Source organism: Gouania willdenowi, chromosome 14, assembly GCF_900634775.1.
Source record: "Gouania willdenowi chromosome 14, fGouWil2.1, whole genome shotgun sequence".
Classification (NCBI taxonomy): domain Eukaryota; kingdom Metazoa; phylum Chordata; class Actinopteri; order Blenniiformes; family Gobiesocidae; genus Gouania; species Gouania willdenowi.
This window is the reverse complement of record NC_041057.1, coordinates 24,954,923-25,066,722: the sequence shown is the minus strand read 5'-3', so window position 1 is coordinate 25,066,722 and position 111,800 is coordinate 24,954,923. Positions and strand designations below refer to the sequence as shown.

At 40.4% G+C, this 111,800-nt stretch overlaps 1 protein-coding gene and 1 pseudogene across 5 annotated transcripts; both read right to left on the bottom strand.

The window, feature by feature from the left end:
* Nucleotides 1–33,566: 33,566 nt before the first annotated feature.
* On the bottom strand, nt 33,567–102,770 carry hlcs (holocarboxylase synthetase (biotin-(proprionyl-CoA-carboxylase (ATP-hydrolysing)) ligase)). Of its 5 annotated transcripts, none has more exons than XM_028466097.1 (11): nt 102,406–102,770; nt 88,112–88,255; nt 69,737–69,899; nt 60,751–61,748; nt 46,841–47,014; nt 44,114–44,388; nt 42,906–42,973; nt 42,593–42,753; nt 35,410–35,524; nt 34,571–34,784; nt 33,567–34,040 (listed from the first exon to the last, which is right to left on the bottom strand). In XM_028466097.1, exons 1-11 carry the CDS (start codon nt 102,634–102,636, stop codon nt 33,869–33,871), a joined length of 2,715 nt encoding a protein of 904 aa, XP_028321898.1. In that variant the 5' UTR covers nt 102,637–102,770; the 3' UTR covers nt 33,567–33,868. The 5 variants fall into 5 exon arrangements, with proteins under 5 accessions (XP_028321898.1, XP_028321899.1, XP_028321903.1 ...); XM_028466098.1 differs by having other exon boundaries at nt 34,583–34,784; XM_028466102.1 differs by lacking the exon at nt 102,406–102,770 and adding an exon at nt 89,787–89,982.
* Nucleotides 38,368–38,485, bottom strand: LOC114476264 (uncharacterized; annotated as a pseudogene).
* Nucleotides 102,771–111,800: the final 9,030 nt, after the last annotated feature.

Below are 111,800 nucleotides of genomic sequence, written 5' to 3'. Positions count from 1 at the left end.
TAAACGTGAACGCGACGCTGTTTGTGCTATGCGCTGAGACTGTCAGCGGACTTTGTGTACAATAAAGGTAGGCCTAATCTATCTGACATTCCAATTTGTGCAACACTCAGACTGCAGTCACTCACTTAAAGCGGCATTCAACGAACAAGTTTCAATGAGTATTTGTGCTTTTATTTGTAATGGACGAGGAGTTGCAAAAAAAAAAAAAAAATGGCATAATCTATGGATAGCTGAATGTGTGAATGCAATTGATAAATATAAACCTGTGAGCCGAGTCGCGCGGGAAGGCTTGGCCACCTTTCATAACTGCTTGCAGTTCTAGTAGGGGTGCTAGCGGTGCTAGGAACCCTATTGTAATCGTAAGGATTTTTATTATATTTATTATTATGTTTCCCCCGGTAAAAGTGGTGCTGCATAATTGCTAACACCACCAATTTTGAGATCCTTGGTTGACATGAGACTGTGGGTGTATGAGCCAAATTTGAATAAATTAGGCCTCTAGGGGGCACTGCAATTATGAGAAATTTATATCTCCTAAATGGCACAACCGATTTTTACCAAATTTGGTGGGTATGACCTTGGGACGCTCCTGGGACCGTATCTCGAAGTTAATCGTGATTGGTCAAAGTGGGCGTGGCTTATTACTACATAACATATAAATAAACAAACCTTTATTTCAGCAGAAGTAATATGTTGAGGGCTGTGAAATTTACAGGGTAACTATAGAAGAGCACACAGATCACCCATACCAAAAAAGTGCACCACTAGGTGGCGCTATAATGGGTGCAAATGCATTTTGGTCTGTAACTTTCACACTTTAAATCACATCTTCCACAACTTCACATCCACCTGTTCACAGCAAATGGCACGTTGGCCTGTGTCCTGACGCTCGCCACGAGCAGGTCATCCTTCATGACGTACTTCCACGGGCTCCGCGAAAGCCTTCCCGCGCGACTTGGCCCCCTTTCATAACTGCTTGCAGTTGTAGTTATTATTAGGGGGCCAAGCCCACGAGGCCAGGAAACCGCGTATGTAAGCATACGCGGTTCCTAGGACCAGCGGTGCTAGGAACCCTATTGTAATCGTATAAATTTTTATTAGGGGGCCAAGCCCGCGGGGCCAGGGAACTACATACGCGGTTCCTAGGACCAGCGGTGCTAGGAACCCAATTGTAATCGTAAGGATTTTTATTATATTTATTATGTTTCCTTGGGTAAAAGTGGTGCTGCAGGCTAAACCGTCCAAGGTAGGGTGGTGCCCTTTGGTGGTTGGGTCCAAAACCCCCAGGGGACCTTGGACACAAAAATTCACATATGTCCGCCAGCAGGTGGCGCTATAACAAAGGTCAACGCGTTTTGGCCAATAACTCCCACACCGTTTGTTGCAAATTTAAAACCTTCATATCCACAGATTCCTTGAATAGCACTGAATCACCTGGGCCAGGCCACACCCATTTCCGCCTAACTTTTCTTAGAGCAAAATTGCAAAAACTGGGGGTTTTGTCCAATCAGCGTGAAACTTGGCACGTAGAGTCTTCAGTTGGACGTGATATACAGTTTTCAAAATGAGTTTGTTCAGGTGAAATATGCGCAAATTATTAACGAGTAAAGTTTTCTAGCGAGCTATAAAAACGCGAACTAGCGCATATCTTGGTCAAAATAAATGCTAACAACAACAAATCTGAGATCCTTTGTTGGCATGTAACTGTGAGGGTATGTGCCAAATTTGATTAGTATAGGCCACTAGGGGGCGCTGCAAATAACAAATATTTATATCTCTTAAATGGCAAGACCAATTTTTACCAAATTTGGTGGGTATGATCTCGGGTCCCTCCTGAGGCAATATCTCAAAGTTATTCGCGATTGGTTAAAGTGGGCGTGGCTTATTACATCATAACACATAAATAAACAAACATTTATTTTTGCTGAATTATTATGTTGAGGGCAGAGAAATTTATGGGGTAGATATAGAAGACCACAAAGACCACCCATACCAAATATTGTGCCACTAGGTGATGCTATAATTGCAAAAACATTTTTGCCTCTAACTTTCACAATTTTATTCACATCTTCATAAATTTCATATCCACATGTTCCTTACATAGAGTTGCATCATCTGACATAGGCCATGCCCACTCCCACAGCACATTGCTTTTTGTAAGTCACGACATATCAAAAAGATACTTTTTCAAATTCCTCTTTGGGGTTTTGTCTAATCAGCATGAAACTTGGCACGTAGGTTCTTCAGTTGGACCTGATCTAAAGTTGATAAAATATTTTTGTTGACTCAAAATATGTGTGAATAATTACTGAGTACATTTTTCTCGCTAGCTATAAAAATGCATAACTGTTGCATATCTCGGTCAAAATAAATGCTAACAACACCAAATCTGAGATCCTTGGCTGGCATGTGACTGTAAGGGTATAAGCAAAATTTTAATAAACTACGCCACTAGAGGGCGCTGCAATAATGGAATATTTGTATCTCTTAAATGGCAATACCAATTTTTACCAAATTTGGTGGGTATGATCTTGGGTGCCTCCTGAGGCCATATCTCAAATTTATTCACGATTGGTCAAAGTGGGCATGGTTTATTACATCATAACATAACATAAATAAACAAACCCTTATTTCAGCTTAAGTAATATGTTGAGGGCTGTGAAATTTACAGGGTAACTATAGAAGAGCACACAGATCACCCATACCAAAAAGTGCACCACTAGGTGGCGCTATAATGGGTGCAAAGGCATTTTGGCTTGTCACTTTCACACTTTAAATAACATCTTCCAAAACTTCACATCCACCTGTTCACAGCAAATGGCACGTTGGCCTGTGTCCTGACGCTCGCCCCGAGCCTGTCATCCTTCGTGACGTACTCCCACTGGCTCCGCGAAACCTGGGGGCCGAGTCGCACGGGAAGGCTTGGCCCCCTTTCATAACTGCTTGCAGTTCTAGTTATATTTATGTTTCCCCCTGTAAAAGTGGTGCTGCAGGCTAAACTGTACAAGGTAGGGCGGTGCCTTTTGGGGGGTGGGTCCAGACGACCCCGCGTACCTTGGACGCAAAAATTCGCATATATCCGCCAGCAGGTGGCGCTATAACAAAGGTCAAAGTGTTTTGGTCAATAAGTCCCACACCGTTTGTTGCAAATTTAAAACCTTCATATCCACAGATTCCTTGAATGGCACTTAATACTGGTATAAACTGGACTTCTAACTGGTTTAACTGGTTTTTCCTTCCATACTGGGATTTTAACACATATTACTGTATAAACTGGACTTCTTACTGGTTTAACTGGTTTTTAATTCCATACTGGGATTTTAACACATAATACTGGTATAAACTGGACTTCTAACTGGTTTAACTGGTTTTTCTTTCCATACTGGGATTTTAACACATAATATTGGTATAAAATGGACTTCTAATTGGTTTAACTGGTTTGTCCTTCCATACTGGGATTTTAACACATAGTTTTGCGTAGACTGGACTTCTAACTGGTTTCTGGTTTTTCCTTTCATACTGGGATTATAACACATAATAATACTATAATAACTGGACTTCTAACTGGTTTAACTGGTTTGTCTTTCCATACTGGGATTTTAACACATAATACTGTGTGGACTTCAAACTGGTTTTCAACTCATTTCAAGTTTTTTTTTAACTTTTTCAATACATTTTTCCAAATTGTGGTGCGACGCGGGCAAGCACCAGTATCCTTACTTGCATTTTCTTCAGGAAATGCAAATATTCTGGTTGCGTTTGTTATGAGTTGTTTTATGTGTTTTTTTGTTGTTATTTTGTGTATTTTTCTGTTATTTTCGTAGTCTTTTTTTTGTGCTTTGACTTTCACTCAAGGTCATATTCAAGGTCAAGGTCAGTCTTTTTTCCTGCATTATATAACTCAATTGTTAATTGCCAATTACGCATTCACCTTGCAAATACAGGTCTTTTTTGTGTATTTCTGTTTTTTTTTGTTATTTTGTATGTCTTTGGAGTGGGTTGATTGGTTGATTTTTGTCGTCATTTTGTGAAGTTTTATTGTCCTTTTTTACATTTTTAGAGTCATTTTGTGTTACTGTGGTTTATGTTATTTTGTAGAGTTACTTTGGGTCCGCACAAAACTAGACTGAAGGCCACATGTGGCCCCTGAGCCACAAGTTGCCCTTGTCAGTGTTAGAAGCACCGTAGATCTTTTTTTATTTGACACTTTGGCACACTTTCAGTTAAGAAAAGTATATATAGTATCTCTCTCGCTGATGAAGTTCCTGTGTTTTTGGATTGAGACCCAAACAATTTCTTTTTTTTTACAGAATCACTGCAAACCTGTGAGGATATAATGAGATCTGCTGTCACCTAGTGCATTTCATGAGAAATGATAGTATAACAACAAAAAAAAATCTACCAACTTACCTTTTTTTTAGCACAGAAAAAATGAGTTACTGGGTATGAAATAAATTGTGAAACAGAAGAAATCCGACACAAAGTCAAACATGATAAATCGAGAATTTTTTGGGCTCAAAGTAAAAAGAAGCAAAACGGCGAGCACAAGTTCAAATTCTTAGTTTAAACTACATTAAACCTTGCAAAGTTATTAAAAAATAAAATACCAGGACTAAAAGCAAATAATGATTTTTTTTAACAATCTAAACAGAACAAGAAACAAGCCTTTAATGCCATTATTTTAAACAAGCTAACAACAATTAACATTCTGAACAGCTAAAGTGTCTTGATTATTTGAAATATTTAAAATAAAAATACAGTTTATTAGTTTTTTCTGTAAGAGCCCTTGAAACAACAAATAAATAAGACAGAACATAAAACATCCTATAGTAGAAGGAATATGAACATATATATATATATATATATATATATATATAAAACATAAACAGCGTTCTCACCAGGAATTGTTCACAGCATGGGGTAACATTTTGAAACGTACAACTCTTTGAGGGCCAAATTTAGTGAAGTCAAGCTTTGTTACTGCCTCACTTTAAATCTCAAAGTTATTTGTTAGTACAAGGGTTAGGATCATATAAGTTTTTACTTCCTCCTACTTGTCTTTGAATATGTACAGGCTTCACGTGCAGGATTTTAATAATTTATTCTCACTTGGCTTTGTTTGATTGTTTAATAAATTACTATTATTAGCATTTTCATTGTAGTAAATACACTGCTGTTGTGTTTATGTTCAACATTAAATTAAATCAAATTAATTGGTGAGAGTTCATGGATGAGTGCAGTTAGAGTTAAGCCTGGTATAGGTACTCCACTAATAAATACTCAGACACTGTAGACAACAAATAACATATTATACTGTACAATAAATATACAGATATGTAGTTATGCTTAGCACACATAACTACACACATGAACGAGTGCATTCATTTATAAACCATTACATGTGTGCAGATATCCACATCACACCTTCTGGGAGAGCACTGGGAATCATTAGATTGTAAATGATCAATAAATCAACATGAACCATGACAAAAACCTGGTGTAAAATAATAATAGTAGTAGTCAATAATAATACATTAGCAATTTATTGACAGAAATTGGCTCAAGTTAAGCTAAAAAATACATGAAATTTGGGTTGGGATGTATGCATCATACTGTTGAGAAAAGGAAAAGTCTAAATATCATATTCCATAAATCATCTTCTCCATGTGTGAGCTGTGTCAGTCTGTACGAAGATCTGATGAAGAAACATCCCAGTGATGAAGATGAGCTTGGATTCTGATGGAAAGTGAGTTGAAAGTTCAACAGTTTTTTGTATAAAGTTGAAACCAAAGCAGTCTGTGTAAACACTGCAGTGCTGGTGACGAACAGCTGGAACTGTCTGATTCTCCTCTGAAGCAAAACTCTGCAATCAAACACAAGACAATTCACAGTCATTAGTATAAAAGTCATCTTTATTTTTACATTAAACATGTTCAGATTCTTTCTGTGTAAATGAGAGGCTTTACTTACATTGATTGCTTTTGGTGAATAGAAGTCTTTCTGTTTCCTCCTCAGGCAGCTGTGGACTTGTTATTATCTTAATGCTGAACCCACATATTACACTGTTGTGGCCACTTTAAAGGGAAAATAGTATGTGAGCAGAGTTATTTAGGTTTTAGATTGTTTGAGGTAAGATCATGAGCAGTTAGCATAAAGGCTGTCAAAAATTCAATTACTAGTGTATTATGACAAAAAAAACAAAAACAAAAAAACACACAAACATATTGCAGTTAGACAGCATGCAGACGTAGGTAATTTCATTTTTACAATGATTTATTGGCTCCTCAAGTGACAATGCTCTTGCTAGGCTATTGGTATTGCACGGCTAATGCTAATGTTACGTCAATGTTAATGCTAGGCTAATGCTATTAATAATAATAATAATAATAATAATAATACATTTTATTTATATAGCGCTTTTTCAGTGCTCAAAGACATTTTACAGGGATAAAAAAACAGTGCGTAAACAATAGGTAAAAACACTGAGGCATAGAAGTAAGTAAAAAGACAATGTAATAAACAATAGATAGGTTACAAGATAAAATGGCTACACATTAAAAGCAGTCCAGAATAAGTGGGTTTAGAGGTGTTTTTTGAAAGTGAAAAGGTCCATGCAGTCTCCAAGATATTTCGAGAGTGAGTTCCAGAAGGTGGGGGCAGCAATAGAAAAAGCTTGGTCTCCCCAGGTTGGGCACCTGGTCCTTGAGGGAGGGGACAGGAGGTCGGCGACGGAGGAGCGGAGGGAGCGAGATGAGGTATGGCGATGAAGCAGGTCAGTGAGGTAGAAGGGGGCCAGGTTATGGAGGGGTTTGAAAGTAATAAGTAAGACTTTGAATTGGATGCGCTGAGCAATAGGAAGCCAATGTAGATTTTGAAGAACAGGGATGATATGTTCACGGGAATGGGTGCGTGAGGAAGTGAGCAGCTCAGTTCTGAATGTATTCAAGTTTATTGAGGGTTCTGGATGGTAGACCGCAGAGGATGCTGTTGCAGTAATCGAGTCTGGGGGTGAAGAAAGCGTGAATGAAGGTTTCAGCAGGAGAAAAGAAAATTTAAGGGACGGGCAAAGACGTGCAATGTTTTTTAAGTGAAAGAAAGCAGACCGGATTATGATGGAATGAGAGTGTTTAATCAAAGGGAATGGAGACTGTGACAATGAATGATGGAGCCAAGGGGGAGAAGATAGAGGATGAAGAGGAGAGGACCAAGCACCGAACCTTGGGGGATGCCTTGAGACAGGTGAGCGGTGATGGAGGAGCAGTTATTGATCCGAATGAACTGTTGTCGGGTGGTGAGGTAGTACTGGAGCCAGGCAAAGCAGAGCCAGTGATGTTGAGGGAGGTTTTCAGGCGGGTAATGAGAATGGTAACAAAGTTGATGGAATCAAAGGCTGCGCTGAGGTCAAGGAGGATGAGTATAGTGAGATGGCCAGTCAGAGGAGAGCAGGAGATCATTGGTGACTTTGAATAGGGCTGTTTCTGTACATTGGGAACAGAATCCGGACTGGAAGGGTTTGAACTGACTGTTGGAGTTGAGGTGGTATTTTAACTGGTTGGCTACAATGCATAGGATTTTAGACAGGAAGGGGAGATTAGATTTGGGCTGGAAGTTAGCAAAACTCGTCACAATAAAACTATGACAGGAAGTGGACTTCAAGTTCACATGGGTTAGATAAGTCAACAACAAACATACACAGAATGACAGAAAAACACACAAAATCGCTATGAAAATGTTTTGTCCTTTCCTGTATTAATGCTCAGATTGGTGATTATTCTAAATGCTGACATGAATGTTGATCATGTGGCCCTCTGATTAAACAAACATATTTTTATGGCCCCGCTGTGATAAAAGTTGCCTTCCTCTGGTCTAAAGCATCAAAGTCATGAAGTAATTAGATAACAAACAGTAAGGTATTTTACCTGCTTTCTGTGAAGTGTGTTGCGATAACACGTGTTATGAATTGGCGCTATACAAATAAAAATCGATTGATTAGTGAAATTATTTTGAGACGTAATGACCTCTTTCAATGGCAAAATAAAGAAAATAAAAAAACAAGAATGAACAGAAGAAAGTTCATTTGTAGTTTTAAACAGATTCTCCTGCAGTGTCTATTACAATTACATACACACAAACACACACACACACACACACAGGATAAGCACCCCTGCAGTAAAAAATCTTAAATGCTAAATAAATAGTTTTATTTGTATGAATTTATGCGTCTTTTAACAGATTTGACCCTAACCACCACTGCAGCCAAAGTCTCACTCTGAACTGAGTTCAAAACTTGAGAGCCCTGATCATGAGTATGAAGTTAAAGAAACTATGCAGACAGGGACAGACTGAACAAAGGCAGCAACTACGTGAAGAGAATCAATCAGAATAAAATGAGGGCAGTTTAAAGGAAGATGAAGAGCGAAGACGAGCGCGATTCAGCGCAGTGAAGGGCAACTGTTCTCACAGTCAGTGCCACAACAATGCGATCCTCTGATCCGAGGGCCACATCATCAACATTCATGTCAGCATTTAGAATAATGACCAAACTGAGCATTAATACCGAGAACAACAGATTTTGTGTGTTTTTGTTGTCGTTCTGTGAATTTATCTGTTTTTTGGATTCATTTTGTCTTTTATGTCATTTTGTGTGTTCCTCGAGTCATTCTGTAGGCTTTTGCTGTTATTAGTGAGGATGCAATGGCATCTTCACTATTGTATTCCTTAACCTTTATTATTATTATTATATGTTTATCTTCTTCCATCTGCCGCCACTCCTCCTACACCATTTGTCCAATTTTAACAATTAAGATATCAAACCGTTCAGAAAATTCTCCATTCTCTATTTCAACCTTTTCAACCTTTTAAACCCATTTCAACCCATTTCAAACTTTTTAACCCATTTCAACATTTTCAACCCATTTCAACATTTTCAACCCATTTCAACTTTTTCGACCTTTTCAACCCATTTCAACCCTTTTCAACTTATTTTAACTTTCTCAACCCATTTCAACCCATTTCAACTTTTTTACCCATTTCAACTTTTTCAACCCATTTCAACTTTCTAACTGGTTTAACTGGATTTTCATTCCACACTGGGATTTTAACACATAATACTGGTATAAACTGGACTTCTAACAGGTTTAACTGGTTTTTTGTTCATACTGGGATTTTAACACATAAAACTGTATAAACTGGACTTCTAACTGGTTTAACTAAATTTTAATTCCATACTGGGATTTTAACACAGAATACTGGTAGAAACTGGACATCTAACTGGTTTAACTGTTTTTTAATTCCATACTGGGATTTTAACACAGAATACTGGTATAAACTGGACTTCTAACTGGTTTAACTGGTTTTTCATTCCATACTAGGATTTTAACACAAAATACTGGTATAAAGTGGACTTCTAACTGGTTTAACTGGTTTTTCTTTCCATACTGGGATTTTAACACATAATGCTGTATAAACTGGACTTCTAACTGGTTTTTCAATCCATACTGGGATTTTAACACATAATACTCTATAAACTGGACTTCTAACTGGTTTAACTGGTTTTTCATTCCATACTGGGATTTTAACACATAATACTGGTAAAAACTGGACTTCTAACTGGTTTAACTGGTTTTTTCTTTCATACTTGGTTTTTAACACATAATATTGGTATAAAGTGGACTTCTAACAGGTGTAACTGGTTTGTCCTTCCACACTGGGATTTTAACACATAGTACTGTGTAAACTGTACTTCTAACTGGTTTTTCCTTTCATACTGGGATTATAACACATAATACTGTATTAACTGTACTTCTAACTGGTTTTCTGGTTTTTCCTTTCATACTGGGATTTTAACACATAATACTGGTATAAACTGGACTTCTAACTGGTTGAACTGGTTTTTCTTTCCATACTGGGATTTTAACATATAATACTGTATAAACTGGACTTCTAACTGGTTTAACTGGTTTCTCCTTTCATACTGAGATTTTAACACATAATACTGTACAAACTGGAATTCTAACTGGTTTAACTGGTTTTTAATTCCATACTGAGATTTTAACACATATTACTGTATAAACTGGACTTTTAACTGGTTTAACTGTTTTTTTTCCATACTGGGATTTTAACACAATATTGGTATAAACTGGACTTCTAACAGGTTTAACTGGTTTTTCCTTTCATACTGGGATTTTAACACAAATTACTGTATAAACTGGACTTCTAACTGGTTTAACTGGTTTTTCTTTCCATACTGGGATTTTAACATATTGTAATGACCATTGAGTTCATTATGTGTTGTGTTCACTGTGCAGGGACAGCCGAGGCACAAGGAGGCAGCACAGGGTTGGGAGTGTGGCTGCGAGTTAGTTAAGTGTGTTGCCTGTGTTTGGGTGGTGTGTTAGTTTGCTTTTGTGAGGACATTAGTGGCGTGGGTTACAGCCATAACAGTAGCCCTGTATGCAACTGTGTTTAACCCTGTAAGCCAAATAAAGCCCGTTTGGTTCAACCTGACCCGTCCGGTGATTAGTAGAATAAGCGGACATTACACTGGTGTCAGAAGTGGGATTAAAACCGGATCGACGCAAGATGCTAACCACTAGCTCAAGCTACCTGCGACAGAACAAGCAGCCCTCCGCCGGCCAGGACACACAGCGGCCCAGTATGTCTACCAGGATTAAAACTCGGACAGGGAAGGACCGGCATGCAACGCCAGGTCACGTGAAGTAAACAGGGGATAATCAAAACACCAAAATTCTCCGGTAAGACAGCTTGGGAGGTGTTCAAGGCCCAATTTGAACTGTTAGCTGTAGCAGCTGGCTGGACAGAGAAGTATAAAGCACTGCAGGTGGCTCTGTGCCTCACTGATGAAGCAGCCGCCTGCCTCCTACTCCTGTCCCCTGAGGAGCGGATGGACTATGGGGCATTGGTGGGAGCCCTACAAAGGCGTTTTGGACAGCTCAATCAGCCTGCACTGCTGCGTTCTGAGTTCAACAGCAGGCGCAGACAGCCCGGTGAGCCCCTTCGCATCCTGGCTAATGAGATCGAGTGCTTGTGCGGACGTGCCTATGCTGACATGCCACCATCAGTGAGGAAGGAACTTGCCAGGGACCAGTTCATACAAGCTCTCAGCCCCAAGGAGCTGTGCATCCAGACACAATTGGCCCACCCGTCCACGCTGAGTGAGGCACTGGAGGTGGCTGTGGAGAGGGAGATGGTGAGTGGAGGGACTGAACGATGTGAGGACTCACCGGTGGTGAGAGCTGCGAGGATGACAGGCCGTTGGGCAGAGGGACCAGTGGCCATGCAGAACGCAGCTCGAGTAGCCCCGCCTCATCCACTCAATCCGGATAAGGGCACACGGCGCCGCCCAAGGCTTTGTTGGGGATGTGGCCAGTCGGGTCATCTCCTCAGACAGTGCTCCAAGTTTACACCTGTGCAGGGAAACGTGTCGGTGGTGGAGCGCGGGCCCGTGAAGCAGACGACCACCGGTTGCCATCGCCACCAGCCGCAATGGAGATACCTGTGGGCTGGACGCAGGTTGGGGGCTTCTGCCACATTTCTGTGACGGTGGCAGGGGTCAGGTGTACGGCCCTGCCGGACACGGGGTCGAATGCAACCTTGGTGCGCCCGGACATCCTCCCAATGAGGGTTGCGGTGGAGCCGACTTCGGTTCAGTTAAAAACAGTGACTGGCGATCTAGCTCCAATACAAGGCAGAGGAGTGTTTCTAATTACAGTGAGGAGACTCTCAACGTCATTTACTGCGTGGGTGGCTGATGTTCAAGACCCATGCATCCTCGGACTAGACTTTCTGCGAGCCATTGGTGGCATGCTGGACTTTGGCAAAGGTTCACTCATCCTCTCAGGAGGGCGGTCTGTGCTACTAACCCCCCTGACACAATCTCAAACCCCCCACCTGCTACAGTGGCTGCTGCAGAACTAAAGACTCACATAACAGCTGCTCTTGTTTCAGACCCCACAAGGCTGTCTACACTCACCAATGTTTCCTCCCTGACCAGCGCCCACCAGTCAGTGGACAGCCTTGCACCACAGCTTTGTGCAGCCCACCTCAACTCTTACTTACTCTTACCCCCTCCCTAGGATTGACAAGACCCTGGATCTGGTGTCTGGCTCCTCATGGTTCTCATCTCTAGACCTCCGGAGGGGGTACTGGCAGGTTCCCTTGTCAGCTGAGGCCAAACCCAAGACTGCCTTCTGCACGACCAGGGGGCTGTGGCAGTTTAAAGTCCTCAGTTTTGGGCTGTGCAATGCTCCAGCCACTTTTAAGAGGCTTATGGATAAAGTGCTGGCTGGTATCCCCCGCCAAAAGTGCCTGGTGTACTTAGATGACCTCCTGGTCCATGGCGACTCCTTCGAGGCGGCCCTGGATGTGCTGCACCTAGTGATGAGAAGAGTGGCGGATGCAGGCCTGAAGCTGCACCCCGATAAGTGCCACTTTCTGAAGAAAGAGGTGGCTACAAGCTGGGGAAGGAGGGCATCAGCACCGCGGAGGAGAAAACACGCATCATCAGGGACTGGCCCACCCCCGCTGACCAAACGCAGCTCAAGAGTTTTTTGGGTCTGGCCTCCTACTAGAGAAGATTTGTGAGGTGCTTTTCTTCTATTGCCGCATCTCTCTCTCGCCTCCTACAAAAAGAAGTTGCCTTCGAGTGGACACAGGAGTGTCGAGGTGCATTCAACACACTGAGAGCAGCACTGATTGAATCCCCCATCCTGGCCCCTGCCGACGTTGCCCTGCCTTTCGTCCTGGATACAGACGCCAGTAGTGTTGGACTGGGGGCGGTGCTGTCACAGGTGGGACCTGATGGAGAGAAAGTTGTAGCATACTTCAGCCGGGTGTTGAATAAGAGCGAACGTCGTTATTGTGTCACGAGACGGGAACTTCTCGTCGTCGTAGCAGCTGTAAGACATTTCAAGTACTACCTCTGTGGCACACCCTTCACCATCAGGACTGATCATGCTGCCCTGCAGTGGCTGATGTCATTCAAAGAGCCTGAAGATCAAGTGGCTCGCTGGCTAGAAGAGCTCCAGTCTTTCAACTTCACCATCGCTCACAGGGCTGGGATGCAACATTCTAACGCCGACGCATTGTCCTGCCGACCATGTGCTGCTGAGTGCTGGCGTTACTGTGAAAAGAGGGAGGTGAGAGAAAAAGAGCTCACACAGCAGGACAACACAGCCGACCTTAACTGTAGGACCCTGCGGGTGGGGGATGCAGTGGAGTGGAGGTCTCAGCAGGAGCAGGACAGTGACCTGGAACCGGTGATGCAGTGGCTGGAGAGGGACCGGAGATCGCCCTGGGAGGAGATCACTGGCCTCTCATCTGCCATCAAAGGACTGTGGTCCAAGTTTGTTTTGCTACGCCTTAAAGACGGAGTGCTGCAGCGGGCGTGGAAGGAACCTGCCACAGGGGAGGAGAGATGGCAGGTGGTAGTGCCCAGGTTACTGAGAACTGCGGTGCTGGAGGCCTGTCATGGGGGCACGGGGTCAGGACACTTCGGGGTTTCCAAAACCCTTTGCCGCCTACGCCAGGGCTTCTACTGGGGCCAGCATAGGCGAGATGCAGAAGACATCTGCCGCTGCTGTGATGCCTGCGCGGCTCACAAGGGTCCCTTAGACCAGTCCCGGGCTCAGCTCTAACAGCAACCAACAGGAGCACCCATGGAGAGGGTGGCTGTGGACGTTATGGGGCCCTTTCCCCGCACCGAGAGAGGTAATCGTTATGTCCTTGCAGCCATGGACTATTTTACCAAGTGGCCGGAAGCATACACCATACCAGACCAGGAGGCGGAGACTGTAGTGGATGCCCTGGTGGAAGGCATGTTCAGCAGGTTTGGCACAGCAATCTCTATACACAGTGACCAAGGGAGGAATTTTGAATCGAAAGTATTCGCCGCTATGTGTGAAAGACTGAACATGCAGAAAACCCGCACAACACCGCTGCGACCCCAGAGTGATGGCCTAGTGGAGAGGTTCAACAGGACATTGGCTCAACAGCTAGCCATCCTGACTGCAGACCACCAGCGTGATTGGGACACCCACCTCCCTCTCATCCTCATGGCATACAGATCTGCTGTGCAAGACTCCACGTTGTGCACGCCTGGGGAGGGAGCTCCGGACTTCGCCAGAGGTGGCTTTTGGACAACCACCAGATGCTCCAGATGCACTGCCCGGGCAGGACTACGCAAAAAAGCTGCAGGATCGCATGGAGTCAGCTCATGCCTTTGCTCGAGGGCAGCTGGAGAAAGCAGGCATGAGACAGAAGAGGAACTACGATGTGACAACAAAAGGGAGACACTTCCAGGCGGGGGAATTGGTCTGGGTGTACAACCCAAAGAGGAGGAAGGGGCACTGCCCCAAATTGGACAGCCACTGGGATGGGCCTTGTTGGGTCTTAGAGAGGGTGGGAGAGGTGGTTTACAGGGTGCAGGTACCACCCAGGGGAAGGAAGGTGGCCCTACATTGAGACAGGCTGGCCCCTTATAGAGGACACTCACTCCCCTGTTTCCCTCATGGATCAGTGCGGGCCCCAGCGGATCCCCAGGTCACATCAGATGTCTTTCCCCCTGCATCACCTGCTCATACTGGAAGGGAACCCCCCATTTCCCCCTTGCAGCAGAGTCCGTCACCCCCTCCACCTGCTTCTCAGCCCCACAACATCCCTGACCGGCCGAAGAGACTCCGACGGTTGCCACTGTACCTCAGAGACTTTGTTGTTCCCTCTGGGACATGGGACTTTTTGTTGGGGGGGCAGTGTAATGACCATTGAGTTCATTATGTGTTGTGTTCACTGTGCAGGGACAGCCGAGCCACAAGGAGGCAGCACAGGGTTGGGAGTGTGGCTGCGAGTTAGTTAAGCGTGTTGCCTGAGTTTGAGGGTGCGTTAGTTTGCTTTTGTGAGGACATTAGTGGCGTGGGTTGCGGCCATAACAGTAGCCCTGTATGCAACTGTGTTTAACCCTGTAAGTCAAATAAAGCCTGTTTGGTTCAACCTGACCCGTCCGGTGATTAGTAGAATAAGCGGACGTTACAATATATTACCGTTTAAACTGGACTTCTAACTGATTTAACTGGTTGTTTAATTCCATACTGCGATTTTAACACATAATACTGGTATAAACTGGATTTATAACTGGTTTAACTGGTTTTTCCTTTTCTACTGGGATTTCAACACATAATACTGTATTAACTGGATTACTAACTGGTTTGTCCTTCCATACTGGGATTTTAACACATAATATTGTGTGAACTGGACTTCAAACTGGTTTTCAACTCATTTTTTTTTTACTTTTTCAATGCATTTCAATTTATTTTCAAATTGCTGTGCGACGTGGGCAAGCACCAGCATCCTCACTAGCATTTTCTTCAGGAAATGCAAATATTCTAGTTATTATTATGTTCAATATACTGGTCAATGTATTTTTTGTAACTTACATATGTGCGGCTTATCCTCCTCCGTCATCATCTTTGAAATCATGCGCTTGTTCGAAGTGCATTCTGGGAAATAGCTTGGAGTTTCTTAAAGAGACAGAGGTGAAAAAAAAAAAAAAAAAAAAAAAAAATTGGGTAGCATAGTTATTTGATTATGCTATAGAATGGTACTATGTGCCTGAAAAAAAAATTATATCCCCCCTTTAAATCATTTTAGGAAACAATTTACGTACGTTTGTTTATCACTTAGTCGCCAAAAACAAGTGTCCCTGGATATGCTTCTTTTGATTCCAATTGCACTTTTATTCATGAATATTATAACATTACATTTTAACCAAATGACACAAACTTACTCTAAAAACATATATTCCCTTAAACACCATGGTATAGTTGAAAGAAACTTCTTCGTTGTAATGTGTCCACCGAGTAAGTAGTTTGTGAACAGTTAAACTGGAAAAAAGCAAATCTGCAACACAGACCATAAGCTTAGACCATGGGTGTCCTCACGCACTGCGGTAAAGTGAGCCCTCTGTTCAGAGTAAGAGCTGGGGGATATATCAAGTTTTTAATAAATATCAAAATATTTATTGAAGAGATATAGGATAGGACTATATTGTTATCGATATAATTCACTAACATTAAAAGTGTCTTCAGTAGAGCCACCAGTATGCCTTTTTTCTCCTCTGACTGTCTATCTTAACCCAGCCCCCACCTACACTCACACACCTCAGCAGCGACAACATTAGAGACAGAGTTGAACGGAGTTAGTTCGTTGAAAAAAAAACAAAAAATAAAAAATAAATAATAATAATTTGGAAATGGTTTGGCTTCAGAGTGTCACTGTGTGCAGGAGTGAGTGAGTGTGTGTGTGTGTGTGTGTGCTGCAGAGATCCGAGGTCTCCGCGGGTCGATAACGTTATAAACGACTCAAAACAACTTGTTACCGTCACACTGCACGTTAATTGTATGCAGCGGAAGCTCAAATACTGCTTCTATGTCATTTCAGATGAGACTGTAACAGAAAAGTAACAAAGATCAGGTAGAAGTCAGGATGACTCAACTCTGACCTTACGTTATCAGGGCTCCCTTAAAGTGACAGTCCTCAGAAGGCTATCGTTACAGCGCGCGTCTGTGTGTGCGTGTTAGTGGCAACTGTTTATTATTATATATTCTGTTTCTGATAAATTCACAATTGTCAGTAATAATAAATAAACTAGAACTGCAAGCAGTTATGAAAGGGGGCCGAGTCGCGCGGGAAGGCTTTCGCGGAGCCCGTGGAAGTACGTCATGAAGGATGACCTGCTCGTGGCGAGCGTCAGGACACAGGCCAACGTGCCATTTGCTGTGAACAGGTGGATGTGAAGTTTTGGAAGATGTGATTTAAAGTGTGAAAGTTACAGGCCAAAATGCATTTGTACCCATTATAGCGCCACCTAGCGGTGCAATTTTTGGTATGGGTGATCTGTGTGCTCTTCAATAGTTACCCTGTAAATTTCACAGCCCTCAACATAATACTTCACCTGAAATAAAGGTTTGTTTATTATATGTTGTGTAGTAATAAGCCACGCCTACTTTGACCAATTGCGATTAACTTCGAGATACAGTCCCAGGAGCGACCCAAGGTCATACCCACCTAGTTTGGTAAAAATCGGTCTTGCCATTTATGAGATATACATTTCCCATATTTGCAGCACCCCCTAGTGGCGTAAATTAGTAAAATTTTGCCTATATTCTTACAGTCACATGCCAACCAAGGATCTCAGATTTGGTGTTGTTAGCATTTATTTTGACCGAGATATGCAACAGTTATGCATTTTTATAGCTAGCTAGAAAAATTTACTCAGTAATTATTCGCGCATATTTTGAGCCAACAAAATTATTTTATCAACTTTAAATCAGGTCCAACTGAAGACTCTACGTGCCAAGTTTCATGCCGATTTAACAAAACCCCAAGGAGTAATTTGAAAAAGTAGGTTTTTGATATTTAGTGACTTACAAAGAGCAATGTGCTGTGGGAGTGGGCGTGGCCTATGTCAGAAGATTCGAATCTATGTAAGAAACATGTGGATATGAATTTTATGAAGATGTGAATTAAATTGTGAAAGTTAAAGGCCAAAATGTTTTTGCAATTATAGCGTCACCTAGTGGCGCAATATTTGGTATGGGTGGTCTTTGTGGTCTTCTATATCTACCCCGTAAATTTCACTGCCCTCAACATAATAATTCAGCAGAAATAAATGTTTGTTTATTTATGTGTTATTATGTCATTAGCCACGCCCACTTTGACCAATTGTGAATAACTTTGAGATATCGCCTCAGGAGGGACCCAAGATCATACCCTCCAAATTTGGTAACAATTGGTCATGCCAATTAAGAGATATAAATATTCATTATTTGTAGCGCCCCCTAGTGGTCTACATCATTCAAATTTGGCGCATACCCTCACAGTTATATGCCAACTAAGGATCTCAGATTTGGTGTTGTTAGCATTTATTTTGACCGAGATATGCTCCAGTTTGCATTTTTATTGCCAGCTAGAAAATTTTACTTGTTAATAATTTGTGCGTAATTTACCCGAACAAACTCATAGGGTTAACTGAAGACTTTATGTGCTGAGTTTCACGCTGATTGGACAAAACCCCAAGGAGGTGTCTGAAAAAGTATGTATTCAAGTTTTTGCGATTTTGCTCCGAGAAAAGTTGAGGCGGAAATGGGTGTGGCCTAGCCCAGGTGATTCAGTGCTATTCAAGGAATCTGTGGATATGAAGGTTTTAAATTTGCAACAAACGGTGTGGGAGTTATTGACCAAAACGCATTGACCTTTGTTATAGCGCCACCTGCTGGCGGACATATGTGAATTTTTGCGTCCAAGGTACACGGGGTGGTCTGGACCCAACCCCCAAGGGGCATCGCCCTACCTTGCACGGTTTAGCCTGCAGCACCACTTTTACCGGGGGAAACATAATAATAAATATACTAAAAAATCCTTTCGATTACAATAGGGTTCCTAGCACCGCTGGTGCTAGGAACCGCGTATGCTTAATAATTGATAGTTAATTATAATATAAAAAACTGTACAGCACTGTGGTCAGCTGAAGATGTTTTTTAAAATGTGTACAAATGCACATAATTTGTTTTATAAATTTTGATATTTTTCTCTACACCTCTGTTAATAAAGGTCCCTGTGTGACATTTGGCATGTGGCTTTAACTGACTTACCTTATTTTAAGGGTTTTCCTCTGGGAAAAAAACAAACAAAAAACTAACAGGTACACTATGCTATAATAGTTAGGGGAATCCTCAACTACACCATAGAGAAAACATCAATATATATTGAGTGTTGCCATTCTGGTTCGATTGTATGCATCAAAGCATCATCTCAAGGCAAGGACAAAATATCGATATATATATATATATATATATATATATCGCATATTGTGATATAGCTTGAAAATAGAGATATTAAAAAAGGCCATATCTCCCAGCCCTATTCAGAGTACATAATAGCGCTAGCCGCCCGTCTATTTTTTGCTGTGCAAGTATACTAAACTTTATGGTGAAGGCGTTTCTTCCCAAAGAACAGCATTTCACCATTGTGGCATTCTCAAAAGAAGACCACTTAACACTTAATCACCAAGTAATATACATGCATTTTAAATTCAAGTGACATTTTAAGATCTAAAAATCAGTAAGGAAAATTACTGTAAGCAAATGTTTCTCTCAAATGTGTAAGAAGAGTAGCACAAAACAGTTTATCTCAGAGATTAAAACTAGGGCTGAACAATTTTGGAAAATTATCTAATTGCAATTTCTTTCCTCAATATTGGGATTGTGATTTAATATGCAATTATTTTTTTCAAAGGCCTCTTGTTATGTATTTTTCAATGATCACAAGCACTAAATCAATCTGTTTCATAATAAACAATTTCAGATTTATTTAAACTTTAAATAAATATAAAATATCAATCTTAAAGCACATATTACAACAATGGTAAATGGACTTGATTTTATATAGCGCTTTATCCCCACACTGAAACAGTCTCAAAGCGCTTTACATATCAGCTCATTCACCCAATCACTCTCACATTCACACACCAATGGGACAGGACTGCCATGCAAGGCGCTAGTCGACCACTGGGAGCAACTTAGGGTTCAGTGTCTTGCCCAAGGACACTTCAACACATAGTCAGGTACTGGGATCGAACCCCAACCTCTCGATCAGAAGACGACCCACTACCACCTGAGCCACAAACAAATCTGTGGCTTTACCTCTTCAACATTAGGGATGGGTATTGTTAAGGATTTATTCATACTACTACTACTCTTATCGATACTCCTTATCGAAAATTTTTAACAATATGGCACACAAAATAAATGAAAACTACAAAATAAATAGTTCAAAATAAAACACTATAAATGTATAAATAAAACAATAAAAATAAAACAAAACACTAAAAACAGTAAACCAACTATCTAAATAATACAAATATTCAAATCAAGCACATAATATATATATAACAATGAAAAATTGTGCAAAAGGAGAACTAGTGAGCTGCGCTTCTGATGGCTGCGGCAGCACTGGCTCGTGACAACAAGGCCAACTATGTTGATTTACCCCTGTTTTGCCATATTAACTCACAACGTTTTAGCGGCAAGATAATATATGATCGCATGTCACTACTCCAACTAAACGTTGTGGGCAGCCGAAGCACGGTAGCGCCCGATGTGCGGGAAAACCTACGCAGCCAAGGACTGCTACGCTGAGACGACCCAGCGGCCCACAAAGCAGCGGGTTTGCCTTTGGTGATCACTGATCACCCTGTAAAAGAGCAAGACATGATGTGAGTGAGCGTCTATAGACACGCCCACTCATGAATATGCCTAAGTAGGCCCAAAAACGGCCCGATTTCAGAACTGCTCAGAACGTTACTTTTCAGAGGGCTAAAACTCTGGAAAACAGGCGAGTTTGGGAAAATAAACCTCAAATTTGGGGTTCTTAGAACAAATGGAGATGGGTGAAAAATTGCATAATATGTCCCCTTTCAATATCTTTTCAAATGAAAAATCTTTGATTTATTGATCTCTGAGGACTTTGACTGTCTTTATCTGATGAAACATTTTCGTCTCCAGCAGCTTTAGAAATGTATGATCACTTTAATAATGCAAACAAGTAATTCCTAATCAACTATAGGTGCTAGCAGCCCTGAACCAAGATGGCAGCCAGATTGGTACATCGCTTCAGTCTAGGCCGTGTCTACGTAATTAAACTCCAGGTTAAAGGCAGTCACCTGCGTTGCCAGCTTGCATAGTATTGTCCTCTTTATCATGAATTAAACTAACCAACTTGGTATACACAGATTCGGGGAGTCGGGTATCCGGGTCAGTTGTGATATTTCTGCTTAGCAACACCAGTCCCCCTTATTTGTTTGGGGGTAAAACAACATTAACGTCATTGACTCCTGTTGTAACAAAAAAAGGTTTCACCCAGCTGAAGAGCTGTTGTACGTTTGGCTGTTTGTCTAATGTAAAAAAATAATACAGAAAAACCTTTCCATATCGTCCCAAAGAAAAAAAACTAAGAAAACCAGTAAGTGAACAGTTAAACTCTGTAATGAGGATTGAGGATTTTATGGGCATCTTGGTGGCTTTAGTTTTCATTCTAGATGGCAATATGCTGAATTTATAGTCGTTGGTAGCTCAGTTATAAAGTACACTGATTAATGGCGTGTGAGGATTTTACAGCAGGATTTTTACTCAGATATCCCTAGCACTGATAACTTAGCCTTGCATCGTCCCCTGGACTATTCTGGCAGTGTTTCTTGATAGTTCATTTTATAAAGTTATAGGAATTACACTACAGATAGGGCTTTTATTTTGAAATGACACACTGGATTTTCCCAGAGCTGTTTAGAGAGAGAGAGTTGCGACTACTCCGTTCACTTCAATGGTCCGTTTTTTTACAGCAATGGCGTTTCATGAAGCCTCACAACAGTTCCTCGGAAGTGAGTAGTTGACTGTCGCAGCCCAATAGAGCGGATTAAACAGTTTGTGGTGCACTTTTGAATGGTAAGACGTTTAAATAATCCATCCATCCATCTTCTTCCGCTTAGCCGTTTCCGGGTTGCGGGGGCAGCATCCTCAGTAGGGAGGCCCAGACTTCCCTCTCCCCGGCCACTTCCTCCAGCTCTTCCGGGGGGACCCCGAGACGTTCCCAGGCCAGCCGAGAGACATAGTCTCTCCAGCGTGTCCTGGGTCTTCCTCGGGGCCTCCTTCCGGAGGGACGTGCCCTGAACGCCTCAGGGGGCATCCTAATTAGGTGCCTGAGCCACCTCATCTGGCTCTTCTCGATGTGGAGGAGCAGCGACTCTACTTTGAGCCCCTCCTGAATGACTGAGCTTCTCACCCTATCTCTAAGGGAGAGCCCAGCCACCCTACGGAGGAAACTCATTTCGGCCGCTTGTACCCGCGATCTTGTTCTTTAGGTCATGACCCAAAGCTCATGACCATAGGTGAGGGTTGGAACATAGACCGACCTGTAAATCGAGAGCTTCGCTTTTTGGCTCAGCTCCCTTTTTACAATGACGGACCGGTGCAGACTCCGCATCACTGCAGACGCCGCACCAATCCGCCTGTCGATCTCTCGCTCCATCCTTCCCTCACTCGTGAACAAGACCCCAAGGTACTTGAACTCCTCCACCTGGGGCAGAACCTCATCTCCAACCCGGAGAAGGCACTCCACCTTTTTCCGGTCGAGAACCATGGACTCGGATTTGGAGGTGCTGATTCTCATTCCGGCCGCTTCACACTCGGCTGCGAACCGATCCAGTGAGAGTTGAAGGTCACGGTATGTTGGAGCCAACAGGACCACATCATCTGCTAAAAGCAGTGATGCAATACTGAGGCCCCCTGAACCGGACCCCCTCAACGCCCTGACTGCGCCTAGAAATTCTGTACATAAAAGTTATGAACAGAATCGGTGACAAAGGGCAGCCCTGGCGGAGTCCAACCCTCACCGGAAACGATTTCAACTTACTGCCGGCAATGCGGACCAGACTCTGACTCCGGTCATACAGGGAACGAACAGCTCCTATCAGGAGGTTCGATACGCCATACTCCCGGAGGACCCCCGACAGGAATCCCCGAGGGACACGGTCAAATGCCTTTTCCAGGTCCACAAAACACATGTGGACTGGTTGGGCAAATTCCCATGAACCCTCAAGGACCCTGCTGAGGGTGTAGAGCTGGTCCACAGTTCCACAGCCAGGACGAAAACCACATTGCTCCTCCTGAATCCGAGGTTCAACTATCCGGCGGACCCTCCTCTCCAGTACCCCTGAATAGACCTTACTGGGGAGGCTGAGGAGTGTGATCCCTCTATAATTGGAACACACCCTCCGGTCCCCCTTCTTAAAAAGGGGGACCACCACCCCGGTCTGCCAATCCAGAGGCACTGCCTGCGATGTTGCAGAGTCGTGTCAGCCATGACAGCCCCAAAACATCCAGGGCCTTGAGGAACTCCGGGCGGATCTCATCCACCCCCGGAGCCCTGCCACCGAGGAGCTTTTCAACCACCTCGGCAACCTCAGCCCCAGAGATAGGAGAGCCCACTCTCGGGTCCCCGGGCCCTGCTTCCTGATTGGAAGGCGTGTCGGTGGGATTGAGGAGGTCTCGAGTCGAGGTCAGCAGCGCACCATCCGCACCATACATAGTGTTGACGGTGAACTGCTTCCCCCCCCGAGACGCCGGATGGTGGTCCAGAATCTCTTCGAAGCCGTCCGGAAGTCGTTCTCCATGGCCTCACCAAACTCATCCCATGTCCGGGCTTTTGCCTCGGCGACCGCCGTGGCTGCACTCCGCTTGGCCCGTTGGTACCTGTCTGCTGCTTCCGGAGTCCCACAGGCCAAAAAGGCCTGGTAGGACTCCTTCTTCAGCTTGACGGCATCCCTCACCCCCGGTGTCCACCAACGGGTTCGGGTATTGCCGCCACAACAGGCACCGACTACCTTGCGGCCACAGCACCGATCAGCCACCTCAGCAACAGAGGCAAGGAACATGGCCCACTCGGACTCAATGTCCCCCGCCTCCTCCGAGACATGGTTGAAGTTTTCCTGGAGGTGGGAGTTGAAGCTCCTTCTGACGGGAGACTCTGCCAGGCGTTCCCAGCAGACCCTCACTATACGTTTGGGTCTGCCATGTCTAACCGGCATCCTCCCCCGCCATCGGAGCCAACTCACCACCAGGTGGTGATCAGTTGACAGCTCCGCCCCTCTCTTTACCCGAGTGTCCAAGACATGCGGCCACAAGTCCGATGACACGACTACGAAGTTGATCATCGAACTGCGGCCTAGGGTGTCCTGGTGCCAAGTGCACATATGGACACCCTTATGCTTGAACATGGTGTTTGTTATGGACAATCTGTGACGAGCACAGAAGTCCAACAACAAAACACCGCTCGGGTTCCAATCAGGGGGGCCGTTCCTCCCAATCACGCCCCTCCAGGTCTCACTGTCGAGGTGAGACCGACTATATCTAGTTCAAACTTCTCCACTTCGCACACAAGCTCAGGCTTCTTCCCCACCAGAGAGGTGACACTCCACGTCTCTAACGCTAGCTTCTGTAGCCGGGGATCAGATCGCCAAGGCCCCCGCCCTGGACGACTGCCCGATCCACATTGCACCGGCCTCATATGATTCCTCCTGCGAGTGGTGGGCCTACGGGAGGGCGGGCCCACGTCGTCCTTTCGGGCTCTGCCCGGCCGGGGCCCGTGGGCAAAGCCCCGGCCACCAGGCGCTCGCACTCGAGCCCCAACTCCGGGCCTGGCTCCAAGGTAGGGCCCCGGTAGCGCCAATCCGGGCGACGTGAACTGCCTTTGTTCAATAGCCATATATGTACACGAAAAAACAAAGGCGTTTAAATAATCATATTGGATATTATTATTATCAGCGTATCTAAACGCATTAACGTGTGCATTAATGCATGTTAGTGGATCATCTCCCGCTAAACTAGTAGAATAAGTGATCATTAGCAGATAACAGATGAGGCTAGGATATGCTAACATTACTGGATAAAGTTAGCAACGCACAGCGTTAAACACAAAGTTCAATTTTATTTATGCCATTTTCTCCAACGATGTGGAATTAGGGAAAATACTTTTAAACGTGATTTATATTGCTGTTGTAAATTAAATAAATATAATAATAGAACATAAAAAGTGCAAATAAAAAATCAAATTTCTATTTTTATTGTTGTGAAATGTGTTTCAGGTAGGGCAGCTCAGTGCGTGAATGTGAGTGACGTAGTGTGTGCACCCGGCTGCGCACGCAGGTGTGTGTGAAAAGGAAGCTACGGAGGAGAGAGGTGTGTGTATGCCGATGAGAGTCCTGCACGGTGACTGGGATAGATAGTGAGGCTATGTTCATAGGGCGGAAAGAAAATAAAGTGCAGCTCTGAGACAACCACAAGGCCTGTTCTTTATACGCAGTGGTGACGGCACCAACTTTGACGGGCGTGAGGTATACGGGAGTTAATCCCGGAGGAGAAGCAGCCTCCGGCCCTGGAGGATACATATCTCCCCTGTGTCTTTCAACCACGGTTGGGGTACTGAACCGGAAAGGTTTTAACCCTGGCGACCACAAAGGGACCCTCACATTATTAAAGGAGAGGTGAGCAGCATAAATAAGAGGACAATAACTGTGATACATCAGTATCAAAATATTAGCGTTGCTAAGGTAATCCAAAATGGCATCTGCTCCCTACTTTCCCGATGTGTATGGACAAGAAACTAACTACTCAAACCTGTTTATGTCACTAAACATTGTCCAGGACAATGAAAAAAGTACTGTGGGGGCCTATGAACACGAGACTGAGATCAAATGTGAACATTATGACCATTTCTGTGTGATGAATGATGTGCTAACACACTGGCAAATGGAGAACATTTGTTCGCGCCATTCGACTGTCCTGCCTGAAGACCCTGTAGGAAGCCCAGGTGTTAATATGCTCCCCTATAATGCTCCAAACATGTCATTAAATGTCCAGTCTGCAGACACAAATCCCTTTGCCACTGCTCATATGGGAAGTTTTCTACAAAGCACACCAGCTACTTTTAAACCAGAAGCAAATATAATATTGGAAGCGTGCTTGCTTCCAATATTATACTCTTGTGTTAACCCAGAGCAAAACATAGCTGTTCCTCAATCGCCGAGCCATTACATAATCTGACAAAGAAAAATGCTCGCTTCCAGTGGCAAGCTGAACATCAAGCCGCCTTCGACATGCTCAAGAACCGCCTCACCACCGCTCCTGTCTTAGGTTACCCACTGGACCATGGCGAAATTATCCTCGACACCGATGCCAGTGACTCAGGCATTGGCACTGTCCTGTCACAAATGCAGGATGGCGCAGAGCGTGTGTTGGCGTATGGTAGCCGCAAACTAGCCAAACCCAAACAGAATTATTGCACTACAAGACGAGAACTACTAGCCATTGTCAATTTCACCTCTCATTTTCATCAGTGGCTCCAAAAACACACAAAATTACTCCAAAAAACATTCATTACAGAAAAATACACCAAACAACAAAAAACATATGAAAATGACTCAAAATACACAAAACTAAATATTTATACAAAAATACACAAAATAACAACAGAAATGCACAAAACTACACTAAAAAAGATACAAAAATAGACAAAAATATTCCAGAATTACACTGCAATGGCAACAAAAGACAATAATTATACAAAAAATGCACAAAAACACAACAGAAAGATACAAAACTACACATAATGACTCCAAAAACATATATTACGGAAAAATACATCAAACAAAAAAAAATATAAAAATGAGTAACAAACACAATTAAAGCCGCGAGCGGCGTCATAGGTTCCGATGAAGTGGCCGGGGGCGGTAACCCACGGTCACGTATACCACTGTTGGGGATTTGGGAATCGGCCTGGAGTTGTAAGTGTTTTCGTATAACGGCGTAGCTATGGCGATGGATTTTCCTGTGTCATGATAGGCCCCTCCCACTTTTCACAGCCTGCTCTTTTTGCCATAGCAATGTGTTTCCATCTAATAAGATTCATCCTACAGTGTTTTGAAGTCAACACGACATGTCGTCTGTCCGCTACAGCTGCTCGTGTTGGATGACCACAGAAGCGGCGCCCTCTGAGAACGCAAGGCATTGTGGGTAAATTGGTTATCGTTTGTTGTTTGGGGCTGTACGGTCATCATGTCTATCAAATATGAAGCACTTTGAACTTTGCATTCTGGAGTTGTAAGCGTTTTCGTATAACGGCGTAGTTATGGCGATGGATTTTCCTGTGTCATGATAGGCCCCTCCCACTTTTCACAGCCTGCTCTATTTGCCATAGCAATGTGCTTCCATCTAATAAGATTCATCCTACAGTGTTTTGAAGTCAACACGACATATCGTCTGTCCGTTACAGCTGCTCGTGTTGGATGACCACAGAAGCGGCGCCCTCTGAGAACGCAAGGCATTGTGGGTAAATTGGTTATCGTTTGTTGTTTAGCTCTGAACAGTGATGGTGTTTATCAAATATGAAGCAGTTTGAACTTTGCATTCTAGAGTTATAAGCTTTTTCCTATTACAGCGTGCTGATGGCGAAGGATTCTCCTGTGTCATGATAGGCCCCTCCCACTTTTCACAACCTGGTTTATTTTCCATAGCAATGTGCTTCCATCTAATAAGATTCATCCTACAGTGTTTTGAAGTCAACACGATATATCGTCTGTCCGCTACAGCTGCTCGTGTTGGACGACCACAGAAGCGGCGCCCTCTGAGAACGCAAGGCATTGTGGGTACATTGGTTATCGTTTGTTGTTTAGCTCTGGACAGTGATCGTGTGTATCAAATATGAAGCAGTTTGAACTTTGCATTCTAGAGTTATAAGCTTTTTCCTATTACAGCGTGCTGATGGCGAAGGATTCTCCTGTGTCATGATAGGCCCCTCCCACTTTTCACAACCTGGTTTATTTTCCATAGCAATGTGCTTCCATCTAATAAGATTCATCCTACAGTGTTTTGAAGTCAACACGATATATCGTCTGTCCGCTACAGCTGCTCGTGTTGGACGACCACAGAAGCGGCGCCCTCTGAGAACGCAAGGCATTGTGGGTACATTGGTTATCGTTTGTTGTTTAGCTCTGGACAGTGATCGTGTGTATCAAATATGAAGCAGTTTGAACTTTGCACTCTAGAGTTATAAGCGTTTTCGTATTTATGGCGTGGTGATGGCGAGGGATTTTCGTGTGTCATTATAGGCCCCTCCCACTGACCACAGTCTGTTGTTTCTTCAATAGGAATTTGCTCCCCTCTGTGTAGGTTCATCCTACAGTGTTTTGAAGTCAACACGACATATCGTTTGTCCGCTACAGCTGCTCGTGTTGGACGACCACAGATGGCGAAGAATTTTCCAGTGATATTTTAGGCCCCTCCCACTGACCACAGTCTGTTGTTTCTTCAATAGGAATTTGCTCCCCTCTGTGTAGGTTCATCGTACAGTGTTTTGAAGTCAACACGACATATCGTCTGTCCGCTACAGCTGCTCGTGTTGGACGACCACAGAAGCGGCGCCCTCTGAGAACGCAAGGCATTGTGGGTAAATTGGTTATCGTTTGTTGTTTAGCTCTGGACAGTGATTGTGTGTATCAAAAATGAAGCAGTTTGAACATTGCATTCTAGAGTTATAAGCTTTTTCCTAGAACGGCGTCCTGTTGATGCTAACCGTGTACATGACCTTAAATGACACCGGTCGAAAACACAAGGCATGATGGGAAATGTTTCAAAGCAGTCATGACCAAGCTTGGGCACATGTCCTTTGTGTGAAATTTGAAGCTGATCGAAGTTTGTGTGTCAGAGTTATGGAGATTTGGAATTTTTTGCGTGCTAACGAAAATTAGCATTGCATTTTTGTGGCGGCGCCACGACCAAACCGTGACAGATACGAAAATTCTTTTGATAACTTTTCATCTTCAATGGGTCCTATGTGGTGTTGCCAAGTTTTAAGCGAATCGGATGAATCCCCTCAGACTAGTTCGCGCAGATGCGTTTCGAGGGCGAAACGCCATTTTTGACCTTTGACCCAAGATGGCTGACTTCCTGTTTGGTTTTGGGCGGGGTCACAATGTAACTTTTTGCTCATTCTGGGGCGGAGACTACACGTGGCGATTTTCGTACATATCGGTCAAACCTGGCGGTCGTGCGGTTCCATCGTTTTTTTGGCGGCGAAAACGCACGCTACGCGTGCGTTTTCTGTCCGTTTTTTTTCACGCCACCTAATTATCAAATTTTTCGCCAGGCCTGAGGTGCGTGCAAATTTCGGTGAGTTTTCGGGCATTTTTAGGGGGTCGAATTAGCGATCAAAGGCGGGCGGGGTATAATAATAAAACGATATAATAGCGAAAACAATAGGTTCCTCTGTCCCATTCTGGGACATCGGAACCTAATTAAAGCCGCGAGCGGCGTCATAGGTTCCGATGAAGCGGCCGGGTGCGGTAACCCACGGTCACGTATACCACTGTTGGGGATTTGGGAATTGGCCTGGAGTTGTAAGCGTTTTCGTATAACGGCGTACTTATCGCGAAGGATTTTCCTGTGTCATGATAGGCCCCTCCCACTTTTCACAGCCTGCTCTATTTGCCATAGCAATGTGCTTCCATCTAATAAGATTCATCCTACAGTGTTTTGAAGTCAACACGACATATCGTCTGTCCACTACAGCTGCTCGTGTAGGACGACCACAGAAGCGGCGCCCTCTGAGAACGCAAGGCATTGTGGGTAAATTGGTTATCGTTTGTTGTTTAGCTCTGGACAGTGATCGTGTGTATCAAATATGAAGCAGTTTGAACTTTGCACTCTAGAGTTATAAGCGTTTTCGTATAACGGCGTAGTTATGGCGAGGGATTTTCCTGTGTCATGATAGGCCCCTCCCACTTTTCACAGCCTGCTCTATTTGCCATAGCAATGTGCTTCCATCAAATAAGATTCATCCTACAGTGTTTTGAAGTCAACACGACATGTCGTCTTGCCGCTAGAGTTGCTTGCGTAGGACGGCCCAAGAAGCTGCGCCCTCTGAGAGCGCAAGGCATTGTGGGTGTTTTTGGTTTTCGTTTGTTGTTTGGGGCTGTACGGTCATCATGTGTATCAAATATGAAGCACTTTGAACTTTGCATTCTGGAGTTGTAAGCGTTTTCGTAAAACGACGTAGTTATGGCGAAGGATTTTCCTGTGTCATGATAGGCCCCTCCCACTGGCCATGATGGGTAATTTGGTCATCGAGCGTTGTTTATGGATGGACAATCATCGTATGTATCAAATATGAAGCAGTTTGAACTTTGCATTGAAGCGTTATAAGCATTTTCCTATTATAGCGTGCTGATGGCGATGGATTCTCCCGTGTCATTATAGGCCCCTCCCACTGATCACAGCCTGTTTTTTCTTCTATAGCAATTTGCTACCCTCTGTGTAGGTTCATCCTACAGTGTTTTGAAGTCAACACGACATATCGTCTGTCCGCTACAGCTGCTCGTGTAGGACGACCACAGAAGCGGCGCCCTCTGAGAACGCAAGGCATTATGGGTAAAATGGTTCTCGAGTTTTGTTTATGGCTGTACGGTCATCATGTGTATCAAATATGAAGCAGTTTGAACTTTGCATTCTAGAGTTATAATCTTTTTCCTAGAACGGCGCGCTGTAAATGCTAACCGTGTACATGACCTTAAATGACACCGGTCAAAAACACAAGGCATGATGGGAAATGTTTCAAAGCAGTCATGACCAAGCTTGGGCACATGTCCTTTGTGTGAAATTTGAAGCTGATCGAAGTTTGTGTGTCAGAGTTATGGAGATTTGGAATTTTTTGCGTGCTAACGAAAATTAGCATTGCATTTTTGTGGCGGCGCCACGACCAAACCGTGACAGATACGAAAATTCTTTCGATAACTTTTCATCTTCAATGGGTCCTATGTGGTGTTGCCAAGTTTTAAGCGAATCGGATGAATCCCCTCAGACTAGTTAGCGCAGATGCGTTTCGAGGGCGAAACGCCATTTTTGACCTTTGACCCAAGATGGCTGACTTCCTGTTTGGTTTTGGGCGGGGTCACAATGTAACTTTTTGCTCATTCTGGGGCGAAGACTACATGTGGCGATTTTTGTGCAAATCGGTCAGACCTGGCGGTCGTGTGGTTCCATCGTTTGTTTTGGCGGCTAAAACGCACGCTATGCTATGCGTGCGTTTTCTGTCCGTTTTTTTTCACGCCACCAAATTATCAAATTTTTCGCCAGGCCTGAGGTGCGTGCAAATTTCGGTGAGTTTTCGGGCATTTTTAGGGGGTCGAATTAGCGATCAAAGGCGGGCGGGGTATAATAATAGGAAATAAAAGCGAAAACAATAGGTTCCTCTGTCCCATTCTGGGACATCGGAACCTAATAATTAGACAAAAGATGCACAAAAACACAACAGAAAGATACAAAAATACTCCTTATGGTCCCGCATGAATGCACACTTCTGACGGGCACTGTACTAGTCTAACTAAAAAGCAAGGGTGGTCTGTGTGTGTGCGTGCGGAGCAAATATCTCCCCGACGCGTTGCAGTATGACCTGAAACTTGGTCAACGGGTTCCAAATATCCCAAGTGTGTGTATCTGTTATTTTGGAGTAATTTGGTCATTTCAAAATTTTTATTTTTATTTTATTTCACTTCTGGATGACCCCGAAATGAAACCTATTCATCTTTTGACCTCAGGGTGTGAGGGGGCGCTAGCGCACCATCTATATCTATTTCACTACACAGCTCCTCACCCGAGCAAAAGTCACGCTGTCCAAACGAAAATTGTCAAAATGACAACAGAAATGCACAAAACTACACAAAATCCAGTATTACACTACAATGGCAACAAAAAACTATAATTACAGAAAAAATGCAAAAACAAAATTTTTTTTTACAAATGAGTAAAAAAAACAAACACATTTATCATGCACGTCCCATAGAATTAAACCAGGTAAATCGCACACACTATTTTACTTTGCACCCGCAAATAAACCCCTTCATAACAGTAACAGAGTATGTACACCACTTTGTACATCTAACCTTCAAAACACGTACTCATTTGGCCATAAATGACAACTCTATTACACTACAATGGCAACAATAGACTATAAAAAACAACAGAGAGATACAAAGATACACGACTCCAAAAAACATACATTACAGAAAAATACACCAAACGACAAAAACATGAAAATGACTCAGAATACACAAAAATAACAAAAAAAAAAAAACAATTATACAAAAAATGCCCAAAAAGACAACAGAAAGATATAAAAATATGCATAATGACTCCAAAAAACATACATTACAGAAAAACACACAAAAAGAGTATAAAAAAACAACAAACACATTTATCATGCACATGTCCCATGAAATGAAACCAGAGAAATCACACACACTATTTTACTTTGCATTAAGCCCCTTTATAACAGTACAGAGTATGTACACCTCTTTGTACATCCAACCTTCAAATATATTCTCATTTGGCCATAATTGACAACTATACTTATGCTCCCACATGAATACATACTTCCGACGGGCACTGTACTAGTATATAAAATGTTCTTCAACAGGATAGGTGAAATTCAGAGACAAATATCACTGTAGGGCTACATTGTATGACATTACATCAGTGGTTCCTAACTTTTTTGGGTCGTCACCCCATTTTAATATCACAAACTAGATTTACATTGAAAAAGTGAAAGTATAGAATACAGTTAAGATTGTTTTGAGTGTTGTGTAATTTATTTCTTGTAAAGAGTCTGAGCTTTTTTTTGAAAGGTGCTGTATAAAACTGAAGTATTGTTAGATTGAAAAAATATATATATGTATTTTTATTCATTTCTTTTGATCAATATTTTTGTGTATTTGTATTTCAGTGCTTTCAATGTGTTGCAATGGTTACTTGAAGCATTTGATTTTATGATGGCAGTGTGTAATGCCTGCAATAATTATGTATGCACAGGCATTTTATTTTCATATAATCTGTTCAGATAAGTATTTAAACTGACAATAGGACAAATTATTTTTTCTTATTTTTGTGTATCATCAGTAACTCAGGGTGATTTATCCTTAATGTTCTCACTTACAGTTGTTACAATGCCATCATTATCTTGTAATGGTTACTTTGAGACTTCTACACAGTAGTTTCAGTGAAAAGAAACTTCTTGCACTTTATTTTTATGATGGCAGTGTGTAACACTGCATTTTCTTTTTTCCAGTGAAAATGTTCAAAAATCCTAATAATAAATAGAATGTTTTGAAGCAAATAGTTTTGACTCAATTTGTCTTCTGAATGATCAATATCTTCTGATGAACATATACAGCAACTTGCTTTTACATCTCTACATTTAATTTTGATATTAACTGGGTAGAATATCATGATATATTGCGGTATCGTATCGTGACCCAAGTATCGTGATACGTATCTTATTGGAACATCCTTGCCAATACTCACCCCCACTCATGACCTCAAGGTGGAAAAACACTGCATCACATTGTTTTTTAAGTGTGAAGCAGTAGGGGGTACCTGACACAGAGGTAGGTAAAGAAGAGATGTGGAGGACTTTCTTCACCCCAGGCGGTGGCTGAAGAAAGAAGCTATGTTCCATGCCAAGGAGGAAGAGGGACGAGATCATGGCTGGACCTGGCGGACCCTGGACCCTGATTGTTCGAACACTGGTCTTTGCACGTTTAGAAAAGGTGTCCACTCCAGACCACAGCTGTGCTAGTTGAGAGCCTTGTTTTACTAGCGTATATACAGTATATGTACTTGATATTCTCATTGATTCATATTCTGTTTGTTTAAAGTCTGTTGTTAAACGATTGATTGATTCAAGCAAAGTAAAATCTCTGTCTCTTTGATAAATCTCAGGTTTGAACAACTAGCAGATTAAGTTCTTCTTTGCTAGCAAAAAGTAAAGAGGAGAAAAATGCACTGTACAAAACATTACAACAGTAAAAGAGAAGCAATATTCAGGAATAAATACAGTCAGTAATAGGGCAGAGGCAACATGGCAAGCAAGATAATGAGGGCTATGACAAATTATGTTTTTGGAGATCCTTCCAATTTTTATGACAATGGGAACAGTACAACCAAAATAACCTAATAAACTAAACAAGTGCTACAAAGCTTAATTCTGATAATAATAGTGCACATTAGTAGACATAGAGCAGGAAGTCATCGTTAGATGTTTTCAGAGCCATTAAGCTGAGACTATGTCAGACATTACTTGTTGAACTAGTGTTAACCAACAGCTTGTCTTCCAGCTAATATTAAAACATGACTGTTTGAAACAAAGATATGTTCATTTGATGTTTTGTTAAAACTAGCATGTTCATCCATGGATCCTACTTCTGCTTTATTACCACTAAGTTTTTCAGCATGTCAAATGAGTTTCCATCTGGCTCCACCGAGACCACGCCCTTCTCCTTGCTATACACTTGTAGGAATCCATTATGGTCCAGACCCACTACTTGAACTTCAAGGCCGTCCTCACACCACAGACGCACCTGAGTGCCGCTATCATCAGAGCACAAAGAGCAAGAGTTAGAAAGTGTTGTAGTTCAAAATATTCAAACACCCGAAAATATGTATTACAAAGCAGACAAAATATTAACATTTTGCAGGCCATGAGGTGGTGCTGCAGCCCAAGGCCGATGGTTAAGAAGCACTGATGTATATGACACAGGCCTGTAATTAAATAATCATTAACCTAACAATAGTCATTAACTTAATGCTGCTTAGACTGAGCGCGGTATTTATAATGTTAACCTTAGCAATTTTGGTTGAAGCCGATATCAATTAAGAAACAATTCTGATTTAAAAATAAATTGTGGTATGTACTGTATATATATTTGTATATTTATAAGTCAATAATTAAACTAGCAATGTCCTGGTTTTGGTACAGTTTTAAACAGCTATACTGTATACTATATGCAGGTTGATAATTAATTTGGTTAATTTCCATCCATCTATATTTTCCTTTTTATATATTTTATCCAAGTAATAAAATGTTCCCTTTCGGATAAACCAGGGTCAGCTTTACAGACCTGTGCAGCCACCTCTTATAGTAGAGCGGCAGAATAAGTTCGGGTCCTCTTCGTTGGAAACTACTGATAAGGGCCTCCAAGCAAGTGACAGTGCGGGCTATGAGCTGGGCACAGCTGAGTGGTGCTAGGCTGCAGTTCTGTTGCTTGTTGTACAGTTGAATCAGGTCATTGATGCACACTGTAGGACTGCTGTTTGTCACATTGAATCCACAACCTGGAAGCATACCATCGTAATCAAATATAAAAGACAGAAACTAAAAACAGATAAAGAGCAAATGTAGGCCTCATAAGTCAATAAATCAAAGGAAATTGACTCTCAAACAAATGTGGAAGTTTGAAATTGCCGCTCATAAGTCTGTTTTGGTCTCCATTTAGTTCATTGACATTGTTGAAGAACTTTCACACAGTGGATTGTGGAGTCCCATAGACAGATGCTGTCCATTCTTACTTTGATTTCCCGTGTTAAAATCCAGCTGAAATTAAATATCTCACGGAGTGAGGTGTGATCACGGGGAACACAGGGAATTAAATAAAACAAAAATCTTTTCAGGCCAATCACTGTCCTCCTTGTCTGGCAAAGAAATCATTGTTAGAAAAAGGTAAACTATGCATCCTACAATGTAATGTGTGAAACTTTTCAGACAATGTCAATAAACCAAGTGTTAAAAGTGGAGATCAAAACAGATTTTAGTGCGTCAATTTCAAACTTTTATATTTGTTTGTGACTTAAATTATCTTTCATTTACTGATCCATGAGGCCTATACCGTGTCTTTATCTGATTAAAAAATATTGTCTCAAGCAGCTTTTAAGAATAAAACCTCCTCAGTAGAAATTTTACCTATAAGTGTATAAAAGGTTGATCCCATGACTGTAGAAGTCACTAACACTCCCCCGATCTTCATCACGTTCTTGTAGTAGATGTCATTGGGCCACTTCACTCTTAAGTCTATATCCTGATGAAGGCAGAATTAAATCAAATCAATATTTATTTATAACAACCCCCGTCCACAAACCCCGTCCACCGCACACAGACACAGGTTAAATTAAGGACAATGGCACATGGCTGGGTACAGAGAATCTAGGTAAGGAGACATCACAAGAAGCCGTCGGTACAGGGAGCAGACGACAAACCATGGGCACAGGGCTACGAGACAGCAGCACTGCAGCGACGGCCCATCACAGCCCCTAGTGCAGAGGGCTCCCTCCGAGGAAACACTGGGATAGTAATCCTAAAACTATAAAAACAGGACAAACGGAAATTCTAAAACTTTAAAAAACAGGAATAAACCATAGTTAGTGTTGGCAGCATCCACCACCCCAGCCCAACAGAGCTAGGACAGACTTAACCGATCTAAGACTATCTCTGCAGGGCAAAATTGCTTGGAAACCATTCCAATCAAGGTTAATCAGTGATTACATGCGCACCTGGAGCTTTTAAGTCCGCACATGGGCCACCAGACATGCAAACACCAAAGGCGTGACAAAGGTGACAAAAAAAAAATCCATCATACGGGATCCTCTCCCAGAGAATCTTTTTGATTTTAACACATACATTAAGCAATCTTGAACATTCTGAAGAGTACACTAAGGAAAAATACACTATTTTCTTCAAGCAAAAAAAATATGTATTCACGCCACTCAAATTGTGGTTTGTGAAAAACAACAAAAATATATATGAGAAGAATTGTGATGTAAAAGTACTTAACATTTGTACAGTTATTCACTTTGTTACTTAACACCACTGCTGCTGAGCTACTGGTTTGATAGTCCTTTAACAGTTTCCATCATGTGCCTCGTTTCTTTCCTCTTTTGGTCAGGACAAGCCTCTCAAGCTTTCTCCACTGCTTTTGCTTTGTTCTCAGCTGCACTGCACTTTCATCATAGGGTTCTTTTTTTCTAATATGAATTTTATATAGCTAAGTGCTTTGCGATGACTGTTGTATTCTAAAGTTGAATTGAACTGTAATAACTGGCAAACATTAACAGAACTTACATAGGGCACAATAAAACACATTTTATTTTTTTCCAAGCTCCATTTTTTTCTTCTAATTCTGTGTTTTCCACATTATTATTATTATTATTTTTAAATTGTATCTATTTTTTTTCAGAAAATATTGGTTTTCAACTCCTATCAGTAAAGAAAATGCATAATCAAAAAAAGAAAACCATAATTAAACAGTGTAAGCTCCAATTGAAAGGTAGCTATAGATTGTACTGACATGGATTATTCTTACTGCTCCTTTTTCATTATTTATAATCATATGTCAAATAAAGATGAATGAATGTCACCATATTTCTCCTCAGGGATCAATGGTTTACTGAATATGAGCAGATTTACAAAGTTTTGAACAACTTCATTTAAAATAACCTAATTTAAATTATCCTGATGATATCATTCCAGATGATTAGACAAAAATAAATAGACAAGATGCATCAGTTACTTCACCACTAGGGGCCAGAATATTAGAAGCTATCAACTTATCATGAACCTATGATTTTTCAGACTCTACAATCTCTGGAATCAGTCTCGTCCACAAAAACACACAACTTGTTCCCACAGATCTTGTATAGCTCTGATGAGATGTTCATACTAAACACTCTGAGCACGTGAAGCTGACGGAGGCTGCTCAGCCCCTCCCTCCTAGTTTGTAGCTTCACCAGAAACGGGTGTAGCTTCACAGACACCAACGTTAAGCGGGAACTGCTTGGCTCTGTATTTAGGAGTGCGTGATGAGTTGCATTGTTTTTTTTATTTTTTGGCAGTTTATTCGGTGTTATTGTGCTGCTAGTGATCAATAAAAGGGTCTTTGTGGCTCCACTTATTTTGACCCATTATTGTTTTTCTTGTAAAACTATTGAAAAAAATAAATGGTTTACATTGCCTGGTCTATATTACCCAGGCCTAATGTAACCAAAGCAGTAACGTTTTATCTTGTAAAGGATATTATTGTCCAAACTGTGTGAAATGAAGGGTTCAAACACTGCTTAAAGTAGGATTTTATTAACATGAGTGTGTTACTTCAATAACAAATGGACATCATGAGACTGATCTGCTGCCTTGTTATGTAGCAAGTGTTGCTAATGCTACACCACTTTAGTTTAACAAAGTAAAAAGACTGTGTGTGACTATAAGAACTTGTCAGCCCTTTTGTTTGATGTTATTTGTACTTGGAACCAGTTTGATAAATTGCTTACATACCATTTTAAAAAATATTTGAAAATGACCTTATATTCCTTTTTTCCATTTAGGGTGATGATTTTAAGTAGGTGAATTGGTTTGTTTTATTGGTAAATAACTTTAAAATAGTATAAATGATTTGAATGAAAAAAATTCTGATGTGATCATGATTTTACAAAGAATAAATCGTGATATGATTTTTTTCCTCATATTGCCCATGTTGTGTGTCTGTGACTAAAACTCTTATTCAGCTACTAACAGTGTTATGAACACTGCTCGTAGCTGAATTGGACTTGTAGGTTATATCAGCATCAATACATAGTAAATGAACCAAATGCCTTAATAATGCATCAGTTTTATATAGCGCTTTATCATAGACACTCAAAGTCGCTTTACAGAATTAAGGCATTATTCTTTCACTCCACACTTAGTGGTGGTAAACTACTATTGTAGCCACAGCTGCCCTGGGGCAGACTGACGGAAGTGAGGCTGCCATAGTGCGCCATCGGCCCCTCCGACCACCACCAACACTCACTCACACACTACATTCATACTAGGCAATGTAGGTGAAGTGCCTTGCCCAAGGGCACAATGACAGATACCACTGTGACTGCCACCCCACTGTGGCACCTGGAATTCTCAGTGGTCTCCCATCCAACTACTAACCAGGCCCAGACCTGCTTAGCTTCCGAGATCTAACGGGATCGGGCAATGACAGGCTGGTATGGCTACAATGGCCTTGTCTAATCTAATGTTCATTTAAACTGTTCTTATTTGATTATTTTTGTATGTAATAGTGTATTTCTATGGACCTTGTGTCTGCTGCTAAGACATTCATTCAATCAAAAATAACTTGATTTTTTAATGTTTTTTACATGATTTGCTTTTTAATTACTTCCTTTCTGTTGCAGACAAGAACAGCTGAGGTAAAGGTAGAACTGCCTTGGGCCAAAGTGTTTTAAGTGGGAGCCCCTGCCTCTGACATCAAGGCATCAAAATCTGCGACAAACACCTACAATGTGAGACATGTCCCCAGCTAAATGATGGAGAGTTGGTTGAAATGGAATATTGACAAATAAATGTATTTTGTCAAAATTCTTGTTAGTTTTCATTTCTAATTTCTGGTTAATTAAAACTAGCATTAGGAGGCCACAGTGCAGGGAGAGCCGCTGGCATAGAGGTGAGGACATCTGTCTTAAGGTATAAATCAACGATAAAACCGGCCAAAAAGGAGGAATGTAAAAAGAGAGGGCATTGTTACACCTAGGTGGGGGGGGGGCACAGGAAGGAGAGACTCGAAATGGTAAATGGAAAAGGTGGGGAAGAGGTGATTGTTTTAAAGTGATTGTGTTATGTACTAAAGCCAGTCTGGTGACAAGTGTGAAGCTTGGGTATAATGGACAGAGAGAAGGTGTGAGTGTTAATACCTAAAACAGGTATTTGGGATCAACGTGTCTAGGATTAAGCCCAGCACGAGTTTTATCCCATAGCCCAAGGCATGCCAGTGCATCGTAGGCCAATGTATGTGCAAAAACCGTTACTGCAAACCCAAAGGCTGCCCCGGAACCGAAAATGGAGCCAGGCCAGCAGAAAGAGCGGGGGCCAAGGAGCCCCAGGCCACCACCCCACGGCCGAGCAACCCAGACGTCCCCAAGATCCCAAGCCAAGAGGCAGCCACCATATTCATACCCGAGAAAGCCCCAAGGAGCTGAGGACCCACCGCACCCCAACCAATATCCACCCCCCGAGGGGAGGGCCCAGAAAGCCCCCTGCCTGAGACCCTAGCGGAGGAGCCAAGGCCCAAGCCCAGCAGACGGCCAGAGCCGCGTTGAACGAGCAGACACCTGGCACCCGCCCGCGGGCCCAGAGCCAACAGGGACTGAACCCCAGGCCGGAAGGACCCGGAATAGAAGCAGCAGCTCACCCGGGAACGATGACCACATCCCCAGTCGCCCCGCCGGCCTCCAGGCGCATTGACCGAGCCCCCCCAGAGCACTCCAGATCACCCTTTATCGATGCCGCCCGCGCGATGAGCCTTAGTTGTTGCTAAAGTCAGTAAAAGTCACTAACCCTAATCCGCACACTGCAGGGACCACCCCGAGGGCAACCAGGAGACAAGACAAGCATCAAGCTCCACTCAAAAGGAAGAGGCACCCCATGCCCTGCCAGGCCGACACTGCCCGGAGAGAACCCGCGAAGAGAGCCCCCAGCAATAACCCTCCACGCACCCCCAAGACCCACTGCCACGCCCGACCATCCTGATGTATTTGTACTCTACACGGCAGGCCAACCATCAACAGAGGGGCCACCTGACAGGCCCAAATGCAGGGGTGGAAAGTAACAAATTACATTTACTCTCGTTACTGTAATTGAGTAGCTTTTTTGTGTAATTCTACTTTTTTGAGTACTTCTTAAAATCTGTAATTTTGCTTTTACTTTAGTAAATTTTGAAATACGTAGATTCCGTTACAGAGTAAAATAAATTCTGCACGCGGACAGAAGTCTGCTTTATTTGTGCTATTGAAAGTGGCCTAGAGCTGTTGTTAGGATAGAGCCAATAGAATGTGTATATGTCTATGGCCTGCTCTGTGATTCATGTGACGTCACTCACATTGCTGCATCGCGACAAAGCAAGAGCGCTGAATTCTGATGGAGAGCAGGAAACTTGAGAATCTGCCATCTGAAATTATCATAAAGCCCATGTTTTGTGGAGTTTACGGCTGCTCCACACTTTCTAACCGAATAAAAAGAAAAGAAATTTTATAGAGTACTGAAGATTGTTGTTCACAAAAGTGAGAAATGTAAAAAGCTCACAGAACAACGCTGTAAAAAGTGGATTTTAAACCTACGTCTGCCGTCGGGAGGAGCATAGTCTGCTGATGCCCGTGTCTGCAGCAACCACTTAGCGAGCTAACTTTGTTTTTGTGGCTGTGTTTATATAGCATTAGGTTTTGTGCGACTCAGAGCAGAGCGTTCTTGTGCCCCCCGTGCACCTCGTCCTCCAGCAGTGCCAGATTAGTCACTGTGTGTCTTTACGCATTGTGTGCGCGTTTCTTTTTCTAACAGCTATAGTTGTTGCAGCCAATTAAGCAGCAGTTTTGCACAATGATCATGTGATTTTCATTACAATTATTATTATTATTATTGTTAATATAAAACTGTATTTCTAGGTGCGCGCACATGGCAAGGCAAGGCAAGGCAAATGTATTTGTATAGTGCAAGGCAACTCAATGTGCTTTACATGATAAAACATTCAACAGCTTAAAATCAATAAGAACATTCAAAATCATCAGTAAAATGAATTAAAATCATCAACAAACACATTATATCAACAACATGACCAAAAATCTCTCTCTCAATCATACGCAGTAGAGAAAAAAAGTGCCTTTAACTTTAATTTAAAAATGTTCACATTGGATGCTGACTTCAGCTCTGCTGGCAGTTTGTTCAACTTCTTCCACAACTAAATGCAGCATCACCATGTTTACGGTGAGATCTGGTCTCCACTATCTGACCTGTATCCATAGATCTGAGAGACCTGCTGGGTTCATACCTGACTAACATTCTGGACCAAACCCATTCACAGATTTATACACCAGCAGCAGAACTTTTAAGTCTATTCTGAGGCTGACTGGGAGCCAGTGTAAATACTTTAAAACTGGAGTAATGTGTTCTGACCTCTTTGTTCTGGTTAAGACCCAAGCTGCAACGTTCTGAACCAGCTGTAGCTGTTTGATGCTCTTATGGGGGATTCCTATTAGAAGACCATTACAATAGTGCAGTCTGCTGGAGATAAAAGCATGGACCAGTTTCTCCTGATCTTATATGTCTATTTCACTGTGCCAAGATAGATGTGCCAAGCTTGTGGCTTCATATTCCAAAAGACTTGAGGCCGTAATTGCTGCCAAAGGTGCCACAACAAAGTACTGAGCAAAGGCTGTGAATACTTATGTACATGTTATATTTTCATTCTTTATTTCTAATAAATTTGCAAACATTTAAAAAAAATATTTTTCATGTCATTATGGGGTATTGTGTGTAGAATTTTGAGGAAAAAAATTAATTGAATCCCTTTTGGAATAAGGCTGTAACATGATGAAATGTGGGAAAAGCGAAGCACTGTGAACATTTTCCGTATGCACTGTATAGAAGGACGGATGAGCCAGTCCTCATGAAAAAAACAATGTCCAGCTCCATCCGGAGCTTGAAGAAGACGTGAAGTGATGACGTAACCGACAATTGTCAACAAATACATTTGTCGGTGACAAATTCTGTTATCAATTTTTGTCGACAACGTCGACTAATTGTTGCACCTTTACTCCGCATTGGCCTGCCATGCACTTGCTGGTAGAGATTTACCGGCTGCTGTGCACCTGCCCCTGGCACAGGCGAAGGGCTCGGACTTCCACCCTCACCCAGAGCGCTTGGCCTGAGTGGCACAATCTGTCGGCCGTGGGTCTCTCACAGCGTGTGATTTCCATTATACAGAGCGCTCAGGCTTCCTCCACTAGATCTCTGTATGACTGTTCATTTGTTGCATGTCTTACACACCTCTTTAAAGGGAAAATTATTTTCTTGAAAAAAACAACATAAATCTAATTTTCTGAAAGTGCACTATAAAACACTTTCTTGTTCTTTCCTATTTTCAATTCAAATAAGGAGATCTAAGCAGGAGCTAGGGAAACATTGGCTTGAAATCATCCGTCTAAGTAATTCTGCGTTACTGTCACTACACACTTCACTTGTAAAATGTGGAGTAGTAAGATTTTAAAAATGGCTGATGCATAAATAAGTGAGGATTAACTGGGGAATTATTGGCCCAGGTTAGAGTTTCGATGGATACCTCATATCCTGGAAGTGTGCGAACAGCCTCTACCACTGCTAGAGCGGCGAGATGCTGCAGGAACGGGATCCTCTGTCCGAGCCTGGAACTTATCTCCACCTGAACCCCAAGAGTAAACATGGCACATCCCACAGGGCTGAGCCAGGAATTCCTACCTCGACCTGCAGCAGAACCAAACACAGACCCTCAACAAAAAACAGTCAGTGATAAAACAAGCTAAAAAAATAATCATCAAATCAACATAACAATGTTTGTCAGAACAAAGCGTATATTAGGCGTTTCAAAGTTTAAATGTGCAAGCAGGGGATCTGACCTCTTCCCTGATTTTGTCGAAGAGCAACAGCCATCACACTCATATCCTTTGGCAAACGCAGAGTCAATCTGAAAAATTACAAAAGTAGAAACGCACTTCACCTTCAATAGGTCTCGTCAGTGCGTTGTTATTGCATTTTTTAACTCCTTCCTTGTACCATTCAGATTTTGTTATACAACACTGATCATCTGTAGTTTTTAAAACATACTCTATAAATAAATGTCAGTAACTGATTGGAGTTACTAGTCTTTGTTCTTGTGTTGCATATATTAGATAGTTGGTTAGAAAATATTTTATTCACACCATTGATTTTCATTTTTTACTGTATGCATCGAGGATGAGCTTTTCTTCAAAGGGCCAGAAGGAAAACTGCAACTGTTATGGAACATATAAACTCAATTTTGCCGAACATTAGGGCTGCAACTCTTGATTATTTTAATACTCAAGTATTCTGAGAACTATACTGTTGGCTATATCCATAATACTGCATATCTGGAAACTTTTAACCTTTAAATAACTATCCCTGTTCCCCCATTACAGTCTTCAAATTTGTATTTGTTTGCATGGTTTTGTACCGTCTGTATTATGGTTAATGTTTTGTACGCTTATTGGGAAGCGACCTTGAGTTCCTTGGAAGGTTCTTTATAAATGTGTTATTACCTCCGCCAAGGAAGTAATAATTCACCATGTTCATTTATGTCTTGTCTGTTCGCTGTTTCATGACAAAATTTTACCTCTTACGCCATAAAAAATTGCATTACATTTTTAGTGGGGATCTGGATCAATATAATGATTCTGGATCAGTTTTAAAATGTAAAAATCACCATCTCTTATAATTGGTGAAATTTGAAAAATTCATATCTCGATTTGTAAAAAAAGAATAAAAAAGATTATAGGCATGTGAAAACCCTGTCCACTACAACAAATAAGAGTTCAGTTTATACCTGCTCATCAATTGTGAATACCAAATGACTTAACTAAACTAAGCAAGTTAAAATATAGCGTGTGAAGGAAAAACATTCCCTGTTGACTGCAGTCTGACTAAATGAGAATCCTAAGTGCACACAACAATGATTGGTTTCACTGTAGAAACACTCTACAGTGATTTGGGTCACAAATTAGAATTTGTGGCCATGATGCTCAAGGTAATAGATCACATCTGATCTTGGAAAATTCTAAATGTTACGTCGGTGCGGAAGATCCATTACCCTTCTAATAGATCCATAGTAGAAGTGACGACTTCAGCAAAAAGTAGTGTGTGCCCCAAAAGGTTGGTCTTCAAATTCCTGATGTAGGTTTGCATGCAAAACTGCTTAAAGCTTTTGGACTCAGTGAGCAGAGGCAGTACATTGTTAGCAGGAATGGTGGATGCACCCTGCAGTTCTTCGTGGGATAACATCTTGAGGGAGGTCTTAGACAATGCAAGAACACCATTCTGATCCACACGTTCCTCTAACCAACTCAGGAACCTGCTCTTAGCCTCCTGTAAAAACAAAGAAGAGGGTATTGTGTTTTCTTACATTCTTCACGTAACTTCTTAAAAGGTAACAAACTCAACCAAACATGAAAAAAACTGATTAAAAATGTAAATCTACAAAGATGTATGATAATGGCACAGCAGCTAAACTTATTTACAACTTATTTAAACTCGAGTTACAAACTGAAATATTCAAGTAAGCCAAACTTTCTTTAAGATTCAATGCACGAAAAAGTTCTATTTCATAGTATTTCGTGAGATGTCTCACTATGGGATGCAACTTCTGTCTGCATTCCTCAGAAGCATTTATTTCAATCTGCCAATCCTGATTGGCCGGTGAAGCGCGTCCGTCCGCTAGGGGGAAACCCACCTCCTATAAAGGAGGATGCGGACAGGCGCACACTATTCAAATTAAGCTCCTCTTTTCCTCTTTCGAGCAAGAAGGGTAGTCTGGTAGGACATCTCACTCATAGAGGGGGTTATATACATAACCTAAAGTTCTATTTCATAATATTTTGTGAGATGTCTCACTATGGGATACGGAAACTCCCGTAGTGCAGACATGCTCATCGAGCGGAACCAGTCTCATCACATCAGGACAGTAAAATCACCCATGCCACGCACGAAGCGGAAATGTACAGCATGTAAAAGCGGACAAACGTGAGGGGCGAGGTCCAACTCGCCACCGCACAGATGTCCTGAACAGACATTCCGCTGAAAAAAGCCCAGGATGTGGCAAGACCCCGAATCAAGTGCGCAGACCCGTAGGTGGCTGCAGACCCTGTCAGGAGTAAGCCAAAGCAATAGCCTCCACCACCCAGTGTGGACAGGTGTTGCCTTAGTAACAGGCTTCCCCTTATGGGGATTTGCCCAGGAGACAAACAGCTGATTGGTCCTCCTGAGGCCCCTCGTCATATCCATGTACAGTAAGTACAAATCACATGATCTGGACATAACACATCCGGCCGCTGCTCACCTTGTGAGGCAGAAAAGGCGAAAAGGTCAACGAGGAAACATGAGCCCACAACCTTCGGCACAAAAGCCGGGTTGGGTATCAGGATGATCCTCCCATCACCTGGGAAAAGCTGAGTGCACGACGGATGAACCGAGAGCGTATGGATGTCACTGACCCTCTTGGCCGAAGCCAGAGGCCAGCAACAAGACAGCCTTAAGAGAGGTGAACTTCAGGCCCGCCTCTTCCAGTGGTTCAAAAGAAGAACATTTAAGTCCCTCCAAAACCACCGCCAGATTCCACGGTGGCACCAGTGATCTGGACACGAGGAGGAGCCTATGCTCCCCCTTCATAAACCGGCAGATCAGCGGTTGCTGACTGGCCGATTTATCCCCAAAGCCACGTGACATGCGGTAATTGCACCAAATACACTTTCACAGTGGAAAAGGCTTTGTTTTTTGTTAATCAGGTCTTGTAGAAATGACAAAATCACTCCCACTGGGCACTGATAAAGGATGTGGTTCCTCTGGAGGCACCACCCCTCAAACAGCCTCCACCCAGAGTCATAAAGAGACCTAGTGGAGGGGGCCCGGGCACTCTCTATGGTCGAAATCACACTCTGACAATCCCACGGCTGACAGATTGAGCCACTCAGGGGCCAAGCCCATAGCGCCAGACAGTCTGGATGCGGGTGGAAAACTGTGCCCCTCCCCTGTGACAACAAGTCCCTGCGCATCGGGAGCTGCCAAGGACGTGCACACAGCAGCCGGTAAATCTCTGCCAGCCAGTGCATGGGCGGCGACAGTGGAGCCACCAGGAGCAGTGTGTGTCCGCATTCCCTCACCCTGGACAGGGTTGAGGGAATGCGTAAAAAAGCACAAGCAGCCAAACGTGCACTAGTGCGTCTACACCGAGGGGAGCCTCCGTGCTGCGCAGGTAGAGGAACACTGCGCGTTCTCTTCCCCTGCGAACAGGTCCACCTCGGCCCAACCGTAACGGGCCCACAGCTGCCGCACCACCTCTGGGTGCAGCATCCATTCCCCGTAAAGCGGCGCGCCCCTAGAAAACAGGTTGGCGCCCCCGTTCATAATCCCTGGAATAAAGAAAATCCGCCTGTGGACAGTTAAGCTGGCAAAGAAAAACGTGAGATAGCTGAGAGGAGACGAGGTGTCATCTCACTCATAGAACCAGGGTTATATACTGTACATAACCTAAAGTTATTAATCGTGAACAAATAAGAGCTTTTTTTTGAAAACCGTTTGGTTTCCAAAATACAAAAAGATTAACTTTTACAAAAAAAGAGTGTTTAGGACAATTTAGGACAAAAAGACAGATGTGGTGAGCTTGATTTGACCTACAAAGAACTGAGCTACTAAGGCTGAGTGATGAGAAAATTTTGAGCAAATGTTGTCTGATTCATTCAAAGCTTGGATGATCTGTTTGAATACTGAGGTCCTCACATAGTCCTACAATGAAAAACCTTACTAACACAAGCATTGTGCTTACCGGACCAGTGGCCAGCAGGTGGACTGGGCTTGGTGTTGGATTCTGGTTCAGCTCACAATTTAGGCCCAGTGAAGTAAGGATGTTGGTCAGGACTTCAAAAGGTAGTGGATTACTGTCCTTTAGTTGGTCAAAACCTTGAAAAGCCTGAGAGTCAGCTGGAAGATCAAAAAGGACCTGAAGGCATGACACAAACACTCAATAACAAAACTCTCTGTAAGGCGACTGAGCTACAGATGATTTGGCCATAGATATGACAAATTTGAAAAATAATTTTTTTTAACAGAATAAACTGGATAATGTGTTTAGCTGGCATTCAACTTTTAAGAAAGGCATTTTGGTTTGCTACAAAACAACGAAGCAGATATAGATTATCATTTGCCTTTTATCTCATTAAGATCCTAGTTGCAGCAATCCAGGAACCATGACACTGTTAAAAGTTTTAAAGGGTGTAAATTTTTTCCCACAGTCCAAAGCAAAGCATTTAATCTCAGCTGATGTTCACAGATTCAAAATGACATTTCCAAATGACTTACTGTTCTTGCTGTCATCCAGGATTAATAGAACCATAGTTACATACATAACTTTTTTTCTATTTCATCTTTCTTGACAGCCAGAGGTGATGCTTCAAGCACTGGATGCCATATACTGTACCAGGGGTCTCCAACCTTTTTTGACCCAAGATCTACATTTCAAGAAGCCAACCTTCTGAGGTCTACCAGTACAGTGCAATCACAAACCCACACTCCTCGTTTCCAGCCTGCAGTAACTAACATCACAACACTTAATGTTGTTGTCACACAACCACTAGACATCACGTCACAAACCGTTCTTAAGGCTGGGATACAGGGTGTGATTTTTCCAATCGTTGCACTCAACTCCAGCTCAAACTGTGTGACTCAGACGCAGAGCCCGAATGTGCGCAGCTCACGATGCATGTTCTCACACTGTACGGCCGACACTCTGACACGATCTGACTGCTCACACTGTACGTCCATACACGACATGTCGGGGTCTTGTTTCTGGAAATGCAACGTACAAATTAGAAGAAGAAGAAGAAGAAGAAGAACACTGAAGCGTCACCATTAAAACAGACGAAGAAGAAAACCCCGGAAGTGGAGAGATGCTCGCAAATCTCAGCAAAAAGAGCTTTAAAAAAGAGAAGACGGTGACGTGATGGACCAGGAGCTGGCTGGACAGACGTGGGCACGACAGTCCGTCAATTTTACAGCGGTGTGAGCATTTACGGTAAGCTGGTCTGTGGCACGGCTTCAACTGTGCGATATCCTCACAAGGAGCTCACAAGGAGTGACTAGATTTCAAACATGTTTGAAATCCTTACAATCTACGATTGCTGATCGGGAGCTGGTCGTGAGGTGTTAATCGCTTCTCGTGACCCCATGTATACTACACGATGCACGATCTAGCAGAGACTCGTACGATCCCACAAAATAGTCCCACGAGTCAAAAATCGGCTCACAATGGGCCAAAAATCGCACAGTGTATGCCTGCCTTTAGTGGGAGACCTGGCACTGGGAGGAGGAGGCTAGCTTCTTGTAGTCCGGTGTGTAGGAGCTGGTTGCTAGGAGTAGGCAGACTGCAACTTGGTCATCAGTCATTGTTGATCTGTAATTTGACTTTATAATTTTCAAGCAGAGTGGCACAAATAAGTTGATCCAAAAAGAGCTGTCAGGTTCAAGGCATATCTTCTGAGATTGGAATACTGCTCCTCCAACAGTAGTTTCCAAAACAATACATGTTATCAAGGTTGAGTGGATGTTGTTTTGGCTTTGATTTCAATGTAATTTTGCAATGTCAGAATCTCATCTTCAAGAACAGTGCTTTCCAAGTTGCAACTTGGACCTTCCATCAACCCAACTGGTGCAGCAGGGGAAACCATGTTTTGTCCGTCTAAAAGAAAGCCACCATGAGAACCCTGGTAAAGAACCCGCTGGAATGAGGGGGAGGGGCGGCGCTCACTGCCCCTTGGCAATTTGGTACTGCCAGACGGCACCCCATTCAAGGAGGGACGTGTCCGTTGTGACAGTCTCTCGTTGGGCAGAAAGATGGCCCATGTGAGTGCCTTTCAGAATTGATGACTGGCTTGTCAATGGGGACAGAGCCCAGACACATTGTTGAGACACCCTGATCCTCCTCTGCCTGTGACACCTGGCATCTAACTAGGGCTGAAACGATTCCTCGAGTTATTCGAGTAATTCGATTACAAAAATGCATCGAGGCAAAATTCTCTGACTCGATGCTTCGTTTAAGCCACTTCCGCTTTTGATGCCTACATGTGCGCGCAAAGTGCGGAACACAAAATGGAGACGGAGACCGAGGGAGACGAGCGACAAGGAGAGCAAAGAAAACGACGTAAACTGTCGAAAGTGTGGGACCATTATAAACTAAAACGGGAGCAAAATACAGTACAATGCGTGTACTGCAAAACAGAATTAGCATACCATAACAGCACTACTTCAATGCTACAACACCTGAGCCGAAAGCATCCGCTTTATGCATCAAGTCTGCCGAGCGGATCCAACAGGTAAGTCTAATGTTATTGTCACGTTCACAGAAGTATTTAATTTAGATCAGTGTTTTTCAACCACTGTGCCGCGGCACACTAGTGTGCCGCGAGAGATCGTCAGGTGTGCCGTGGGAAATTATCCAATTTCACCTAATTGGTCTAAAAAAAAATTTGAAAACATATTAATTATTATCTGCAAATAATATACCATTGTCGAGTGTCCGTGCTGCAGTAGTGAATAAAGGTGCGTGCACACCGAACGCGACGGAAGCGATGCCGTTGCCTTAAATCGTCCCTGATCGGTAGTTTGCACATAGTGGTGCTTTTTTGTCAGTCCATCATTTCATCGCTCCAGCGACGCGATCACTAGGGAACTGTGTGTGTGTGTGTGTGTGTGTGTGTGTGTGTGTGGCCCCGGTAACAGGGTAGAGACAGAGAGAGAGAGAGAGTGTTGATGACGTCTTTTTTTTTTCCTTCTTGCTCCGCTTCTACGGTTAAATGATCAACTTAACGGAGATATTAAAGGATGACTTCACTCAGAATGTGTTTGATCAGTAGTTACTGTGGTTTTAAAGAAATTTACCGCTTTAATTTTGAACCTGATACTTTGAGGAAGTAGAACAGCCTCCGCTGCAGCCGTCAGCACTGAAGCGGGAGCGGGAGGGGGGGCTGCTGCCTCCGCTCTACAGACAGTGGAGGACGGGAGATATCGCTTCACGTCGCTTAAAAAGTTAAAATTTTTCAACTTTGATCATGCAAGTCGCGTCGCTGAGGGGGGGATAAATTGACGTTGCATCATTTACATTGATTTTTAATGTAATCGCATCGCTTCAGTCCCTTTAAGACCACATTGTTGTTTCATTTGTTATGTTCAAGCTGTATTTTTGAAGTGGACATGATAAGTGCACTTTTTATTTGAAAGAAGAAATACAAATGATGATAAAGTCCTTTATTCTTTGTGTTTATTTGATTCCTATTCAAGACACTTTGATGAGAATGGCTATATTGTTAATATAGGCTACAGAGTATCATTTTTTAACATGTTTGGCTGGTGGTGTGCCTCGTGATTTTTTCAATGAAAAAAATGTGCCTTGGCTCAAAAAAGGTTGAAAAACACTGATTTAGATCAGTGATTGGAGATTACGGCACGTAAATAACATACACGTAGCCGAATAATGGCTGATTAACAGGGGAAATAATTGTAGTGGCCACATGACGAGATTATTATGATTATGTCTCATATTATATCTCACTCACACACAGGCGCGCGCGCACACACGAGGTTGTCAGACCTGGTCAACGTGTTATTTATTTGTTTAGGTATTTATTTTATGACAATATATTGGCTTTATTCATTTTAATTCTATTGCAGAGAGTAGGGTCATCAGTTGTAGATCACATCATAATATGTACATTTGCCATTAATTTAGGCCTGGTAATCAATGAATAAATAACAAAATTAATTATACTCTACTACTTTTTGTTTTTCTCCAGTAAATCGCAGAGTGGTACTTTGGACAGCTTTGTACAGAGGGCTCCGTCATGTTCAACTGCGCAAGTGCTGACTTCACAGACCGCATTCTGAACATGATTGTCACAGACATGCGTTCCACTGTCCATGGTGGAGGATTAAGGATTCCAGAAGATGATTTTCGCTTTTCAATCAAAAACTATGCGCTTCCTTCAAGAACCTACTTCATGAAAATTATGGAGAAAAGTACGAGGACATTAAAGGCAAGTTAAAAACATGCTAAAGAGACCGACAGCATACGCTCTCACAATCGACATCTGGACCAGCGTGCTACAGAAGCATATCTGGGTGTGACGTGCCACTTTCTTGGGGAGGGACTGGGGAATGGAGTCCCACAGCCTGACAACAATGCCACTTGAAGAGAGACACACAGCTACAAATATTGCAGAGTGGATTGAGGATGTTATTGCAAAGTTTAACATTTCACCAGAAAAAATCAAAGCTGTTGTCCATGACAACGGTGCTAATGTTGTAGCAGCAGCTAAGATTTTGGCTGAAAAAAATGGATGGGCATCAGTGCGATGTGCAGGACACACGCTTAACTTGGTGGTGCAGGGCGCTCTGAAGAAAAACCAGGCTATCTCTAAGTGTGTAGCTGCTGCAAGATGTCTTGTTGAACACTTTAAGAAGAGCGAGCTAGCATGCACCAAACTAAAGGATAAGCAGCAGCAAATGGGCACACCGTCACACATGCTGGTGCAGGATTGTAAGCACTCGCTGGAACAGTACTTTCCAACATGCTGTCCAGGCTGTTGGAACAGAGATGGCCAGTAACTGCTGCATTATCTGACCCAGCAGTGACACCAAGAGGAAAACACTACCTTGATCTCAAGCCTGAACAGTGGGATGTGATTCAGGAGCTGAACCAGGCCCTTGAGCCATTTGAAGGAGCAACTGTATTTCTGAGTGGGCAAGAATATGTTACCCTCTCTGCACTTCCACAGCTTGTGCAAAGTCTTAAGAAGTCCATACAGACTCCAGCCTTTGAGACTGCACCAGTCAAGTCATACCAAACTGATTGTGACAGAACAGATCACAGCAAGATGGCAAGGACTAGATGTGTTTCAACCTGAATCCAACCATATCTTACTTGCTGCTGCTTTAGATCCCAGGTTTAGGAAACTTAAGTTCCTGTCTCCTGATGAAGTTTTCAAGGTCCAAAGCACAGTACAAACCCTGGCACTTGCTGCCAAAAAGGAAGCGAAGCAGAAGAATGCAAGTGAATTGGGTCTCCCAGCACAACAACAAGACAAGCCATTAACTAGTGCTAAATCATTGCTCGAAAGATACTGGGGTCATCAGACTCAAGCACCAGTGATGAAGAGGATGAGGAGCAGCAGTTGAGTCAAAATGTCCAGAAGGAAGTTTTGATGTACTTTGGAGACATCCTCTATCCAAGAAGGAGAATCCGCTGTCATGGTGGAAAGTGAATGCAGCGCGCTATCCCAACACTGTCAAAGCTAGCACAGTCCTTCCTGTGTATCCCAGCAACATCTACGCCATCAGAGCGCCTGTTTTCTGCAGCAGGGAATATTGCATCGAAGCGCAGGGCGAGCCTCAGTTCTGAGCATGTTGATATGCTTACTTTCCTTCATTGCAACCACAGGCTCCTTTAAAGAGTCTGAGCGCGCACACAGACACACAGTATGGAGAAAGACATTAATGTTTATTATTATGCCTCAGTTTTATCTTAATTTTTTTTTACACCTTCTTAAAAGTAATTTGAAATTACTGTTATTTATTTTTGTACTTTAGAAAAAACAAGAGTGTAATGTGGCAATATGTTTCCAGTTTTTTTGTCTCAACTTTTTTTTGTCATCTTTTAAAATACAGAATATGCCAAATGAAACATTAAATGCACTCTTTTTTCTTGAAAGAAGCAGCTACCAGTTCGGCTATGTTAAGTCTGCCAATAAAAAAAATTATCTTAAGAGGAATTGAATTGGTTATTCATTTAACTGACTTCTGTTATTGTCATTGCCATGTATTACTATTAAATTAAGTTCAAGAAATTTAATAAAATTTAAAAAAAATTGTATCCGATTACTCGATTAATCGCCAGAATAATCGATAGAATACTCGACTACTAAAATAATCGTTTGCTGCAGCCCTACATCTAACCGAAATCCGTTGAAGCAAACACCCTCTCTGAAGTGACAAAGTAGGTCGAGTATGGCCTTATGGCCGCCACATCCAGATCTACACCAAGAAAAGTGATGGTCTGAGCAGAGACCAGGTGATTCTTCTGGTAGTGCACTTGACACTTGTGTCTGGGAAGGTGCGCACAACAGCCAATCATCCAGGTAGGGCAGAATTTTCATGCCTTGCGTCTGCAGAGGTGATAGAGCTGCAGCCACATACCTGGTAAACACCCGCGGTGAGCGAGGAAGACCAAAGGGAAGCACCCTGAACTGAAAGTGCCAGCCCTGACATGTAAAACGAAAAAACTGCCTGTGATGCAGTATGATGGAGACATTAAAGTAAACAGCTTTGAGCTTGATTGAAGTGAGCCACTCCCCCCTTTTCATCACATGCAGGACCTCTGCAGTGGTCAGCATCAGAAAGGGGATAACTTTCAGGTAATTATTGAGGCCCCTGAGGTGTAGAATGGGGCGAAATGCGCCATCTTTCTTTAAAACACGGAAGTACGTTCAATAGTATCAGCCGGACTGTGTTCGGGGATCTATTGGTTCAATAGCGCCCTTATCGAGGAAAGCAAACAATTCCAAATTCAGGGCAAGAGCTTGTCCTGGGTTGGAGAAGATGGTCAGCCTGACCCAGCCATGCGTCGGGGGGCCGGCGTCAGAACTGTAGTTTGTACCATTCTGTCTGGGTAGACTCAAGGGTCCATGGGGGAAGTAGCCAAGTAACTGAGCTGCTGATGGGAGAAGCAGCCGTTGACCAGCCCATGTACTTCAGGGCCTCCACATGTACCTCGCTGTCTGGCGGACCTAAGCCACTTGCCGAGCACTATGCTTCCCCGGGTCGATGTACAGGGTGCCTGCCTGCCGGCCGGGTAGCTTGGTGGCAGAAATGCATACAGTGGGGCAGTCAGATGTGCCCCCCGTCTACTGGAAGAAGACATACTCCTGTGGAGATTAGAGAGATGCTGCATAGTCTGCCTGGATTGAGCAGTCCAGTGCTTCCAGAACAGCGGATCTGAACAGCATCCTCAGTTTTACCAGAACGCTGTGCAGCGTTCGTCTACAGATCTTTGTCAGCCACGCCTGCCGACGAGCCTAGACCAGTGTGTACATCACACAACCGAGCTCCCTCAACATGAGCATAAAAGCTAGAAGGGAGGCATCACCATGTGTCAGTGGCATGCAACATTATCTTCTTCTTGTCACTTCTATATGCGTGAAAACAATGGGGCATCATTTGATAGTCTGCCTCTTCATGCAAGCATGGTTGTAGGAAGGAAGTATACAGTGTTGCAGATAAGGCAACATTCTTACCTTTAGTTGGGATCAGCATCTTCCCTCTCGCTATTACTTTGGATTCAATCCCATACAACATCTACCCATGCAACATATACAAGTTAGGCTTGGGCGGTAATACGGTAATATTGTATACCGCGGGGTAATAAAAATAGCAATGGTATCAGTTTCAATATTGTTTAAAATAAAATGCAATGCACTTATATAGGCGATAAGGATCAAATATTAAATATAATTTGTTTAATGCATAAACATGATTTTATGTCCAGCAACAGCTGTGTCACTGAGTGCTGCGCTGCAAAAAAAAAAAAAAGTGCTGCACTTCAGGTGTCAGTGGCTGTTCACTGATCGGAGCAGAGGGGACATAATTAAGACAGGATTGAAGCACATCCACTGTTAAATTAATCATTTTTCTGCACAAGAACATGGATTCGCCTTATATTTGATACGTGGATAATGTAAACAGATCCACTGACTGTCTCATGCCCGCACTGCGCACCTGTGTGTGTGACGTGCGCAAATGTTTCCCCGTGCGCTGATCTGAAGTTAACATTAACAGTTGTCTGTTAATAAAAGCAGGCTTAACACTAAAACAAACGTAATTATGTAATTTGTATGAGGAAAACATTGGTTTCAATTGTCAATTGTTTTGGGTCGGGCATGGATATAAATACCTGTCCAACCTGTCAGTTTCAGTTTTGCTAAGTTGGGTTCTGGTCAAAGCTTGAATAAGGTTCATATCATAAATGGTCTGTGTTTAAAAGCAAATCGGCACTACAAAAGGCCAGAACAAAATATTTGTCTCCTTCTTTCTCCTCGTCCTCCTCTGCAACTGCTCATTTATTCTCCTGCTACGCTGCACAACAAACGCGACAATACGCATATGGGTCAGATTGGAGCCACAAACCAATCGTTCACACTGGAGTCTGATACAGGTCCCATTTTAAATGGTAATGTGAACGGACAAACAACAAATCAGAATTGAGCATTAAGGCTTGCAGTGTGAACGCAGCCTTAAGTGTTTGGTATTTAGTTACTTAACGGTGAAGGCACAAGTCAACAGTTTGACTGTCTGAGCCTTACATCATAATTATTAATTAGTCACGGTAATACCATATACTGTGGGAAAATAGGAAAGAGGTTTGACGGTATCAAAATTTGTTGCCTCTTCAGATATGAGAGATAGACGTAATCTGCGTAGTCTCTGGACTGGTTTAATTCTTGCGTTGGGATAGGTCTCTCAGAGGCTCAGTTGAACTTTTTTGGCACAGGGAACGTAGCATCCTGTCTGTTTTGGTTACTACCTTGTTATGGGCAAAAGCACTGCCCACAAGCATTATTTACTTGGTTGCTATTAAGGCTGAACAATTAATTACATTTGTGATTATCGCAATTTCATAAAACGCGATTTTCTAATTGCAAAGACTGGGATTTTTTTTTCCACTTGAACTGACAAGTATTTTTAAGGTCGTGTTAATCCTCAAGCCTCAGACAAGAATTGATACTGCCGTGCTGCCTGCTAGTCCTCCTTAAGAACTTGCATGCACTGTCTACAATGCACTGTAGACACCGCCTCCATCGGCTCCAGTGGCGGCGAGTCAGCACTGTAGACAAACCCGCTGCATCGTGGGCCGCCTCGGCGTCCCTGCATATCGGCCGCTACCGTGCCTTGGTTGCCGGCAACGTTTAGTTTGAGTAGTGACTTGCGATCATATATTATCTTACAGCTAAAACACTGCGAGTTACCATGGCAAAATGGGTAAATCAACATAGCTAGCCTTGGTGTCACTAGCCAGTGCAGCAGCAGCAGCTATCAGAGGCGCAGCTGACTAATTCTCCTTTTGCACAATTTTTCATTGTTGTTTGATATGCTTGATTTGAATATTTGTATTGTTTAGATAGTTGGTTTAGTGCTTTTAGTGTTTTGTTAATACAAAAAAGTTATATATGCTTTTTTTTATTGTTTTATTTATAAATTTATAGTGTCTTATTAAGAAGTATTAATTTTGTGTTTTTCATTCATTTTGTGTGCCATATTGTTAAAAATGTTTTAAAATAAGCAGATTGATGTTCATTATTTGTTTTGTTTTTGTTATTTTGTGTTTTTCCATTGATTTAAAAAATTAGGGTATCGATAAAGTACCGGATCGATAAGGAGTATCGATAAGAGTAGTAGTATCAATAAATCCGAAACGATACCCATCCCCAATGTTGAAGAGGTAAAACCACAGATTTGTTTGCAATTTGTGTTTTCATTTTTTTTTAATTATTTATATTTATTTAATGTTTAAAGGCAGGGTAGGCGATTTTCAAAAGCTAGCATGATTTTGAATGTAGCCTCCCCGATGACTCCGCCTTTACCCCCCTTCCCTCCGTTTCACTCACATGCATGTGCACAGCTGCTGCAGTAGAGGACCTCAGTTCATCGCTTGTATTGTGTAGAAACTTTGTTGTCTCATGTCTCATTCAGCAGTAAGTAAACAATAAACTTGTAATTAGATTATTTTCCAAAATCGTTTAGCCCTAGTTGCCATCACTCCAATTAGCTTGCTCGGTTGTATTAGGCTTAATTAGGCATGCTCTTTGACACAGTCTATGGAACAATCACAATGTATCTTCCTGAAAAGAATTGAAACTAAGGATGCACTGGTCGATCGGTGCCGATTTTTCTTATTTTGGGGGATTAGTGATCGGCCGATGCCTGCACATGAACCCGATCTTCTCCATCTCCGCAAAGGTCTTAAAGTCAGCTCTGTCCTCTTCTGCTGTGAGTTGACTGACAGGCCCGCCTACCAACTCATTGTGTGCGTACAGTCTATTGTGTGCGTGCGCATTTGTCTGCTACTCACGATAACAACAGCTGGAGTAGCCGGTTGCTTAGCATGTCGGCAGTTTTACACAAAAAACTGAGAGCAAAGGATCGCAATTTGTAATTCCTGTAACGCGGAAATAAGCCTTGGCGGAGCTGCAAATATAACGCTACCCCATTTACCTTTTAAGAAACCACCACACCGCCAGTATGCAGCATTTGGAAACTTAAAACTCGGGACACTTTATTAGTGATTTAAGATGTTTAGTTAGTTTGTCCTGTAGATTATTTTATCACCTACCTCAAACCCTGTGATTTTCTTTATTTGTAAAACTAAATACTGCTGTGCACTTTATTTTTGTCAAAGAGCTCCAAACAGGTCTGCAGTGTAACCTGTTGGACATGTTTTTGTTTTTAAAATGTGAAAAATGAAAGATGAAAGGAACTGATATAATTAAGTATTTTGGACAGCAATGTTCAAAACTTTTAATTTATGCTTGAAATAACTACCTCATGTGCAGTTAAAACAACATGTTTTGTCTCACAATAAAATAAGATTAATTCAATTAAAGAGTATGTTGTCAGTTTATATATATATATATATATATATATATATATATATATATAAATTGGGATTGGCCAAAATCGGTATCGGCCGGACAGGCTCTTTAAAAAATCAGTGATTGGCCAGAAAATTGCAATCTGTGCACCCTTAATGGAAACATTTGTTCTGTTCAATTAAATATTGATCAGATATCTACATCTAAAGTTTGAGTTTAATAATTGTACATGTTGGTAAGTGCTGCAAAATGCATCATCAGATTAACGCTTATGCATGCATGTACCAGGATCACAATAGGTATAATCCTCATGAAAATAGATAAGTTAATTCATGTTTAGTTGGGGAATTCATATATCAAATTGTTCACCCCTTTAAAAGCTATTTCATGACAATCCTTATCTCCATAAACCTACATTTTTTTTGGTAAGAAAACCTTTTCGCCACCATCTCAAATAGAACCAAAGTTATAACAAAATATCCATATTGGCAATATGGATGGTGGCGATCTTGGATTTAAAGATTTTGAGTGGAAACCGTTGGTTTGCCAGTGTGAATCCTATTAAAAAGCAATTCAGCATACTCAAAAACCCCCATGTACAAATGTTCATGCATTCTTCATCTTAGCCTAATATTGCTACATATCCATGTTATGCAGTGACTGGCCTACTGAGGCTTCCTGTAGGGAAGCTGAGAGGGCCTGCATGAGGTAGGACATTTAGTTGCCTATGCGTCCCGCTGCTTCATAGGCCCTGGTAAAAAGATAATCTGTAACCCCTCGCTACACTTCCTGATCTCGATGGCTTCTTTGATCCAGTGTTTGTTTGTTTCCTTCTGTAACATTTATTTTTGCATTGTCCCAATCCATGATGTGATTTTTTTGTTCTGCAGTGGTCTGATATTGCAGACTTGAGATTTTCCTGTTGCCCCTTTTCTTTCCCTATCCTTGTGAGTCGTCCTGCCGTGTCTTTTTCACACTCCCTCCGATGTTCATTTTTCCTTGTATTAAAAATTCTTCCACTACAGAACAAAAAATCATGTCATGGATTGGGACAAAACAAAAATTATTGGGACAGAAGGAAGTTAAGACAAACGCTGCATCAAAGAAGCCCTCGAGATCATCAACAGGGATGATGGAACATTTTTACTCTCCTACACCTCTCTTTTCCAAAACCATCACAGCGATCAATAGATGCCTCTGAGGAAGACTGACAGTTGGCAGTCGAAATATGTCAGGAAATCAAAGACGCTACCTTCACCTCGGGCTGAACGATTTTGGAAAATAATCTAATTGCAATTTTTTTCCTCAGTGTTGCGATTTAATTTGCAATTATTTTTTCAAGGTCCTCTTCTCATTTATTTTTCAACATAATAACATAATCAATAAATCAATGTAATGTGTTCTAATAAACAATATGATACAGTATGTATTATACATAAATAGTTTTTTCTTGGTTAAAGTGGTTAAAGAAGCTGGGCTTGTAATCGGAGGGTTGCCGGTTCAAGCCTCACCTGGGCCGTCACTGTGGGATGTTGAGCAAGTCCCTTAACCCCAAACTGCTCCCCAGGCGCCGCAAAATGGCTGCCCACTGCTCCTCAGGGATGGGTTAAATGCAGAGGACGAATTCCATTGATGTACAAACATTACATGGCCAATTAAAGGCGAAAGCGAAAGCGAAAGGCTTATGTTAAGATAAAGGAAAATGAAGCATGAATTAATATTAGACAGTTTATCTACTTCAGTTACAGTTGTCATTTAAATACTTTGACAATGCAGTCTTGTAAGTATTCACCACGACAACGTAACAAAATTCTGCCAAACATTATTAAAAACTAAAGTGCAGGAAAATAAGGAAAACAAATATGTTCTTAAACAAATGGCACAATTTTTTGGTTGATCAAAGTCCCAATCACAAAATAAAGAAGTGTATGTTCTTATTAAATCAAGAAAAAAACAAAACTAAACTTTGTACGGTGTCGGCTTCTGTCGAGCCCGAGGCTAAAGCAGCGTTTACATCTCCATTAGTCTGCTTTGCGCTGCTTCGCTCGCAAGTCATGTGGCCAGAACTTTTTTTCTTTTTAAAATCGCAGCTTTGCGGTTAGGAAATTGTTTTGTTTTATCATATTGCAATATTATGCAATATAATAGTTTAGCTATACCTTCACTTATAAAGGTGAAATATTAACTAAAGCTGCACCAATGCAGGGAAGGAGAAGCATAAGACGCTACCTCCACACCAACCACAATGCCAGCACGAGGAACGCAGTCCACACACATTGTGGCATGGCAACAGAAACCAGCAATACACAGATTCCACCTACCCGAGGCATCCTACTCTGTCATGGGGGAGCACAAAGCACAGCTTCAAAAAACAACCTGGAGGGCGGACAAGCTGCCCGTAACTCCCGACGACAACTGCACAGAGCTGCTAGTTGTGCGGCTAGCAAAGATAGCTTCAGCATTCTTGGTAAAGAAGTACCCTAGTCACTCAGATTAACAAATCTGCTTCCAGCGAGAAGATTAAAGAGACTGAGTCTCGTACTAAGCCGGAAGTTATAGACTGAGCGGGTCTTTGTTGGTATAAAACCCAACCTGTGAATGTACAAGATGGTTTTATTTAGTGCTTGAAGCACTGACACATGACATTCAGTGCTTGAAGCAGTGAATGTCATCAGAAAGGATGAAATAGAACTTAAACTCAGGAACTTTTGTAATGTTTTAAAAAATAAACTTTTCATGGGAATTATTTAATGGATTAACCAGGACTAATCCTGTTCAAACTTGCTTTTCCTTAACCGCTTTCTCTTTTCTTTAATGTTTTTTTTTCTTTCATGAATCCCTTTTTTTGTCTCATGTGGCTTTAAGCTCCCAAAAAAGCGCTAAATAAAATTGATTTATGCTTATTATTATTATTAATAATAATAATATTAGCTTCAATTTAAAATGATAGGAATTAATGGGATATTTTCAAAATGTACAGTTGGCCCTTAACACAGATGTTAAATATGGTTGGGAAAATATCAGTTGGTAAGTCATTAATCTTTACCTGACAAAGGACAGCTTCTCCGCTGTCCTCTCCTTGGGTCACCCTGACGATAACCACATTGCTCGTTTGTGGGTTATCCCCTTTGAACTCCCCCCAAACCTCTACATCCCCAGCTCCCTCCATTTCCATAACATAAACCTTTCCACTTGCCATCATGCTGAGTTCCAGCTTTGTATTGTCTTTTCCTGTGAAGCTCAAATTGCTAACCATCATATGTTGCTCTTTCAAAACCTCCAGAGACAGGCCAGCCAGGCACAGAGATGAGGCCAAGCCCAAGACTTTACCCCCCTGGTTCAGATAGGTGAGAATACGGGCCTGAAGTTGTGGGGACAGGCTTTGTTCTTCTGCCAGTACTAAGAGTCGAGTGTTGTCAAGCCAAGGATCGCTCAGAGCTTGCTGAGGAAGGAGGAGATATATGATGTTGTGTTCCATGTTAATACACGCCTTTAAAAGCAGGCACACTTTTTCAAAACGCTCCTGACAGCCACTCGTGTACACAAGGATATTGGGAGATTTGCAATTGCAGTCAATGCCACCGTTTTCCATGTCGTGATCTGATTCTTCAAAAGACTCCTCCCCACTGTCTAACCCCACTAATTTATCCATGGGAAGGTCTGGAATGTTCTCAGCTGAGGCATACTTGACAGATAGGATGGTACTGCTCTCTAATTGTAAACACTCATGGCAGCTCGACAGATGAAGGTGGTGCCCATGTCCCTCCATGTGGTGGTTAATCTCCAAGGAATGTTTGTCCTCGTCACCAACTGGTTGAACACTGTGGCTGTTGTGCGGCGGTTCAGAACCTCGTCTTTCCGCCAACTTTTTATTTGCATCTGATATCAGGCAAATGCTGTCTTTTTGACACAGCAAAGGCTCTGACACATGGGGGATATCTTGAGTTCCGTTGCTGCTGGTAAATGGTAATGTGATGGTCGTTACGGTCTGTGAGTGTTGCTTCTCCAGCAGCTCAGTCAGAGTGGACTCATGGAGAATCACAGCTGTGGGATTTCAACAAAAATTAAAAACAAATAGCACAACAGCAGCACAAACCAATGTTATTGTTCTTTTTCCAGAACGCTGGAACACTTAAGCTGCTGGGGACGATGGCTAACATTTTAAACAGTGCCTGTATATCATCCAAAAGTTGTTCTCATTTACCACTGATGCCAGTGACCAAAACTTTGCTAAAAGAAAATTTCTGGTGTTTTCACAGATTGAAATTTGTGCCAAAACCATTTTGGATGTTAATACTATGGCTTCCACAAAAACTGAGTATGGCCAATGTTTAATGTGTCGTAGTGACGTCTTATCAAGAGGAACACCATAAACAAACCAGAACAAAAATGGAATCAAGTAAATCACTGTCCTCGTTGTCTGGCAAAGAAACACAAGAAATCACGGTGAGAATGAAGATAAAAAAATCATTCTTACTGAAACCTTTCTGCTTCAATGCCATCATTTAATTATTCTACAGGACTCAAAATCCTACAATGCAATGCACAATTGCCATTAGTCATGATGGAGTCAAAACCAAACCTTTGAGAGTAAATTCTCCCATTTTTGTAAAATAAATACTTTAAATTTATTGATCCATGAGGCCTACACTTTGTCTTTATCTGCGTTATGAAAAAAAGAAATCATCCCCAGCAGCTTAAAAAAGGAAACAGATATAACCATTTTCCTTGTAAATGGATTAATATTTTTATATATATATATTCTGAAGAGTTTACATCATAGATGATGTAGGTGTTGTTTTATTAAAAATAAATTATATATATATATTTTTTTTACATAAAAATGCCAGTGGTCAGAATATTAGTTTAGATAAATAATCATATACCCTGTCATTATTCACTTAAATATGATCATAAATTTTGTTCATATAGAGCAGTGGTTCCCAAGCATTTTCGGTCCAAGGACCCAAAATAGCCTTTATAGCACGTGTTATCATTCATATCATGTACAATATCACGGGCGACCGTACAAGAAAGCGCTTCATTTTCCCTCTCGTTGTTTTAATGTTGTCCTACAGCCTCTGTCACAGTCTTATAAATCCCACATGTGCAACTGCGGGTACAGCAAAATATTGCGTTTTTTTTTTTTGTTTTTTGTTTGTTTGTTTTGAGGTATAGAGTTTGCCTCTGTATTATGAAATGAGTGAAAAACATTTGAACACAAAACACAATGCAAATAATTGCACAATATTTTTTCAACAAACAACTTAAGTACAAATAAACAATTTCAAGGAAATTCATTTAATTTTTGTAAAAGTATATTTCAAACTTTTTTTTAATTAAATCAATGCAGGTAAGTAATCTGTAAAATTAGGCATTAACAAACAGAAAACTACTTTTAATGGCAAACCATTTTCCTTATGTTTATATCAAATATAGATATTACAATTTCAATTTTAATTTAACAATTTCTCAATAGAAATACTTTAATATTCTATTTTACAGAAATTGAACATTTTCACTCTGAATTTTATTAAAAAGAAATTTGCTATATTTTAAATTATTATAATTATTATTATTTTAGCCCTTAAATAGGCTTACATAATCAAGGTTTTAAGCAAATGTTAAGCTTTTTTCCTCCTCTCATATAAACAACTTAAATTAACCCAGCAAATTAATTGAACAAATTAATTATACAATGATGAGATCACATTTTAATAGCCCAGTCCAGCTCACCGGTAGCCCTTCAATTGGTTTCAGCCCTTTTCCCATACATATTGCCCAGTACACGTTTCAGGCGTTCTCAGCTCTGTTGCGCATAACCAAAGGCCATTTATAGGGTGAATTTCTCATCAGTGCGAATACGCTCACCTGTTGCGGTGCGCCGCAGAGAATCATGCGCGCACACGGAGCAGTATGAGCACGCGCCGGCATGCACTTGGAGCGGCACATGCACCCAGCACCACCCAGCTTGATGGGCGCGGGACGTCGCGAGGCCCACGCGCCAAAATGACATCACGGTGATCCTCGCGCAAATTGCCGTAGCAGTATGATTGTCACAAAATCCCACGGCACACCTGGACTTGCCTCACGGTACACCAGTGTGTTTGGGAACCACTGATATTGAAAATGCCCACATCATTGAAAATCCAGTCCACATTTTTCCAGTGACCTTGCTTGCAGTCGCTGCAGCATTAAGAAAGTAAACAGATGGATAAGGAGTGGATATCAGAAAGTTCTTCAAGAAAGTAAGTATTGGTCACTGCTGGTTGTAACAATTAGTTAGCTCGAGACCCAGCAAACATTTTCATTAACCACACAGTTGTTTATATTACTAGTACAGTGCCGTTCGGAAGTATGTATTCATATAGTGGATGCGTAAGTAGAGTTAGCAATTAGGGCCAAATGAGCATGTGTTTTAAGGTTGGATGTACAAAGAGGTGTACAGTACATACTCTGTACTATCTGGTGTTATAAAGGGGTTTTATTTGCGGGTGCAAAGTAAAATAGCGTGTGCGATTTTGGTTTAATTCTATGGGACATGCGCATGATAAATTGGTAAATAAAGTTTACACCAATGTTCGCTGGACTTAAGCAAATGGATAATAAATGTCTTGGAACATCCCCTGTCCTTAGACCCTTTTTTGGCAAGGAAAAAAATGAATTACCGATACACACAAACATGTCATATACATCCAACATACTACAATAGAGAAGATACAACGGAAACCAGTAAGTTTTACACTAAAGGCGCCCCTCAGCAGATTCTTCTCATATTCTGCCTATGGAGCGTGCAATGTAACAGCCTCACACACTTCCCCACATGCTTTTGTTTTGATTTTCCTTATTTACGTAAGGTGCGCATTAGGTTATAACACGTGGTGAAAATATCAGCGTTTATAATCTCTTTTTCACATCGATACTCTGAAATTGAATCTCAGTACTTAATATGTATATATATATATATATATATATATATACATATATATATATATATTTTATTTTTTTTTAAATATATATATGTGTGTGTGTGTGAAATCCAAGGTAAGAGAGGCACAAAGAGGAAGGTGAGAAACAAGATATATATAGAGAGAATGAAAGCCATAGTTTATTTATATTATTTATTTGATATGGGATTTGTTTTAAAGTCCAATTGTTAAGGCACAAAATGAATTTTCCGTTACACTTTTAAAAAGAAAAGGAACTATTATGCAGTTTTGCATAGTTTACTGTTGAGCCAAAATTTAAATGAATAGGCTTTTTCTTCATTTGTGTTATTAATTTATTTCATTCAGGATTTATTTTTAATTAAATTGCAATGTTTTGCATCGTTTATCAAGGGATTATTTTGATAATGAAAAATAAAAGAAATTAGCACAGTATTTTTATTTTTGAAGAAAAAAATATATATCTTTCAGTCATTTGTCTACAGTATCATTTTGTAAAATAAATCGTGATAGAATCGTATCGTGGACCCAGTATTGTGAATCGTATCGGGAGTTGAGTGAATCGTTATATCCCTAGTTATAGTAGTAGTAGTAGTAGTAGTAGTAGTAGTAGTAATAGTAGTGCAGGGCTCCCAAGTTTTGAACTCAGTTCAGAATGACACTTTGGCTGCAGTGGCAGTTTAGGTATAATCTGATAAAAGACACAAATTCGTACAACCAAAACTATTCAGTTAGCATTTAACATTCTTAGTGCAGGAGTGCACGCACACACACTGCTGCTGTACTCAGTTAAGTTGCACGGAAATGTCCGTGTTTCAACTGATAAGTTTCCTTTAATACATGCCCCATGTCTACATATCAGTCCATTTACAGCCTTTTATGGTCACTTTTTACTAGAACCAGACCGATACACCGCTTTGTCCGCTCTTCTTATTGTGAACCATCTCCACTCCATCTGTCCGTCCTCCTCGGAAGTGTCTCCATCAGCCTCCAGTGATATAAACAGCCGCCAACAACTTCCGGGAACTATTTGAAACTTCCGGGAACTCTTCCGTGTGTCGCAACTCTCTTTCTGAACGGCTCTTTGTGTGTTCAGCATCTACATCCAAGGTGTGCATTTGGTTATTGTTGTATGGTGTGTATTAATCATTCATTCATTATTCTGCAAAAGAAATGCTTATTTAACCATTACAGCTATTCGCCTGTTCTGACATGTCACACCTGTTTACTGCTTTTTGTAAAGACACAGCTGCAAAGTAAATGTTGTTAAGTGATACCCAAAACAACACCTGTTTTCCACAGAAGGTGCTAAAACTATCACCTCGAGGTGTAAGAAGTCACACTTTAGGTGTAAGAAGTCACACTTTACTTAACAGGAAGACAACGCCTTGTTATGTATCAAGTGTTAACCACAAACAACAACAACTAGTATGGAAACCACCCTTTGTGAACACCTGTTACGCCAGCTGGGCCATGACATCTGTGTGAACTTTTGTCCTATTTTTCTATTCGCTTAGGTGGTCAGATCATGTATTATGACATATTATCACGCCATGCTTCAGGCTATATATACCACTGATATATTGTGTTCGGGGGCTTCTCTTACACGGACATTCTAGTTGTTCATGAAACCCCCTTCTTTCTCTATCGGCTGATAGTTTAAGACTTTGATACTTTGAAACTTTTTTGATTGACCTTTAATTTTTGTAAACCTATAATAAAAATTCATTAACTATTAAGAAGCCTACTTGATTAAATTAATCGCCTGCAAACACCCACATCTGAGAAGGCGCCTGAGTGGAGGACACACTTCTAGGCCTCTGGTAAGTGAGCCTGCCCTTGGTATCCTCTTAACAGGGGTGCCCGGGGTGGGCTAACTCATGCTGTTGTAAAAAAAGAGTTGTTTCCAGCTTCGACCTATATTGGATGGGTCTTAATATCAATCCCACAAAACTATAGCGAGACTACTCAGAGACCAAAAATAGGATAGACTTCCGATAGGAGGAAGTACATTTAGTCCTTTTCTTTATTAGATAACAATATTAGAGGATAGGCAGCCAGCTTCGGTGACAAGGTAGAGGGGGAATTCTTGTTTGAGTACGACAGTTTTAGATCCCCTGCCGTTATAAAGTCCTGCGGGCTAAAGACAGTTATATAGCACGTGGTGAAAATATCAGCGTTGATAATGACTTATCTGTGGAGAAACGTGCATTTTTTGCTGTTTGCTTTCGGCACAGCCGCGTTCACTGTTCGTTCGCCGTTTAGACCGGACGGATGGGACCGCCAATAACTTTAGATGGGATCCGCCAATAATTACCGGGTCCCGTCATAACTTTCGGGTCCCATCCGTCTGGTCTAAACAGCGGACGGTCAAACAAACATGAAAATAAACATAAACCTCTTTGTACATCCAACCTTCAAACACATACTCATTTGGCCATAACTGACAACTCTACTTAAGCTCCCATTATGAGGTCTGGACTTAAGCGCTTTAAGCGCCTGCAGTTATGCACTTCTCTCCAACGAGTATTCACTGGTCCAGGCTGCTGACATGTCCACTGGGCGTAAGGAGCCGAAAAGTGCGTGTGTGAATGAAGGCTGGCTGAAGGAAAGGAGGTGGTGATGTCATTTTTTTTGGGCTGTCTAGAAATCACGGAACATGGAGTTTTCCCAACTCTTGTAAATGTCATTGAAATCCGGGAAAATGATTAAGTTCACTCTTAATTTGAAACATCTTCATTGATAAACAATATAACAGGTTGATTTGATCAGATTATTGCAGTGTGACTGAGGATCGGCCGCATTCTGTCCGAGTCGCAGTTAAAATCTCTCTCCTTGATCATCATCATCATCGTTGTAAAGCGTGATCTAGGTAGATTTGCTGGAGATATGAGAAAATAATGTGGCCGCAGAGCGTCCTACTTTAATACAGAGGGATGTTTGCAGTGAAACACAACTATTGGCTTCCATAATACGCAGTTTTAAATATAAATAGTTTAAAGCCACCTGAGCTGAGCCTCATTAATATATGTGTCGGAACAATTTGTGTTCCATCCTCATCGCATATGACAGCTTGTTTCACTCTGTAGTGGATCAAACTTTGACTTTACATTCGACATAGTATGGAAATAATTGAATCCCTGTGACCAACATGGACAGAAGGCTGCGTCTGTGAGAGTTTTCATTAATCAAGCAGCAGCAGCTGAGTGATCACAGCTGCTGCTGCTGCATGACAAACGAGTCCGTGTGGCTTCTAGGGCAATATAATGTTTCACCTTATCGGGGCGCTGCACTTACTCCAGGGTTAGAGGCGCGTAAGAGGAAAAGGACTTACGCACACCGGAGAATACACGTAAAGCCAGATTTGAATGGGAACACCCACATTTCAAGGACGCTCAGCCCACAGTGCGTAACTGGGATGAAGGCGCGCAGCAACTGACTTACCGGTAAGTACAGGGGGAGAATAGCACAGCCAAAAACAGCACCGCTGCGCAGCTTTTTGGACTTACGCACATGGGAGATTAGAGCCCTACGAATACATACTTCCAACAGCACTGTACTAGTTCTATATGATTTTAACTGTATAGAATTTAATGCACTGTATTGTCTTCATTGAGAAGGTATTTTTTCGGCTCCGGGAGGACTTTAATCCAGGTGAGATGAAGCAAAATGGCTCCTTTGAGAAAAAAGTCGCAGACCTCTGTCCCAGGGGAAAAGGGTTAGGAGACCCCACTATAAGAGCTGGCCCCTCTGAATTGAATTCCATGTGGTGAAGCCATGCAGATGCTAACTTGGTTATGCCACTGCCACTCTCTACGCTGCCTTAGGACGTAACCGTGCTATACTAAATGCTATATGTAAGTTGCATTAGTGATTTGATACAATGTGGCCGCAGCTGCATCGTTCTCTAGCTAGTGGGCAGGATAACACTTCAGTCAGGATGACAGTGCTGAAAATGATAAAGAAACTTTCTATTGAGGAAAAACAACAGCTTTTAAAAGATGGGAGACCAACACCTGAGCTACCAGACCTTCAGCAAAGGTAAGGTCAAAAAATTGTTTGTGTTTTTCACAGTGAATGGAAGGATTGGCTTTGTGGATGCGCCTCACTGAGGCTGTTCCAAGTTGTTGTTGTTGTTGTCATTTTCTTCGTGTTTCTGTGTTTCCAACATAAACTCTCATGTTGTCTCATGAGATATATTTTGTTGGGAGAGTATGGAGGTCGCTATTGAATAATTGTTTGTTTTTTTAATGGTGTTTTACGATCTTAATTTTGTTCGATGTCTAAATGCTTGTTCATGTGGATCTTGTTGGGTTTTTTCTTTCTTATTATGAATTTTATATTTTGATAAGCGCATTGAGATGATTTTGTTGTAAATTGCACAATACAAATAAAGTTGAACTGAATGAACACTTGCCAGCAGAAACATGGAATTGTCATTGGTGTTGACATTGGTGGTCTCCATTTGCAACGCCCTGCCTAGCCAACCCTAGTGCTCACGGCACATCACTGGTAGAAAGACTATTTCAAACTAAATTCATCAGCTTCATCAATTTCTCTGTTAAATTCACACCACAGATATTCTAGCTATTTTGCACTGTTCAGTTTCAACTTCTCTGGAATGTTCTGTACAAACGATGGGTCAGAAAAATCTTCACAGTCTTGCAGTCATGTGAATTGAAAAAGATGAGCTTCAGCATCTGAGTCACAACAAAGTGATATACCACTTTGCCACCCTTAAAAACAGATGGCATTCTTTGATGCCTCCATCCACCAAGTAACTCGCAACTTTTTTTCTTGTTAATGCTGTAAACATACTGTTACTGTGCAAACCTTTTGTTGTACTTTATTTATAAAAACATACTGAAATAATTATGAAAAATTTCTCAGTCTGTTAGCTGTAAAGTTTTGTGCTTGTGTGCTACGTTCGCCCACATCCTGTGCATCTCCTGGGGGCTAACCCACCCCCCCATCCTTAAAACCGAGTGGCGCCCTTGGTTTGCTCCAATTAATTTTCTCAATGTGCACATTATAGCAAATAGGAAACATTAGTGGACATTTAAAATGTAAATGAAATAAACTTACAGACTATCTTTGAAGGCACCAGTCCTTCGTCCAACTGAAGACGATCCTCAATAAAAGCTACTCCAATTCGACTGAAGTTCTCTGCACTAGTCTGAGCCACTGCTCTGAATGGATGGCATGGTCTGTAAGCCAGAGGAAGACAGTAGTCCGACCACTTTAGAACCTGCAAACATCACACCACAAATTAGCTGAGAGTTTTTTTACCATTGCATGAAAAAAACAAAACTTTGCTCACACACAAAAAAGCAAAATGTTGTGTCTTTGTGACGAGCACTTATTAGGATTTCTTTTACAGGTTTATTGAGCAGCAGAACACACTGAGAACATCCTTGTTTACACCGCAGAGCTCATCTATCTATCTATCTATAAAAGCAAAAAAGGTCTGTGTGCGTGCGTGTGTGTAGAGTGAATGTCTCCCCGACGTGGTGCCTGTTCGACCTGAAACTTTGTCAACGGCTTCCAAATACCCTGAGTGTGTGCATCTGTTATTTTGGAGTAATTTGGGCCTTTCCAAATGTTTATTTTAATTTTGTTTCACTTCTGGACAGCACAGTCCGGTTACAGTCTGTCACGACACCCGTCCATTGGGTGGTAGTGACTGTAGTGTTACGCTCTGAGTCAGATGTAAGTGTTTACATGTTACGTAGGTGCTACATAGTGAAGGTCACCTGATTACTGCAGCTTCACTCACGTCACACCTGCCACTACACCTAACTACTGAAAAATAGATTTTAAGTTAGGCAGGTACACGTGGATGGACTTGTGCGCATAAATTTAGAATGGATTCACCGCAAGCTTATACAAACCTACCTTATCACAACAAAACTATCAATATATTTTCTACACAAGTTTTATATACCAGTTTATACATTCACATCAAACATATATACACATGAATGTATATATGACATGTACTTGGTAAAATTGTTACTCTTCTTTCTTACATTTACTAACAATATATGATTGAAAAAGCTTTTTAAACTGGTTTATGTTTTATTTCATCCCTTAAGCAGTTCCATAATTTAACCCCTGATATTGTTATACTCATCTTTTTGACTGTTCTAGCATATTTCATCTTGAAATGTAGTTCTCCTCTTAAATTATATTCCCCTTCTCTCTAAAAAAAATATTTTCAGCAACGCTTTTGGAAGTGAACCTTTACTTGTTTTATAAATCATTTGGACAGTTTTGAGTTTGATGCGATCTGGAGTTTTAAATCTAGTGTTTTTAACAATAATCCATGTGTTTTTTCTCTGTTCTTCTCGGATCTTTTTTGCATTATGAATAATGGTTGGATGTTCGTCATGTATGTATTTCCCCAAACTTCTAAATAGTAAATCAAATACGGTAAAACAAGTGTATAATAACGAGTGTGCAATGCTTTTTGATTAAGAATGAGCCTGGTTTTGTCCAGGAATAGAAAATAATATTAGTTCTTAATAATAGTTTCATTTATTCATAAACAAATATAAATTCAAGTAAATGGTGTATATTGATATTTCAGGATGGATCAACAGATAATATTGATCATGTTGATGTTTGCAAACTCAAAACTGTCCAAATGATTTATAAAGCAAGTAAAGGTTCACTTCCAAAAGCGTTGCAGAAAATATTTTTTTTTAGAGAGAAGGGGAATGTAATTTAAGAGAAGAACTACATTTCAAGATGAAATATGCTAGAACAGTCAAAAAGATGAGTATAACAATATCAGGGGTTAAATTATGGAACTGCTTAAGGGATGAAATAAAACATAAACCAGTTTAAAAAGCTTTTTCAATCATATATTGTTTGTAAATGTAAGAAAGAAGAGTAACAATTTTACCAAGTACATGTCATATATACATTCATGTGTATATATGTTTGATGTGAATGTATAAACTGTATATAAAACTTGTGTAGAATATATATTGTTAAAATAGTAATACAAGCTAAATATTTTTTTGTGTGTGATTATCTCGAGAGCCTTGTTTAGTTTTGTTGTGATAAGGTAGGTTTGTATAAGCTTTGCTTCAACCTACACACTTTTGGCTTAAAGGTATTGTAGACGATGTTTAGCTTCTGGGTGGATCATCAAGACTATTGGTCCTCCTAATTGTCAATCATGTTTACGAAAGGCCGTCGTACGTGCTCGTGCCCGGTTCGCACTGGGTCCTTTGAAAATGGATTTTCACTTACCAGTGGCGAGTCTGACATAGTGGGAAAAGTGTAAATCGTCTTTTGTAAGGTAAGCTTGTATGACCGATGTCCACACCAACTTGTAAACAGAGCTGTGCACGAGGAAAACGGGGCTCGTGCACGCTCTCCCGCACACGTAGGCGTGTTGCGCATGCGCGTTTTTTTTCCAAAATGTGGAGAGGGCGTTTATTTTTAACATCGTCCACAATACCTTTAAGGATTACACAATTGTTTGTTTTTGTGTTTTCTTATTGTGGAAACTGCTGAAATAAATAAGAAATTCAAATATTTTCAATGCTTCTATGCAGGAAAAAAGGAGGAAGAGGTTAATGCAGATTTTCTTCCATGGAGCAGTCAGGGACACAGTTCATGGACCAGAACCATAAGCTCCAGCTCATGAAGAACTCCTCAGCACTGGTTGGACTGGTGTTGGTTCTGGAGCAGATAGAGGCAGGCTTTGGCCCTTTCTAATAGAAAACCCACAATCATTTTTTAAGTCAACGTTAATATATATTGAGTTGGTTTAAATATCTATTTTTACTGTGTGTAAATAAAGTTATTTATTTTGTATTCTACAAGGACTTTGCTCATTGTTTGTTGCCTACTTGTTAGCACACATATGCATTTTATTTTTATTCAAATAATTTAATTACTCTTTACATCCACTTTTTGTAAGATAGAAACATAACCTGCCCTGCTGTAGCACACACGATTAGGTTTGTATTTTTTTATTTTGATACATTTATAGAATTGCAAAGTTCATATAATACTCACCTATTAAGTAGGACAATTAAATAGAATGCAATTAAGATTTCCTCAAATCAAAATTTATTGAAACAAATCAAACAGCAGCAATAGGTATAAAACAAATGTGGGAGTCAATAAGGTGTCATTGATCATTAATAACACAAGTTGAACAACATGATGAGGACACATTTTAACAAAGCATCTCTTCAGTCACACACAGTAAGTACTTGGTCCAAATATATATGAATGAAATGACATCGGGACTCGTTAGTTTGACAAACTTGAGCTGATTCTGGTCGTATTGAGTCGCAGCAGTGCAATCACAGATGTGCACAGTCAGCATTAAGAGCATCTATAATGATAAACATATCAAAATCAACTGATTGCCTTTGTCTGCTGTACTTATGCAGGTGTAGTTGAAGCTAAGTAGCTTAGCAAAGGCTAACACTAACATGGTCATTGTTAAGCAATAAAACGTCTTTGATAATTACCTATGTTCACAAATATTGTCGCAGATTCCTGTGACTCTGATGAAGACGGTAGAGTTGTTCAGCTGAATATTTACATAGGATAGGGTAGTATTCATATCGATGTCAACAGTAAAAACATGGGCTTCATTATGGCGCTAAACTGCTACGTAATCAGTGACGTGCTGACGTATTGTGGTGACACAAGGACGTGGCCCCAACTTTCCGCTGCTGCGGTGGAAAACCAAACCGGTTTTTCGGATAAACAGGACTAGCTCTGAAGTAGCTCGAGCTCCAACTATAGCTCCGAACGAAAAGCCCGTGCTCTTGGTGGAAAAGCCCAACCACAGTACCAGGAAACAATGTTCTCCTCCTGTGACCACTGCTCTGTCTTCTTGGACTGACTTTTAAATGTTTTTGTTGGATTTGCGCTAACGTAACTAGCCACTCGCCAGCTTAAATGGGACATATCATGCTAAATCCACTTTTTTTAGCCCTTAAATGCATTTTGTTGTATATTTAGAGTGTTTAGAAGTACAGAAAAGTTCAAATTAGTCTCTTCAGGTGCTCCGTTGATATCTTAGTATTCTGTTTTGGTCATATTTTTCAATCTGTTTAAATTTTTCTATTCTCTATTACGTTTTTGTAACAATAACGTCACAGTATTTGCAGCGGAACTGCCAAATTAGGCCATCGACTCCAGGCCCAACACTTCGAGCAATCAGCCATTTTTATTTCGCGCTTTTATTTTGTAGTCCAAGCTCAAGGATGCCGAAGTTACAAGAGGGTAAGTCAAAATGTTCGGTTGTTGGATATAGTAACCCACACGCTTCATTACACCGTCTCCCAGCATCAGAACGTTTTCGAACTGCCTGGTTGAGTTTTATTTTTCACGGAAATGTACCCACATCTGTGGGTAAGGTCATTTTTGTGTGCGCGAAGCACTTCAAGGATGAATGCTTCAGCAACCTCCGCCAGTATAAAGAAGGATTTGCCGAAAGACTTTATCTGATTGAGGGTTCAATTCCTTCTATCTTTGGAGACGACGAACAGAGCACTTCGGTAAGCTGTAAATAACGCTAAAAAGTGTGATAAGATGTCCCTGTCATTGTTTTGTTAGCATTAGCAGTTGCACCGTCTTCATATGTTAGCACTTTGTGCTCATTTTAGATCCTTGATGATATGGCCCACGTGATTTAATTTAAGTCTAAAGTTTTCATTAGTCATTTCATTTTGCCGTTTTTGTCTCCAAAAAGACTGTATTAAAATGCATTTTGAGTTAGCTTGGCGCTAGCTCGGCGCTTGTGTTAGCTCACTTGTTAGGGTTCTGCAGGTTCATCATCACACCACCTACCACCCGCCCACTTCAGAGCTGAGCTGTAGCCCAGAAGCTATGTGAGGCCAGTGTAGCTCTGGTTTTTTGGCTCCAAGAGCTGGAGCTATGTTGGTGGAAACAGAATGGCTCGGAGCCAAAACATGCGCTAGCTCCAAGTTAGCTCCAGCTCCTGCCCAGTGGAAAAGCACTAACAGAGTGCACTTCTCTCTTTCTCTCTCACTGCGCGCTTGGCTGCAAGTATTGCAACAGTGAATGCACAGGGTATAAACAACAATGTGCTCCTTTGGAGTGTACACGGTCCGCTAACGGAGCCAGGCATAACGAGCCCTTCACTGAGTGCGCAGCAGTAAAAAGTAAGAACGTGCCGAGCTCAGCGATAGAGCGTGCACGCTCATCAGAACCAGCATGGAGGGACCAGAACTGATGGATTATGATGCCAGGCCAGATGTTCAGCTGTGGTTCTCTCAGAGCAGGGGTCTGCAACCTCCGGTTCTGGGGCCTAATGTGGCCCTTTGGCTCTTTTGCAATGGCTCCCTATAGCTTTAAAAAACTATTGAAACATTTTTTTTTTTTTTTTTTACAGAGGCTATTAATAATTAATGACAAATAAAATCAAGATCTAACAATTTCTAAACCTAAAATAAATCATGTTGTGCAATGACTCAGCACCTTCTTACTTCACCTCCTGCAACATCTACAGATCATCAACTTTCCTGCACCGGTGGCTAACCTTAAGTTTTAAATCCCTCGTAAGAAAACTAAACCAACAAAAACACTATTCTGGAAGAAAATAGAGATTTTAATTGTTTGGGGTTAGATTAATTTAACCACCAATGTGCCGGTTAAATATGCATGCTTTATTTGTGGCAAGAAATTAACAATTAGCATGTGTTGACCACATGATCATGTGTTATCAAATTCAAGTTACTTTTTGTAGCCTTTCAAATACATTAACTAACAAAAATCTTATATATATAACATTGTGTTCATGTAAACTGTGATGTGTAAGAATTTGAAGATGCAAGATACCGTTTTATTTCTTGATGTCAATTTAATTTATTTTATACTATTTTTAAGCTTTCATTTACATGATCAATATATATCACATCAAATTAAATCAAACATTATATATTCTATATAATTTTAACAGTATAGAATTTAATACATTGTATTGTCTTCATTGAGAAGGTATTTTTTGGGCTCCAGGAGGACTTTAATCCAGGTGAGATGAGGCAAAAATGGTTCCTTGTAGAGTAAAGGTTGCAGATCCCTGACCAGGGGAAGAGAGTCACCCCCAATTTCCACTGGATGCGGCTCCGCTGCGTTACGTCACCGCCGCGTCACTGGAGCTGATAGGTTTCCACTTTAGTCTATGTGTTCATTTCCACCGGGTCCGCTGCAGTGCGTGTCTGCTCCTTCCCAGATGAGGTAGTCCAGTGCCCCAGAAATAGAAGCCCTGCGTATATCTGGTGGACACTGGAGCACGACGCATCAATCAGCACAGAGCAATTGAAGCTAAACAGGAAATTAAGCACGTACTCCGCAATAAAATATCGGGTTACACTTTAGATCAAATTTTAAATAAATACATCACCAAAACGTCATAATGTGTAAAAACAAATTCACATCCACTATATTGATTCCTCTCATACTGTAACTGCACTGTAAACTGCAGCAACTTTGATTTAGTTCATGTTTTACTGGTGCAGTTTTATCTCTTCTCTGTTGGCTGTTGCTAAAAAATGTGGCTATGACAAATCCAGAAAGTCAAACCTTCTTGTTCTCCGTTAGGAACATTGACCTGTTTATCTGTTTATTGTTGCGTTTAGAACACATACATTTAACTACATTCTCGCGTGATTATATAAATATCGTGACAACTGCTCTGTCTCGTGACGTCACAGTCGTTCAACTGGAGTGCACCGCGGCACACTCAAAACGTAACCGGTGTGAATACCGGACGGTGGACAGCGGTGAAAAACCGGATCAGTGCCGTGACGCAGCGGAGACGTATCCAGTGGAAAACCCGGGTTAAGAGACCACACAAAAACAGCTGGACCCTCTGAATTTAATTCCATGGGGTGAAACAATGCAGATGCTAAGTTGGTTATGTTACTGTTAATTCAAGTACAGCCTTTCTGCAAAATAAAAAAAAAACAGAATACATGTAACCTGTTGATATGCTTTGCTGTTGTTTAAAAAAATTTGTTTAGTCTTCTTTTAAAATGATATAAAAGAAATTACCTGTTATGTCAGCCACTGCTTGTTGCAGAAAAACGTAATATTGACACTAAAACATTAAACCATTTCGCACATATATCCCCAGTTATTGTCAATCTTTACTTCATACAAAACTACGGTACGCCAGTTAAGTCAACTATTCATCAGCATGCGCGGCTATGCTGTACACTCTCCCCACCCCTGCTCAAAAAAAAAAGGAAAAAAGTTGGTGCGACCAACTCAGAAAGTTAGTCGCACCAGTGCCTCCACTGGAAAAGTTAGTGTAGAGCCCTGCACACACAAACACCAAACAACAACAAAAATATGTAAATTACTAAAACACAAAACTAAATACTTATACAAAAAATACACAAAAGACAACAGAAATGCAAAAAACTACACCAAAAAAGATACAAAAATACACAAAATGACTCCAGAATCACAATACAATGGCAACAAAAAAAACTGTAATTATACAAAAAATACACAAAAAGACAACAGAAAGATACAAAAATACACATAATGACTCCAAAAAAACATACAATACAGACAAATACACCAAATTAAAAAAAATATGAAAATGAGTAAAACATAAACACATTTATCATGCGCATGTCCCAGAGAATTAAACCAGGGAAATCACACACACTTTTACTTTGCACCCACAAATATACCCCTTTATAACAGAGTACAGAGTATGTACACCTCTTTGTACACACAGGACTCCTCGCGGACGCCGTTATGCTGGTGTCCGCCTGAGTATGTTTGAGCCTTAAAAATAGCTTAATTCACATTGTTCCAGGATGACAATTCAAAACAAAGATTCATTTAAACACCAACAATTACTGTATGTGTACTACTGACTAAAACTAGGAGAAGAGATCACATTACTCCTGTATTAGCCTCTCTGCATTGGCTTCCCATAAAATATAGAATAGAATTCAAGATTCTTCTTCTCACTTATAAAGCCCTAAATGGACAGGCACCAGCCTATCTCAAGGAGCTTGTAGTGCCATACAATCCCCCCAGAACACTACGCTCTCAAAATGCTGGACTACTCGTTGTTCCATTTGTCTCTAAAAGTAGTATAGGAGGAAGAGCTTTCAGTTATCAGGCCCCACTTCTCTGGAACCATCTACCAACCACGGTTCGGGGGGCAGACACCCTCGCTACCTTTAAGGTTAGGCTCAAAACATTCCTCTTTGGTAAAGCTTTTAGTTAGGAACCAGCTCATAGCTCATAATTAAGATGCAATAGGCATAGACTGCCGGGGGGGGGGGGGTCTGACATGCTCGGTTGGAGAGAGGTTGGAGAGGGCGTTAAGGGAGAGGTCATTTAGGCTAGAGAGGGACCGGAGAGGGTCCCATTCCTCTCTCAAACACTCCCTCTATGTCTGCTTCTTCCCTTGTGTGTTTGCTCCTGTACTCCTTCTGGCTTTTGTCTTGCAGGTCCGTGGGATCCTTAGTGTGGAGTTACAGAGTCTCAGCGGCTCTGTCTCCACCCTCTCCTCTGCACACACCCAACACAGCATAACGTGGATGGCTGTTCATCATAGGAATGGGATCCACACAAGGTTCCTGCTGCTTAACAGAAGGTTTTCCTTGCTGCCATGATGAATTCATGTTGGGTGTGGGATACATATATATGTGTATATACGTATATATGCATATGTGTGTATCCATAAAATGAAGAGTCCGTCCTTAAGACTGCTCTACTGTAAAGTGCCTTGAGATACCATTGGTTATGATTTGGCGCTATACAAATAAAGATTGATTGATGATTGATTGATACAAGGTAAACTCAACGTTTAAAAGAAATTATAATTTGTGAGCAGCAACAGCTGTAATGAATAGGCTTTACACCGATCTGATCGGCTATATCGGATCTGCCGATATTGTGCATTTTATGCATTTAATGTGAAGGGCTGTATCACCTTCATTCGCTGATCCGATCAATGGCGTCATTGTTGTGATTAAACTTTTTGTTTGCTTTACGTGACACGGCTTTATTTCACTCAGATTTGTGCACAAAAGTGAAAACCTATGAGCAAATGGCAAAATTGTCTCTCAGTTGGAGGGAAGCGGCTCAGCGCCGGACTTCTTCCCCAGTTTTTATGTGTGCGTGTGCCTCTTTTGATTATTCAGCCCAATGTTAAAAGAGCAGAGCAATGCGCTCCTGTTTACTTTCGTTTTCATACCGTAGACATCTGTCGATTTCAGGGCTGTGGTGGAGACAGAAGCGTGCGTGTGTGTGCGCCCCACCTCCGATGTGCACCTGTAAATACGGATTACAAGCAACAGCAGCTTTTGCGATGCCACAGTCAGGAAATTTGTGTTTGCTCCAAATGCTAATGCTAAAGGAGGCTTCACATAGCTCCAGTGTGGTGTGCCTCCACAGCTTCATCTCCAACTCTCTTGTAGTTGAAACTGTCCTCAGCTTCGGTACTAACTCACTTGCTCCCAGCAGTCATTGAGTATGACATGGAACTCCGGTTTAATTCAACAGCTGCAATGTTTATTTTGTTAATCACTAAATCAATCTGCTCCGGTCACAGTCACCCCCTCACTCCGCACACTGGTCAAGCAGTTGAACGGACACGCACTCACATTCTAACAACAAATAATATGTTCATGTCCTGCATGGAAATTCTTCGACTTTTCCACTCCTTCACTGTCACAAGGCTGCGTTTAGGTCCAGAAACATGCTACTGTTTGATTTTTCGTGAATCTGTATCAAGTAGTATCGAAAGATTTTGGTCGGTACCTAAAAAAAACAACCTCAACTGATATGATCAGGTCGGTGATGGTTTTTTTTTTTAACTCACCGATAGCCTAGTTATCAAGAATATTCCAAATTTGCACATCTACTTGGTCATCAGTCAGTGGTAGAATGTGTGGTGTTGATCGTAATAACTGGTCCACATGTCTCCTCCAGACACCAGTTGCGTTCCGAAATGTATACGTGTTAAAATATTGTTTTAAGTGATGACCTGTTGATTGTTGATTTTGAAATAAAATTCAGTTTAATCAGGGTCTTTTGCTTTTATTTATTGTCATATTGACATTAGGCTTGGGTATCAAAACACGATTCCAATATGGCACCGGTCCCGACGTAAACAGTAGTAACCAGACCGAATAAGAATGAACATTTCGGTGCCCCGCCACCCCCTGGTTGTTGATCGTGACATCAGTGCCGCTACTCATCAGATTCAGCACACCCGTTGAGCCGAGCACATCCACAAAAGCAGCAGGCAGTGTCGACCTCCCTAGACGAATTGAAGTGAGTCCTGCTCCCAGCACTGCCAGTGTGGTGCACGTCATCACAGATGATGACAGCAGCCTTTCCTCTAAGCAAACACCGTTGCCATTCAACGTGTGACAACTAGGGCTGCAAACTTTGGTCATTTAGTCGACTAATTGGTCGATGCCGTTGTGGTCGACCAAGATTTTCATTGGTCGACCAGCAATGCTATCAGTTTAAAAAAAAAAAAAAAAATGCAATGCATTTTATAGGTGAAAAGAATTAAATATCAATATGATGTATTTAATACTTAAACATGATTCTATGTCCAGCAACAGCTGTGAGTGCGTGCTGCAAAAAAAAAAAAAAAAGCGTTGCGCTTCAGCTGTCTGTGCTGTCCTCAGAGCAGATCACATCAGATGAGGGAACAATTTAAGACAGGCTTGTAACAAGCATCCACTGTTAAATCAATCCCCTTTCTGCACAAGAACTTGCTCCTTAAATTTGATGTATGTGGATTATGTAAACACTGCTGTCTCTGGCGCAGCGGGGCGCACTGCGCACCTGTGTTTGACGTGCGTTTGTTTCCCTGAGCGCTGATCTGATGTTGACTTACCACTAAAACAAAACATAAATATGTCATTTATCTGAGGAAAAAATAGGTTTTAGTTGTCGGTTTCAGGTCGGGCTCGGATATAAATACCTAATGTCTGTCGGACCTGTAGGTTTCACTTTTGCCTTGTCGGGTTCTGTTCAAAGCTTGAATAAGGTTCATATCATAAATGGTCTGTGTTTAAAAGCAAATCGGCTTCACAAAAAGCCAAAACAAAATATTTGTATCTCTTTCTTTCTCCTCCTCGTCCTCTGCACCTGCTCATTCATTCTCCTTTTTTTTTTTTTTCATTCTCAGTGTTTTTGTTTTTTTTGGTTGACTAATCGCTACGCATGCCATAATCTTGGTCGACCAACCATTTCCTTGGTTGACTACAGCCCTAGTGACAACAACATATGAGCTATATCCTATACTTCAAATAAGTGTCCGCTAACTTTCTGTTTAATGTTTAGCTCGTTACAAGTCGTGTTTGTGGACAAAATGTTGAACCTAAGCTTTAACACCAGATTTAAAAGGCACAGTTTTGCGTTTACACAGGAATGCAACAGATTGGCTAGCTCAGGGGTTTACTGCAACCTGTGGCTCAGGAGCCACGTGTGGCTCTTTGACTCTTTTGCAATGGCTCAATATAGTTTCAAAAAAATATTGTTTACAGAGGCTATTAATGATTATTGACAAATAAAATCATGATAACAATTATCATTTCCAATATTATATAGTTTGATACAATAATGTTTTATTTATGTATTATTTCCATGTGTTACTTGTATATATATTATTTAAGGTAATATTGTGTTCAATTTGGTCCTGGAAATAAAAGGGTATTGTATTTTGGCAAAGTGCATGCGGTTTCATTTTTTTAAAAGTACCGGTTTAAGCACCTTTTAAGCACCGGAACCGTTTGTAAAATACCGAGTAGGCACCGGTATCGGATAAAACCCAACCGATATCCAACCCTAATTGACATGAGATTTGTTCTCTGCATTTGACCCATCCCTGAGGAGCAATGGGGAGCAACGGTGTGGCACCCGGGGAACTGGTGACCCTCTGATTACAAGCACTGAAAAGTTCAATGCTGTTAATTAAGATGGTGACAGAGTGATGAAAATGAGAGGAAAAGATAGCTGGAGCATGAAACTATTGTGTTATACCTGCGGGCCGAGGAGCTCCATGCTGTGGAGTGCACTTCTGCTACTGGTAAGCAAAGGGAACAGAGACAGCAGCGCAGTTTCTGCAAGAGCTGATCCACGCACAAGGATGTCAAATGCAGGCGGAGAAAGCAAGACAAGGTGAAACAGGCGGTGGATGAAGAGGACCACACATTTGTCTTCAAGGTTGGTCAAGTGAATGAAGCCCTGGTCGGGAGAGTAAGAATGAAGGAGAAAGGCCTCATGATTTATATAGTCACACATCGTCGGGAACATTGCTCAATTAAAGGACTTTGATGAAAGTTTTGCTCCACACAAGCATGTTTTGGAGCTGGCTAACTGAGAGAGGACCAATGGCATTGTGCTAAAGAAAGGTACTGCCAACATCCGCCTGAGTGACAGTAAAGGTTGCATGGTAGATGCGAGGCTGAGTATTTCCCATCCTTCCCACAGAACTTCTTCTCAGTCAAGGCATAGACTTCCCAAGGAGCAATAGTAATCTTCAAAGAAGGTCAAAAAAGACTTGTTCACAAGAACAAATTGACATTTGACATTCAGGTGTATGACAGACTGTTCTAAGTACTGTTACAGATGATGGTGATGAGTGCCATGGGTGTTGTGATATTTAAAGATGGAAACAGTCAGAGTAGGAATGAAACATAAAGATAAAACTTAATCACTTAACCTGCAATGTGAAGTGTACATGCAAGGTAAAATCTGTTCAAAGTATGAATATGGAGGAAGGTGAAAAAAACAAAGGTTTCACTTCATCTTGTGCAACAGTAAAATATTGACTCAGGTATATCTTAGCATTCAGTGATGATCATTCTGGAGCAATATTTGCATACTTCTAAAAGCTAAGAGTGACACGGTCAAAGGTACGGAAAGGTTTATTGCTGAAGTGGCACTTTATGGTAAGATCAAATGTATTCGCAGCCCACAGGTGAGTCGCACATAATTTTGTTTGGGTCGACAAATAACTTTGCAAAATTAGGGTAGCTTAACTTGTTCCACTTGGGTCTCACAGACAAAGATGTCATCCCGTTCATTTACGACATACGCATTGCATTACGTCCTCATTAAGCTTAAGGGTTTGTTGTTGACACTAACACACTGTTAATTTCATATTTTCTGTTGCGTAGGGTAACTATACGTCCAGATTTAACCAGACAAGTCCTCTTTTCACGGCTGGATTATACGAACCGACTGGGTTTCCCAGAGCCCCTGAACACAACACGGTAATTAAAAAACCGTAACTCTGCTCATATTTGCTCTATCAGAGAAATTCCACCAGTTTATGAAAGCTAAGAAGTTGCTCTTTACAGCCAGTGTCGGTAAATTGCGGTAATTTTACTCACGTGATAAAAACATTAAAGATGCTGCTGAGTTTTGACGAAATTGACAAGAGGAAAAGAGAGATTAAAAAAGATCAAATAGCAGTGGATATAATTAAAAATGAAGACTCTTGGATGATAAAACCACCATGAATGAAGGTTGTAAGGGACTTTACAACAAAGGAGGAAATGGAGCCTATAAGTTAAGGTAAGATCCGTTCAATTTCTGGATCAATAAATATCGTCCTAGAACAGTATAGTAATAATAATTTAAAGTGTGTGTGTGTGTGTGTGTGTGTGTGTGTGTGTGTGTGTGTGTGTGAGTGAGAGAGTGAGAGAGAGAGAGAAAGTCCATCCAGTATATTTATCTCAATCACTTTCAGTTTTCCTTTTGATGAACATCCAATGCAATGACAATATCCAACTCTTCTTTCATTTTTTCTTCTTTAAGTCCATGGAGAGTGGACACACCCCTCCCTGGACATTAAAACCATGAGCTCACCCTCCAGTTTCCATCATCTGGACTAGACCCCATCGTTTCCACTGACAACAGACAGAATAAAGCTCAAAGTCAACATGGGACCATGGGATACACTTATTAATTTAAGTGTATATTGAATGATTATTTAATGTTCTGTAAGCCTTGAGTTTTTCTCTCCGAAATTTTAATTTCTAGGGGGAGATGTTTCTCATTGTCTCAATTATTATATCATATTAATGCAGTACCTGTAGGAAGTATGTGTTGCTATAGAAAAGTGGAAGGTTAAGTAGCTTTTTCGTGGATGACTTACATGGGAGCTTTAATTCCTTGTTAATTCAGAATAAAAGTTAAATCCTCTTTAAACTAATAAAGGCAACCAAGATTCACTGCTGCTCATTAGAATCAGCTGTGTTGAGCAGCAGGATTCTGCAACCAGGATCCTTTATTTACATGCACACAAAGCTCTTCTTCTCTCCTTAATTGTGTCTACAAAACAGCAGAGTGTAAACCGTCGCCCCCTATGGCCACAGACTTTTTTGGGTCTTGGTTTTAACTTACCGGTATCATATCTCAGTAAACAAAAGAGGTTTACATCAACTTTTTTTTTAAGTTTTACTGATTGTTCGAGCAACCCAGTGCAGCACAAGTTGTCATTTTGACTGTAAAAGCTGTTAAATGATCCTAAATGCATCACCTCCCATAGAACTCAATGGACTAAAAGGGGCTTATCACGTCACCGATGACATAATTTCAACATGGCGGCGCACAGGGTAAAGTAGTCCCAGTTTTAAAAGTTAAAAAAATGAATATGGTGCAAAATAATGCATTTTCTTAGGCATAGATCTAATAAGGACATTTGAATTTGAATTTTATTTTGGTGGTCTTCACAAACAAAAAAAGTACAGAACAAACACTCAATTGTCCAATTCATCCACCAAAAGGGTGTAGGTTGAAGCAAAGCTTATATACTGTATATACCTACCCCATCACAACAAAACAAGGTTCTCTCCATAATATCACACACAAAAAATATATATTACTTATATTACTATTTTCACAATATACATTCAATATATATTCTGCAAAAGTTTTATATATACAGTTCATACATTCACATCAAACAAATATACATACACACATACATACACACACACATGAATGTATATAATATTAAGCTTTTTCATATTTATGACAAATTTCATCAATTAAATTCAGAGTGGCAATATATAAATTAATAAAAAACATTTTATTATGTTTAAGTATTAATATATTTGATACCATAATATGCATAATGCATAATGTTATATATTACGGCTGTCCTTCTTTCTTATACTTACTAACGTTATATGATTTAAAAAGCTTTTTAAACTGGTTTATGTAGGTGCTTTGTTTTATTTCATCCTTTAGGCAGTTCCCTGCTAATGTTATACTCATCGTTTTCAAAGTTGTTCTAGCATATTGGATCTTGAAATGCAGTTTTCTTCTTCAATTATATTCCCCTTCTCTCTCTAAAAATATTTTCTGCAACTCTTTTGGAAGTGCACCTTTACTTGCTTTATAAATCATTTGGACAGTTTTGAGTTGGACGAGATCTGGGAGTTTTAAATGTGGTGTTTTTAAAAATAATCCGAGTGTGTTCTCTGTATCCTGCATTATGCATCAGTCTGCATTTAACGGTTGAATGTTCGTCATGTATGCACTTCCCCAAACTTCTAGGATGTAACTCAAATATCGTAAAACAAGTGTACAATAAAGTGTGCAATGCTTTTGGAATAAGAAAGTGCCTCGTTTTGCCCAGGACAGCAATGCTCCTCGCCAACTTCCCTTTAATGTGTTTAATTTGTGACTTCCAGAAGATCCCGTGGTCCAAGATCATTTCAAAGGTTTTAGGCCACATTTGTAAAAACTAGGGATGTAACGATTAATCGCAAGGCAGTTAAAAATCGATTCATAGGTATCACGGTTGATATCGATTACTCTTTCCTTTTTTTAACCAGCAGAGGGCGCTATCCACAAGTGTAGGCGGCGGGCGGAGTCTGCTAATACTTTCTTTCTGGCCGCCCTCTACTCTTAAATATGTTAATAAATGATTCATTACCCCGTAAGCACCGAAAGAACATCTGTAATATTACTTGAATATCTGTAGAAGTCACGTTTTTCTATTAGCTCTGTCTGCTAGCATAGCTTCTCTTCTTCACTGCAAGATATCTGCATGCCAACCGACCACTGTGTTACCAGCGCCCTCTGCTGGTCCAAACAAATATGACGTAAATCAGTGTAATCACGTTTTGTTTTTTTTAAGTCCAATTGTTAAGGCACAAAATACATTTTCAGTTGCACTTTTAAAAGAAAAAGAACTATTATGCAGTTTTGCATTGTTTATTATAGAACCAGAATTTAAATTAATAGGCTTCATTTTCATTTCTATTATTCCTTTATTTATTTCATTCAAGATTTATTTTTAGTTAAATTGCATTGTTTTGAATTGTTTATCAAGGAATTCTTTTGACAATGAAAAATAAAAGGAAAATAGTACAGTATTTTCTAGTTTTTTTTCCCCAAAAAAAATTTGTCTACGGTCCCATTTTGTAAAATAAATCGTGAGAGAATCGTATCGTGAACCCAGTATCGTGAATCGAATCGTATCGGGAGTTGAGTGAATCGTTACATCCCTAATAAAAACAGTGGAGGATCCCTTTAAGACAAGTCATATTTGAAACAAATCCACAACTATTAGATATAAATTCAGATTGATACACCTATCAGTCATAAGTAAAGGTTATAATTATGAGATGAACCCTTAATTATGCTTTGAATAACAAGTTAAAACTGGAAGACTAATATATTTAGGTCATTGGCTCATCTTTCTTTGTTTTTGTCCACAGCATAATCTTCTATTTAGTTCCTAAAAATGTGTTTATGGCTAACTTAACTGCCTAAAATGCACTTATTTTTGCCTGATTCAAAAGTTACTAAAATGTAGGCTATGCTTTAATGATATAGCCTACATTCAGCCCATTCAAGATAAGATAAGGTGACGAAGAAATGGTGATGGAAATAGTAAGGAATGTTAATTTATGCACAAATTTGCTTCTTTCACAGTTTATATACAAGGCCTATTGTGAATTGGGTTGTGATGGTTTGACATTTTTAAAAAACGAGTCACCAGAAAAAAAGTTTGGGAACCATTGCCCTAGAGAATATCCATCACTGCTTAGTAAAAGTGCCATTAGACATGAAACTATTTCTCCCTACTCACCCCATTAGAATGGCACAGCAGAGAGGAGTTGGATAACTCTGCTTGAAATGGCAAGATGCATAATAATTGATAGTAGCCTACCAAAAATTATCCACAACAGATGTTAAAACAGATTACATGCCAACAAGAAATAAGCCTGATCTTTCAAGAATGAAGACATTTTGCTCAGAATGCTATGCATACAAACGAAAGAAAAAGTTGGACTCTATGTGATAAGGGATTTTTGTAGGTTACTACAACAATAGCCCCGCATATCTAGATTTTGTCCGCGGGGACCGGGTGGAACGAGGGCAGTGAATGAGTGCGTCCTTGCATCGTGCCAGTGGAGGGTAAGGGGAGGGGGACTACTGCTGCGAGTTGGAATGATCCAAGTCAGTAGTGCGAGTTCCCCCTTAGGGTGTACTCAGACTGGCAACTGAGGCCGTTCCGAACCAGCTCTGTCGGGATAAAGCACTATATAAATCAAATCAATTTACCATGACCATTTTATTAGATTGTAATTTAAATCACAGTGTGACACATGATATCCTTTGCCTTTAAACTGTAGGAAAAATTGAGAAAGTTCATTACATAACCATATGTACTTGACTAACTACTCTGTACTGTACACAGCTATTATGTATATATTGCCATTTCTATGGATGTCTGAGGGAGGAAATCAGCACCTGCTTTGTACTGTGCTTATTACTGTATGACATATTGCTTATACTGGACAAGGTTTTCTTTCTTTAGTTACTTTTAATTTAATTATTATTGCGCATACGTATCAATATAACCAAAACAAAGAGAATGGACTTGGAATGGAAAAGGGGGGGAAAAAGTGTGCATAATGTAACTGTTTTTTTTTTAAACAACAAATTAGACTAATCACTAACTACACATGAATAAAAAGATGTGTATGTAAAATATCCATGTAATTGTATACACAAATTTATTTCAGGATTCGTAATTGTAATTAATTATATTTTTAATTTAGTAATTGAGATTGTATCTGTATCTGGCTTTAAAAAAAATAATAATAATTGTTACTGAAATAAATGCTGGTCCATGAAATTTTAACTGAATTGTAATAAAATGTGGAAAATTGAAAATGTAATTTTTATTGTAAAATGTTATTGACACCACACCTGGTTTACAGCAGCTGATGCACAAATATAGGTCACGTATCAGGTTAATTTCCTGATTGCAGATACCTTAAAATTGGCTGGTATCAACAACACACCAATCAGGTCATCCCTAAAAACTATTTAAAGGGAAATTGTTTTAAGTTTTAAATTCTGCAAAGCATTTCTGACAGTATGTTTTAGGCTACCTGCTGTGAGGATGTTACTGGTTAAAAGTTGTGTGATCCCTACTTTATTATTCGTTGAGTGAATAGAAGTGTTGCCCACTCTTTGTCCTGAAGCTTCGACGATGAATGATATATTCTCTATGCTTGGTCCACAAACCAGTGATGGCCGAAAGAAAACAGTCCATTTGCTCATGTCATCATCACATGCCTGGAAACAGCAAGAAGGCAAAATAAATAAATGAAAATGGAAAACCCAAAACACATCAGAAATTGGTCATTAATAAGTCATTATCAACACACAAAAAGTAAAATCATAGAGAAAAGTAGAAAATATAGGCAACCCAAAGAAAATATAGAAAATGACTTGTGCCAGTAGAACTATAGAATGGAATTGATTTTTAACTCAAAAATTTTCCTAATTGGATGGGGTTTTTGTGAGTTTACCACTCCGCCTTGTCTTGAACATAAGGTAAACAAAACTGTTTTGTTGTAATTAAATAAGTCATTGTTATTCTGAATAATAAATGAGAAAGTAAATCGTATTCAAAAAACTTGGAATTAATAAAAGTATTGTTTTATTAGAAGATCACTGCTCTTATAGTACCTATACTGCACATCTTCACTTCCTTGTCTTGCTTTATGTCCACTCCTCTCCCAGTTTAAGAAATGCTAAACAAATTATTCTGTATTAGTACATGCCTGTGTTTCATATTCATACATGGTCTTATATTAGTTCATATATGGTAAAATGTATGATCATTTGCAAAAGTTTTAAAACAGTGGTAGCTATAATGTAAGTAAATCTTTAAACTAATGCAAGAAAAATTTGTTAAGGTTTCATTTATTCAGAGAACTTTTTTAGGTTTAAGGTTGATCTCCTGACATGTTTTGAATGTCAACTGGCAGTCTTGTTGGAATTAATGAGAAAATAACCAGGAATATTATTATTATTGTTATTATCATCATAAATAATAATACATACATCATTGGGGTAGCCTATTGTACAGAGTTAAAATCAATAAATAGGCAACAGTCTAGTTAAATAAACATTTGTTTCTTGGTAAAACAACAATTCAATGATTAAATAAACAGGAGCGGTGCATTCAAACCTTTTGGAATTCCTTCTAACGTTCCTAAAGGGTCAGAAAAGGCATTTAATATATATATATATATATATAATCCATAAAATATCAGCTCATAAACTCTTTGAGTCAGCAGCTATTGTAGCCTTTTTTAATGTGTCTAGTGTTGATGTAATCAGATTTGTTTTTGCAAGGAACCTGTTCACTCTTTAAGTTCGGAATTGTTTTATTTATGGTTTTTTTTATTGATCATGATGTTTATCGTTATCGTGATAAATACCAGAAATCAGGATACATTTTTTTTTAGCCAATATCGCATTAAAAAACATGCCTGGAGTGTTGCCTTGGCTCATTCATGTATTTTTGAGTAGTCTTTAAAAACTCTGACGGCCTCCTAGGAATGCCCCCACCTCCTAGAGACGCCTTGGACTTTTCATCATCAGCAGTTACCGCCTTCAGCTCTACAGCGGAGCGCCTCCCCCCTCCTGTGATCTCTTCCTGAGTTCAGCCCACAGCACCCGCAAATTTAAGTTTTCATTTACCTATATTAAATATTTTTGTAAGAAACCCACGGCTTATGTTGTCTGTACTGTAATGTTAGCATTAAAATAAAAATAAAAATGAAATAAAAATGTAAATAAAACTTGTACCCCTCACCAGCTTCCAGCTCCATCAAAACAGCTGCAGTCACAGCTGAGAGATAACTGCGTGTCGATTGGTTTACTCTGCTCATTGTAGTAGCTGCCTGGCTTTTCAGATGACTGCTTTAAAACAAGAGCTCATTTGAAAGTGGATTAATAAGTACACAGACACAATGCGATCCCTATTCTGACTATATCACCAGCAGCACAGGTAAGCGCGCATGTGTGTGTGTGTCGGTGACAGATCTCCATCCGTACGTTAGCATTCCTCACTTTGATAATCATTCTATTGTAGCGTTGTAAAAATGTAGAAAGTAGTCAAATACAGCACACAGAAAAACAGAAGTAAACAACATCCATGCTTGTTAGTATAAGTACTGAAGGGGGCGTGTTCATTGGCGAGTCAGACAAGCTTGGAGTTTCTTAAAGAGACAGAGGTGTCATGAATCGTGTGCTACAAAGGGAAATTTCTTTTATTTCTTTTTTAAATATTTCCTGCATTTTCCAAAAAAAACTTGGGTAGCATAGTTATTTGATTATGCTACATAATGGTACTATGTGCCTGAAAAAAAATGATATACCCCCTTTAAATAATTTTAAGAAACAATTTACGTACATTTGTTTATCACTCAGTCGCCAAAAACAACAAGTGTTTCTGAATATGCTTTTTTTAATTCCAATTGCACTGTTGTTCATTAATATTATAACATTACATTTTAACCAAATGACAAACTTACTATAAAAACATATATTCCCTTAAACAGCATGGCATAGTTGATAGAAACTTCTTTGTTGTAATGTGTCCACTGAGTAAATAGTTTGTGAACAGTTAAACTGAAAACCAGCAAATCTGCAACACAGACCGTAAGCTTAGACCAGGGGTGTCCTCACGCACTGCAGTAAAGTGAGCCCTCTGTTCAGAATAAGAGCTGGGGGATATATCAAGTTTTTAATAAATATCGATATATTTATTGAAGAGATATAGGATAGGACTATATCGTAATATCAATATAATTCACGTAACATTAAAAGTTTCTTCCGTAGAGCCACCGGTATGCCTTTTTTCTCCTCTTACTGTCTATCTTAACCCAGCCCCCACCTACACTCACTCACTCACTTCAGCAGCGACAACATTAGAGACAGAGTTGAAGAAAAGTTAGTTCATTAAAAAAAAAAAAGAATAGTTAAATAATTTGGAAATGGTTTGGCTTTAAAGTGTCAACAGGGCTGCCAAGTTTCAGAAAATGACAAGAGTGAGAAATTAGTGACCTGATGCGTTCCAGCGAAAAAAAGAAATGTGGCCTTTTTTAACATGGCTTTGGCCTGTTTAATCCTTGATTTATACCTTAAGACTGATGTCCTCACCTCCATGCCAGTGGCTCTCCTTGCACTGTGGCCTCCTAATGCTAGTTTTAATCAACTAGAAATTAGAAATAAAAACTAACAAGAATTTTGACAAAATACATTTTTTTGTCAATATTTCATTTCAACCAACTTTCCATCATTTAGCTGGGGACATGTCTCATGTTGTAGGTGTTTGTTTCAGATATTTATGCCTTGATGACAGCGGCAGGGGGCTGTGGCCCAAGTATGAAGGTAGATATGTTGCAAAATGTGAGAGCTTGTAGAATGTGTGTATAAAAAATCCACACGTGAAATAATTTCAATGTCACAAATGATAGGAAAAAAATTAGAGACTGATATTTTCACATAAAATTACAGCTGCAATCTTGTAATTCAACATTTATTCACATTTTTTAATTACTTGTGTAAATGATCCTTTACAACCACAACTCTCCGGTTAGTTTTTTAGATGAGTAAACTAACAATATAACACACTATAACACACACACGGCAAGCCACGAGGATCAAAGTTCATTATCATGAAAAAAATAAATAGAGTATTGAATGGGGAAATATAAGCATGAGAAATGTCAAGTGTGGCGTGTGGTGGGAGAATGCGTCAAATTGCGTGACTGTCACACTCAAAGCGTGAGGCTTGGCAGCTCTGGCGTCACTGTGTGCGGGAGTGAGTGAGTGTGTGTGCGCGCAGTAGAGATCCGAGTTCTCCGCGGGTCGATAACGTTATAAACAAGACTCAAAACAACTTGTTACCGTTAGAGATGTAACGATTCACTCAACTCCCGATACGATTCGATTCACGATACTGGGTCACGATACGATTCTCTCACGATTTAATTTACAAAATGGGACTGTAGATATATGACTGAAAAATACTGTACTATTTTTATTTTATTTTTCATTGTCAAAAGAATCCCTTGATAAACTATTCAAAACAATGCAATTTAACTAAAAATAAATCTTGAATGAAATAAATAAAGGAATAATACAAATGAAAAAGAAGCGTAACAGGTCTTTGAGGGTCAGAATTCTAGCTGATAGACAGGTGTTCAAATACTTATTTTCAGCTGTATCACACGAATAAATTGTTAGAAAATCATAGACTGTGATTTCTGGATTTTTCTTTTTAGGTTATCTCTCATACAGTGGACATGCACCTTCCATGAATATTCCAGACCCCTCCATGATTTCTAAGTGGGAGAACTTGCAAAATAGCAGGGTGTTCAAATACTTATTTTCTTCACTGTAACAATTTGTAAACCTAAAATAAATCATGTTGTGCAATGACTCAGCACCTTCCTACTTCACCTCCTGCAATATTTACAGACGATCAACTTTCCTTGCACCTGTGGCTAACTTTTAAAGCAAGTTTTAAATCCCTGGTAATATAACTAAACCAACAAAAACACTATTCCCGAAGTAAAAAGAGATTTGAATTGTGTGGGGTTAAATTAATTTAACTGACAATGTGCCGGCTAAATGTGCATGCTTTATTTGTGGCAAGAAATGAAAAATTAGCATGTGTTGACCATATGATTATGTGTTATCAAATTCAAGTTACTTTTTGTAACTTTTCCAATAAATTAACTAAAAAATGTCATCAATGTCTTGATGTCAATTTAATTTTATTTTAAACCATTTTTAAGTTGCTATTTACATGATCAATATAAATCAAATCAAACATTCTATATAATTTTAACTATATAGAATTTAATACACTGTATTGTCTACATTGAGAAGGTATTTTTTTCGGCTCCAGGAGGACTTTAATCCAGGTGAGATGAGGTTAAATGGTTCCTTTGAGAGTAAAGGTTACAGACACCTGACCAGGGGAAAAGGGTTAGGAGACCTCACTATAACAGCTGGACCCTCTGAATTTAATTACATGGGGTGAATCAATGCAGACGCTAAGTCTTATGCTACGGGTTAAGGTAATTCAAGTACAGCCTTTCTGCAAATTAAAAAAAACAGAATACATGTAACCTATTGTTATGCTTTGCTGTTATTTTTTTTTTTTTAATTGTTACGTCTTCTTTTAAAATTATATAAAATAAATTATTTATAGTAATATAATTATTTCAGCCACTGCTTGTTGCAGAAAAATGTAATATTGTCACTAAAACCTGAAAACATTTTGCAAATATCTCAAGTTATTGTCAATCTTTACTTCATACAAAACTGTATGAAAAATGGGTGCAACCAAATTCTGTGCTGGTGTGATCAGCTTTTTCAGTTGGCACCACTGGAAAAGTTAGTGTAGAGCCCTGGACCACCTGCTTTTAAACTCCCCTTTTATTCAAACAGTGACTGATCAAGACCCTTTTCCTGCCATTTCTCTGACACCAGATTTTAATGACTGTTCTGGTCCTTTAATTGAATGTATATACCCTGCACCACTGGATGGGACCACAGGAAAAACCTTTTACAGACTAATGGTGAAAACAATAAACAGAACGAGACTAGACAAAAGAGCTGATACCCCATGGAGGAAACATTTGCAGCTGGCTCCTGCGAGTGGAGGTCCTTCAACAAGCCTCCACTCTCCAAGACATGCAGATATGCACTGGAGAGTCCTCCATGGGATCATCGCATGGGCTTTTCGTTCGGAGCTCGAGCTACTTCAGAGCTAGTCCAGTTTATCTGAAGAATCGGTTTGGTTTTCCACCGCAGCAGCGGCAAGTTGGGGCCACGTCCTTGCGTCACGACAATACGTCAGCATGTCACTGATTACGTAGCAGTTTACCCATGAGCGCTTGCGCCATTATGAAGCCCATGTTTTGACTGTTGACATCGATATGAATACTATCCTATCCTATGTAAATATTCAGCTGAAAAACTCTACCGTCTTCATCAGAGTCACAGGAATCTGCAACATTTGTGAACACAGGTAATTATCAAAGACGTTTTATTGCTTAACAATGACCGTGTTAGTGTTAGCCTTTGCTAAGCTACTTAGCTTCAACTACGCCTGCATAAGTACAGCAGATAAAGGCAATAAGTTGATTTTGATATGTTTGTTTATCATTATAGACGCTCTTAATGCTGACTGTGCACATCCGTGATCGCACTGCTGCGACTCAATACGACCAGAATCAGCACAAGTTTGTGTCAAACTAACGTATCCTAGTGTCATTCCATCCATCTATATTTGGACCAAGGACCTACTGTGTGTGTGTGTGTGACTGAAGGAATGTTGTATTTAAATGTTTGTCCTCATCATGCTGTTTAACTTGTGTTAATAATGATCAACAACACCTTATTGACTCCCACATTTGTTTTATACCTATTGCTGCTGTTTGATTTGTTTCAATAAATTTTGATGTGAGGAAATCTCCATTGCATTCTATTTAAATGTCCTACTTATTAGGCGAGTATTGTATGAACTTTTAAATTCAATAAATGTATCAAAATAAAAAAATAAAAACCTAAAAGTGTGTGCTTCAGCAGGGCAAATTATGTTTCTATCTTACAAAAAGTGGATGTATTATCTGAATAAAAATAAAATACATGTGTGTGCTAACAAGTAGTTAAACAATGAACAAAGTCCTTGTAGAATACAAAATAAATAACTTTATTTACACAAAATAAAAATAAATATATAAACCAACTCAATATATATTAACGTTGACTTAAAAAATGATTGTGGGTTTTCTATCAGAAAGGGCCAAAGCCTGCCTCTATCTGCTCCAGAACCAACACCAGTCCAACCAGTGCTGAGGAGTTTATCATGAGCTGGAAATGTAGTTCTCTTAAATGATATTCTCATCTCTAAAAAAAAATATTTTCTGCAACGCTTTTGGAAGTGAACCTTTACTTGCTTTATAAATCATTTGGACATTTTTCAGTTTGATGAGATCTGGAGTTTTAAATCTAGTGTTTTTAACAATAATCCATGTGTGTGTTCTCTGTATCCTGTGTTATTTATCAGTCTGATGGATCTTTTTTTGCATTATGAATAATGGTTGGATGTTCGTCATGTATGTATTTCCCCAAACTTCTAAATAGTAAATCAAATATGGTAAAACAAGTGTATAATAACGAGTGTGCAATGCTTTTTGATTAAGAATGAGCCTGGTTTTGTCCAGGAATAGAAAATAATATTAGTTCTTAATAATACTTTCATTTATTCATAAACAAATATAAATTCAAGTAAATGGTGTATAATGATATTTCAGGATGGACCAATAGATAATACTGATCATGTTGATGTTTGCATAGAATTAATTAATCTAACTGGATTTGTTCTGAGATGAAGATGAGCTGAGCTCCAGATGAACCTCCAAATCCAACTCTGAAATAAGCAAAAATGTTACCACATAGTTCAATAATATTATTACATGACCATTGTGTAACAATAAGATAAGTTCTGAATACAGGTTAATGAAATATTGCTGCTGCTTTCAGGAATATTAAAGTATTATGGCTTCCTAGCTAACCAGTGGCTAACTGGCTAGCATGCACCACATCAGAAGTCACGTTCATAATATGGACGAGGGAATATTGCAGCAAGAATATTGGTAGTAGGTTACAACAGGGTGAAATGAAACTTTCCAGGATTAGTAACTGTTCTACAGGACGAGCTCCTCCGTGGCTATAGTTCTGTTCGGTCCGTGGGGCTCCGTCCACTTTCCCTGAATCTCTTCAGACACCCACAGTACCAGGAAACAATGTTCTCCGCCTCTGACCACTGCCCTGTCTTCTTGGACTCACTTTTAAATGTTATTTGTCGGATTTGCGCTAACGTGACCAGCTACTCGCCAACTTAAAAAAAATGGCTGCTTTTCGTTTTTGAAAGACCGTCGATAACCCCGCCTACCACCCGCCCACTTCAGAGCTGAGCTGTAGCCCAGAAGCTATGTGGGGCCAGCGTAGCTCTGGTTTTTGGCTCCGAGAGCTGGAGCTATGTTGGTGGCAACAGAATGGCTCGGAGCCAAAACACGCGCTAGCTCCAAGTTAGCTCCAGCCCGGTGGAAAAGTGTCCCTACTGCGACCAAAGAGAGACTGTGTTTCACTGTTTTTATCATTGTCTTTATCATTGTCTTCGTCTACCCTTGTTTCTGTTTTTAGAAACTGTTTTTACCAAATGTGGAGAGATTATGTTGAGATGTTTTCTTTGAAAAAAGAGCAACACATAAAGTTGATTCAAAAATCAAAATATCTCTCTCTCTCTGCGCTGCGGGTGAGGAGACGGTGCGCGCTCACACAACTTGGCTGCAGGTAATGCAACAGTGGATGCGCCGAGTATAAACACCAATGCGCTCATTTGGAGTGCGTGCTGTCCGCGAACGGAGCCAGGCATAACGAACTCTTTACTGAGCGAATCAGCATCGAGGGGCCAGAACTGATGGACCATGATGCCAGGCCAGATGTTCAGCTGTGGTTTTCCCAGGGCAGGGGTCTGCAACCTGCAGCTCTGGGGCCTAAAGTGGCTCTTTGACTCTTATGCAATGGCTCCCTATAGCTTACAGAAAGAAAAAAAAAACTACTGAAATAAATTGTTATTTGTTTGACTCAGCCACCTTCCTACTTCACCTCCTGCAACATCTACAGACGATCAACTTTCCTGCACCTGTGGCTAACCTTAAGTTTTAAATCCCTGGTAAGATAACTAAACCAACAAAAACACTATTCTGGAAGAAAATAGAGATTTTAATTGTGTGGGGACAGATTCATGTAACCGCCAATGTGCCAGTTAAAAATGCATGCTTTATGTGTGGCAAAAAATTAGCAATTAGCATGTGTTGATCACATGATCAGGCATTATAAAATTGATGTTACTTTTTGTAGCCTTTAAAATACATTAACTAAAAAAAACTTCTTTATATAACATTGTGTTCATGTAAACTAAGATGCATAAGAATTTGAGGATGCAAGATACTGTTTTATTTCTTGATGTCAATTTATTATAAACTTTTTTTAAGTTGCCATTTACATGATCAATATAACTCAAATGAAATCAAACATTATTCTATATAATTTTAACTGTATAGAATTTAATACACTGTATTGTCTTCATTGAGAAGGTATTTTTTGGGTATTAGGTTATGCTACTGTTAAGTCAATACATGTAACCTGTTGTTATGCTTTGCTATTATTGAAAACATTTTTGTTACGTCTTCTTTTAAAATTATATTTTAAAAATGACCTCTTATTTCAGCCACTGCTTGTTGCAGAAAAACATAATATTGTCACTAAAACAACAAAACGCCAGTTAAGTCAACTATTAATCAGCATGCAATGTTATGCTGTACACATACGTGCTTTTGGTCTACCTTACGCGCGGTGGGCGTGTCAGCAGCCTGGACCGGAGAACACGCACAGGATAGAAGCGCGTAACTGCAGGCCCGCAAAAAAAGCGCTTAAGTCCAGACAGGAGAATAGACCCCTTATTGTTTATGGAATTCTCTCCTGCCGTAACATCAAGGAAAGTTGCTGAAATTCTAAGCACCCCCCGTAACTTCAAGCAGGAGACAGGAAACATGCTGAAATTAATCCAAATTATTAATTAAGATGTGCTTGATAATATAACATACATCAACTGAGGTTTGTGTGATATTTGTGCTTTAAATGGGGGGATCCCGATTTTGACGGGTCAAAAATGCAGCCTGAAATTCTAAGCACCCCCATGTAACTTCAAGCAGGAGAGAGAAAACGTGCAGAAATGAATCCTTGTTATTAATTAGGATGTGCTTGATATGTAACATACATCACCTGAGGTTTGTGACAGGTCCAAAATGCAGCCTGATAATATATAATTTAAGAGGCCATCAGGGCCATGGGAAGTCGGGGTGTGAGAGGGTAGATATAAAAAAAAGAAATAAAAAATGTTATCTTTATTTAAAGTAAGTGTGTGTGTGTGTTATAATAATGGTATTGTGCTATTAGAGGGTGAGGAAAGGAGACAATAACAAGTTAGTAATAGTCAAATATGTGAGGGAAAGGAACAACGTATAATATATACAGTATATATATATATATATATATACACATATATATATATACACATACAAAATAAAATTGAGAGAAGAGAGGGACAAAGAAGAAAAAAAGGGAATGAAATGAAAATAGGTTAAAAAAATGTAGCCAATTAAAAATATTTTGCACAATTTATAAATTCCATATTTTGGGAAATTATTTTGACACACGTATGCCATTATGTGCATTTTTGACTTTAACTTAATTCTATTTGCTACTCGACAAAGGCATTTTTCTTTGCTCCGTCTCATCCCACCCATATCTGTCCTTGCTGCTGCTTTTGTTTTGTCTAGTCTTGTGAATCTAATAGGAGCCTCTCTTGGCATCTATTCCAAAACTAGAATTATGGAATTGATCAGTTGGTCTCAATGCAATCGATTAAATTTTATTGACAAAAAAAAAAAAAAAAAAAAATCAGGCAGTGGTGAGCTTGCGTGTCCGAGCGTGACGTTTGCGGCTGGATATGCACTGGACCCTTGGAACAAGTGGCGAGTTGTGTGTCTGTCGATACTTTCCGTGGAAGACATCTACATGATTGGAATTATGGTAGCAGCTGGCAGCTTTCTGACCTTTCGCCAAGTCGGTAATACATTGGCAACTGTTTTGGGATGGCTGCCAGTCACTGAAGGATGGGGTAGAACTCTTAACACTCAGATTCATGTGATGAATGAACTCAAAAGCAAGCAGGAGCTGCTTTTGGATCGTTTACGCGGAATTGAAACCCAACTTGAAAAAGTAGAGTGCCCGGCTTGCAAGTTACGGCCACTTTATTGGATTAATGCTGAGAGAACCGGGACACAAGGTTATTGAAATTGACCTAGCCGAAATCAACATTGCTTATAATGCCGGACGATATATCAAGTTCTTAATAAATATCAATATATTTATCTAGGAGATTTGCATTGGACTATATCGTAATATCGATATAATTAACGTAACATTAAAAGTTTCGTAAAGCCGCCAGTATGCCTTTTTCGCTATCTGTTGCACTCAACCCCGCCCCTTCTCTCTCTCGCTCTGTCCCTCTGATCGCAGCCGAAACAAACCACGCTGAAAGCTTCAATGACTCGTGCTGTGCCTCATGAAAGTGGGGTGACATTACCAAAGCAGTAGCCTACCATATTGCTAAGGAAATTATCCCCATAATAAGAAAGTCTATGACAGGCATAATGCTCAGTAAAACACTGCGTGCGCTGTAGAAATCCGAGGTCTCCGCGGGTCGATAACGTTATAAACAGGACTTAAAACAACTCGTTACCTTCACACTGCACATTTATTGAAAGCAGGGGAAGCTCGAACACTGCTTATGTCATTTTAGATGGGACAATAACAGAAAATAACATAAAACTCCATCCATGCACTCACTTCAAATCAGGAAGAAGGCAGGTCTGACAACTCTGACCTCACATTACCATGGCTCCCTTAAAGGGACAGTCCTCAGAAGGTGCTCATTACAGCGCGTGTGTCTGTGAGTGCGTATGCGCATGCTAATTGTAGCAACTGTTTAAATATTATGTATCTGATAATTTCACAATTGTTAGTAATAATAAATAAAAAATTAATAGTTAATTGTAATAATTAAAAAAAAACTAAAGTACTTTTGTCAGCTGAAGTTGCTGTTAAAATGTGCACAAACGAACATCATTTGTTTTATACATTTTAATATTTTTCTCTACACCTCTGTTAACGATGGTATTATTTTTAAGGGTTTGCCTCTCAAAAAAATAAACTAACAGGTACACTATGCTATAATAGTTAGGGGAAACCCCAATTACAATCACAGAAAACATCAATATATATTGAGTATTGCCATTCTGGTTTGATTATATGCATCAAAGCATCATCTCAAGGCAAGGGCAAAATATCGAGATATATATTGTATATCGTGATATAGCTTGAAAATATCAAGATATTAAAAAAAGGCCATATCGCCCAGCCTTACTTGCTCATCTTCTTTTGGCTCCCAAAGCCAGCTATCCAAGACTGTCTCATCTATCACCAGGAAGTTTCTGCAGACAGACGCTCCGTCCCCACCACTGATGATGATGTCTGTGCGTTACAGACCCTGGCTGTGTGCACTGAAGTGTATATAACAATACAGTAGTGAATCTTAATCCATTTATTATTTTTTTAAATGTATTTTAAATAGGCCTATAGGCTTGTAGGTTTTTTGTCCCCAAAAAAATAGTATTTCAACACAATCCCTGTTCAAAATTTCTTCCAGCGGCATTGGAGGCCATTGATAGTACGTTTCATCAAATAAAGGCAGTGGCAATCCGTACGGTTGCCGTATCAATATACCAACATTCTATCCGTACGCAATGCCCTTATTTGGCCAGTTTAGGTCATGTGATAGGTCAGTCATTGACCAGGTTAGGTCACGTGACTAAGCCTAAACCTTACCCTAAAATATGTTGCAATATTGGGTTATAACCTAACCCTAAACCGCTAAGTACTTGTACTTCGGTAACCGTACCAATAGCACCACGGGTTGTCCGTACGGAAGCCGTACAAATAGATACTTTGTAAAAATGAAACAGCCTACTACTCCTGTGCTTGATGTAATGCTTGTGCTGAGAAGACACTTTCTGACAGCAGGTCTACATAAATAAAGTTCAAAAACAGGTATAGGATACTGGCAATTACATTAGGATCACAAAACATCGTTCAAAAAGCAGCAGAGGTGATTAAAGATTCATGACATGACCGCCCTCGCTGAATGCGTGCACGCTCCCGCGGCTAGGGGGTGGTGGGAGGCTAGATTGTCACAACACCAGCTCTCGAGTACCGCGTTTGCCGTTTGGACACCCCTGGCTGAGAACGGACCCGTCCCTGTTAGGGCTGAACGATATATCGTTATCGTATCTATATCTAGATATGAACTTTCAAGATATGAATATCGAAAAAAGTAACGATATAGATTCCTCCTCTTCCCGCTCGCCCTGCATACAACTCTGGCAGTTACAACAAACATCACTTTAACGAGTGCCCTTGAATGCACCGCTAAGGCCAGCGCGCACACACGACAGAGACAGCGGATGAAAGAAAGAAAGAAAGAAAGAAAGAAAGAAAGAAAGAGAGAAAGAAAGAAAGAAAGAAAGAAAGAAAATGAGTGCGGGAGATAATGCGGCCGGTGGCAGTGCAGAATCTGATTTGGTGCCAAAACATAGATCCTCCATTATTTGGAGGTATTTTGGATTCAGAAAGGACGATGTTAACCAGAGTGAGGTGTTGTGCAGGTCGTGGTTCGGACGCTGGACAAGCGTTATAAAATACCATCCCGAACACATTTTAATCAAGTGGCCATTCCGAAACTTTATAATGAGTGTAAAATGAATGTTGAATCCGTGCTCCATGATATCGATCATTTCGCCACAACCACGGACCTGTGGTCGAGCCGGACAACCGAACCTTACATTAGTTTAACGATCCATTTTATTACTACAAACTTCGAACTCCAGACCCGCTGTCTGCAGACATCATTCTTCCCCGGGGAGCATACCGGGGATAATATAGCGGAGGAGATGAGAGGTGCGTTAGCAGACTGTAACTTGAAGGAGGACCAACAAGTTTGTGTAACGACTGATAACGCATCGAACATGATAAAGGCTTTGGAGGTGAATGGTTGGACACAGTGCTTTGGACACAGGCTACACCTGGCAATAGGTACGTTTTGCTATGTTTATTTTTTAATTACTTTCAGACAGAAAGAGGTAGGGGTGTGTGTGTGTGTGTGTGTGTGTGTGTGTGTGTGTGTGTGTGTGCATTATTATGTGGTTATTTAGCTGTTGTAATATAATAATTAATTATTTTGTACATCTATTTGGCAAAGAATCTGTAGAAGTTGTGCTGCCTGTAACTACCTCTGTTCTGTTAGTAGCAAATGCATTTTCTGTATACAGTTATGTGATCTTTTGAAGAATATAAATGTTGTTGCACTTCAATGCACTTTCAATGTTCCACCAGCTGCTGCATTTGTTATTTATTGTTAAAGCAGAGCTGCAGTAAAATGTTTGATTTTTAATTTATTTTTTCATAATTTATCTTAATGTTGATGACTGGCAGTGAGTTCTTAAAAATAAAACTGCACTTTCCACATTTTTTTGTATCATGATGTTTTTATTTTTCTGAAAAATGCCTGGTTTTCATCGAACCCGTTGTCATATCATATCGTATCGAAATCGAGATATCTGGCATGAAAATCGAGATATGAAATTTTGTCCATATCGTTCAGCCCTAGTCCCTGTCCACAAAGCCCAAGTCCGACAGGGACACTGTACAAAGTTTAAATGGCTAACCTGAGGCTCTGTGATGAAGACGGCTTTGTCTCCCAGCTGGAGGAAGATGTCCGTCGGGAGAGAGTTGTCGGTCTGTCCATGTCCCGTCGGTGCTGCAGGAAGCTCCCGCATGGAGCAGGAGCAGAACAGCAAGCTGCGGCCTTTCAGTCTGCACACAGCGTTGTAGACGAGCCTAGAATAGCACTTATTAAAGTGCACCCACATGTAGACGTAACACACTGTTATCAGCATCCTATTCCACACACGTTAAGGTACTCAGTGTGTTTCGCCTTGTCAAGATTAAATACATAGTGAATTGTATGTTATTTTCAGCTACTTTTACTGACACTGTTGCCTAACCTCCTTCTTCCTCCTTTACGTCTTCTTTCTTGATTACTGGCGTGTTGCAACCAACTTGAATAGGTGCATATCGCCACCTACTGTATTGGAGTGTGTTATGTCATTGTGTCATGTACTTCAGGTTACAATCTAAACCAGACAAAAGACCCCTACTCATATTGTTTTCCCCAGTGCTGTGACATTCAAGAAGTACAATAGAGCCGTAAACCATATGGGATGAAATTAGTGTCATAAAAATTTTGTCTGCAAAATATTTGTATTTGTAAAAGACATTTTGTCTACAAAATTGCTTTTGTGTGTGTGAGAGAACTTTTATCTTACAAGTGTAAACCGAAATACACAGAAAAAATGTGACTCTGTTTTCATGTGTTTGGGCCAGAAAATCAGCACTCACTAACAAAACACCAACTGGCAGGAATTCCAGAAAGGTAAAAAAAAATTGTGAGTCTATCCATAAACTCTAAGTTAACATATCCAGCGATGGAAAACTCTGATTATCTGGTTCCATTACAGCTGGTATGAAGTGAATCAATCAACTTTGAGTAGTGCAGCAGATTAAGGTAATATTCCACAATAATCTTTCACTTGGTGATACAAGCACCACATTTTGCATAAATGATGTCCAGAACCTATATTTTAATAAAATTACACTTCCTACCTCAAAATCCAAGATGACCACCAATTTTCAAGATGGCCATCTCGTAAAATGTGAAAAAAACTGCTTTTAATGTAAATAAACACATTCATTATTAAAACATTGACTTGAGTGTATTCTGACATAATGAACTCAATGGTGTATCAATTAAATTCAAATATGGCTGCCAGTTTTCAAGATGGCGGCTAGTACAGAGCTAAAAAAAAAATTGTGTTTTCAACCTAACTTTCTGATCATCAATAATGCATCAACTTGCAGGGTAACATCCACAATGATATCATTGAAATGCTCTTGTCAAGCTCTCTCAGTAATGTTTTCTATATAAGAGTGATGTCAAAGCACAACCAGTGCACACTGGTGACATCACTGCTGTCAGATTCAACATGGTTCTTTTATTTATTCCATAAAGGAGGGTTAACAAACTTTGAGTCTATCCATGCATACCCAGTGATGGGAAATTCTGGGTATCGGATTCCATTACAGCTGGTATGAAGTGGGTCAATCAACCCTGAGAATGTAAACCTTGGGTTACTTACGTGCACGCGCGCGATAAAAAGCCATCATCAAAGGATCAGAGATGACTCGAGCTGCCATGGCAACCACCAGGAGTAGAGTAATTTATTCACCCTAATGAGTGAAATAAGCCGGTGTTTGAGGAATATGAGCCTGTTCTAAAGGTGCGTTCAGTCTTCAGTGACTATAGTGGCTTAAATCACCCGTAATTAGTAACACTTTTTGGTCGCTTCATCATTTTATTGCATCAGTGACGTGACAAGCGGTGAATAATATGAATAAAATGTGTCTGAGGAGATGTGGCAGCAGCATAGGATGGCTGCATAGAGAGCCCTCCCGTTACACTGGATATAAAGACAGTGACTACCGCTTGATATCGAATAAAGTATATTGATTTTTAATGTAATATTGTCGCCAGAGTCATCTCGACGTCCTAAAAAATGTCATAAAAAAACACTGAAGCAGGACGCGAACCCATGACCCATCGCTTCCAAGAGCAGTGTCACAATTCACTGCACCATCATACCTTCAAAAATGTGTGATCTACAGATTTAACTGTATAACAATATAAAACAACAAGCGAGCCTTAAAAGTGGATTCATTTAAATTTTCATCTCCTTTATATTATCCGCAGGCTTGTATTCAGTGAACTTTACTACAGATGTCAGTAAATGTTTTAATGCAGATCAACCTCTCAGAGTCCTTCACTTAATGCTCTGCATTCACAATGTTATAAAGAAAACTACTGTTTGCACACATAAAACAAAAAAAAAAAAAACGTAAAGCAACATAACATTAGTAATGATGTGAGCATGTCTGTGGTGTGTGATGTTACAAATGTGTTTCAGAGAAGAGTGTTAAGGTTCATTAAAGTGTTCAGAAACGGTGTTCAGGTGGGTGGAGCCAGGTAGAAACCCAGAGTTTCTTCGATAAAACCTGCCAGTGACCAGGTTTAGTTCACGGACATGCTGCCAGAGAAGAACATACCTCGCGTTTAGGAATGGGATATTCAGAGTTTCCCTCATTTGAGCCCAAACATACTCAGAGTTTGAACATAACCCGCTTTATGGAACACCCCTCTGGTTAGTATGCCCTGTCTATGTTCTCATTGGCTAATATTAGTTAAAGGATGTCATAGTATAAATCACCTACAAAATGCATAAAAATATAGTTTTCACAGGGAATCAGTTCCTGTTTATTGTATTTTTTCCTCTATGGTTTATTATGTTGGAGAAAAAAACATGAATGTCAAAAAGATTTCTTAAAAAGGCAGTGGATTTGTTATCCCTAAGTTGATTATTTATATAGTCAAATGTGCAAAGGAAACTGAATGATTATTTAATTTCAACCATAAAAATTCTAATTTTAATTAGTTTTTTATTGCTTATATGTTTTTGTACATGTACTCTTATCATGCACCAACAACACTATAAGTAATGAATACGTATTTATAACGTGTACAAATACATTGGCAACTTCTATCATAGTGGTGCCCTAAAAATTGATTTGTTTGCTCGAAGGGTCACATGATCAACATTCATGTCGGCATCTACCTATAAAAGCAAGGATGGTCTGTGTGTGTGCGTGTGTGTGGAGCAAATATCTCCCCGACACGGTGCGAGTTCGACCTGAAACTTGGTCAACGGGTTCCAAATACCCCGAGTGTGTGTATCTGTTATTTTAGAGTAATTTGGTCATTTCAAAATGTTTATTTTAATTTTATTTCACTTCTGGATAGCCCTGAAATGAAACCTATTCAACTTTTGACCTCAGGGTGTGAGGGAGCGCTAGCGCACCATCTAGGTATATCTATCGCCACTTCCGGTTCCGGGTTCATGACGTTTGTTTGGGTTAAAAAAAGGGTCAATATTAAAAACGTTTCAGTACCGCTAAAAGTCATTTAAGTTAATATTTCATGGTTATTTAATATTATTCCTGTGATTCCAAACTTACTTTAAATCTCGGGTCACAGACTCATTTCCTCCTTAGTTAGGTAAAGTTAGAAAGATATTCACAGATTCAGCTTTCCAGGACCAATAACTCATCAACGAAACATTGCTTTTACAAAACCGATATCTCGTTGTAATCACAGCAAAGTGGACTGCAAGCTACAACCGGATTTTCCTCAATTTTCCTCAAAACGAGCCGTCCCCCGCGCTTGGGAATTTGTATAGGCCTCAACGCGGAGCCAACTGTGGCTGGAATGCGCAGAGACCGTCTGCAAATTGCAACACCGGAAAAAGATAAAAACCAATAACTTCATATAGGAAAGTGGTAGTATCATCAAACTCACAGCACACATAGATTAACTCTTCATGATTATACTACAACACTTAGTTTTAATAAATGTGCTTTTATAAATATTTAGTGATTTCTTTTTCATTAAATAAGTACTAAAATATGCAATAACTGTACTATAACATGTTGTAGTGTCATCAAACTCACAACACACAGATTAACTCTTCATCATTATACTACAACACTTAGTTTCAACAAATGTGCTTTAATAAAATTTTGTGATTTTTTTTTATTAAATAATTACTAAAATATGCAATAACTGTACTATAGCATGTTGTAGTGTCATCAAACTCACAGCACACATAGATTAACTCTTCATGATTATACTACAACACTTAGTTTTAATAAATGTGCTTTTATAAATATTTAGTGATTTCTTTTCATTAAATAAGTACTAAAATATGCAATAACTGTACTATAACATGTTGTAGTGTCATCAAACTCACAACACACATATATTAACTCTTCATCATTATACTACAACACGTAGTTTCAACAAATGTGCTTTAATAAAATTTTTGTGATTTTTTTTCATTAAATAATTACTAAAATATGCAATAACTGTACTATAACATGTTGTAGTGTCATCAAACTCACAACACACATAGATTAACTCTTCATGATTATACTACAAGACTTAGTTTTAATAAATTTGCTTTTATAAAATTTTTGTAATTTTTCTTCAATAAATAAGTGCTAAAATATGCAATAACTGTACTATAACATGTTGTAGTGTCATCAAACTCACAACACACAAATTAACTCTTCATCATTATACTACAACACTTAGTTTTAGTGTTTTTTTTTTTCATTAAATAAGTACTACATTATGCAATAACTGTACTATAACATGTTGTTACAGGAAAGAGGAAGAGAGCATGCACAGGTAGGTTTGTGAAAAATGACATCTCAATCACACTCACAGTAACAGAAGATATTTAGCTGTTTTATTTTTCATGTCATTGATAAGTTATTTGTCAATTATACTAAAATGTATTTTCGGTTTTTAACATTAGATGCATACAGAAATCCTGTGACCTGAACCATGTTCTTCACCAACTGTGTCATGTCTTTTAAAAAAACTCATTAAACCAATATAACAAAATGTGTGTAATCAATTTCATTAAGCACTGTGAGTCTGTTATCACAATTTAACCTTTTTAAACCATAACAGTCCATTAGTCACCTCGTCGTTACAGTATTACAATTTGCTTTCATATCATTTCAGGGTTTTCTTTATAATGATCAATAAAGTCACTATTATAGGCTGCAGGGTCACAAAAATATCATCACATATACTCCACATCATGTTGTTAATACAACAGCACTAGATTTGGGAATTTTTGCTTTACTTATGGACTGTTATGTTTACTTATGACATACAGCTGCTGCAAGAGGTTCAACGAATATTGCAAAAAGCAAAGCCTTGTCTGGTTCCCCTCTGTAGTGTGAAGCTTTGGGATGTTATTATGTTTGTGGTTACTGAGGCCTTAGGTTTAGTGTACAGGGTGGAGACCCATTGTAAGAATGATTCTCCAAAGCCAAATCTGCCAAGGACAGCAAAGAGGAATGACCAGTTGACTCTGTCACGGCAAATTTGCGGTTGACCTCATTTGGAGACATGATTTATTGCTCTGGTTGAGTGATGGAGTCCAGGCGAGGCATTGATGATTTTATAAAAAAAAGGTTTATTATAAAACTATGTAAAAAAGAGTACAAAGATGGACAAAATTAGTGACCGCCCGGGCGGACGTTTGATGATCGAGTGGCACACAGTTCTAACTCATCACGTATATTCCCCCTCAGTCCCCCTCCCTCCTCCCCCCAGGAGATAAAGAGGACAGGGTGGAGGTGAAAGAAGAGGGAGAAAAGAGACAGTTTCTTCTTTGGGTCAAAACAACCAGTTCTCTGGTATCTCCTGATTGTCGTGAGTGTTGGAGGTGTGTGCGTATATGGTGTTTGTGTGTATGAATGGATGTTTATGGGGTGTGTATGTGTGACTATGTGAGTGTGTGTACGCATGTGAGTGTGTACTCAGAGGGTGCCTGCGCGTCTCGACCTTGTGAGATTTCAGTATTGTTTTGGGAAGACATCATGTGCTTTTGAAGAGGTGGCCTGACCCAGAGCTAGAAGCAAAGTTGAAGACATGAGAATAACACAATGGAAAGTTACAACCCAAGGCTTAAGGATTAAAATATATGAGTAAATATATGAGTAAATATATTATTAAGCATAACTAATAATTTTGCCCTTTTTGGACAAAGTCCAACACAAAAAAAAGCAAAATTAGTTAGTATGTTGTTTAACCTTAGCAAAGCACAGCCCAAAACACATAAAACATTAATAAAAAAATTAGTGTAATTGTAGCGCAACCTCGTGGTCTGTAGGACAAATGATATTGACACCGTCATACCACTATGGATATAAGCATTATTTTTTTTCAGGGGACATAGGCATCCCCAAAGTTGGAGCAGGAAGAAAGGAGGAAAAGGCAAAGAACCCCATAAACACATAATGAATATTACGTGAGACAAGGTCATATGCACAATAAAATCAAATATCCTTAGCTACTAAAATCATTGGCAATCACGGCAATGAATATGGAATATATATATATATATATATATATCACTAGTAGCAAAAACACACATGGTAAAAATATCAGCACAGCACAGCAACAAAAACATATGTAGGTGTCATCAGTAAGCAGAGTCATCATCTGAGACATCAAAAACACACATCATAAACACTTCAGGCTGGACTTCCGGCGGCGGTAGGGTTATATGACGTGGCGGTCTTTGTTCATGGCGTCGCGTAGCCTGGAAATGTTTTTGACTGCCTCTGCGATAATCTGACTGTCGGCGGTATTATTCGGGATAAAAACTGCAACAAGATGCACCTACCATTGCGCAAACGCCTCCTTTGGCCACGGTCTGTAGGTCTAGGACCATTCTATTTTGTAGGACCATTAAGCGTATATTCGTGATTTCCCCCGAGAGGCCAGTAAGGGCCAAAAATGATGCGTTAAACCTGTATTCTAAGGTTTCGACGCGCAGCAGTGTTTTGCCCACACCAGCCCAGGGAAACAGCGAATAAGTAACTTTCTGGCCTGTCGTCCACAGTTTATGTTCGGGGGGAACGTCCGTGCCCCAGATCGCGTCGTGTGGATTAAAGCCCAAAGGAGTGTGGGATTCGCATTTACGTCGTGACAAAAGGGGAATAGTTGAGCATAGTCAAAACCGTTTGCTAAATTAAACGTGCCATTAGTCCCGGGTGTATGAACGTGGGCACGTGTGCGAATTATGTGCGGTGTCGCATTCAGGACCCAGGGTATAATTGCAATTGTGACCGGGAATCTGGCCTAGTGTATGAGTTCCATTTCTGGCAAAACAGAAAGGAAAAAGTGTGGATCACATGTAATCTAAGTACATAGTGGAAGATGTCTCATCGCGTAGTGTAGCCAGTTTTTTACTGGCTGTTTAGAACAACGGTTGGGGTCCCCCATGCCGAAGTTAGAGTAAGACAAATAACAAAAGGAGTCGGAAGCATCCATTGGTATCGCGGTTAAGCGGGGGTGTGTTGATGACACAGGCATGTAAGAGCAAACATAACAGTTGGATAGGCTTCTACTTTTAGCTTGATAGTGCGCGTATCGGTACCAGGTGTTCGTGAAAAACAGATGAGTAACATTGGTCGCAGCTAAAGTGTCAGGGCGATGTCGTCTATCCAACGTTTATTTCTGCTAGCATTAGTATCCCTGTAAAAGGAAACATTCACATCAGGATCAACACTTGCATTCATTGGTTCAAGCCCAGTGTCCTCGATTGCCCCCTTGGAGGCCATGAGCCAGAGGAGTACTGGAATTGCTGACAGGACCATCGCGTCAATCGATGACCAACTTCAATCACAGCGAGAAAGGCTTGTGACCTCTTTTCTCCCACAATGTCCTCAAGGTTGGATTTCAAAGGCTTCAACAGACCGTATGCCCCATAAGAAAGGTCAGCTCGTGACCCCCCGAGGTCTTTTTCCTTTGCCTCGTAAGAAAGGTCAGCTGGTGACCCCCCGAGGTCTTTTCCTTTTCCCTTTCGTTTGCAGCTTTCAAAGCAAACGAAAGGTCATCAAAGCACTGCTCCCGATCCAGAAGAGAGGAAACGCTCCTTACTGCGGTTCCTCGATCAGTGGTGATGTTGGTTCTTCCTCCGTTGGACCAGTCGCCTCAAGATCAGGGTCGGCTGGTGTTGGCACCTTCCTGCAGTGTGATGCGTGAATCCCCGTGGCTCGCTCTGCGACCTTCACAGCCGTGTGTGTCGTCAGTTGAACCTGAAAAGGACCGATTCACCTTCGGTCGGTCCACCCTTTTCGTCTCGGGTTGTAGATGATCACGAAGTCATTAGGCCGAATATCGTGTAGATGATCAGTTGTTGTCAGAGGAAGGGTAGTCTCCACACACCTGGCAACCTCTCTTGGGATCGGTTGGTACCTGAACAGAAGAAAAGAGGGGGGGAAAAAAAACAAAAACAAAACAAAACGAAACAAAACGAAACAAAACGAAATAAAACGAAATAAAACGAAATAAAATGAAATAAAATGAAATAAAATGAAATAAAATATAATTTTAAAGAATAGGGGTGTTAGGGTTAGTTAACTAACTAAATGAATAGTTAGTATGGCTCTGGTGCTCAGTTATAGCTTCCAGGAAGGCAGAGACAGGTCAGAGGTCAGGATCTGAGAGCTTTTCAGATCCTAAAAGGTGCTGCTGCACAATCACACAATGGTTAGGTGTGGGTTAGTGAGCTTTTAGCCATGCCTAGCTCAATGTTATCTGTAGCCCATTCACACGTAAGTGGGAAAATATGAGGCTGAAAGAAAAGCAGGAAGTATTAATTCGATTCTCCTTTCCTGGAGCAAGGAGAAGCATAGCTGGAGTTGCAGTGATTCTCAAACTGTGGTACGTCTACAACCAGTGGTACGCTGATACCTGGTGAGAAGCAACAATTTGAGAACCAAGTGTACAAGGACATGCAAGTCGGACGGAGAAGTGTGGAGTGTGACTACATGTCTTCTCAAGATGAATACATACAATTGGGAGACATGGAGATGTGAGAAAGCTAAATAAGTTTAACCAAATAAATAAATAATGTTATTTATTTATTTAAATTGTTTGTTATATTTTTTTTTGCTATCTCTTATTTGTGAAGGAGAAATCTTATTCTATCCTTTATTTATTCTGAATAATGTTAACACTCCACACCTAATAAAAAACCTAATTATTATTATTATTTGAGATGTAATTTACTTAATTTTGAAGGTAAATTGGTGGCAAAAGTGTCTCCTATTCTGTGTCTGAACCAGAGTTAAGCAAGATTATTGGCCCTTTAAGGTTAGACAGAATTAAAGTTAAGTTGAGTCGAACAATCATATTGTCTTTTGCTCTCTGTGTTTATCCCATTCGTAGGAGTGACAAGCCCCAGCACGGTTTGGAGAGCTTCCTTAAATGCTTGGAAGTTACTTAACTTTAAACTATCTCTTATATCAATCAATTATCAAGAATTTCAGGAGGACCCTTTTTAAATCTCTGGCGACCCAGATT

Coding starts and splice junctions, on each gene's coding strand:
- hlcs (XM_028466097.1), bottom strand. CDS start 102,636: ATGCTGATAACAGTGTGTTACGTCTACATGTGGGTGCACTTTAATAAG. Junction 69,900..88,111: donor TTCACTCAACGAATAATAAA/GTAGGGATCACA, acceptor TGATGTTTGCAG/GTTCTAAAGTGGTCGGACTA. Junction 61,749..69,736: donor GGTGCCTTCAAAGATAGTCT/GTAAGTTTATTT, acceptor GAAATCCCACAG/CTGTGATTCTCCATGAGTCC.